Source organism: Mixophyes fleayi, chromosome 6, assembly GCF_038048845.1.
Source record: "Mixophyes fleayi isolate aMixFle1 chromosome 6, aMixFle1.hap1, whole genome shotgun sequence".
Classification (NCBI taxonomy): Eukaryota; Metazoa; Chordata; class Amphibia; order Anura; family Limnodynastidae; genus Mixophyes; species Mixophyes fleayi.
The window spans coordinates 40,439,684-40,583,862 of NC_134407.1; the positions used below are offsets into that span (position 1 = coordinate 40,439,684).

Genomic DNA, 144,179 nt, shown 5'->3' on the forward strand with positions numbered 1-144,179 from the left:
GTTTTACTTTAACCCACCCTTTATTGTGGTAGTGTGTTGAGATGGGAACTTGGGTTTGAAACTTTGAGAGCCATAGGTATAACCATCCCAATCTCCTCCAACCAACCCAAATCTAACCCTTATGTTCCACAATCCCCACGAAAAGTGACCTTATGTATGGGCTATGGGGGTAAATTAGGCCACTATTAACTCAAAGAGCACTATAAAAGAGCTGTGCTCCTTCTTCAGAAAACAAGAGGCACAGGCATGGTCACGTGGCCACACTCCAAATCAAGCCTCTGCCTAGGTCTTAACAAATGTGGCAAATATCTAGCAGCTATCTCCAAAAGTTTGAACCCAGGACCTTTTCACTGCACCACACTGCAGCAAGGGTCTTCAAATAATAGGTGTCAGATATCTAAAAGGCTTTACATGGATATACTGCTCAACTACAGCAATGTGTGAATATCTTGGATGGAATATCACAATTGTAATCCCATCCCCAAAGTTTACTTACATGCGGTCTGGTATCTTACTTGTTATCCAGCTATGACTTCAATGGTTTCCACTCGAAGCCAACCCTGGATTTTTTAATAATATAGGACAACAGGATGCTTGCAGGAGTCTGCAGCAGCCAGGAATTCAGCACACACAGGATGTTCGAGGTAGTTGCTAAACCTCATGAACCCCAGCTAGGTAAACTTTGGGGTATAACTTGTAAATTCAATTTTGTGTAGGATTATCCTTAAGTAAGCTGCAACAAGCTTCAGAAAAGCACAAAATGATCATTTGTTATAATATTGCTCCATGCTGTTAGTACTGTGTTTTGTGAATTGACAATATTTTACTGGCATTTTAGTCAGTTTTATGTTAAATGACCGCTTGTAAAGTTTTATTGTATCAAGGAGGATTACGCAACCTTACTAACAATTATCAGTTTAAAAAACAATTGTAGAATCACGGTGTAGTTTTTGTCCCCTTACACGTTAATCTATGTTCAGAAACTGCAGTTTCATTCTTCCTGAAAATCTCTGGAGATCTGTTTGATAATAATTGTGGCTTTTTTAGGTCTCTTTGTAGCACAAGAAACTCCCTCACATTCCATTGTTGATCAGCTGCCTCTCTCTCAATTATCAACTCATGTATTATGTATTTATGTTAATCTCCTGATTTATGTTTCAAACTATTCAAACTGATCCTGGTCTTTATGTCCTGCTCTTAAAGAGGTGAATTGTTGCAGAAGCCTCATTGTAAGATGAGAGAGTTTATACTGAGCACACTCTAATTATAACTGACATAGACAAGAGTTTCCATGAGTGAAATAATCCAATTACACATCTGTGCAGGTCATGAAAAGTGCGCCGACATTGTTGCAGTCATCAAGTGACAAGATCTAATTATACTCTGTACATACTTGTACAGATGAATGAAATCACAGAATCAGTGCTTGAAGGACAACAATATTCCCCTGTTAAATCCCCGGAAAACTGATGTTTTCGTGGAATAAACGCAAATATGCTTTTTATCATCCTTGCATCGCAGCAGAAATCATAGATATCTGCTGCTTTTGCATCTGTTCTCATTTTACTGAGCATTCCCCATAACAGTGTATGGGGAGTGCTCAGTAACATAATTATCAATGGCCAATGATTAAAATTTGACACTACTTTTTCATGCTAATGTACGTCAGCTTCAGTTGGCATAAATTAGCATGAAATCTTATAATTGATTAGCGTTGAATCTTATAATTGATAAGATTCAACGCTGTCAGCTCTGCTCCAAAGAGCAGAGTTGGACAGCGCATGTGTGGAGGGATCATGTGATCCCTCCCTGTCACATGCTAATTGTCCCTTGTTTAGTGCTCATTGTGCGCATGCCCAATACTTTCGCTCGACGCATGCACACTAGGATTTGCAGGAAGATTCAATCATCGCAATTTGAAGAGGCAGTGAAGAGCCCGTGAAAAGTAAGTGCTACACTCCACAGGAACAGCTGTTTTTCGGAACGACTGTTCCTGTGGAGATTTTTTTATAGATATGAAATATTATGAAAGCTCTTTCAATCCTTATTTATGCGATGATAATAATATCTTTCATATTATGCAGTCCTAGTTAAATAGGCCCCCAAGTGAGTCATTTTCTGGTTCCATGTTTCTCCCAGTCTCCGGTTATATACAGACTACAGACACAGGTTTCCACGGACAAGAGGAGGGGAATCACCCGGAGGGTGTGAGAAGTAAAGAGGGTTAAAAGCCCAGAAGAAGGAGGTATAATAGTGTGGTTCTTCTTTCAAATAGCTGGGAGTGTGGCTTATACTTGGTGTCAGCAGGGCCGGATTAAGAGAAGGGAGGTCCCCGGAGTAAGGGTACTGTGAGGCCCTCCCCCCCGCCATGAGACTTCACACGTGAGCTTACCTCCTTCCGTTGTTCCACTCCCTGTAGCAGTTATGCGGCATGCAGTAATCTCCTTACTGAGGAGAACTCGTGAGAGTGAGACTATGACTCATAGTCTCACTCTCACAAGATCTCCTCAGTAAGGAGATTACTGCCCGCCGCGTAAGTCTTACAGTGACAGCAGGCAGCTAACAGCATAACATTTGCTGTTAGCTGCCTGTCATTCTCCTTGAACAGGTGACAGTTGGAGACGGGGGCGGGACGCCCCCGACCCGATGAATGCCGGCGGGCCCCCCAGCTGTCCGAGGCCCCTGGGCTGTAGCCTCTTTAGCCCTACTGTTAATCCGGCTCTGGGTGTCAGGCTGGATAATTTGGCACATGAATGGGGACAGTTTACCTGCTAGCGGTATAGAATGTGATCCCTTCATATGAAACACAATCAGGGGGTAAATGTATCAATATGAGAGTTTTCCAGCAGGTTTGAAAAGTAGAGTTGTTGCCTATAGCAACCAATCAGATTCTAGCTGTCATTTTGTAGAATGTTCTACATAAATGATTGCTAGAATCTGATTGGCTTTTCAAACCCGCCGGAAAACTCTCAGCTTGATACATTTACCCCCAGGTGTCCAGAGTAACTCGCCAAAAGGGGGGAAACTCTGTGGCCTGTTGTCATTGGAAACCTCAGATATGTCGAGGAGGCACCTTTAGCTTCACCAGAGACCTAATAGGGGCTAGGAGGAAAGGTTAAGGATATCTGTTTGTTGTATAGATTATACCTCATACAAAACTGATATACAATAAATAAGTTATATTATAAGCTACATGGAGGGTCATAGAATTGATCAAAACTAATACACTTACATTGGGGAATATATATATATATATATATATATATATATATATATGTCATAGAGTAAGCAGTAAATGCAGCTAGAAGGTTCAATTCTGTATCTTGTAAAATCCATGTTGTGCTGAAGGAACGGCAAATTTACAAACAGGCAGCATCTTCTCTGCATGTAAAAAAATAACTGTACTTGGAATGCAACATGATTTGTCCAGGTGCAAATATGAATCCTTGAGCTGTATTTGCGCCAAACTAAATGAGGCCCTACATGTCCACAGCTGTTTTGATAAGTGGACCATAAAGCCCATTTTCTAGAAATGAAAACTGGGAGCAGATGGGTCATTGATGAGCTGCAAAAGTGCAAGACCACAAAAATAATGTTACACCACTACTTTTGCACAACTGTTTCCATTTCTACAGGTAAGTGCATGGCTTTCTGGGCCAAGATGGGGTTTTCTGCAAGGTCATATTAGGGGCATTCCTTGCTGAGTACGGATTAGACGCAGTGGAGAGCATGCATATCCAGATATTTTCCCATTGGGCTCCTCCTATTATTTTAATAGAACACATTTTGCAATTCTGTGGTCCAAAATAAAACACTTCACACAAAAAGGTGACACATGTAAAAATACAGTGCATGTGTCTACTCACTTTCATGATTAGTTTTAGAGATAAATGAAGCTAAACTGAACAATGGCGCTGGTCCAGAAGCGTTAATAGGTTAAACTTGAAATTACTTTGGCATTTCTCAGGACCGTGAAATTGAGATGCATCTTGAAATGCACTAGGACAAGTAATTGAACTTGCACACATAAAGATGTCTGCCAGGCGCGCACTTTGCGCAGTCCGTAAATGAGCCTTATAGTAACTTGTTAGGTATTCTTATTTTCCTTTGGAGCACAGATATAAAAGTAAATGAGGTTTATGAAGGATTTGGTTTCCTAAGAAAAAATATTACACTTTGAACATTACATATAAATGATTTCCTGTTTCCGACAAATATAATTATCTATACTAGCCTCCTTCATTTAACCCAAAGATGAACTCTTCTCATCCTACTTCAAGCTGTGTCAATTCTTCCACAGTATTGTGAGCTAAGTTTTTTTCTAATATTTACATAAGTGCCTTAAATACTTTCTTATCTTGTTAAGTGTAAGCTGTACTATTGCAGTGCAAACTCTGCTGATATAATTGTATAGCTAGTGTTCTTCATGATAGCACTAAATACATGGAAATCTCTGACTTGGCAGTGTGTATTTACTCTCAGAGGTCCACTAAAATAGGTAAACTATAAACTATTGCATAAAAATTGCATTATCTGTGAAGGGGTAATGATTTTCATCCGTAGTTTGTAGAGATGAGCAATTCAGAGAAATCTGACAGACCCGTGTTTTGGGGTACCGAGTCATGATGGTAAAATGTTGGATCTTGCAAGTTCTAATCTGTCATTTTATAATTGATAGCATGTAGGGAGAAGGGTGGCTACAATTCTGTGCTAACGAAATCACTTGTAGAGGGTTGGACAGGGCGAAAGAGGCAATTTATTTAGCAGTAGTCTTCCCCCCCTGCCAGGACTCTCCCACCTCCCCCCCTCTCTATTTCTGTTAATAACACCACCCTCGTTTCTGTCCCCCAAGTCCGATGCCTTGGGGTCATCCTTGATTCCTCCCTCTCATTTAAGCCTCACATTCTGTCCCTCTCTAAATCCTGTTACTTCCACCTTCGGAATATATCTAAGATACGTCCTTTTCTCACCACGGAAGCCACGAAAACCCTTGTTCACTCGCTTATTATCTCTCGCCTTGACTACTGTAACCTTCTTCTCTCTGGCCTACCTGTTTCTCGCCTTGACACTCTTAAGTCTATCCTCAATGCTGCTGCCCACCTCATTATTCTCTCCCGCCGCTCTATCTCTGCGGTCTCCCTACAACAGTCACTACATTGGCTCCCCATACCCTACAGAATTTAAACTCCTCACCCTCACCTTTAAAGCTCTTAGTCAATCTTCCCCTCCCTACATCTCCAATCTCATCTCTACCTACACTCCTAGCCGCCCTTTCCGCTCTGCCTCTGACCGCCGCCTCACTACTTCACTGATCACCTCCTCTCACTCTCGTCTTCAGGACTTTGCCTGGGCTGCTCCCCTGCTGTGGAATGATCTTCCACGTTCCATCAGGTTAGCATCTACTCTCAAAGGCTTCAAGCGTGCCCTTAAGACTCATTTATTTATTCAAGTCTATCAGTCCTCCTATCTTTCTTGTCCTGGCTCTCTCCCCTAGTTAGTACCACCATTTGTGTCTCCCCCTCCCTTTATATTGTTAGCTCTCATGAGCAGGGCCCTCTTTCCTTGTGTGCTCCTTCTACTGTTCCTTCACCCTCTGTACCTCTTGGCCTGCTTCCCTAGCCCTGTTTTCCCTGTTTTATTAATCTTCGGCGTTCTTCTTGCTGATTTCTACTATCCCTTTCACTATCTGTCCCAGATATAATCTGATTTGCTTTACCCTGTCACCTGTGTTTGTATATATTTGTGTATCATGTTGTGTCTTGGTTCTGTTTTCTGTATATGTAATGTACGGCGCTGCGGACCCTTTGTGGCGCCTTATAAGTTAAAGATAATAATAATAATAATAATAATAGTTGTGATTTTACTGCAGTTTATTTAGAGATCAGTCTGCTGGAATTGTGTGCAGATCTATTGGGTGTCAGAGAGTGAAGAGCAGTGGCTGCTGGTTGTTATAGTATATATACACTATGTGGGCAAAAGTATTTGGCCACACCTGTTAATTATTGAATTGAGGTGTTTCAATCAGACCCATTGCCAGAGGTGTATAAAATCAAGCACCTAGCCATGCAGTCTCCATTTGAAAACATATGTGATGCAAAATGGGTCGTTCTGAAGAGCTCAGTGATTTCAAGCGTGGTACTGTGATAGGATGACACCTTTGCAATAAGACAGTTCATGAAATTGCATCCCTTCTGAATATTCCACAGTCAACTGTAAATTATATAATTAGAAAGTGGAAGCATTTGGGAACAACAGCAACTCAGTCCCAAAGTGGAAAACCACGTAGAATCACAGAGCGGGTTCGATGACTGCTAAGGCGCATGGTGTGTCAAAGTCACCAACGCTCTTCCATTCCATTTTACCAACGATTAGAAGAAGAAAAAAAAGTCCCAATCAGCAAATCAATCCATGTGTAGACACTGGGCCTGATTTATTAAGGAAAGTTAAGCAAAAAGTTGAGTAAGTTTTCTTACACAAGTTTTGTGGACAAACCCATTTTGCAATGCAAGGGGTGCAAATGAGTTTATTATTTTGCACATAAGGAAAATACTGCCTGTTTTGTCATGTAGCACACGAATACTTGATAGCTTATTTGTACACTGAAATTTAAAGTTGATCTAGGACATGCCCTACCCCAGCTATAAATCTGCCATCACATTTTAAATTTACCTCCCCCTCCAATTCAACATGGTTTTGCCTTATTTGCTTACTTTTGCTTCACTTTCCTTAATAAATCAGGCCCACTATTCACCTTTTATACGATTTACCTTCAGATCTGTCATAACCATCGGCTGAAAAAATCGCAACTCTACACACTCCATAGAGATCTATGGACACTGCCGGTCATGAGTGAATGCAGACTTCAGAATTAGAACGACATCGTTCCATCGTTGGACGACATTTTTAGTCCAGTTTAAAAATCAAATGAAACAATGCTTTGTAACGATAATCGTTTATCGCTGCAGCATACACACTAATGTGATATCAGACTTAATGGTCGTTTATCATTTGATAATTAGCTGAAAACACTGTAGTGTGCACCCAGCATTAGCAATTCCGCAAAGTATTTTGACCTGGTAGATAAAGTTCTTTATTCACATCGACAGCACCCAAGGGTTTTCAGCTTCTTGAAATTGGATTGCTACATTATTTCAACCATGCTTGATCCTGAGTTTAAGTTATACACAATGGGCCTGAGTCATTAAGGAGAGCAAATCATAAAAAAGGAGTAGTATTTGCACCTGGGCAAAACCATGTTGCATTGGAGGGGGAGCTAAATTTAAAATGTGGGGACAGATTTATAGTTGGGGTAGGACATGTCCTAGATAAACTTTACATTTCAGTGTAATAATAAAGCTAGCAAGTATTTGTGTGCTAGATGAAAAAACAGCCAGTATTTAACTTATGTGCAAAATAATAAACTAATTTGCATCCCTTGCATTGTAACAGGGTTTGTCCCAGAGAACATTTACTCCTTTTTTGCCTTAATGACTCAGGTCCTATGTCTTTCTTTCCAAATTAAACAAAATTTCAAAGATGCAAACACTGCCTTGTGAGCAAACTGTCGGCTGAAGTCATACATGACACGTCCCCTGCTTAACTTCTCCTAAAAATGTTACTCCCAGAAAAAAACTTCCCTCTTCTAAGAGTCACACTGATGATGAATTAACACAGCACACCAATGTGAAAGATTATGACATCTGGTCAGATTAAAAGAAATGCCCAAATATATTTTACACCTCTTCCACATCTCAATCTGATACACTATGTATTAGTACAAAGGAGGAGGATAACTTTAATGATGATGTAGACTTTAGCATCTCAGATGTCTCTTTGAATTCTGGGAGGAAAAAATACAATTTAGAGCCCCTTGTCCAAACTAGCTCTGGTGTACTTATACCACTTTCATATTGCCGTGGCAAAGGGCAGTATAGATAACAAGATTCCCGGGTCGGGCGGGTTCATACTGCACCTGCCCGACCCGGGTTTTAGAAAAAAAAAACTGTTAAAAAAGTTTTTAATTAATAAAAAATAAATAAGAAATGTTTACTTAACTTATTTTCAGCCAGCGGTGTCTCCGGTGCGTTGCCGGCTGTCAGGGGGACCTCTGGGTACTAAAATGACGTCATTTCTAGTCCATTAGAAATGACGTCATTTTAGTACCCAGAGGTCCCCCTGACAGCCGGCAACGCACCGGAGACACCGCTGGCTGAAAATAAGTTAAGTAAACATTTCTTATGTATTTTTTATTAATTAAAATCTTTTTTTTTTACCTCACAATTTTTTTTTTTTACAGTATGAATGGTGAGACCCGGGAATTACACGGGTTGCACCATTCATACTGCAGGCTAGCGGGGTCCAACACGGGAATTACCCCTCGCAAAATCCCGGGTCTAAGTCCCGGGATTTTAGACCCGGGATTTTGTGGTTGGACTATTCATACTGCACCAAGACCCGGGTTTTTCAGCGTGCCTCTGCAAAAACCCGGGTTTTTGGTGCAGTATGAATGGGGTATTAAGCTGCACACCCTCCAGTGTGTGCTCGGAGAGTGTGCTTAGCACAGCTGGGAACATTGTGAGTGATCGTCGGAGGAGACTATATCCCACAAATTTAGAAAAACGTGTTTGTCAAAATGAACTACAAATTGCATGAGGAATATTGTTCTTACTGCCAATTATAAAGAGAATCTGTAACGCTAGATTCCAGTGGGAATGAACTAATATTCTGTGATATTGTGTGATGATGATCTTGACAGTGATGAGGAGGATGATGAGGGTGATGACATTGTCAATATAGGGGAAGATGACCACTATTAGCCAAATGCCCATTAGAAATTTGTTAAACTCTCTATCTATTCTATAGTTCATCAACCAACAACCAAAATGTTCTCTTTTGTGGGAGCCAACCAAATCAAGCACTTCAGCCACAAAAGTGCCAGTCCCTGTCGTTGAAGTGCTTGGTTTGTTATACTATGTGTGTTCTTTTTAACATATGAGTGGGCGGGTGGGCAATCCCAAGGACAATTCCATCTTGTACTATTTTACATTATGGCCTTGGTCTATCATCTTGTGTAAAATGCTATGCAGTCGATAGCTATACATTTATTTGGTCGACAGACAAAAAGACAACAATATTAGTTTGACAATTCAGGTGTTGACAGTATTAAGGTTTTAAAGTATTAAGTATAAGGTCGACAATTCACATGGTGCACAGTATTATTTGATCAACGATTCAAATGTCGACAGTATTATATGGTTAGTGTTAGGGTTAGAATAAGGGATAGGGATAGGGTTAGGGTTTAGGATAGGGATAGGGTTAGGGCTAGTGATAGGGATAGGCATAGGTTAGGGATAGGGCTATGGATAGAGTTAGGGATAGGGATAGAGTTAGAGATATTATTGTTACTAATACTGTCTACATTTGAATTGTTAACCTAATAATACTGTCTACATTTGAATTGTCAACTTAATAATGCTGTCAATGTCATTATTGTCGACTTTCCAACCATGTCTATATTAGGGTGTCCACCAGCTTAAAATCATATGATTTGACCTATTTTTGAGAATTTTTAAGTAACTCCGGATTCAAAACCAAAACACATAAGGATTTTTGGGCAAAACCAAAACACAAATATGGTCTTAGAACCAGAACCAAAACCAAAACACAGGAGGTCTGCACACATCTCTAGTAGTTAGTATTATTGCACAGTCTATATAGAATTCCCATTCTTATCTATGAGCAGGAAATTGGATTACTTACAAGACAAGATAAGCACGATGAAAACCTTTGCGGGGTGACAAGATTCAAATTGTTTTTGTGGCCGCTGTGTGCTATTTGGTTATTTTTACTGTTCTCTATAATACCAAATAATTAAATTTCATATAATGCAATTTCTATTCTGCTTCATTTGCAGCTCTGTTCCATGCATGTGTCTACATTACCTACATGGCTAGTAGAGCCACTGCATACAGTGTTACTTTGGTCTAAACTTTAGAGATAAGCCCATAGTGCAGGCCAGAAAAACTTCATTTGAAAGGCTTGAAACTGATTACTGAGAAACACCTAAAGATTTAGTCTGGCCATGAAAAATAGGAAAGATCTTTTCTTAACAGGGGAGTTTGAGTGAGAGTGAGGGAAAGGGGAATGGATAGTAGAAGGGAATGAAATAAAGAATATAACAAACAAAACATAACAAACATAACACAGGAGACACCTACATATCAAAATGTTAAAAAAAAATTGAAATTAATCTATCAGTGGCCAACTGTGGCATATTTAGTAGGCAAAGATGGATAAAGTAACTTTAAATCAACTAAATAATTACTGAAAGCACTCAATATTGTACAATATTGTGTATTTATAGTATGAAATATATGTGTCAATGGTTTTTGAGCTAGTTATCTGAAAGAACAATGACACAAGTCAAACAATGCAGAGGAAAATTCTGAATTTCTGCATTGGTTGCACTAGTTGCATTGTCAATTGGAAACCACTGTGAACAGTGCATAGCCTGTAATTGTTAGTTACAGATAGATGTTCCAATCTAGGCTTCAAACTGGCTCACTTATTTTGGGAAACACCTAATAATATCATCTCCTTTAACCAGCATGTAAGTTTTGATCTAAATAGCCCTTTACTGGACCCAAACCTCTGCCCACGTGAGTCACTGGGAAAGTGAAGACTTCTACATGGTAACAGTAAATAGCAGTGACTCATCAGATATGGAGTAGGTGTGTTCCTAGTTGGTAAATGTATCATCCTTAAGCTGGGTACACACTACAGAAATTTCAACCAACTTTTTATGCCAAGCGATTTTACATGTGATCGATGGTCCGATCGCTCGGTCCATGGACTGCATACACACTAGCCTTGTTTAGGACGATAAAGGGAAGAGCGGATGTCCCTTTAGCGACTTTTTACAGCCATGTTGTTGTGAGCAATGACTGTAATTTCGTACCACTGTCGTGGATCGGTCAGAAGTTTATACACACTACACAACAGAAACGAGATTGGAACGAAAATATTAAACGGTACGACCAACCAAATGAGGCGACAATCGTCGATTTGGGCAGACTTTCGACCATCGTGTCACTGCACACACTGACCCGACTTTTGAACGAGCGGTCGTATGTCGGCTGATTGAGCCAATTATTGCACGAAAACCATGTAGTGTGTACCCAGCTTTATACATAGAAGTTTTTAAGAGGTAGTGTAAATGGAACGCCTGTAAAAATACAATCAAAGGTACAATCATAGGAAAATCCTTTAATCTGCCATCTATAGGGGCAGTTATAATCACATATACTACTGCTCATTAAAAGTCCAAAACCTCAACATAATGAAGAAAGAAAATAAAAAAAGGTATAGAGAGAAAAAACTTAGCTTTCAACCACTCTTATTATAGGATTGATCATACACTATCATGCTAGAAATCAAAGTAACACAATGGAGGGGACAATACACTATAATTAAGTATCACACATAAAACATGTTGTTTATGACACTTCAATAAGTCTTTCATTTTTGATGAATGAGTGCAGTTTAAAAAATGGTGAAACCGGGGTGCGCTCCTTTAAATTAATGAAGTTTGTGTACAAGTGAATAAAATCATTTGAGAAAAAGCTGCCTGGACAATTATGTGAAATGTGCAAATGTGTATGTGAAAAGAAAAGATAGTCCGAACATCGGAAACAAACAATATATAAATCACTATGTGTCAACATATACATAAGAAGGAGATTTTTTGTGCGATATATATCTATATTGAAGAAAGCTCTCTTGGAAACGTTATGGCATCTCCTGTGTTTGAGTCCCTAGCCTGTGTAACAACAAGCGTACTCAGGATGTAACAAGTAAAACCTACCTGGTCTCCATTTTTAAAGTATGCAGCACCTATGAAGGGAGGGGTCTGACTCCCACAATCAAATTAGAAATCAGTTACACCAATTTACGCTTTTTTAAATTAATGAAATATGTGTTTAAGTGAATAAAATTATTTGAGAAAGTGCTTATCCTGAGTACAATTGTTGGTACACAGGCTAGGGTCTCCTATACAGGAGATTCCTTGACGTCAGCAGGTGAGCTTACATCAACATAGCTCAAAATCTCCTACTTATGTACATGCTGACACATATAATTAATATATTGTTTGTTTCAGAGCGCTGGACTTTTCAGTTCACATACATATTTTAAAAAAAAATGGAAGCAAACATCTGATTGGTTGCTTTGGGCAACACATTTCCTACACAGTTATTCACAGCTATCTGTGGAACAGTTTTCATAAATGTTCCCCAATGTGTACAATCTTTCAAGGCATTAAAAACAAACCAATCACACAAACCTAAAAAGGAAAATACAACCACCAGCATATTATTTCATGTATTGATCTTAAAGAAAGATGAATTAAATAATAGTATGTACAACTGCTAAACTCTGTGGTCTCTGAGTATTTTGGTAATGTAGTTGGTACTGATTTGCAAATAAATGATTTTTAAAACTGTAGATAAAGTTGAAATATTGAAAGAAAAACACAACAACGTCTAACAACTACTGCCAGTGCACCAGTCCTCTAAAAGGAGTTACCAGTTGTCTTTCAAGCAATAAAATAAAGACATTACAATGTGACAACACATAATAATGGTAAAATAGTAGTATAGTCATTTTCAGTTAATAATATTTGTGACTATAAAGACAGCCATAGCAGTTGTCCAATCAACTTCAGTGGAAACCCTGGTTTCCTGGAAAAAGTCAACATTTTTCATGTGTTTATGACACTGAGCCCAAGTTTCTGGGCGGGAAGTAGGGGTGATTGTGAGTTTTTCCTAAAATACAGGTAGGGGCTGGCTAACAAACATTAGCCCAGGGGGTGAGACTCGGCATAGCAACCTATTAGGAACATTTTAAAGCAGTGATGGCTAACCTGTGACACTCCAGGTGTTGTGAAACTTCAAGCCCCAGCATGCTTTGCCAGTAGGTAACTAGCTGATAGCTGGCAGAGCATGCTGGGACTTGTAGTTTCGCAACACCTGGAGTGTTACAGGTTAGCCATCACTGTTTTAAAGGAAAAAAAATGCATGTAGTCCAGTGACCCAGCCCAAGGTAGCCCACTATGGGACGGCCCAGGGGGCATATGCCCGCCTACCCCCCAGCCCAGCCAGCCCCTGAATACAGGTATCTCAAGTATAGAAAGTCTGCCATTATAGTAAAGAAAGGGAGGTTTCAGCTAAAAATAGTATTAGGTGGAAATCTCCAAACTTATTTAATGTATGCAATATATTTCCGGGAACAGCCCACCCTTCATTTAAAGGCTCACACAATAGCATATAATAAAGTATGCATGAGACCTTAATAAAAGCCGAAAATAATGCAAACAAGAACAAGCACTGGGGTCATGGCTGTGAATTCCCTTACAGAGCTGCATAATATGGTGGCACTATATAAATAAATATAAGTATAATTATGGGGATCGTTTATGAAAGTGTAAAAATTACTTTTTTTTCACTCAAACGCGCCTTTTTTATGTAACTTGCATCCCAAGATGATGGCATCTGCTGAGGCTGCGAAAGATTTCTTCTGATGGGTGGAGCTAATTTGCTTATTATGGGCTAGGCGGACTTATGCTCCTCCCCCATTTATAAAAATGAGATTTCATTTTGCAGGACGAGATTTGTTAAAGGTTATTTAACATTTTTAAATAATTTCAACATTCAGACCTATTTAGGTCATCAATAAGTTGCAGGTAACGGTGCTTAAAATGTTTTAACTTTGCCCATTTCTACAGTATATACTACATTAGTACAAATTGGTCACTAAATGAGGTGGTGGCAGCCATTTTGCATGCTGAACCAATATTTATAAGAATACAGCCAATCAGTTCACTAGGCCTAAGTTGTGCCCTCATTTATCTGTTTGGCTGCATCCTGAGGAATAATCAGTTCCCAATGAAGTGATTGGTAGGCTGCATTCTCATGAATAATGATTCAGGCCACAACATGGCTGCATCCATTATCTGTAGTTGACAAAACAATTTTCTCTTTATGGGCAACATTTAGGGCTAGATTTACTAAGCTGCGGGTTTGAAAAAGTGGGGATGTTGCCTATAGCAACCAATCAGATTCTAACTTTCATTTATTTAGTACCTTCTACAAAATGACAGCTAGAATCTGATTGGTTGCCATAGGCAACATCCCCACTTTCTCAAACCCGCAGCTTAGTAAATCTAGCCCTTAATCTTTACACAGTAAGATACTTTGTTAAAATGCAGACATAAAGGCATGTTTGTTCATTCTAAGTCTTTACAAGCCAGTTTACCAGGTTATGAACAATGTCTCATATTCAGTGTGGTTTGCCAGTGGCTCACACACAGATACTGCAATAAATTGTAATGTGTGGCTGATCTGCCTTAAACTAGTAGATTAGTTTGTCACATAATAATTTCAGCTATCAAATTCCATCAAAGGTTGAAAAATGTACTGTTTACAAATATACTTTTTTTTTACTTGCTAAATGATAATACTCTTTTTTTTCCCTGTCAAGTGTTGTAAAGAATATGACTAAAAAGTGGAGCATAATTGAAAAAATACAATTACTACTGATGCATGGTGAGCTCAAACTTTCTGTGTATGCAATGAGCAGAGTTGCTTATGTCGGGCCTGATTCATTAAAGATCTTAACTTAAGAAACTTCTTATTTAAGTCTCCTGGACAAAACCATGTTACAATGCAAAGGGTGCAAATTAGTATTCTGTTTTGCACATAAGTTAAATACTGACTGTTTTTTCATGTAGCACACAAATACTTAATAGCTTATTTGTACACTGAAATTTAAAGTTGATATTTGTGTGGTACATGAAAAAACAGTCAGTATTTAACTTATGTGCAGAACAGAATACTAATTTGCACCCCTTGCATTGTAACATGGTTTTGTCCAGGAGACTTAAATAAGAAGTTTCTTAAGTTAAGATCCTTAATGAATCAGGCCCGAAAATCCCAGTGATGAAATAACAGTTTGGAATTGCGATCTCCTGGTGCAAATCAAGGTGGGCTGACAATCTGACAACTTTGTCATTTGCTAGAAGGGCTGGTGTGCCTACAAGTATTAGTGGGCATTTTGGGGCTCCCAAACTCAAAATGCCCTGATTTAAATAGAAATAAACAGTTGTGGTCTGCAGTCACTGTGCAATCTGCACACAGCACCACTGAGGTACTGGCTCACCCTAGACCTCAATAATGTATAATGTATAAAGGTCTTATGAACTTTGTGTCGAATATACAGAAATATTACATTCTGGGATATTTGCTACATTAAGGTCCTCCCACCCATCCCAAACATGAACCAAAGACGTCAGTATGGCCATCAGTTTAATAGCAATGGCATAAGAGTGTAAATACCCCAATCAATGAAACAGAGGGTTATAACTCAGAGACTCTTGTCAAGCTAGGTCATATATTGATTACTTATTCTATGTAAAAAGGTCATCAAATATTGTCATTTCATTGTTGCAATGCACCATTATCAGCACCTATCCTTTTAGACCTTGTACATGTGGGCGTTCATTTTAAGAGTTTAAGGATTCAGCACAAGTTCACTAACCCTATTAAACATGATTTGGCTCTCACAGTCCAATAAATAATGTTAATGGATAGATATGTACATATAGAGAGTCTGACAAATGTTTGCTTTGCTTTTTATTAATTTCTGTTAAATTGAGGACAAAGTACTTTGTTTTGGTATGTTTTAACTAGCGTTGTTTTTCAATGCTTATATGTACGAGCCCTTAGAAAGCATCACATGGTAGGGGCAAATGCAGGCTATCTAGAGGGGGGGTTTCCAAATACTTGGTTTCATAAGAAAAACAAAAAAACACTTACTGCTATATGCAATAATAATAGTAACAATAGACAAGTACAATATATATAAATGTAATAACGTATGTTAAATATAAAAAAAATGAGGCATGAAGAAGACTGTACATTAAAAACCCCACATTAACGTTAATTTCCTTCAAATAAATTATTCTTGACCATTGTATATTATAATCTAATACCTTGCAAGGTAATACCACAAAGTGAATACTAATCTCCCACTCATATCCAATTAATTAAAAAAAATGATAACTATTCACCTCTGCAGTCACTAAACTGCAGAATATTACAGATAACTTAATCTTACCGCATTTTTTTTGTCCATAAAGCCACAAAAACACTAGAGCCAAAAGTGAGAACAGTCATGGTGGCCATTTTGTTGAAGCCAAAGTGCATCAAAACATAGGCAGATTCCCACAAAAATGGATCTGTAGACTGTTATAGTTTTTTTTAATGCAGACAGGAGACGGAGGGTCTTAGAAGCCATTTCCTTCTTCTAAACCATATAACTGTTTTAATTCACATGTAGCGGGGTTTCTGGCAAACTGGTACCTCCTCCTTAAGGGACGCCGCTGTAGGGTCTCCGTTTATTAGCAAGGTGTGAGTATTATGCACAGCCAGGGCCGGTGCTAGGGTCCACGGCGCCCTAGGCATTTTTAAAAAAGCCCCCCCCCCCCCCGCAAAAATCAATGCCCCCCCCCGCAAAAATCGCCACCCTCCTCCCTCCTCCCTCCTCTCCTTACCTTGTCTCACCACCGCCGCCTCTCTGCTCCGTCTCCTCCCCTCCACTCACTGACACTAGTAAGTGGAGGGGAGGAGACGGAGCAGAGAGGCGGCGGTGGTGACAAAATAGCCTCTTCCCCCCCTCCCCGTGCATCTGAATGCTGTGCAGCGGCCGTGACAGGTATGGTCAGCGGTCGCCGCACAGTTTTAAAGTATTTCAGAATTCTGTGGCGCCCTCCAGGCGCCCTCCAGAGCCCGGCGCCCTAGGCAAGTGCCTAACCTTGCCTAATGGGAGCGCCGGGCCTGTGCACAGCCCATGTGGTATAGGTGCTAGACCTTACAGGGATAATGGTAGCACATTATAGACAGATTCAGACAAGTGCAGCACATTGAATGTCCTGTCGGATATGATTGTATTATAAGGCCATAGTTTTAAGATATGGCTGTGTAACTGATTGACAGGCAAGTGGCAAGCATATATCTAAAAAAAAATCTGAAAAAGTGCATCTGAAAATTAAGCTTCTTTTAAAAAAAAAAAGAATCTCGACAAAGGTACTGTGCTAAGACCCATCTTTCTATTATTTTTTTTAAAACTTCTGTTTGATTGATTTTCAAATATAGTGCAAAGCATTAAAATTGTGTCGATCAGGAACATAAAGTACAAAACGTTCCAACATTTACAGATTATGATATACTTAAGATTATTGCAGCACATTATCCAAAGGAAATGACACCTTTATAACTCAATCCGAGTCATGTAGATATAGTGAAACACTGATGTCATAGTCATGTGCATCGATATATCAGAGCAGCAAAAATAAAACAGAACATTTAGAACAATCATTCAAACCTCCAGTGAAGACTTCCAGTGAATAACCCGAATAGCTATAGATGACACATATTGAGGTATGTTAGTCCTGCTAAGCACACCGCATCTAGCAAGGTAGGTCACACAAGTCTCTATGTCCCTCAAAGAAGAGGGAGAATTGAGCTGGGGAGGGGGAGGGGGGGGGGCCCAACTGTAGCCCGTCCAGTTCTAAATTTCAGATGTACCCTAGAGCTGGTAATGGGTGTATGTTGGCGGAAGCTATGTTAGTTCAGTGTAGGTTGCTCCGTCCCCAACGCCCTATACAGAAACCAGGTGGAGATGTCAAAAAGTTTCACAATACTAACTCTAAGATCAGGGGATGTTTAATCAATATAAGGACCCCATTTAAGAATCGTCTTTCTTTGTAAATTACCACATGAGCGTTTCCTTTTGAATAAAATAGAACTGGCATTAGGGCAGTGCTTTCTGCATGGGAAAGCAATAAGAAAAAAAACAAAGATGAAATTAACATGTATGGAATATATGTTTAGTATTATATATAGGTAGTTATTATTTGTTTCACTATTGCAGGAGAAAACAATCCACTTTATCTAAAACATATGATTTCCATTGTACTACTGTAGCTTCTGGTGAGGTCATTGCCATCTGTGACAAAACATTATCGTTTTACCACTGGCAACTCCAATACAGCAGCTTGCACTGACCAATGCATACAGTGCATACAATGTATACATGCAAGGGGGACAAACATAGATGTTGCTTGTTATTTACATCTGTAACCCATAGTTGCATATTTTATGTCCAAAAAAAAAAAAAACCTGTTTATGAGCAAAATATATTTTTCTTTAAAACCGTGACATGAAATACGCTTTCCATTTCATCTTGAGGTTTGGATAGATTACATAATACAATGCAGGACATCAATAAGCAAACAGCACGCATTGACCAAAATTGTTTCAAAGAATGCAAGCTTATTAATTCATGTGTCCTAGATTAGCACCCACAGTAAATAACAGTAAAAAACGAACTAGTCACAAACTAATTCAATTGGCTGGTGTGAGATGATTTGTCCAAGGAAATTTATATAATACTCTCAAATATTATTTGTAGACATAGTAACTTCATACCCAGGGGCGGATTGGCCATTAGCCTTACCATGAATTTTCCCGGTAGGCTGGTGGCCTAATGAGACCGTCCGTAGGCCGTCTGATTTTTTATTTTATTTTTTTTCATAATTTATTTTATTTCTTTTAAATCACTGGGCACCCGGATCTGCTTAAACTGGGCAACTCAACACAGTGCTAAATTATGGGGACGCGTGGTGTGGGTGGTGGCTGGCCCCTTCCCCTGGGACCAGCCACCTTCCCTCTAGTGGCCGCGGAACTCACTCTTTCCCTATGTGTTACCACAGAGGTCACATAGGACATGCACCACATGACAGATGCCAACTCATGTGTGCCGAGAAGCAAGCGCGACTGGAAGGTAAGTGTGTGCGTGTAGGGGGTCCTCTGGAAATGTAATGTGTGTGTAGGGGATCTCTGGAAATGTAATGTGTGTGTAGGGGAGGCCTCTGGAAATGTAATGTGCGTGTAGGGGGGCCTCTGGAAATGTAATGTGTGTGTAGGGGATCTCTGGAAATGTAATGAGTGTGTAGGGGGGCCTCTGGAAATGTAATGTGTGTGTAGGGGGGCCTCTGGAAATGTAATGTGTGTGTAGGGGGGCCTCTGGAAATGTAATGTGTGTGTAGGGGATCTCTGGAAATGTAATGAGTGTGTAGGGGGGCCTCTGGAAATGTAATGTGTGTGTAGGGGGGCCTCTGGAAATGTAATGTGTGTGTAGGGGATCTCTGGAAATGTAATGTGTGTGTAGGGGAGCATCTGGAAATGTAATGTGTGTGTAGGGGATCTCTGGAAATGTAATGAGTGTGTAGGGGGGCCTCTGGAAATGTAATGTGTGTGTAGGGGGGCCTCTGGAAATGTAATGTGTGTGTAGGGGGGCCTCTGGAAATGTAATGTGTGTGTAGGGGGGCCTCTGGAAATGTAATGTGTGTGTAGGGGGGCCTCTGGAAATGTAATGTGTGTGTAGGGGAGGCCTCTGGAAATGTAATGTGTGTAGGGGGGCCTCTGGAAATGTAATGTGTGTGTAGGGGGGCCTCTGGAAATGTAATGTGTGTGTAGGGGGGCCTCTGGAAATGTAATGTGTGTGTAGGGGGGCCTCTGGAAATGTAATGTGTGTGTAGGGGGGCCTCTGGAAATGTAATGTGTGTGTAGGGGATCTCTGGAAATGTAATGTGTGTGTAGGGGGGCCTCTGGAAATGTAATGTGTGTCTAGGGGGCCTCTGGAAATGTAATGTGTGTGTAGGGGGACCTCTGGAAATGTAATGTGTGTGTAGGGGGGCCTCTGGAAATGTAATGTGTGTGTAGGGGATCTCTGGAAATGTAATGAGTGTGTAGGGGGGCCTCTGGAAATGTAATGTGTGTGTAGGGGGGCCTCTGGAAATGTAATGGGTGTGTAGAGGGGTCTCTGGAAATGAAATGTGTGTGTAGGGGGGCCTCTGGAAATGTAATGTGTGTGTAGGGGGGCCTCTGGAAATGTAATGTGTGTGTAGGGGGGCCTCGGGAAATGTAATGTGTGTGTAGGGGGGCCTCTGGAAATGTAATGTGTGTGTAGGGGATCTCTGGAAATGTAATGTGTGTGTAGGGGGGCCTCTGGAAATGTAATGTGTGTCTAGGGGGGCCTCTGGAAATGTAATGTGTGTGTAGGGGGGCCTCTGGAAATGTAATGTGTGTCTAGGGGGCCTCTGGAAATGTAATGTGTGTAGGGGGGCCTCTGGAAATGTAATGTGTGTGTAGGGGGGCCTCTGGAAATGTAATGTGTGTGTAGGGGATCTCTGGAAATGTAATGAGTGTGTAGGGGGGCCTCTGGAAATGTAATGTGTGTGTAGGGGGGCCTCTGGAAATGTAATGTGTGTGTAGGGGATCTCTGGAAATGTAATGTGTGTGTAGGGGAGCATCTGGAAATGTAATGTGTGTGTAGGGGGGCCTCTGGAAATGTAATGTGTGTGTAGGGGGGCCTCTAGAAATGTAATGTGTGTGTAGGGGGGCCTCTGGAAATGTAATGTGTGTGTAGGGGGGCCTCTGGAAATGTAATGTGTGTGTAGGGGAGGCCTCTGGAAATGTAATGTGTGTAGGGGGGCCTCTGGAAATGTAATGTGTGTGTAGGGGGGCCTCTGGAAATGTAATGTGTGTGTAGGGGGGCCTCTGGAAATGTAATGTGTGTGTAGGGGGGCCTCTGGAAATGTAATGTGTGTGTAGGGGGGCCTCTGGAAATGTAATGTGTGTGTAGGGGATCTCTGGAAATGTAATGTGTGTGTAGGGGGGCCTCTGGAAATGTAATGTGTGTCTAGGGGGCCTCTGGAAATGTAATGTGTGTGTAGGGGGACCTCTGGAAATGTAATGTGTGTGTAGGGGGGCCTCTGGAAATGTAATGTGTGTGTAGGGGATCTCTGGAAATGTAATGAGTGTGTAGGGGGGCCTCTGGAAATGTAATGTGTGTGTAGGGGGGCCTCTGGAAATGTAATGGGTGTGTAGAGGGGTCTCTGGAAATGAAATGTGTGTGTAGGGGGGCCTCTGGAAATGTAATGTGTGTGTAGGGGGGCCTCTGGAAATGTAATGTGTGTGTAGGGGGGCCTCGGGAAATGTAATGTGTGTGTAGGGGGGCCTCTGGAAATGTAATGTGTGTGTAGGGGATCTCTGGAAATGTAATGTGTGTGTAGGGGGGCCTCTGGAAATGTAATGTGTGTCTAGGGGGGCCTCTGGAAATGTAATGTGTGTGTAGGGGGGCCTCTGGAAATGTAATGTGTGTGTAGGGGGGCCTCTGGAAATGTAATGTGTGTGTAGGGGGGCCTCTGGAAATGTAATGTGTGTGTAGGGGGGCCTCTGGAAATGTAATGTGTGTGTAGGGGGGCCTCTGGAAATGTAATGTGGGTGTAGGGGGGCCTCTGGAAATGTAATGTAATAGCTAAACTATAGGAATGGATGAAGGGGGGCTGCCTATACTAAACTATAGGGAGGGAAGGGGGGCTGCCTATTCTAAACTATAGGGAGGGAGGGGGGTTGCCTATAGTAAACTATAGGGATGTAGGAAAGAGGGGGGCTGCCTGTACTAAACTATAGGGATGGAGGAAGGGGGGGCTGCCTATATCAAACTATAGGGATGGAGGAAAGCGGGGCTGCCTATACCAAACTATAGTGATGGAGGAAGGGGGGGCTGCTTATACTAAATTATAGAGATAGAGGGAGGGGGGGCTGCCTATACTTAACTATAAGGATGGAGCCTCTGGAAATGTAATGTGTGTGTAGGGGGGCCTCTGTAAATGTAATGTGCGTTTAGGGGGGCCTCTGGAAATGTAATGTGTGTAGGGGGGTCTCGGGAAATGTAACGTATTTGTAGGGGGCCTCTGGAAATGTAATGTGTGTGTGTGCAGGGGGGCTGCCTATACTAAGCTATAGGGATGGAGGGAAGAGGGGCTGCCTATATTAAACTATAGGGATGGAGGGGGGCCTACCTATACTAAACTATAGGGAGGGGGTGAGGGGGCTGCCTATGCTAAACAATAATTAAGGGGTACTATAATGTGTGAGGGAATGGGGGAGTTTAGGTGGGGGCTAATTATTTAATGGATGCTATTTTATTGGTGGGGTGATATTGGAACAATTTAATTTATTGGTGGGGCCTATTAAATTAAGATGGTGTAATGGGACCTTTAATTTCATGCTGGGTGGTTTGTGACTATTAATGGAATGTGGGTCTGAGTTTGGGGAGGAGTGCTATTTATTAAATGTGACTATGAATTATTTAGTTCAGGGATAGTTGTTATAAATGGTTACTAAACGTAAATGTTTTTAATTTATTGCTGGGGCTGTTTGGAGGGTGGAAATAGGTTTATTTATTAAATGGGAGTACTATTAATTTAATGTTGGGGCTAGTTGGAGAGAAATAGATCTATTTATCAAATGTGAATACAATCATTTTCATGTTGGGGCTGAATAGAGGCCTAATTATTAATTGTTGGTGTTATTGATTTAACGCCAGGGGTGGTTGCAGTTTTCTAAATTTCCTGTCCCCCGTTTTTTCCAGATAGGACTCCAACATTCCAGGATCCAGACAAGCAGCAACTAAAGAAACCAGGTGCCACAGGTGGTGAAAGTGACAAGAACAGGTAGGAGAGAGCAGGACAGTCTACCAACTGTCCTGAATCTGATGGGACAGACCTGAATTTGGGTGACTGTCTCGCTTAGTCAGGATTTGGTCTGACTACAAGGACAGTTGGGAGGTATGTCCTGCTTCACACTGTACTGCTTGTGAAGGCAGAGCTGAGTGCACCTAACAGTAGTGCACACAGTATTACCTGTGTATTTGCCTAAATTTGTCTAAATTGATAATCATATTACATCATAGCCCCACCCCCTGTAATAAGTGCCCCGGGCCCCCCAGAGCGCTAATCCAGCTCTGCCTCAGCATATAAGGGATAGGTCACCCAACCAGCAGTCAGTTGAGCAGTTGGCATTGTCTATTGTGTTTTTCTTGTTTTGCGTCCATGTAATATACATGTATACATGTAATTAGTGTAGATAAGTCAAATTGTATACTTAGTAGGTGCTTTGACAATTTGTATATACAGAGTGTTTAGAATAAGAATAAATTCAATCCTTAAATTGCTCAAACAATCCTAATGCATTCTGCTATATTTGTGGCAAACTCTATGCAAAAACGTATCTGTTATTATACAGAATAAAATGCCATTATGTTTTTCATGCATTTGTATGATTTGAGACAATTTCAATGAGTTTTGCAAGTAGGCTATGCCTGACTAATTCATTTTTAGCATGTTTATGTTTTTCAATGGGGTACCAATTATCTCAAAAATGAGAGCAAATCTAGCAAAACCGATGTCATATTCTGAAGCAGCACCACAAAGTTACCCCAAAATCACTCTATAATGATTGGCAATAAAATGAGTGTTGACCGGTGTTTTAAGTATATTTTCTTTTGTCTGCAGAAACTGTGCTTGTCTATAATAGATCTTAATCATCCATAGCGGGTAACTTTGGTCATCACAAGTGGTCAAGTCTTGTTTCTACTTGCACGGACACATGCAGGACTGGATGGGAGTACAAAAATAAGTGGTACACGTTTCCTCAAAGATCCAAAATCTCCATGATTAATTCTGATTGTAAAAATGTGATAATTTATTCTGTAAGTGCAAAGTCTGAAAGTATAGTGGTAGGTTCATTGGTTTCTGGCAAATATGGCTGCCTCCATGCTACTCCTCTCTCTCCCTCCCTCCCTCTGCAACAATGTAAAGTGCATTGAGCTCTATTGGGAGCAATAAATAAAGAATATTTATTAAAATAATAAAGAATTATTATTAAATCAAGGTTAATATTATTGATATGTCCCTTCTTGTGGCCGACATATTTGGAAAAAGCACCATAAACTGATGCAATAAGCAAGCAACTGAACTTTGAAAAAAAAAAAAGAAAAGGGAAAATCACTTTAAATGTTTTATATTCAATTGCCTCTTGTGATATTAGTCTACAGAGAATGTGATCTCCGCAACAGATGGATATGTTGTAAACTGGCATGGCCTCAGGCCAATAAAATGCTTCAAGATAGGCACATAGTAAATTAAGTTCTCCAGCAGCTAAAATGAATGAAAATCATGATTATTTTCCCAAAGACTTCATCTTTGAATCCTGTGTTTGGCCTAGATAACCCATGCCTGGGTCTTAACAGGCGTATACAAGCTTGTTGTGTGCCATCTGGACTTGCCAATGAATTTATCGTAATCTTTTCTGCATTTGGCTTTTCAGAAATTTCTTTTATAATGACTCCCTAAATAAAAAAACATTAAAATAGATTAGTTAGAGGCTGTATTGTATTTTGTATTAATTTTATACTGTATGCTATGTTATTATTTTATTTTATACTATATGTTATGTTTTTTATTTTATTTTAGAGTGTATGCATTGTTTTGTGTTTATTTTATACTATATTCATGTTTAGCATCTTAATTTTTTATTTTCAAGTATGGTAAAGAAATAAGTCATTTAGAAAATTAGATTTATGCTGATTTGTGTACCTAATTCCTGGCAGTAGCTGTAGATTTAGCCCTGATAACCTTATTATTTTTCTGGTCATTTTCTGTCTCTTTGCTCTCACAGGGACTGAATCATTAAAGCAAAGAAAATGAGAAAATGTTCTCCTGGACAAACCATGTTACAGTGCAAGGAAATTTAAAGTTGATCTAGTACATGCCCTATCCCAGCTATAAATCTGTCCCCACATTTTAAATTTACCTCCCCCTCCAATGCAACATGGTTTTGCCCAGATGCAAAGTTACTCCTTTTTCATGCTTTGCTCTCCTTAATGACTCAGGCCCATAGGGGAAAAATCAATTATCCGTGATGTGCAGCTAGACATTGCCTCGTTGCGCACATTGCCAGCTATTATGCTACAGAATCTCCGCTCGTTTTACATTGCATCTTTTTCTTTTTTAAGATCGGTGTTGAAAAGTCCTCTATTTCTCAGCTACATCAGAATTAAAGACAAAGAAAATACTTTGTTTTGTAACACTGATAGTTACTATTACAGATCTTTTTTGTTTGTTGTTAATGCTGTTTTGATTTTGTCAGACATAAGGACGTTATAGCATAAAGAAGAATGTGGCATATTGTTTTTAAAAGCACCTTAATGTTTCAGACTGAGCCCTCATTGGCTGAAAAAAATGTCTGAGTAAAAGACTTAACAAAAATAAACTAGTCAACCAAATTTCAGGAAGTGTTTCTCGCCTAACCCAACGGGTAAGTACTATATTGTATAAAGCAATTATGATAGAGTGACGCAGGATTTCACATGGCAGCAGTTACCTCTAAACATTCGGATGTTTGGAATCGGGGGGTTGGGATCACACTCCAGACAGGGTGTGGCAGTATCATGTTGGGGGCATGGTCACATCAAGGGAGGGCATTGTTATGTAGGAGTGCTAAGTCTTTAGTGCTTCTACAGTCCCATAAGAAAGGCTGGTTATAGTATGCACTACAGCGTGGCAAAGAGCACGACACACCTCAGGGCAGGCTGGGCTGGGGGGCAGGGGGGATTCTGCCCCCTTGGCCAGTCCCATAGTGGGCTACCTTGAGCTGGGCCACCTGCATTTTTTTTTCTTTAAAATATTCCTAATTAGGCTGCTGAGTCGAGTCTTGCCCCCGGGGTAAAATTTTCCAGCCCTCCCCTGCACACCTCCCAACAGACTCGGCAGGTGGGATAAAGGTTCTGACTGTTGGGTAGTGGGAGAGTCCCCTCGAATCGGAAGCTTATGAGGGAGCAGAATATGGGACCAATAGTTATATTTTTTGTATAACCTGTAAATTCCCTGCTGGAAAGTTATTGCTTATCTTATCTATCTTATCTTCTAATTGTATTCAACAAGACTATGTAAGGGCAAACTTATGTGCACTTAAATCATAACTTGTTCATAGGAAGTATAGTGGCATACAATTTCTTACCTATGAACAGTTTAAAGAGCTGAAAAATATTGGATATATTATTAGGCTCAGTATAACATAGTGTCCCTTGCTAAGTAACATCTTGCCCTAGGCCATTGGAGATGGAATAACTTCCTCATATAAACAAAGAGAAGTTTTTTTTTTCTAAACAATGGTTTTTTTATTATGTTATATTTCTTATTCAGGCACCAGGGTATTTATGTCTCTTCTATTCATGGGAGCCGGAATGTGTACTTAAAAATAAATTGCCTTGAGGCCAGGCCCTTTGATTTTGACTTGTGTAAAATACTAGCTAAACTATGAAAATTATTATTTTACTTGTCGCAGAGGCTATGTCCCATTCCGCAGGATTTGTTATTCACGCTGTATTAACACTGTGTAAATTTCTAGACCAGGTTTGAAAGCTGATAATAAATAGCAGCTTGCATTGTGTTTGCTTATTTTGCAGAATTGTATATTGTTTATCCAAGTAGTGCATGCATTTTACTATTTCAAATTGATAAAATGTGATTCTAAAGATTGAAAAAACATACATTTTGATTGTGGCTCAATTAACTTTGAAAACGATTAGAAAGCATGCTTGTCTACTCTCCCGGAATGTCCAGGAGCTCTCCTGGACTCCCAGGAGAGCAGGGCAACCTCCCAAATCCTGCCCACTTCGTTGGTGAAGTGGGAGGGGGCGGGACTACTTCTGCCATTCCGGCCCCGCACCCTGCTCTATTAGGCCGAAATTGGTATTGTACAGCAGGGGCCATGGTCTAATTGCGCGATTAGCAAGGCCACGCCCCCAGGGCGCGGCCAACTTTGAAGATCTCCCGGAGGGGTGATCTCCAAAGTTGGCAAGTATGTTATAAAATCATAGTAGGTCCTAAAACATTTTTGTTTTCATAAAACTTTCTCTGCCAAGAGACAGGATTCATAACAATGTTTTTTATTAATTTCCTATGAAAGTATTACCATGTTTTTCATAATCTTCAAAGCTCACAAAAGCAAGAAAGGGATAGTGTACGTACTGTGCTGGAGACTGCTACCTTATACATGTTGGGCGCAGTTCAGTCTAACATGAGCCATTTCACCTGAAACATTTCTACGACAGCAAGTAATTCCACTATTTTACAATAATATATTGAAGGATTGATATAACTGAGCTCAATAATATATCCATCTTGCTCTCTTTTTACCGATCGGTAGCAGGATGCCATGTCAGGAGGGGGGTGCTTCTATAACTAACATAATTATAACAGACGACAGTGACTGACAGCTAGGCAGACATGCTTTATAGAAATGCTTTGTATTTTACCTTTATTGTTTATATCAGAAAATTCAAATGCAGGGAGTTTAGTGGTCATTTAACGTATTTTACAATTGTGATGACCTGCTCTGAAATAACTGAGGTGAAAAATAATAGGTTATTAAAATTTAGAAAAATAAGTTGGGAAAACGAGGGTTAACTTACATCTCTGTCACACCATCCTTCATTGTGCATCTCACTACTGACTGCTGACCAAGAACATCAGGGGGGTAAATATATCAAGCCGAGAGTTTTCCAGCTGGTTTGAAAAGTGGAGATGTTGCCTATAGCAACCAATCAGATTCTAGCTATCATGTTGTAGAATGTACTAAATAAATGACAGCTAGTATTTGATTGGTTGTTCAAACCCGCCGGAAAACTCTCAGCTTGATACATTTACCCCCAGGGCTGAGTTCAGACCACGCAATTACTTCAAAGCCAGAATTGCCAGATTGCCAGTCCAGGCCTGTAATCACATATAACATTCCAATGGACTGTATTGTGCTTACACTATCGCAACACTTAATTATCAAACTTGTATTCCTACAACTGTGCTTTACACTGGGCAACAACCAGGTCACATAAATTATTACCGTGGTTTGAGTGATAAATGTGCTGTCTTAGTTGCAGCCTCAGGTAGCAAAATAGGTCCATTTCTTATTATAGCTACATCTTTTTTTATGCTCTTGTATTCACCAGACAATAAAGACAGATGGGAAAAACATCATGCTCTGCTTTTAAAACGTTACGCAAGGTCCAGAATTGGTGCAGAACATTCTGTTGTCTCAACACACATGGCAAAACATTTATCCTTTGTATAGTGTACGTTTACCACAATAAACCTGAAAATACAATATTATATGTTGTGATTACAAAAGACATACACGTGACCATTTCTAAACATTTGACCTCTGTAGTAATAGGAAGAAAATATTTTACTTGGTTCCAATTCAATATTGATGAAATACTACATTTTGGCATTGAGCTACTGTTTGGATACTTAGAAACCACAAGCACAGCTATATACTGCCAAGAGCCTAGAGGAAGAGACAAAGCAACAACATCCTTTTAAACCAATGACTGAGAAAAAAGAAAAACATGTTCTGATCTGGAGGCTCTCTATGCGAGCCACAAAAATATATTAAAGTATGTCAAAGGTTATTCTTTATATATTAAAATAGTTCAAAATGTACGTTCTTTGGGAAACATCAATAAAACCTAGTGAAGTAGAAAGTGCCAAAAGAGTATAATATGAATATAAAAAATATAAGAATATGAAAAGGTTGAAACAACGAACTCTATGCTTCCTAATTATATGGAATCGATATATGTTCTTGTGCTGGATATATTATGAGCTAGATTTACTAAGTCTAGCTTTCATTTATTAAGTACCTTCCACAAAATGACAGCTAGAATCTGATTGGTTGCTATAGGCAACATCCCCACTTTTTCAAACCCGCAGCTTAGTAAATCTAGGCCTATGTGTTATAATTGCTGTTCGTTATATTGAAATGAAACTGTTATCCACTTGACTGTTGTCTCTTATTTTGTTAATGTTTATTAACATAAATGTGTGTCTACACGAAATAGTATATTCCCTATAAAAACTGTCTTATCCTTTTAACCCATTCTGTTTGCCGCACCGCCAATGATTTTATATCAGTGATGGAGCCCATGCGGGATTCACTTAGAAGTTCATTTTATCTGTAAAATTGCACACCACTATTATCACAGTGTTATGTAAGAGGACATCTACAGTTTGTATTCTAGCTAAAATTATTATAGATCATAAATCAAACCGTGAATAGTACAATGATGAGTATTTGTCCCATGGAACTCCATCTGCTATCCAGATGCACATCACCAAATTTAGAATCATTGTATATGATGCCTGGAAAATTCTCAAAGGTGGGCTACATACTCTTACTAAACAAATTGGCAATATTTTGGACATTCAGTTATGAGAGGAGGAAAGAACATGTTAATAAAATGTAAATTAATGGCCTCAGAGTCAGGTATATGTTGGATCTCCTGTGACTATGAGATAGATATAGGCTCAGACCGCTAAAGGAAAATTCTGTTAATGGTTTAGGCAACCTAATCACACAATGAACGACAGGAATTTCTCTAATACCCTCTTTGATTAGCGTGTTCTCCTGAGGCAAGAGAATATTCAAACCAAGTGCAGGATCTCGGCTAACCAAAGTTTTCCAACTAGCTGAGTCCCAATACACACTGAGGGCCTGATTCATTAAGAAACGTAAATGTCGATATGTTCCTTATTTTGCCTAAAATTGCTCGGCGCATGCTCAGAAATGGACTATATACGCCAGTGAGTGCAAGTGTATGCAATTCAACTTCGAACGCAAAGAACACTTTCAACAGCCTAAGATTTCCAGGGCAGAACGGTGGGAAGGAAGAGGCGTATGCACGTAGTCAATGTACAGTAAGGGCGTATGCACGTAGTCAATGTACAGTAAGGGCGTATGCACGTAGTCAATGTACAGTAAGGGCGTATGCACGTAGTCAATGTACAGTAAGGGCGTATGCACGTAGTCAATGTACAGTAAGGGCGTATGCACGTAGTCAATGTACAGTAAGGGCGTATGCACGTAGTCAATGTACAGTAAGGGCGTATGCACGTAGTCAATGTACAGTAAGGGCGTATGCACGTAGTCAATGTACAGTAAGGGGGCGCCAAGATCGAACGCACCGTCCAATTCAAGCTCTGGGCATCTCTCTAATACATGATTTTCAGCCATATCACTTGCACCAGCAACAGGACAGTAAAAGTGCTGACTGATAGTAAAGACGGTTGCATATGCCTTTTAGAACATGTGTTTGTAAATGTGCATTTTATATACTGTAGGCATTAATAACATCCTGATAAATGTATTTCATGGGGGGGGGAAATGAAAAAATATATAATATAGTCATTAATAAAAATACTTTAAAAAAATATATATCTTTAATATTTTATTTTTCATCTGTGCCTTCTGATGTGACTTAATATATACATATGCATTGTGTGTATCCTGCAGTGTGTTCTGTCTGTCTGCATATGCCAAGTGCCGTATAGGCAGAGCGCACTTAGACACGTATTCAACTAGAAGCGTTTCTTCAGATGCGCTTGAACTTGACCACGTACCTGTACGCAGTTTCAGTTCAATTTTTAAAAAACCGCTAATTCAGTTCACGTTCCATTCCTTGATAAATCAGGCCCTGACACTTTGTGATACGTCTCAGCTAATTGAGCAAGCTGTGGTCAGCTTATATCAGGCACACAGAGGCTGCTGTGCACTTTAAAGTAGGGATATATCAAATCTTATGGAATGATTATTACTTTTACAAAGTGTATGGTCAGTTCAGAAAGTACTAGATCCAATAACATTAACACTAGTCCAGGCAAATCTTTAGGTTTTCTATTACATGTTTGCAAGCCACTATAATGTGCTGCATTAGAAATGCAGCAATTTGGCCCCACAAAAAACTAAGGCGTTATATTAATACAGTAAATTTCCATGGCAAAGGGGCGTGGCTGGAAAATATGGAGGTGGGGTTAGACCGATCGGGGCAGAATTTTCAAATCACAATGTGTTAGAACCACCCTAATAATTTTCAGGAGGAATCAAGGGTTCAGAAACTTAACCAAAGGCAGGAACATTTTTACAGACCACAAACCATACAGAATGACTAAATTGTAGACAGAGATAAGACTGTTTAATGTAATGTTGATCCAGGGTAAACTAGTCATTTGGCAAAGCTTGTATTTGTTTGACTCTAGTGTTTTTCAAGTCTCAAGTGCCATCTTAATGGGTCACTAGAGTCTTATGACATCTTTGTTAGCAAGTAATTTATAGCAAACAATAATATGTTTTGCCAACCATCCTTGAAATCATATGGATGTTTTCTTTCTGGCTATACAATTAAAACATGGAATGCACTACTCAGGGTTGCCAATATCATGCCAGCATTGGCATCCTCATCTTCTATAGCTGGCTTACTGAAATACGGAATGGCACTAAGATTGCAGCAAAGCATTATAAAATTATTAAAACATATATAAACCATCTACTTTAACACCTCACCCCTTCTATACATTTATCAGTCACAATAATTATTGTGTGCCTTGAATGGCCATGTGCGCAGACCAACCATCAACAACAGCATAAAAATGAAAAGAAACTGAATACTCACACCCATCCGATACACACACACATCCCAGTCCTGGTTGTTTGCAGGAGATTCACAATATTAGTAAAGGCAGAATGAGGTGTGATCTATGGATAGGTTAAAAGGCCATAGTCGCTCAGAGACTTACCTGGATTCCAGTCTTTTAGGCTAAGGCCTCTATGTAACTTATAAAGTCTGGCTACTAAAGCAGGATTCATCATAGTGTATATGCCACAATAGATGGACATTAACTTTGCCATTCTGTCTCTGATTGTAGGACTAAAATGTATACAGTGAAGTTCTGAGAATGAGAAACTTGATTAGGATTAATATAGTGTAAAGATGTATGTGAACAGGCTCAATTCTGGTATTTAATCTGTGTATATATATATATTTTATCTTAGTTCTGGGAAGGTCTATACGCAGTGTAAATAAAAGGCATTCTTGCCATACGTCATTTAGTGACATTTGCCCTAATTTAACAATGCTTGTTCAGACTAATACATAATCTTAAAGCAAGATTAATTGCTTTTTAACCTGTGTTTTATGTTTTATTATTGCAGGATTAAAGCCACGGTTACAGGGGTCAGAAAACAGTATGTATTACAATTTGGTAAACTATGAACTTTAACAAGTTGAGTGGAAGAACCGATTAGAAGCCCCAATAAAAAGGTTGTGGCTTCTGATCGGCCCTCAGCTGTCATATCACTATATTAGTAAAATGTATGTGCTAGGTGGTAATGAAGCTTGTTGTGTGAAGTTGCTCTGCGCACGCTCAGAAATGTGCCTTACGCCAGTGAACTCCATTGCATGCAATTCAAGTCCAAAAGCAATTGAGGCTTCCGACTGCCTACAACTTGAAGTGCGGAACAGGGGTGGGAATGGGCGGACGAATGTAGGCAATGTACAGTGAGGGCATGCCGAGGGTGAGAGCATGCACATGCACATTTTCATGCCAGAACATGTGTTTGCCCTTCTGGGCCAAATAGCCAAATTTTAGGGAAGGTCCAGCGATCTTCTAGTGGCCACTGCTCTGCTCTTCTTAGCATGCACAGGGGGTGATGTATGTTTTGTGAAGGCCCACTTGGGGGCATATAATTGTCACTCACATGCTCAGACGAGCAGAGCTCTTCTCCAGGCCCTGTAATGGCTGCATCCCCTCAGCAGTAGTAGTTCCATTGTGCACGTATCTAGGTGTAAAAGTAGGTATTATTATGTAAAAGAAACATGTGCGGCCTGAGTCATTAAGGAGAGCAAAGCAAAAAAAAGGCGTAAACCATGTTACAATGCAAGGGGCGCAAATTAGTTTAATATTTTTCACATGAGTTAAACACTGGCTGTTTTTTTCATGTAGTACACAAATTCTTGATAACTTTATTTTTATACTGAAATTTAAAGTTGATTTAGCACATGCCCTACCCCAACTTTAAATCTGTCCCCACATTTTTCCTCCCCCTCCAATGCAACATGGTTTTGGCCAGGTGCAAAGTTACTCCTTTTTTATGCTTTACTCTCCTTAATGGCTCAGGCCCGTGGACTTTAAATATTTAGTGAGGTGGAATATCTCCTTTAATAGCGTTGACTTTGGTGACATACCCAACTAGGGTTTTTTCTCTCATGCATTGAAAGAGACAGGCATGTGTTTACTATGTACTTTGAGCTGGTTTCATGTGGTAAAGATAATCAACACTGTGTTTTTTATCACCTTGACATGTGACCAGTATAGGTGGATATCAATCCTAAGTGCTTGTGCTGGTGTTAGGATCCTGCTCAATACCTCAAAAAAATACTCAGTGGAGAAAAAATATCATCTATAGATTACATCCCCTGGTGGCTGCACTAGCAACAATATGTTATTAATGGAGATGCTGAAAAAAGAACATAATTAGCAATGTTGCAGTATAACTGGAAACAATGAGAAATCAACAGGTTAGGAGGATTAATCTTTAACATAAATGTTATATAGTCACAATATCAGGTTAGGGGTGCCGTCTCCTGGGTTAAACGGCAGCACTTCCCATGCATCCAACAAGTAATAGCACACCAGTCCCGTGCCTCTGTACCATTAGCCACAGCTAGTTTCATGTAGCAGTGTAAAATAAACAAAACATAATATAAATCCTAGCCTGTCTAACTAACAGAATAAAGAGTTTCCTCTCTAAGGCAGAAGGACCTAAAATCCCACACACACAAAATAACAGAACATACAACATTATATGCCAACGGGGGAGAAGTCATGTGACAAGGGGTAGGAGGGTGCGTGATGACATCATCGCATCACCATAGCCCCGCCCCCACTTCAAAATGCCGAAATTCACAGCATTGAATAGCGGGGACGGGGTTTAATGATGCAATTAAGCCCCGCCCCCTCCATTCAATGCCGTGAATTTTGGTGAATGTGGGAGCTTTCCCTACTGTTCCAGGAGTCCGTCACGGACTCCCCAAAATTCATGAGCCTCCCGGGAATTCCGGGAGAGTAGGCAAGTATGACATACAAGTAACAATGGCAGTTCTCTCAGCAGGCCTCTGACCTGTTCCCCAGGTAGTGAGAGACTGAGAGAACAGCCCCACAGCCTTTCACCTACACCTCAAAGATGCAACTCCTAATAAGCCAGCAACTGGCTAACAGGTTAAAAGACCGGAAGTGGGTCTAATGAATAGAGCGCGCTCTCCTCTCTTCAGGCATAAACCAAGGGGCCTTACAATGGCTCTTTCTGCAGCCAAAAGGATATTTGGGAAGATCTTCCACCAAACTCAATCTCCCTGTCAGTTTAAAACACATAGGACAGAAACCTGGGTCATATATACCTCCCATCAATCACCTCCCCAGTGCTTCTGTCAATATATATATATATATAACAAGGTTAACAAAATAAAAAAATGGAGGAAGCACTCAAATAGTTAGATCAGTCCCAGCGCAATTCATCCAGTATAGCATTAACAAAAATTCACTGTGCAAGGTTCATAGAGATAATGCAAAACATCCATATGTCCCAAACAGGGACAAAAACCAGCACAAGTGTTGAAAAACAAAAAAATTAAAAGATATAAAGATTTATATAAATAAATATCCATACATACTGAGCGTTACAGAGACCCATGGGAACGCTGCATACCAGGAGCACCCCACAGACCTGGAGTCATTTTGGAGACGCTCTGCCCCAGTTATCTAGCCATCACAAAGCGCTCAGATCCTTACACTTGCCCATTTTTCCTGCTTCCAACACATCAACCACAACATTAAAATCACTGACAAATGAAGTGAATAAAATTGATTTCTTTGTTACAATGGCACCTGTCAAGGGGTGGGATATATTAGGCAGCAAGGTAACAATCAGTTCTTGAAGTTGATTTGTTGGAGCAGGAAAAATAGACAAGCGTAAGGATCTGAGCTACTCTGATAAAGGTCAAATTGCTGTGTATGGGGCTACGCAGCTGCAGACCAGTTGGAGTGCCCATACTGACCCCTGTCCACCTCTGAAAGCACCTAAAAGGAGCACGTGAATTCCAGAACTGAACCATGAAGCAATGGAAAACGGTTGCTTGGTCTGATGAATCAAATTTTTATTTCCATCATGTGGATGACCGGGTGCATGTGTGTTATTTACATGGATAAGAGAAGACACAAGAATGCACTATGTGAGAAATGCAAGTCGGCAGAGGCAGTGTGATGCTATGGGCAAAGCTCTGCTGTAAAACCTTGGGGCTTGGCATTCATGTGGATGTTACTTTGACACATAATGCCTACCTATACATTGTTGCAGACCAAATGCATCCCTTCATGGCAATGGTGTTCCCTGATGGCAGTGGTATTTTTCAGCAGGAAAATTGTTCAGGAACGGCTTTAGGAACATCTCAAAGTGTTCAAAGTGTTGACATGTGTGTTCACCTCAGTGTTGACTGAAGAATCATGTTTTCTTATACATCATGTGGATGTCTAGGTGTGCGGACGTCATTTACCTGAGGAAGAGAGGGCACCAGGTTGAATTATGGGAAAGAGGCAAGTCAGCAGAAGCAGTGTGACACTCTGGGCAATGTTTGATTTGCAGTGAAGGTATCTTCCAAAGCCAGGGACAGATTTCAGTAGAGTATGGGTTCAAATATCAGTGACCTGGGGCGTAACATTCCATAACAAAATTTAGGGAGACGTTCAGACAATAATGATAATAACCTGCTGTCATGGTCCCTCTGATTTTGGTCCACCCCTCTGGTGACCTATTCATGTTCAATGATGCTCTTTTGGGCTTTCCGTTCCTGAACAGAAAGCCCAAATGGGGCTTCATTGCACATGGGCACTTAGTGGTTACCACTTCTGCCTCACAACACTGGGGTCATGAGTTTGATTCCTCACCAGGGCCCTATCTGTGTGTTCTCCCTGTGTTTGCGTGGCCTTCTTCCGGGTGCCCCGGTTTTCTCTCACACTCCAAAAACACACAGGCAGATTAATTGGCTGCTAACAAATTGACTCTAGTCTGTGTGTGTGTTAGGGAAGTTAGACTGTAAGCTCCAATGGGGCAGAGACTTACGTGAATGACACAATATACTCTGTACAGCGCTGTGGAATTGATGGCGCTATATAAATAAATGATGACGATGATGCACCACGTTCAGAAGAGCAGGCTGTGTGCTTTGAAGGTGGATGAACCGGCATCGCTGAGTCTTCATCACCTTCGGGTACCAAAGCTGCTGCACCAGCTTTGTGGGTTCAAATATCAGTGACCAGGGACATCTTATAGCATTAACTATCCGACTGATTTATTTATTTTATTACTGCCACAGAAATCTCACTTGTGGCAAAAAAAAAACCTTAGATAGTAAAACACTTGAATTACTGCTAGTGTTTGTAGAACACATCAGGTTACAGACTGCTTGTTTAGATTTCTGCCTGAGCAGACAAAATGACACTTTAGAGAATAAATGTCAACGATCGAGATAACAGTTGTGTTTTCTAACTGTGTTGCAAGAGAAGTGTAATTGGTAGGTGTGTTGTGGGCGTACCAGTGTGGCGAGGGTGTGGTCTAGACAAAGTAAAAAGCTTATACAGGTGAGAAATCGTAAACACATGAGCCAGGTGATCTAACAACAATCCATTACTGCTGAGCGGAGTATTTGGACGTCTCACACCAGGTACTGCATACTCCTGTGTTAATATATACAAGTGTTTTATATGTAAATAGAAACAATTGTAGTCTCAACAGGTATATTGTTGCTGGTAACAGCACTGCTATTTTACTACCAGGGTTTATTTTCCAACATAAACCAGTTTATAGAAGCTAGAACTTTATACTAAACAGCTGTTACTATCATATGATTAAAAAGGAAGCAGATTAATTCAGCACAGCTTTAATTTGTGCTTCACATGTGAACATGTACAAATGGTTCCTGTTGTAATTCATATCGTGACAGTTTGTAAAATGTTATGATCACTTAAGGCGGACCAGTCTTGGGCAACCTGTGCATCCCGATGAACTATTAGTCCCAGCATGTGTTTTTCAGCAGAAGCATGCTGTAGCTTGTAGTTCTGGGATCATCAGCTGGAAGATCACAGGATGACAACTTTTGCACCCTTTATTGTGATAGAGATTTATGTACAGTGATGTGGAATATTGTAAATAGACATATAAAGTCATATAAACAAACATTTCCTCAAAATAAATAAACTGTTGCAGAGATGCCAGGTGACTGTAAATATTATTATATATTGTTATTTTTCATTTATAAAGCAACACAAAATTGTGCAGAACCATAATGTGGGGAAATGGAGCTTAGCTCATGAAATGTAGACGTCCAACGAGCAAAGGACAGAACGAGCAAAGGAAAAATGCAGAGCATTCAGGAAATATAAATATCATACAAAAATCTAAGGAAAGTACATAGACTGTAACCGGCATGGTACATAACAAACAGAAAGTGCAGTACAGAACGTCAGAGTCATAAGACAATACCACACAGTTGGACGAGGAGGGAGTGGACCAGACACGAGGTGAGAGGGCCCTGCTCATGAGCGCTCACAATTTACTTTGTAATAAATACTCAACTTATTATTACTATGTTGTCATGTTGCAAAAATATTGTCAGCCGTTAGAACTGTGATATACCTATAAAACACAGGAGCGGAACATTATTTACAAGCCTATAAGGCATTGTTGTCATTGCATAGGGTTACTTTCTCTTCCTTTTGTACTAATAATTGACAAGCTAGTTGGTTTTTTAACATTGAGAACAATACACTGTTACTTATATATTTATGGTACACATTGATACCTATTTCAGGGTAAATCCAAAACTGCATTACTAACATTATTTTAACTTGTGCGTTCCTGGGGATCTGTAGGTTAAATGGTCTATTTATCATGAGATAAGTCTGACAAGTGGCGATAAGCAGTTGCCCTGGCAAGACCGTCTTCTCCCGGCCAGCCGATGCAGCCCTGTGTATGCGTGAGCCGGCTTATCATCATCACCATTTATTTATATAGCGCCACTATTTCTGCAGCGCTGTACAGAGAACTCATTCACATCAGTCCCTGCCCCATTGAGCTTACAGTGTAAATTCTCTAACATACACACACACAGACACAGGCAGAGAGAGAGAGACTAGGGTCAATTTTGATAGCAGTCAATTAACCTACCAGTATCTTTTTGGAGTGTGGGAGGAAACCGGAGCACCCGGAGGAAACCCACGCAAACACGAGGTAAACATACAAACTCCACACAGATAATGCCATGGTCGGGAATTGAATTCATGACCCCAGTGCTGTGAGGCAGAAGTGCTAACCACTTAGCCACCGTGCTGCCCTTATAGACTTGTGCGTGTCCAGTGGACTTAGAAGCTCAGATTTATGCTTCAGTTCCACTTCTAAAATAAACTGTTTGAAATTAATTTACATATATTTTAAAAATGTAAAAAATGTTTTTAAATATAACAAATAACTGTGTTATTAACAGGTTACATTGATTGCGTTCTGCTGGGACTTTATTTGCCACATATGTATTGGACTAATCCTGCGGTGTAATGTGTCTGTGTATTGAGCAGAGTGTACCTAGACCTGAATTCAACAAGAAACGTTTCTTCAGATCAGAATATGATCATATGCCCAAATTACGTGCATTTTTTTTTTTTTAAAAAAATGCACAATATGTTCATTTTGTGTACCTTGATGAATAAGCCCTATGTATCTAAGAATTAAAGGTAAGGTAGGGTAGATATTATAATGGCAAAATATATCAAACTTCGAGTTGCACAAATCGCAGTTTTTCTGCAATTTTGTTTCCTGCAGAAGTTTATGAAGGCAAAACCTGGGGGTATATTTACTAAACTGCGGGTTTAAAAAAGTGGAGATATTGTCTATAGCAACCAATCATATTCTAGATGTCTTTTTGTAGAATGTACTAAATAAATGTTAGCTGTAATCTGATTGGTTGTTATAGGCAACATCTCCACTTTTTCAAACCCGCAGTTTAGTAAATCTACCTCCTGGTGTGTTGGGTGGGAATATATTTTTTGCCTTTAATAAACTTTCTATTTGAAATTCTGCAGAAAACCGTAGATTTCGGCATATCGCAGCTCGATACATTTTGCACTTTAAGTCTATTATACATATTTTAACAATAAAAAATCCATAAAGATGGAATTATCCTTTAAGAGGGTTCATTCTGTAAAATAGCAATGCAGAGTGTAGAACAGTGTTTCCCAAACTCTGTCCTCGGGTACCCCTAACAGTGCATGTTTTCCATATCTCCTTGCTGGAGCACAGGTGTATTCATTACTGACTGACACATTGTAACATATGCACAGGTGGTCAGTCAGTAATGAATACACCTGTGCTCTAGCAAGAAGATATGGAAAACATGCACTGTGAGAAGTCAGAGGACTGGGTTTGGGAAACGCTGGTGTAGAAAAATAAAGCTAACCTCTTAGTTATTGCTAGCTTTGGATTAAAACACATTTGGACACACTGCCCCATGTTAGACACCTTTACACAAGATGTATATATTAAAGGCTATTCCCAATCTAAGCATGAAAAAAAAATATTACTTAACTGTGTTCCATTAATCTACCAAATCAGACAGGCCTGTCGTGTCTTTGTGACATTTTATCTGAACTGCTACAAAGTTACTTTTTATAACTTATGTTTTTAACTTTCCCTGTGTTATGGTATTAGTTGAGTCTAGTTTGTGTATAAGTAGTTTTGGGAATGTTGTAGAATATTCCTTTGTCATATGATGACCTATTTATCAGATTCTCTTTGCAGCACGACTATATAAATATATATATAATTTTCCCACCAACAACCATTAATCAAACAGGTGTGTCCATATTGTTGCTGTAAAAGATTAGCCATCCTTAGTTTATTTTGGTTCTGCTTTGGCATCCGCCCTCTAGCTTCTCCCATCCTCTGCTGTCATTGTTTTGGTGTTTAGGAGTCTTAAGACTGCAGTGGCACAGTAGTGCTAGATATACTGTAATGAATAATTCAGACTTTCTCTCTTATTAGGTGTGGCTAGGTGTATTGTATTCCTAGACATTCAAATTGCAAAATTGTGAAATGATAATAAACAAGCAGACACATTAATGTACCTAACATATAAAGAAATTGGGAAATAAGCATTTCTAAGAACAAGTCTACATTTTGTAATAAAAATGTTTAGTACAAAAGAAATCTCTTGAAAGCACTGTGCATCCCTGGCTAATTTTTATTCTTTACGCTCGTTAACATGTTCGCTCCCATCATACGAAGATCTTCTTCCGTCTCTGAACATAAATGCATAGATCAACAACTTCTACAGTGGGCACACAGCCTGCTCCGTCCAATGGCCAGGACCCCAGGTCCTGGTTGTATTGTGATAACAAGAACCTTTATCAGTTGGCTCACAGCCACAAGATCAGCATTTCATATAGAATACTATATAGAATGTTATACAGAATGCTCTCCCTGGAGATGTTATCAAGCTTCTAAAAACTACTGATAATAAACCCAAATATGTTCTACCAAAGTGCGTCCAGTGTTACAGCAGTAAAATAAGTTTAGATGTCACTGATATCAAAGCATCTTTAACACATTTGGATATCCAGCGTAATAATATATATATATTTATATATATATATATATATATATATATATATACAAGTTAACCCGTGCATGATACTCATGCATTCTAGTCAAATCAAGCTACTTAAGGTGTTAAAAAGGTTCTTGTCATTTGGGCCTAGCCCAGGCCTCCTCAGGGGAAGAGCGTTACTTCCCGACGCAAGCGCCCTTTTTTAACGTGGTTTTGTCCACATGTCACCACCTCATCATTTTTCTCCATCACCTCATCCTTCATCTTCATCGCCACATCCTTCATCAAGCTACTTAAGGTGTTAAAAACTCCCCACTGTCACCCCCGGCAACCACCAACCACTCCCAACTGTCACTTCTCCTTCAAGAAATATATAGGTCAGTGTATAACTCTGCCCAGCAGGTGGCGCTGCAGCTTGTTTTTTTTTCCCCACACACGCCACTAGGCATTTATATAGTAGATATATATTTACACACTAAGAGCATACTTGCTTTTACAACGGCCTATGTGAAATGCATGCGGTCAGCATTCTGCAGTAAGAGGATGAGTAAGGGAAATTTTGCATGACTTGTGTTTCACAGTGAAACTGCCTGGTCTTCAGAACCATGAAGTTTTGGAAATTCCAATCCTCCAAGTGCCACTTCACTGCACCTTTCCATGGAATGTCATTCTGCATTGTATTCAAATTTAGAAGAAGAGCAGAGAATTGCGCAGGAAATACAAAGTCTGGAAAAAATACAAACACGGAGTGGAGTGTGGTTTGAGGCAGTTTGGTGACACCACTGTGGCCCCACCTCTGCTGTGATTCAGGGCATAAGTATAGGCGGGGCTGTGATATTGCAGATCATGTAATTAAGCCCCACCTCTATCCACTACAATATTGAAGTGGGTAGGATCCGGGAGACAGGCCTGCCTTTCCAGGAATCTGGGAGACTCCCAAACTTAGAGTCTCCCAGACATTCCTGCAGAGTAGACAACTATGTTCTAAATTTCACATTTTGTATATTTATAGTTTGTCAATAGAACAATGGATTTGGAGCAATCACTGTCTATTAATTCTATTGTGTTTGTGGTTGGGTTAAAAGTAGGAATAGAACTAACACACCCAAGCATTGCAAGAGTAATAAATACAACAATAATATTACTAGTACTGGCCATTTTTTGCACACTGGCTAGTGACAAACACACCTTTTAATCAGTGTGAGAGATGCTTGGATTAAGTCATTCCTAGATTTATAGGCTGCATTCTCACATATATTGACTTGGTATATAAAATGTCTGTATTCGGTGTCTTTAGGCAACAGGTAGGTTTTAATGTACCAAAAATACATAGATTTGCTGTGAACAAGTGTCACAGTGAACGCATTCATCTTCTACTAGGATTGAATACACGGTACAGAATGCAGCTGAAACTAAACTTTAATAATGGGGCCGTAGATTCCATTCATAAGACCACTTGGGGCAGCATATGGTCATTACATAGACCTGTAAGCTTTGTCTATGCGCCATTGAATGTTAGCACTGTATTGCTTCAGTGTACAAAACAATTATTATTTCTTATTTGAAGATGACATTTTTTTATGCCATGTGTATAAATGCCTTCTCCATGACAAAATATGTTAATGGTCTATTAACAGTGTTGACAACGTGAAATGAATGCACGCTTGTTTTTATTCCTGTATTGATAGTAAAATGAATAAACTAACGTCCAGAAGTTTGAAGCTGATGTAGACTTTTATCAGCCTTTCTGCTTCTACGTAGTAAGATTTTGGAGAAGAGCAAAAGTTGTACCATTTGGAGAGAAGGACATCATATCAATCATCATCATTTATTTATATAGCGCCACTGTCAATGTTTGCAGGTGACAATCATCTGCTGATATAATGTGATGACCATCGTGCATTCTCATATCCAGGGGCCTATTTATCATCCTTCGTTTTTTTTTTAGTTGAAACTTTTCAATCCTTATCTCCTAGATAAGGATTGAAAGGTTCCGGCTATGTATCAAAAGGGATCTCAGGGACAGCAGTGCCGATAACCTGCTGTCCCTGAGAAGAGACTCACCTGTTCATCGCAGTCTCTTCTCTCCTGAAGAAAGCTGCACTGAATTTATTTTTTTTTTGTTAGTGCGCATGCGCCGACCGAAAACCTTGGACATGCGCACTAACATCCTGGACGGCAAGAAGGTGAGTCATGTGACAGGGAGGGATCACATGATCCCTCCACACATGTGTTGTCCAGCTGCAATAGATTTCAGCTATGTTAATGTACTCCAGCTTCAGATGGCGTACATTAACATGTAGAAAAAGAGAAAGTTTTCACAGGGCACACCTTAATACACAGCGTTAATGAGCACTCCCCATAGACTGTTATGGGGAATGCTCAGAAAAACGCTAATAGATGCAAAGCAGCAGATATCTGAGATATCTGCTGCGATGCTACAAGAATACATAAGGATTTACCGTTAAATCCCCAAAAACACCAGTTTGCAGGGACTTAACAGGGGGGGATAACTTTGAAAAATAGGCCCCTAAGTATTAAATCCCACAATCGTTGACTGTAGATGTTGGTTCTACCATCTTATCCGAAACACTTCTACATATTTAATAAAACTACATCATTTAACTTAATTGAAAAACATTGATAAAGTGCAATTTCTATAAATGAATATAATATATATATATATATATATATATATATATATATATATATATATATATATATATCAGAATCGGGACAGTTTGGATCTATGCTATGAGGTCTCCTGTCTATCCTGAACAGAATGGTCTCATACAGGTTGTCTTCCTCTTAGACACTGCTGCAGGGTCTTTTAAATCTCAGAGTTACTGTCAACCACTGCAGTACCGTTACTGAGTAAATCCAGTCCTGATACCTGTAGGTGGATTGTTTAAAAAAAGAAACATACCTATAATGGGGGTAATCTGAGACAGGTGTCTTAGAAAGCGTGTTTTGAGGGACAACAAAATGAAGGGTATTATTCACTTTAAAAATTCCCCTTTTCTTGATGGATATGTCTATATTAATGTAATGATTAGTAGTGAGAAGAAGCTGCATGCAGACAGGAAAAGATCCTTCTACCCAATGCAGTTTCAATTACCAGGAGAGATTTTCAGTAGCTGAAAAGCTGCTGTGAAAAATGTACAAGCTTAAATATCACATGGCCGCTGTCCCATTGTGGTTTATGTGGACGGCGGTCTTCTGTGGTTATTGCAGTATCTGCGATATCTCCTGCATTATATAATTCATAAAGTTACATGTTACTTTAAACTGCCCTAATCATTTGTACATAACTGTGGAATATGTCTCTTTAGAAGTTAAATTCTAATAATGTGCTAAGAGCAGGACCGTCTCTCCCATTGGTTCACAATGGGCAGGTGCCCGGTGGCCCTGCAGCCCAGGGGGCCCGTCAGAAGCAGCGCAAAAAAAAAAATCCTGAAAAAAAAAAAAGAAGAAAATACTTACTTTGCGGTCAGCTGGCGATCCGGCTCCCTCCATGGTCTCCTCCTCCATGCGGCGCTCGCAGTGCATGTCAGGCGTGACATCATCACGCCCGCCCGACATCCATTGCGGAGCGCAGCACGGAGGAGGAGACCAGGGAGGGAGCCGGATCGCCAGCTTACCGCAAGGTAAGTATTTTCTTCTTTTTTCTTTTTTCAGGATTTTTTTTTGCGCTGCCTCTGACGGGCCCCCTGGGCTGCAGGGCCCATATATATATAATCACTTTTTTTTTACGTTTTATATATATATATATATATATATAGGGGCCCCGGTGAACTGCTTTGCCCGGGGGCCCATAATGTTGTTAAGAGGGCCCTGGCAGTATCTCACTAACAGATCTGTAGTGTTTGGACTTTGCACTGCTAAACACATCTGTGGTTGCTAATGAACAGAACTAGCTCTATGTAGAAGCTTAATGTGATGTTCTGAATAACCTCAGTGATAGTGGAGCAGACAGAGGAAAAAAGTTAAGTGCTGATAAGAAAATGAAGAGTCAGCACACTAGTATTGTCTTTACACAGCAGAGATAGGCTCTGCTTTATAATCTATTCTGTGTGCATAATACGATGGGATAAAACAGATCCTTAACAATGGTTTTGTCCTTTTATAGCTAAAAGGACGTTTTCAGTTATAGTATAATATAGAATAACATACTTGAGAGTAAAGATACCAGTCATTTATTTCCATATAGTTATATATACATAATCCTAATATTTTTTATATGTATTGGGAATACATAGAGATGAGATAAGAGAAAATATATCTGAGCCATCATTTAGACAACATCTCTGGTCACTTTAGCTGCGCATCTCCCATGCGAGCTATTTTAGAAGGAATGAGCTTTACTTTTGCACAGAGGGAAGAAGAGAACTGGAGAAGAAGAAAGTCAACTGAGCTACAGACTTCCTGATTTTTGTGTGTGGTTGATACCATAAGAAGAATTTGAAGAAGTACTGTGCCCCCAGCATACCCAGATTTGGAATTGTGTCTCAAGGTTCTTCACAATGCATCTAACGACCCCTTTGCAACAAGCCTATATGGGTTGTGATTGCAACAGCCACCAGATTGGGAAGTAATTGCCATGCACTGGTCATGCATTCATCATCATCATCATCATCACCATTTATTTATATAGCGCCACTGATTCCGCAGCGCTGTACAGAGAACTCACTCACATCAGTCCCTGCCCCATTGGGGCTTACAGTCTAAATCCCCTAACATACACACAGACAGACAGACAAACAGACTTGGGTCAATTTGTTAGCAGCCAATTAACCTACCAGTATGTTTTTGGAGTGTGGGTAGGAAACCGGAGGACCCGGAGGAAACGCACGCAAACATGGGGGGAACATACAAACTCCTCACAGATAAGGCCATGGTCAGGAATCGAACTCATGACCCCAGTGCTGTAGGGCAGAAGTGCTAACCACTTAGCCACAGTGCTGCCCAATGCTGCATTCAGCATTGCTGTTCTATTGTAAATACCATCTGGGTTTCTGAGAATTACATTTACAATACCTTGGTTTCGAACCACATTTTTCTTTTCCATCTACAGATTAACAAACACTGTAGGTATTGTCCACATGATCAAATGACAAACCCCTATTTATTTCAAAATAGAAATTGAGGAAGGTGAAGGTATGACTTGCAGAATATGAAACGCTAAAATAACAAAACATGCATTAGAATATCTCAACTGTCAAGGAACAATTTGAAAATGAAATGCAAGGACATTATGTAATTGGATTGTAATGGCATCTGACCAATCACATAAGACTGCTACACCTGCCCTTCTATAACATTTGTCACGAAAGCAGCACCTGAGCTGTGTTTTAAAACAGGACAAAAGACGATGGAAAAAAAGAAAAAGAAAATAAAATAGTTCATGGTAATATAACATGCTTTTTTGTTCTTTTTTGTTCCATTTTTAAGAGGAATTGGGGATTAAACAGACCCTTAGCTATCACGCAAGCCATTTCTTTGTAGACTTTATCTAGTACAGTTGGGAAGCCCCTATATCCTCCATCTGTTGAGGCTGTTCGAGGTCCCACACATAAACGACAGGTGGTCGCTTACTACCGAATCGTACCCTAGATTCATTACATTTCTCAAGCTTCTCACATTAGAACACCTCTGTGTCATACATCTGTAAGAGGAGCAGGCCACTTTTAACAATCCTATAATGTATAGTCAATGTCTTGAAGGGAAAACCAGTAATCAATGGAAATTGTTTCATCTGCGGGTCTGCTTACGCTAAAAGACTAGTTGTCTACACATGTAATTTAGTAATATTCCTGTAAGGCAGTCCTTAAAATTCCATAAAGGGCTCACTGTGTATATTCCCATAAACTTCACATCAACCTTAAATTCTTAAACATTTGTATACAAATAAACACACAGAGTCATATATATAACTTGCTAAAAATGGAAGGACTTTTATTATCATTTTTAAACTAAACCTATGGTGGCAGAGAAAGGGCACTGCAAAACAGCTCTCAAGCTGATACGGCTAGATCACATGGGGACTGGCGCAAACCGCCGTACGTCCACAAACCAAGGGGAACACATCCCAAAATGTCCTGCGCTGAATTGGCGTCAGAGTGACTGCCCCTTCTAAACTCACGCTGCCCTTCCACACCGAGCCAGACAGGGACCCTCCTCACCGAAGGTCCAAAAAAGGAGTTACTGGTGCCTCTAAGGGGACAGTGACCTGCGGCCAACTACCTGTGCGCCCACTAATCAGCCGCTGAATGCAGTGCCTTCCGCAAACGTTACACATAAAATACTTAAACTAAGGAGTGGGTGGGTGGGATCTCGTGCTGCAGAGTGAGGCAAACCAGGAAGTACATTCTGCTATATTCAATCCAGGACCCTCCCACGGGAACTACCATTGGTCGGGCCCCACCCGATGTTAACCCCTTCAGGTAAGTGTTCAGCCTGTTACAAACACTGTCGCCCTTTAAGTGCGTTCATCCTAAAAGCCTCACTTGTCATAGATTGAAAAGTATCATAGACCCAGACATAAGGCATATGTGATATGATTCCTTTTTTATTTATTTTTAAAAGGCCGAATTTACTCTCAAAGTGGACATTTCCAAATATCAGTATTGTAAATGTACAAGTTTGAAATGAATATAAAATGTAAATTAGGGAGAGATATAGAGCAACGGTAATTCAGTGCTTCTTCCTTATACCGCTAACTTACAACAAAAGCAAAAAAATATATTATTGTGAGTGTGGCATTATAAAGAGGGTGAAGTGTAAGGTACTTTTTTTTATTTTAATATATCTGTGTGAACAGTATACATCTTTTGCTATGTCAGGTGGCTTTTCTAAAAAGTAGCACTATACCAACTTCCAGGCAGAGGGAGGATGTCATAACATCTATGGTGTACTCAGTGGTGATGGTACTGGGAGGAAGAGGGGGCAGTTACCCCCACCCATGATTTATGTTGGGTAGACAAAGACTGTGTTTTGTCCCCTCAGGAACTTCTACACAAAAGCCTTCATGCTACCATCTCAAGTCATGTTATCTATTCTAAACTTGTGAAACTTTTTTAAATGATAGATTGTCTTAGTATAACTACCAAATGTACTTTAATATAGATTGCCTTAGTATAGATGTAATACAGATTGATTGATTTGATTATTTAAAAAACTTTTAAGGGCCTGAGTCAATAAGGAGAGCAAAGCATAAAAAAGGAGTAACTTTGCACCTGGGCAAAACCATGTTGCCTTGGAGGGGGAGGTAAATTATAAATGTGGGTACAGATTTATAGTTTGGGTAGGGCATGTCCTATATCAACTATACATTTCAGTGTAAAAATAAAGCTATTAAGTATTTGTGTGAAAAAATAGCCAATGTTTAACTTATGTGCAAAATAATAAACCAATTTCCACCCCTTGCATTGTTACATGGTTAGTCCCGAAGAACATCAACTCCTTTTTTTGCCTTACTTTCCTTAATGACTCAGGCCCTAAGTGTTCCGTTCATAAACATTTAATAAATAACCTGCATTGATAATGAACTATTCACTATACTTTTACCCTGAATTTCGTGTGGGGCGTCATGTAACAAACAAGAGATATAGCAATTTCAATTTATTGCGCATACCATACCACCATACACTCAACAAACGGAATGCAGCGGAAAGCTTTGTCTCTTAAATATTCTGTTAAATGAGAGACACTAGTCGACCAGTCTCATCAAATTTTGATGGTTGGTTACAGAGGTTGAATGTTTTTGATCAGTTGACAGCACAGTCTTACTACACTTGGGCAACTTATCTATGGTTTCAATCTTGATTTCAGTCTTGTGTGCTTTTCGTGAATTCCTCGGGTTTAATGTCAGGTGTTCCGTGCAATATAGCGCTTCCTTTAGTAAGGTTACAATTCAAACGCTGCTTGTATCGAACTGTATTTGCTTGCAATTTTAAATGAAGGCATGTATAAGATAACCACACGAAAATATACACAAACTTACAATTCTAGGAAGGTTTCCATACAATATATCATACCTCTCAAATGTCCTGATTTAGGTGGGATAATCCTGATTTGAGGGCTCTGTACCACTATCCTGCCACAGACCACTTTTTAGTGAAGTATAGTCTGGGTGGGTTAAGGGGCTTCAGAGGTGCTAGACACGCCTCATGTGGTGTGGCCGGCCCTCAGTGTTTCATGGCCACATGCCTGTTATGTCATGACTATGCCTCCTTGCTCCATCTCCCAATTCTCCCAGGACTGGTAAAGTCGGGAGATATCTATAATATGTTTCTTAGAGTTGGTGGTGTATTGCTGTACAAACTCCATTGTCCATCAGCTATCTTATTACCACAGTATGTCTCTACTTGTTTGTGCTTTTATTCAGCATGAATATTTGTCTGTCAGAACATAATATCTGCTCACATACCATTGTTTTTATATTGTAGCTACCAACAAAGACAACAAAGAAGACTGCATGAGAAAACTTCACTCGGAAGGTTACCCTGCAAGATTCCTTCAAGATGGCTTTTGTTTCTTTCTCTGTTGTGGTAAGAAAACAATTCCTGATTAGCTATTCTTGCTATTCATCTTTTTATTTTCTATGGCTAATAAATAATAAATGCGGTTATATTTCACTTGTTTTTTTAGATTAAATCAGAGAGACTTAGATTCCAGTTGCATGTACTTGCTTGTTGTAATTCATGGGGTTGACCACCTTGACCCTTTGCTACCTTCTTATTCTTATGTGGTTGTGTTTATTATATAGTAAATTGCTTTAGGTTTATGTTTTGTTTTGGTTTCTTCCTTGTTGATTGGTTTGTTTAACAAGTAACAGCTAAGGGATAACAGGTTGTGGTATGTGTATGTGAGCATGCAGGCTACACAATTACTAATTTAGGGTGTTGCTCTCTGCCCTTACTAAGAGCAACATGTATAGTACTATAAACCTATTTAGAACATATGAAGGAATCTTAGGCATACTTGCCAACTTTTCCTCGTTGGCTTCAGGGAGATCCCAGGAGAGGTGGGCGTGTGGGGGCGGGGCTTGATGAATTGCATCATTTTGGCCCTGCCCCCTAAACGATTGTTACAATTTTGGGTAACTAAAGCAGGCGGCGGGGCTAAGATGACACAATATTTGCGTTCTTATCTATTGCGGGGGTGAGAACCGGGAGGTTGCCCTGCTCTCCCGGGAGCCCAGGAGGTCTCCCAGAAATGCAGGAGTCTCCAGGACATTCCGGGAGAGTAGGCAACTATGCGTTAAAGAAAAGCAACTAATGAATCTCTAGAGACTGAAGTGTCTTTTACATTTCTGTCTCCATTACTGAAGTCATGTTGTCTTACCTGTCGGTCTTTGATTAAATCTTGGTCTCCATGAAAATGGCCACCTCCATAGGCATCAATACATGGACATAGGACACAATTTCTGAACTGTGTCATCATGCCACAGATGGCGAAGCCAACCATGTCTTGTACTGGCTCAACATCAGGTAGAATGCCAGACTCTTCAGGGAGTGAGGGAGATCACCCCTATTTCAGGGAGTTTCCCTGACATTCAGGGAGAGTTGGCAAGTATGATCTTAGGCTGTGCAATTAGACAGGTACATTAAAGGATGTTAAAGGTGTGGAAATGTGATTGATTTAATAGTTTTACAATGAAAGCAGCAGGAGAAGTGGTGGTGGTACGTCATTTCACAATATACCAGCCCACTTCCACCACTAATCTATATTACTTTTGCATAATGATAACAGGGAGGGAATTGTATCTCCAAGATATTATATCATATTTAATCTAGTAAATTCATCTGTAATGTCAAAACTGTATATCTGAACAACAAAAACCACTGACAACACATTTGTTCTCGGTACTAGACTTTCTTTTTTACTACTGCACATTAAAACTGATAAATGGAAATGGTAAGCATTCCAGTGTTCCAATGTTCCCATAACCAATCGCATTGTTAGTCGCGTTTGATAGAGCTGCAGCTTTCTAAATACTGCCTGCTTCATTTAGTAAGATTAATGGAAGTTAAAACGCATGGGGGTTAAAGGTGCGTTCTTCTCCATTTATCTTCCGAATGGGTGTAAAACCGCAAGCTAATAACTGCATGTCAAACGCATTTACAGTTTCATTGGCGTTTGAACTTGTGTTGTTCAAACTCCAGTGATTACCCAACCTTGTATGGTACGTTTGTGATATATACATACTATTAACAGCAGTTTGATACATGATGTACAATACGTTCTGGCCCAGTGTGTTCTAAACTAAGCACAGGTCACAGCTTATAAACATGCACATAGGATTCAAATACAACTTGTGACATTAAGATAGTAAGTAACACAGCAGTGAAAATAAAGTTAAAACAGAGTAATTAAGTAAATTACTGCTTCATTAGTTTGTTACTTGCTTTGTTAAAAACCAATTAGCATAATTCTATTTGTACACATATCCTATTCAAACATGTACTTCCGTGGATTGCTGATTCATAGCTACTGTGCACATGAGTGCATGATCAGTGAGCTGATACAGTTCTTGGCGTCTTTAGTATTTAACAAGGGAAACTGGAGAAAAGCTAAGTGTGCCTAGGGTGAGGCAACAGCAGGCAGCTGTCTACGGGAGCAGGTTTTGTAGGGCAACAAACTGTGCAAAATTAAACATTGAAATATTTTATTTCAGAAAGAGTCTAAATTTATGTGTTCTATGTTTTTTGCAGATCTAATAATAAAGCAAAATTTTTTTTCTTTTACACTACTTTGCTGTAGCGGACTCCTGGGACTGCAATCTCATCTATTGTGTCCTGTCTCTCTTGCTTCTGATCCCCTGTATCTGTTATGTCTGCCTCTTACTTGGTTAGACCCATATGTCTATATCCTCAGGATGCCAAAAAAGACCAATTATTTTATTTAAAGAGTAACCATCTTCTGATATTCAAAAATACAAGTGTACGGGTCGGCAAACAACCCCCCCTCCCCCTTCCCCTTCCTGCCGGGTTTGCTTATGCGCCACTCCCCAGCACCCAGGCACCTATTTCGATAGCACTCGGAGGCTGAGGGGTAAGGGGTCTGTACTAAAAAAGTATATTTTAAATGTATTTAAAGAGTCACAATCTACTGATATTCAAAAATATATATAGGATGAGTATTCTGTAGTCAATAGATTCTCAGCTGAACTGTATTGGGAATTTTTGAAAGCTATATTGTATTAGAGACGTAATTCACCCATTTCCCACACGGCTATACCATTGGACAGCAGGTCATAATGATAGCAATTTGGTGGTGTTGCTATTTTAAATTTCAGGAGAAGAACGTTCTAAAAATGACACATTGAAATGCACCAAGTATTTTCAAGTGTTTAGGCTATTTATTAACTTAGTGATGGATGGGATGAGGGTGATAGTGTTCTGTATTCTAAATGTGGATGGTGTCTCCCACCGAAACAAAGGGAATCGAGCCCTAGGTGGTAGATGTCACTCTTTCCTTTAATGGGGCAAAGATGTCAGGAGTTCCACTCGCTAAGTCCTTTATAGTCAGCCTCGCCGGTGCCAGCTAATACCTGCTGCCACTAGACATGGTATCCTTAAAAAAAACAAAAAACTTCTTTATCTACTCAGAATTGGTTCCACACATAAATTTATACACTTTTCAGACCAGCTCCATATCCTATCACAGCAAGCCAGGTTCGGGCCTCTTTGTCTCTGTTTGTCATACTACATAGCTCACCCAAGAAACTCATGACTAACACGTCCAATGCTCACTCTTGTCTGACAAGCTCACTGGCTAAAGATGAATGCAATCAAGTCTGACCAGTCCATACTTCTACGAGCACTTGGCACACATTGCTTAAGATGACATAATAACCTGCCAAGTTTCATCCATGAACTTTAGCTATGGCTCCATCATTTTAAAAATTAATAACCCATAACCTGAACATTGCTTGGGTCATAAAATCCATCACAAAACTTTTGGTTAGCAAATAAAATAAAACAGTTACAAGAACATATTCCCACGTATCCACTTAATCTGTGAGTGTGAATTTTATTGGGTGAAAGGTACTGTGAATTAAACATACAACACACAAGTGCATAAATTGGATTGTCCTGGGAATTCTGGGACATGTGAGCCCTAACTTTATCGGAACAAGCAATGCTGTGTGGAGCACTGAAAGTTTATTAACCTGTTAGGCACTGAAGAGAGGGGAGGTGAGAACTAAGTGGACAGGCCTCACTTGGGGACCCGGTGGTAGCCCAAGCTCCATCTGAGCCAGATATGAATACAGAGACTGTGGTCACACCTCTACTAGGCTTTGCATGAAGCCGGGAAAAGAATACTACTAAGTCAGTGGATCCCAAACTTTCTCAGTTCGAGGCACCGCTAAGCCAAAATAATTGCCATGTAGTCCCCCGCCTTGCTTACCACCGGCCCTGGCCACGGCACCCCTGTGAGATCGCCGTGGCACACAGTTTGGTAACCACTGTACTAAGTTATATATTCCTATCTACATAGGATTACTACTTTTGACTGAATCTTTATTATATATTAAGCTATCAATTGTCCCTGATACCCCTATACATTTCTAGATGGTTTTGTTTCTAGTACATTTTTATTTAAATATTATAAATTCGGTCACACAATACAAATTGCAAAAGACTAAAGTCCCAAAAGAGGTAACAAAAGGAAAAGGATAAACAATGGCTAGAGCACCCTGTTGCCAGTCAGAGCATTCATCATCAAAATCATCATTTATTTATATAGCGCCACCAATTCCGCAGCGCTGCGCCGAGAATATTTGTCACTCGCATCAGTCCCTGACCCACCATCAATTTGTTTCCTTATGGTCAGGTACGCACGCAGGATTTCTAGTGGGGGGGGGGTTTCCCCCACACCCCAAAAAATAATTAAAAAAAAAAAATGCAAGAGAGCTGCTTCAGCAGTTCCGTTTCGGCAGCACTGTACTATACAGCAGCCGCGGCACTGTCAAAGAAGCGTCTGCGGCGGTGCTGTATACAATACAGCACCGCCGCGGATGCTTCTTTGACAGCGTCGCGGCTGCTGTATAGTACAGTGCAGCTATGTGGGGCACTTCGTTAGCGGAGGGGAGGAGTTTCTGGAGACCCAGAAACCCCCCCTGCGTGCGCCCCTGATGGTGTTCATGTCTTTAATGTCCTATCATTGGGCGACAAACTGTTTAGCGCTTTATATTGTCGGCTATCAATAGATAAGTTTATTTTTAATTGAATAAATTAGCTATAGTGACAGCTCACAGTTTTTTAAAACATGTTACAAAGAGCTGCAAGTATGTCAGCTCAGCCTGTGTGTCTATGTTTAAGCAAGTTTAAAGTGAGGGGGGCTAGGGCAACATGTAACCAATCTGAGCATCGACACGTTAATAGGAGAGTGGTCATGTGAGCTGCACCTCTGTATGAAACGTAGTTCATACGTTTTATTGGTTATTTAGATCAAATGCACAAGTCTACTTTTCTTGTTCTGTAAGCTGGATGTGGTTCTCTGCATAGCTCACTAGAATTATATTCTGATGCTCTGCAGCGGGTAGTTCTCACCGAGGTTTCAAGATGCTGAAATTATATCTGGCCAGGGGAGCTAATGTTTCCAAGCCCTGTAAGTTAGAACATAATGAGTTAAAAATAAATACTGTTTATTTACTTGTTACATAATAATTATGCAGATCGACCTCTTAAGGCTTTTAGTGCTGTAATGATAAAATCCTGGCTTGCTTTGTTTATTTCCATTTCAGGATCTGTTATACAATGCTAGAACAGATCTGAAGACAGGTAAGAATTATTGTTACAAACTCATACTTGCCAACATTTTAAATCTGTCATTCGGGACATCCCAGAGGACAGATTTGTCTTGTCCTCCGGGAGACCAGCCCGTTGTCGCGTCACCATAGCCCCGCCCCACTATAAAATGGAGAAAATAACGGAATTGAATAGAGGGGACGGGCTTAATGACGCAATCGCACCATTCAGCGCCGTACCTTCTATTCAATGCCGTTATTTTCGCCATTTTATAGTGGCCCCACCCCCGCCACAAGGATCCGGGAGGTTTGCCTACTCGTCAGGAAGGACTCCCCGAAATTTGGGAGCCTCCTGGAAATTCTGGGAGGGTAGGCAAGTATGTACAAACTGACTGGTGTTGCTTGGTCATCTTCCAATTTCATGCTTAACTATCTTATTTAAAATTAGAATTGCAAACATTTCTATAGGCCTAGAACTTTTTATCAGACCCACCTTAACAAAAACAAGGGAAAATAAAGGCACCTCCATTTCTAGTCTATCTTAAAATTAACCAAACCCAGAAGTTATTAATTGATATGGTAATATACAAAATGAATATATTTATACTGAATATATTTATAATGACTTGCACCAGTTCTGCGATATCATATATAGTGCTATGATGATGAACTGTTTGATATGAATAAAATAATTATAATACCATTCAGTAGCAAATGCTGATTTCTAGGAATTGTATGTATTTATTTATTTAAGTTAGTTGACTAGGTTGTGGGATGGACTTTACCCAAATATGCCAGCGCAAAGTGCCCAACTTTTCAATTACTTTATCCGTAAGCCCAGCTTTTTCCAACTAAAGACAACATTATTCAGTTCATCCTTCTCTAGAGCACTATCGTGTTGTCTGGGATCAGTTATACTCAGGGCCGTCTTTCCCATTGGGCACAATGGGCAGGTGCCCGGGGCCCTGCAGCCCAAAAAAAAAACCAGAAAAAAAAGAAGAAGAAAATACTTATCTTGCGGTCAGCTGGCGATCCGGCTCTCTCCCTGGTCTCCTCCTCCGTGCGGCGATCGCAGTGCATGTCGGGGCGTGACGTCATCACGCCCACCCGACATCCATTGCAGAGCGCGACGGAGTATTTTCTTCTTCTTTTTTTTCAGGTTTTTTTTTTTTGTGCTGCCTCCGACGGGCCCCCCTGGGCTGCAGGTCCCATATATATAGTCACTTTTTATATATATATATATATATATATATATATATATATAGGGGCCCCGGTGCACTGCTTTGCCCGGGGGGCCCAAAATGTTGTTAAGATGGTTATAATCATATCCATGTTAATCGTACAATTCAAATTTCTGTCCAGTTATGTTATTGTAGAAACTATAGTCTGGTATGAGGCCTGTAATGGAAATGTTTGACCAAACTCATTTGATAACAAGCATCAGAGAAAATAATTTTGACCAATAGTATAGACAAACCAGTTAATTACAACACAATCCTTGAAGGTTAATTCAGTTAGTCAATATCATGAAATCCAAATGTGTAGTTTCAAAAAATAAAATAAAACTAGTTATAGAAAATGAAAATTATATATATATATATATATATATATATATATATATATATATATATATATGTCAGTTACTCCCAGTTGTTATCTGTGACAACTTAAACTGCACAAACTTTAGTTAACTTCTTGCTTTAGCCCTTCAAATTGATTTAAGTAAAATTTAATTGACGGTGCTTACAAGGTTACGCAGCCTGACATGTCTACACTGGAAACTTTTTTTGGCCTCTAGAGGTAGCTAATACACAATGGTGGCTACAGTTATTCCAATTAGTTTCATTACATTTACAGCCAGTCAAAGCAGGCAAATTAATATATGTGCGTGTAAGTGACAATTGTTTAGTACACATGATTAGACCCAATGGAGTTTGATGAAATATTTTCATTTTATTTGCTCCAAATGCAGATTTTCCAATGAACACAAAGTTACTTCAGTTGATGGGGGCCAAATAAATTGTGCAAATATTATATGGCTCTTTGTTATTGAAAATAGCTATTGTTTTACAAATGGAGATAAGCATTGTGACACGTCATTATCTAGATGACACAGATTATATTATATGGCACAGGATACTCTCAACTCTGCTGTGCTACAGAATTAATTTTACTGTAGGGCAGTGGGGGGGGGAGGGGGGTCAACAGGTGGCACGTACAGCTATCAAAGAAAACAAGATTGCCCATCACTGCTTTAGTCTAAGGCTACATTAAGGGAGGAATTCAGTTAGCTGCAAAGTGTCTCGCGACCATTCCTTTTTACAGAAATGTCTAGCCTCATAGAGGTGCGAAGGAAAAGTAAACGGATATTTCTGCAGAGTAACGGTCATCTAAGGAACATCGCAGCTAATTGAATCTGCCCCTAAGTCTTAAATTATAATTTTAAAAAAAAGAAAAAACATTTTTGCTACCCTCAAGCTTTTTATTTTGTAAATAAAATGTATTTAGTAAACTACCACAAAACATTTTGTCTGCAAAATTTATGTACAAAAACGTCCTGCGGATAAATGGCTTTGACAAATGATCCAATATATAAGGGCTCGTTCATAAAATGCACAAAAATGAACGCGTGCTTTAGCCACATTTCAATAATGGATTTTTAACATGTTTTAAATACACTTTGGATGCGTTGCACTATCTACCAACACAATCTTTTGTACTGGTACTGTGTATGAGAAATAGGTCATGTCGCATTCTAAGATTAACGTGCTGTAAAAATTTCTGACGCAATTGGTAGACGTGAGCCCATAAGAGACCATTCATCCAATTTTTTTATTTTCATTTTTTTTTCTGTCTGTTTTCAGGTGTTCGCTTGCGGCTGAAAAGTGCATTAACAGCGGAAAGTTGTGAAAACACAAAACCAATATTAAAAGTTTTTCTGTTACAACATTATGCTGCAAATTTTGCTGGCAACTGCTTTTTGCTGCACTGATATTTGAAAACAAATTTGTGTTCTAAGAATTTATCAGGAAGCTTAACAGTAATTTTGCATAGCTGCTTCTTGGTAATCTGTTATCTCATAGTCAAAAAAACAAAACTAACCGCATTAGATCACATTTTTTTCTTAATAAAATGATGCAATATATGTACAATACTCTTAACATTAATAATAGCTGTGTGAAGTGATTGCATTTAGTAATATGTACCCCATTGAAGTTACACATGGGGAGCTACAAGCAGACTGAGAACTGGTTAATTGAGTTCTTTAAAACAGTAGTTTAAATCACTCTCCTAGATTGTCAGCTTGCGTGCAGGGCCTTCTTATCTCTGTATCTGGATTACCCAGTATTGTTTTATTACTGTGTTTGTTCTCAATTGTAAAGTGTTATGGAATTTGCTGGCTCTATATAAATAAATGTTGCTAATGATGTAAATATGTCTATTCATAGACATGGGGCTTCACTGTGCAAGAGCAGGTCCCCAACCAAGCTCAGAAGAGCAGAGCAGGAGACCTACAGAGCAGAGTTGGAACTAGCGCGCTGTGTGCCTCGGTGCAGGGAACCCAGGAGGAGGAAACCAGGTCCCACAGCTCGCTAGTTCCCCATGCAGCAGGCCCCATTATCTTCATAGGCCCCGATGCACCGCACCTGTTGCACCAATGGTAGTTCTGTCACTTCTTCGTAGGTTGGATCAGAATGCTCAGGGGCCACTTCACCACAGTGGTGGTAGATCCATGTATGTACTACAGACCGGGAGAGATTTTCTGACGGCTGTCTACAATTTCTGGGTTTTGTGTCGCTACTGCTGCTGCTGCTGTTGAAAAAGATAAAACATTTTCTCAAAATGGCCGCTCTCACCACTATGCATATGAGCAGAAGTGCACAACAGAAGAGGGCTTTATTACATAGCTGTAATATGAGCCCTATATTTTTTTTTAAGTGCTGATTAAGCAAAGAAATAAATATGTCTATCCGGTTTTGAGATGTATTCTGTCTTGTCATTAAATTCAATATGGTGCCACCAGTATAAGTATGAACTTCATGGTAAACAACTAGTTGCCAAATTGTAGAAAAAAAAATAAAATATATATATATATATATATATATATATATATATATATATATATATATATATTACGAGACTGCATGTCTAATACATTAATGTAGCCATTATAAACATCTGCACTCACCTTAAATGTCAATATATGAAAGAACACAATGACATTTAGAAGCTACTTTAAAATGCACTTTGTATTAAAAACAGGTGATGTTAGATCCATATATTGTAATTCATGTTAATCTGTCCAACTCGTGCTAAAGTCTTTTTTCATGCCATGTCAGCCCCTATACTGAAGTAAACATGAATTCAATCAAAATGTATGGTTATTTACTTGTCCTGTACATGCTGCTATTGCCTGGGGAATGTTTGCCTTGACAACCATTGTCAAATGAGACTGAACCAATTTGCAAAAAGTGTAGCAATAATTGTGAGAAGATTCTGATTGAATTCATGTTTTGAATAGTTGTGGTAAGCACATTATAGTGCTATTCTGCCTTCTATCAGGCACCCTGTCACTGGTGCCTCTTAGAATGCAGATGGGGCAGTACATGCACTACTGAGCGCCGGTACGATGCAGACAGTGCATGTACCGTACCAGTTAGACCACAATTCGAAGGAGGATAGAGGAGGAGGACAGAAGCTGCAGGAGGAGGAGGAAGAAGAGGAAAGAGGAGGACGGAAGGAGGAGGAGGAAGAGGAAAGAGGAGGACGAGAGGAGGAGGAGGAGGAAGAGGAAAGAGGAGGAAGGAGGAGGAAGAGGAAAGAGGAGGATGGAAGGAGGAGGAAGAGGAAAGAGGAGGACGGAAGAAGGAGGAGGAGGAGGAGGGAGGAGGAGGAAGAGGAAAGAGGAGGACGGAAGGAGGAGGACGGAAGGAGGAGGACGAAGAGGAAAGAGGAGGACGGGAGGAGGACGAAGAGGAAAGAGGAGGACGGAAGGAGGAGGAGGAGGAAGAGGAAAGAGGAGGACAGAAGAAGGAGGAGAAGGAAGAGGAAAGAGGAGGACGGAAGGAGGAGGAAGAGGAAAGAGGAGGACGGAAGGAGGAGGAGGAGGAAGAGGAAAAAGGAGGACGGAAGGAGGAGGATGAAGAGGAAAGACGAGGACGGAAGGAGGAAGAGGAAAGAGGAGGACGGAAGGAGGAGGAGGAGGAAAGAGGAGGACGGAAGGAGGAGGAAGAGGAAAGAGGAGGACGGAAGGAGGAGGAGGAGGAAGAGGAAAAAGGAGGACGGAAGGAGGAGGATGAAGAGGAAAGACGAGGACGGAAGGAGGAGGAGGAAGAGGAAAGAGAAGGAGGAGGAGGATGGAAAGAGGAGGACGGAAGGAGGAGGAGGAGGAGGAGGAGGAGGAGGAAGAGGAAAGTGGAGGAGGAGGCTGAAGGAGAAGAAAGAAAGGAGCAGGCTGAAGGAGCAGGCTGAAGGAGGAAGGAGGAGGCTGTAGGAGAAGGAAATGGGTGAATTAGGAGGAGGAAGTAGGAGAAGGATAACTGGGCCTCTGTGAGTGCAGATGGTGGGGCCTACAGACTGATCAATTTTAGTGGAAAGAAAAGGGTGGCGATGACATGCAGTTAGAGCAGAGAGAAAAGGTGACCGGATTCAGGTACCTCGGGCAGTTGAGTAGCTATGTGAATATGTAAACCCCTTTCAAGTGCGTATTCTGTGTGAAGTGCAGCCTGAGCATCTGCTGCAGTGCAGAGGCTGCATATGTGGCTGTGTATTATATGTCCATAACATGCTCATTGTATTGTGTTCAACTGGAAGCTCACAGTGTTGATTTGCAGTCACTAGAGTGCTTTCAGCATTGTATATAAATTCCTAGAATACTTTCTGTATTGTATGGTAGTAACTACAATGCTCTTTGTATTATATGTCACTAGGATACCCTCTGTATTGTATATATTGTGACTAGGAAGCTCTTTGCATCTATAAATTATACTAGATAAATTATTATACATAAAAGTATAATACCTGCTTTGATTTTACTTGCAATACATCCCTTCTTGAGGATGCAATGTTCAGTCTCTTGTCTATATTGGCACAATTTACTCCTCGCTTATTTGATTCATACCATTCTTATATGCCATCACCTGTCTATATTGATTGATGTCATTTATATGCACTTTATGTTTTGTCATTATTTATGGTCAGTAATAATAATTTTACCTCTCAACTGTACTGATTCAATGATGGTGGTCCCGGTATTGGGAGGCTGTCGTGCTTGTCCAGGAACTTGAGGAACATCTTGGTGGTATTTGCCACTCTTCACTTTCATAAAATGCTGCGTGAACCAGTTTGTGGAGCATGTATCATGTAAGGAGACATAGATGGAGGCGGTTGGAGGGAGGCGCTACCCATGAGACCATGATGCGTGCTGCTCACAAAAGGCCCTTCATAAATTTCTGTTCCTGCCCATGTAGCCGCTAACACGAAAAAGGTTGAGAAAACCACCCAATAGCCTCTATGTCTGCTAATAGTGCTTGTCAGGGACTCTAACCCATTGTTTTATATTTTCCCTTTGTATTATTTTACTGTAAATAAAAGGGATGAATATTCCTGTTATAGGATTCTCATACTTTCTATGATTGTGCTAGTATGTGTGCATGCAGTTTACCATACAGTACACTTTTTGTTTGTCGTCTTTTCCCCAGAATTCCATGATCTCCACCCTCCTGTCAATCTAATTGAGAAGGGATAATCATTTCCCAATACAATAGTGTGACTTTATGGCAAGTGATATGTGTGACATCATTGGGCGGGGTATGGCTTCATTGGGGTGTGGCCGGGTCCAATAATATGACTGAGAGTAGTTAATGAGGAGGCAGAGGCAACTCCCTATACTTGCTCATGGCTTGCATGGAGGAATAAGCTAAAACTATGTAAAGCATATGCACGCAGACATCTGTTGAAGTCAGCATGAATTCTTATGCACAGCTAGCTGCCTTAGCAAATGAAGATCTACTGATGCCGCCGGAAGTTACAACAGACCCACGCAAAGTGAATGATGGCATATTGCATATGGCAACACCTTAATCAGAGTTTAACCTATTTATAAGAAAACTGTTTATTTGCATACTATGGATAATTGGAAATGCCATGTTGCTTGGTCTGCGGAGGTAGAGTGAAGTGTAATCCATTGATGGCAAATATAGATAGATGATAATAATATAACAGCATCACCTAAAGCCCCACTATCATTAAAAATGCTTAAACTGGTATTACCAAGAAAAAACTAATGATGTTGGCTAATTAAAATCATGTTGTAAAGCGCTACGGAATCTGCTGGCGCTATATAAATAAATGTTGATGATGAGCTCTTCCATTATCTAGTATTCTCTTGGTGCCTTCCAATGGAATACAATGCTAGAAACCGCCAGAAAACAGTGCAGGATAAAGCTCCATTGATCTCTATGCCATGCCGCGTATGCTGTCCACACAGACGGAAGTAATAAATTAGTTTCCCATAAATAAAGGAATGTCTGCATGGATTTCTCCATGCTGCGCTGCTCCCCAGGAATCTATTATTACTCTTATAATAATACTACTACATAAAGCCATTGTAATTGAGTGTTTCTGAGACATAAAGTAAAACATACTTTGCTTATTCCCTCTAAATCTATTTTCCTGCTTCAGGAATGTTTAAATTCAGTTTGAAGGGAAAATTGTGATTCAGTTCTTTTTATAGTTCATTCGTCTGACAGTATTAACTGATAACTTCTTTGATCTTTTCACATAGCCCTGTCATGTTAAGACGTTCCAGACAGACTTAATCTCTTTATTCTGGCAATGGCAGAGATGAGCCTTTGTCTTGAGACTATGCTTAATTAGCCTTGGCAAAGCTATTCTCGTGTGCCCTGTCTGACATAAAATTGGTTTGTGCACAAAACAGCATAGGTGACTATTAAACGATTTTACATTTATTTTGTTCGTTCTTACATTGAATATTCTGCCATTTTTATGTTCGTTGACAATCTCTAGCATTTAGCATTTTTGTATGGGTATTTGTTTCTTAATGCAGTTGAGTGTTCTGGTAGAACATTGCTGCTGGGTTATACTCCACATTTAAACCATAGTTGCCTACTCAACCGGAATGTCCGGGAGACTCACAAATTTTTGGGAGTTCACCCGGATTCCCGGGAGAGCAGGACAACATCCCGGGTCCAGCTCACCTCGTTTGTGAAGCGGGTGGGGGCAAGGCTAAATGCGTCATCCTGACTCGCCCCCACCCACAGATAGGCTGAAATGGGTAAAGATTAACAGGGGCGTGGCCTAACGGCACAGTTCACGTGACCACGCCCCCAAGATGGACCCCCCTCCCGGACAGCTGGCTGCAAAAGTTGGTAAGTATGATTTAAACGTGTTCGACATGTAGGGCCTAAATCTCTACAGAGAGCAAAGCAAACAAAAAGGAGTAAGTTTGATCCTGGACAAACCATGTTACAATGCAAGGGGTGCAAATTAGTTTATTATTTTGCACAGAAGTTAAATACTGGCTGTTATTGTCATCTAGCACACAAATACTTGATAGCTTTATTTTAACACTATAATTTAAAGTTCATCTAGGACATGCCGTATCCCAACTATAAATCTGTCCCCACATTTTAAATTTCCCTCCCCCTCCAATGCATCATGGTTTTGCCCAGGTGCAAAGTTACTTATTTTTTATGCTTTGCTCTCCTTAGTGACTCGGGCCCGTAGTGTCATTGGCGGATTCTTAATGCCAGCGGGTGACTGGACTTTGAGTTCTAGTTCTGGGTTTTATTCCAGCCCCAAGTCATTATTTTTTTTCCAGGTGTTTGGCTGGTTTATCCAATGTGTGTTCCAGTTTCCTTGCATGGTTCATAGATATACTTGTAGCCTAATTGGCTTCTAACTAAACTTACACTAGGGGCTAGATTTACTAAGCTGCGGGTTTGAAAAAGTGGGGATGTTGCCTATAGCAACCAATCAGATTCTAGCTGTCATTTTGTAGAAGGTACTAAATAAATGAAAGCTAGAATCTGATTGGTTGCTATAGGCAACATCCCCACTTTTTCAAACCCGCAGCTTAGTAAATCTAGCCCTAGGTGTGTTTGTAGATTGTGAATTCCATCGGGACAGGTTTTATATCAGTCAAGAATAAAAATGTGAAATTCTGTATAATGTGTAACTTTCCAATGACATGGCGGTTTCCAAAATTACCCATTACAGTAAAGAGAGGGACATGCAGTCTATCACAATCTGACCTTTCCGAGTATCGGGACCGTTTGTCTCTTTCACACTACTTTAAAGCATCTCAGAATTTAATATATTCTTACTTTGTCATGTCAGAGATGACTAAGATTCTTATGTCAAGGACCACATGAATGAGGCATTAGTATAGGTGATTGGCAGTAACGCGTATATGACTGACCCTATGGGAATATTGGGTTCTTAATGCAAATGATACATCCTGATGCTGTTTATGGTCTGTCATATTATTGCTGTGCACATACACACCTTTTTATTTTTATTTTTTTAAGCTTGCGCTAGATAAAATTTTAATCAGATCATACATTCTGGTAGTTAACAGTTACCTTAATTACAATAATATAAATACCTTTTATTACCTTTTATTATCACATTTAGCTTTTCTACAATATATATTGATTTAAAGCATAATAGTAATTGTTAAATTACCAAACAGAGAAAAGTATATGTCAGACATTTAATCAGGTCTTTTATCCAGTATTGTGGTTGGGCTGTAGTTATTATCTGGCTAGTATATGTGGGACGTTTACAAAGGCCCGGGCCTAGGTGACAAGTATTCGAGAGTTACACTCTGCTTCATTTTCACATCATTGCTTTTCTTCTTTCTTTATTATATATTTAAATATTTATTATTTACATATTATATACTTGAAACCACCATGGATTAGGTTTCCCAATTATTTATTTTAACAGATGGGGTGGTGAGGAAGGGAGATGTAGGACAGCACATAAAAATTGGCCAAAAACTGTAAAGGAGGTATATTTACTAAACTGCGGGTTTGGAAAAGTGGAGATGTCTCCTATAGCAACCAATCAGATTCTAGCTGTCATTTGTTTAGTACATTCTACAAAATGACAGCTAGAATCTGATTGGTTGCTATAGGAGACATCTCCACTTTTTCAAACCAGCAGTTTAGTAATTATACTCCCAGGTCAGGTATATATATTTTCGCTTTTACTATTACTATTGTTGTGTTTTGTGTCACTACAGTTTATTATATTTATGGCCTTGTTTAGCTTTGAGAATGTTCTTCATCAAATGTACGATTTTTATTGTTCTAGATGAAAAGAATATGATATGGGTCTAGGGGTCTTTCAGAGCTCCCCCCAATGCAGGCTTCTACTATGGTGTGGGAAAACTGCAAGGTGAAGAGGAAAAGGACATGTGTGATGAGCAAGAGGGAGACAGCTGGGGAATTATGTTTCTTAGGTTGTTGCCCCCCCCCCCCCCCCACTAGGTGGCATCCTGGGGCATCATCCAGTTAACACTTAACAGTCCTTCTCCTGTGGATGCATATGTACATGTGAACATGCATATGCCAGACCTAGATCACCTATGCTTTAATGGCCATTCAAATATGTATCCACGAGGAACCTGCAATCTTTTTCATTCTCACAGACTCTGTTTAACTTTCCATAAGTCAGACATTCTATTGACCAGGTGTTTGACGCTCTGGCTGAAATTTTCCTCCCTATGTACCTGACTAAATATTTGTTTTCATGACATAAATTGTAGCCTGTAAAAGTATGAAGAGCAATATGCAGACTAGTTCGCTGACTTCTTGTGAGGTATTTACTTCCAAAAACCGACCTATTGTTCTCTTCACCTTTGAACTGTGTTGTAACTGTGTTGTTTTGACCTGAATGTAACTGGAGAATGAAAACGTGCCTGAACCAACGTTGGCCCCTGCAACAAACCTGTGAGAGGCCATGACTCACTGTCTTCCTTGTTAGCTGCAAAGGTTTTTGTGAGGCCAGTAAAAAATACCTCATCATTTTAATATGGCCACAAAGAGACATTTAAGATATATGCAAATATCCACACATGCTGTTGTTCTCCAGTACATGTTTTTAATGTAATTTATATTTATTTCAAATTGCTACTGCTTCACTCTCCTACATAGTGGGGTATGTGAGGTCCAAGAGCTCTGGTCCTTATTACATAGACCTTTTTGCTTGGTGTGCTATGCTGCACTGTGTTTGTAGGTTCACATTTTGCAGAGTGGATAGCACTGTGGCGGAACTAACAGGAATGCAGGGCGTGAGATTGCTACAAGCCCGGCGGTGAGGGGGTCCGACAATATCAGTGATGATCATTAGCGGCCGCACAGATCCTTGCATTGTAATTAAAAAGAGAAAATAAATAATACTTGCCTATTTTTGGACCTCCCATGCTATCGCACAGCAGAGGGTGGGCCCATGATTATACACACAGGATCTCATTTAGAGTCGGACACAAAGTCCGTTTTAGGCGCATCGAACCAAAAAACACTATGACGCATGTGCAGAAACCACCAAATCCGCCTGCATCTTGGACGCAATTAACACTTGCGACAGCTGCGACTCACTACGAGAGAATGGGAAGAACGCGGAATTGTGAAGGCGTGACCATGTAAATGCATCCTAGTCGCAGTGAGGCGCAGACGCAACACACGTCAAAACGGCTAAAGCTGTGCGGCAGGAATTAGGTGGCGCAAGCAGTTAGCTAGCTGCAGGAACTGCTCACAGCTTGATAGGGTATTAATAGGGGGATGCAACTGGGGTTGCTTGCCACTCATAATACCCTACCAAGCTGCGGCTCACTCCCACTCCTACACTTCTTAAACAGACTTTGTGTCCGACTCTAAATGAGGTCCACAGTGTCATCAAGACACCACCCTCTTTACAAGAAGGGACCAGGATAGTGGCATACTCTCCCTGGAATTCAGGGGAATTCTCCAAAGTTCGAGATCTAATGTGGGTCAAACAGTACCAGGCTGGTCATATTATTGCAGGGAAACCCACTATGTGGGGTTCCTTTCATATAGTGGGACTTGGACCTTGGCTTCAGCTTGTTCAGCATGAGGCTGAATTTTTGCCCTGCAAAAAATAAATAAATGCAGGGCACCATCCCCATACTGGGGCTTTTACCAGCACCCCTGGGCGGTGGTTGTTGGGTTAATAATATGTGTAAAAGAGTAAAAACAACGATTTTAGCATGTGGCACTACAAGTCAAGTACTGATTTGCTGCAAGGTATGGTTGGATATAGACATATTAATCAAACTGTATTAATGAACAAAGTTAAGTAGAATTTGATTATAAGTCTTTTTTATTTTGGACTATCTGGTAATTTTTTCAATCCAAACTTTCAAGTGAGCTTTTCTCTTTCTCAATCCAGACAGTACTGCAAAGTAATAACTTTACTGTCCAAGGCTATAACAGAGTATTTACTTTTATGTCACAATTAATATTAATATCATTGTTACAGCGTTTGGTAAACTGTTTATGACAAACCTAAGTGCTTATTACAAACTTGGGTTTTCTATGTACAAGAATATAATTCTGGGACATATTAATCAAACACCTACAAAGTTCTGTTTAAGTTGAAAGTGCTATGATTCTGAGAATTGTTGTAGTGATCACATTCAGTCCTTCCTGTGTTTGCTCCTTTTTAGTTGCTGAAAAGAGGTTCCGTTCACTGTATTTCAATTGGTTTCCTGTGTAGTTAGACAGGATGTCTCTCTATTACTTTTATTATCATTAAATAGTTCATTCTTAGAAACTAACACTCGGGGCATTTCTAGCAAGTCTGCAAAGGGGAAGTATCAAAATATGTAGAATGTTATTCTTAATATATGTTAAATGTGCACAAATACATAAAATCCTGGTGCAAATATTCTACTTAGAGAATTTAATCTAGCTATTTATTTAAACAAGACAACTCTATCCAACTAAAAATTGTTCTTGAAGAATAGTGCATTATTAAAAAAAAAATTAAAGGGAGATTATCCAGGCAGTTATAGGTTTTGAAACTGAGCATAAAATTACTATTTATATAATTAATAATAACAGGATTAGGGCTATTATTTTTCATGAAACACATTCTAAACCTTTAATATCAAGGTTCTCATTCCTAATGTTTATCTTAATGATAAAATGATGTAATTGTTATAATGCTGTGTATGTTCTACTACTTTATACAGTGTTACAGGAGATGTTGGTTTTATAAATAAATATCTCTAATTTATAAATATTATTTGTTATTTGATGTTAATATATCTCCTCTAAATAATATATTTCTAAACAGTACATTTTTATGTCACTGTTTACAATCAATGAGTTCTGAGGTTTTATTGTCTGTGTGTGTGTGTGTGTGTGTGTGTGTGTGTGTGTGTGTGTGTGTGTGTATATTATATAGTTTGATCTAAGTGGAAATTTAGAAGTGGCGGTATGGATAATGTAAGTGAAGGGAATTACAGTATAGTACCATAAGTGTAAAACGGAACCAGACAATAGGGAAGGAGGTCCCTACTCCCGAGAGTTTATATTCTGTTGTTTTGAGATCACTGGCGGATCCAGAAGGGGGTGATTGGGGCAAACGGCCCCTGTAGCAGCAATCTTCATACCAAAAAAATTGCTGCTGAGATATTCGTTCAATCACGAAGGAAGGAAGGGGCCAACCGATCAGCGTGGAGGATGGGCGTGGCTATGCAAAATCACCCTCCTTAAAAATAAAAAAAAAGTCTAGGTCTGTCCCTGGGTGGGATATATATAGAGACCGAAGGCAGAGTAGTAAGTGTAGATGGTTGTTCTTGTGCACAGTAGTTGCCATGTATGACTGATCCTGACTATTTAAATGTTTCATTCATGAGGAATGTCTTTAGCTTGGACTTAAAATTAAGCAAACAGCTACTTGACCTATTCCAAGAGAGCTTTCCAGAGCGAGAAAAGTTTAAGATGAGTTACAGCAGAACATATAAAGGGAGTGACAAGGAGACAACAAGAGGCATAGGGGCACATTTATCATTCATCGGCAGAAATGAGAAATAGTTATCAATCCTTATCGCATGGATAAGGATTGAACTATTTCTCAAATTTATTAAAAATGGATCACAGAAACAGCAGTTCCGAAAAACTGCTGTTTCTGTGATAAAAAAAAATCATACCCCCCTCTTCGGGGCGCGCTGTCTTTAGAATCTCCTCCACGTCATCTTCGTTCCTCTTCTTCTTTCCATTGCGCATGTGCAGTTCCACAAAGACCCCCGCCTGTCTGCAATTCTGCGAGCGGTGAGTGACATGGAGGCATCATGTGATCCCTCCACACATGCGCTGTCCAGCTCTGCTCTTCGGAGCAGAGCTGACAGCATTGGGTTTTTTCATTTCTGATAATGTACGCCAGCTTCAAGACAAGTTTTCGAAAAAAATGTTTTTTCGGAACTTGTTAGATTGCAGTTGGGAGCTGTCACCATACTGTTGAATGGTGACTGCTCCCAAAAACGAAGAGGAATGCAAAGCAGCAGATATCCATGATATCTGCTGCGATGCACCCTTAATAAATTTGCGGAGGACATGGAGGCACCTTAATTACCCGGTAAAAGCACTATCGTGCTTTCTTAAATATGCCCCATAGTGAGAAATGAGAGCAGATATGTAGGGAGGTGCAGATAAGTGGAGGGCCTTCAAAGTGAGCAGCACTATCTTGGACATAACAGAGAGCCGGGAAAGGAATTTATTGAGCACATATATTGGGACCAATCGGGGAAAATAATGAAATGATTCTCACTGCAGAATTTTAAATAGATTGCAATGGAGAAAGATGGGAGTAATGGAGACGTGTTAACAGGGCCAGACAAACATATCAGCCTACATTGGTCTACACTGCAGAGCTTTCCATCAGTCTCTAGTCTATTTATAACTGTGTCTCTCGCTCTATAAGGCCATTATAACTGACCAAGAGGCCTGTTTATGAAGCTTCAAAGAGGTTTAAATCCCTCTAAAACTGCAGTTTTGGGGAAATTTACACATTTTATAGTAAGGAGGCTACTTTACTATTATAGGATTACAGCAGATATTAAAGGGTACATTTATCAAGCTGCGGGTTTGAAGTGAAGATGTTGCCTATAGCAACCAATCAGATTCTAGTTATCATTTACTTAGTACATTCTACAAAATGACAGCTAGAATCTGATTAGTTGCTATAGGCAACATCTCCACTTTTCCAAACCAGCAGCGTTATAAATTTACCCCTAAGAGACCTCTGCTGCAGTACTAGCATCTTCTATCGCACACGCAGCCCCCATAAGTCTCTATGGGTACTGTGAAAATGCCCTATTAGTCTCCGCAAATCATAGCATTTTATTAAAAGCATGGCTTCTGGCATATGCCAGCACTGACAGATTAGCCACCCAGGTTTGCCTGCTTGCAATGGGTCACACAATACAAAATAAAGTTGTTTACTTTTGAGTTTGAGAAACTTGATCATTGTTATTCACCACTTCTCCTCCTCAGGGCTATGGGAGATAGAGAAATGATTACAACTATGTGCTCTGCTCCATCCAGGCTGTCACTACATTGACGTCAGTCTGTTCAAGTAACAAGCGGCGCCTGAGGCCAGGCCCCTATTGTTACACTGTGCTGTTATTGTGCCTCGGAGGCTTAGGAGCAGTGAGCCTCACGTACTGTAACTAACATGTTACGCTCTATGACAAACAGACAGACGGGTGCGCGCAATAACTCCAGGGCGCGCTCTGAGCACTGGGCGCGCACTCGCCTTGCGGAACGCTCGTTGTTTTTTCATGAATGAAATCCAATCGGGCGGATATAAATAGCATGGGAGGGCGCTGACGTCACAAAGCGAGCTGCTGCTGCTGCAGCTGGAGATCGGGTTGCTTTAGTTAGCCCGGCGCTTCTCAATTCACATTTTTTTTTCTCCCTCTCTCTCTCTCTCCTAAAGTGTCTGCGGGAGGGCGGGGTTTAAAGAAAAAAAAAAAAAAAGAGGGTGGAGATGCCGATAAGGGTACAAATCGCCCCTTAAAATGGTTAGGGGTAGAGACTGTCATCGCAAAGAGAGAAGACAATGAGATCGCACTATGGTGTTCTGCAAACTTGTGCCTAGTCTTAGCCTTGCACCTCCATCCCTGCAAGCGTGCACTGGAGAACAATAGCGAGCTTGGGGGCTCAGGGATAACGTGATCTTGGGAGGAGAACACACCAGGTCTGTATTTTTATTAATATTTAATCAGACATATGTATAGGACTGCATTTTAATGCTGGCCTGCAGAGCGTCTATGGATGTCATGCAGCTTTTTATGCAAGGTGTTTTTAATGCATGCATGTGTGTAATAATATTTTTGCAGTATGCAGGCATGATCAGTGCACAGACACAGGTATGTGTGTGCCTGGATGTCTGCGCACTGTCATACAATGATGGGATTTTGATGTGCGGCAAGTTAACATAACGGTAACGAGAGAGAGACAGAGAGGCGTTATCACTACAGCCAGGAAATAAAGAAGATCAAGGCGGATGTAATGAGGCTTTGTGTCCCCTTTTTTGTTAGTGGACGCTGTAATGTGGCATTCAGCCCTGCATGACAGAGGGAATGCTGGCTGCTAGTTGTACCAAACAAAAAGGTGCGTGTGTCTGGGTGATGGGTGCTACAAATTGTCATTGTGTAACTCTGAGCGCCTGCACTGGGCATATTCACGGGGTGTTGTGTCTATGGAGTGTGTTGTGTGTTGCTGTGACAACAGTTCTGTAGGCAGGCGTGAGGGGGCTTGAGGCACAGAAACCTGCCATATGATTATTTATAAATAGAGATGCCATATTTATCAGGGAATGCGTGTGTGTATGTGAGATTATATATATATATATATATATATATATATATATATATATATATATATATATATATATATATATATATATATATATATAATCTCACATACTCGCAATACATTGTTTAAATATGTTGTAGGAATGTTTCATTCTCCAGTTATAAAGTTCACAATAGACATACTTTCTGAATGTATCTTAATTAATATACAATACATTTATTATTTAATTGACTGGAAGCTGCACCTTGCACTCCCTCATTTCCACAGATGACTAGGTGGCTGGCACACCTGTAAGCAGGCAGTATTTGTCATCTTGAGCCATGAGTCACAGTGACTGGATGTCCGTTCCTGTGACTGGATTTGAGCCCACATATTTATCTTGTTGTCTAGTAAAGTTCAACATCTGAACAGCTCCCGCCTGCCTCCTGTTGTGGGAGCAGCCTCTCTGTCCAGTGAGTCCTTAAACAACATCCAATTATTGCAAATGCCAGGTTCAGAGGTCTGTCTACACTGACAATTCAATCAAGGCATGCTGGAATTCTTTTGTGTATTCACAGTACAGGCTGGTAGTTCTGCACACTGGATATCAGGTGAATAACTTTATTTGTAGGTAATTGTATCACTGGAAAGGGTCATAAGGCTCATTTAATACTTTAATTTTTTTTATTTAAGTTTAATTGCACATAAACTAGCCATTGAGCAGACGTCAACTGTTGTGAAACAACAAGCCCCAGAATACCTTGCCAGGCAGAAGCTAGAAGAACATACTGTGACTTGTAGTCCCACATCATCTGGAGATTCACAGTTTGCCTACCTCTGCCAAAGGGTATAACTGTAGCATCCAAATTTCAAAATTGTATTAAGAGGTTATATAAACAGGTGCTGGGTGGAAGTTTAGCTAGATAAGTAAAACTTTACTAGAGCTAGACCTCATGCTGCTAATAATTACATGTCAACAGGGATAGATTTGGTGGCGGTGTGTATGGGTCTGTGAATATTGGTCCTGTAACAAAGTGCAGCATTAATTTTTATACTACATAGTCCACCACTTTATTAGCTTGGTACCAATTCTGGTTTTAAACTCCAGCATCCATCCTGGGCATGGTTTTCTTGAACTGCTCTTTTACACAAACCTTTGATGAATTGGAATAAGTACAATAAGTAAGTTATTGCATTTTGGTCTGGATGGAAAACATTTATTGCAAAATCAAATATTTGCATAGTCTCGCCTTCACCCTCATCAGCATCGTTATCATTTAATTATATAGCGCCACCACTTCCACAGCACTGTCCACAGAATATTTGTCATTCACAGCAGTTTGCTGCACATTGTATGCACATGTTTCATAGACGGAAATTCCTGTGTGTGTTATTTTGTAAGATATCGTTCAAGGATGATGTTAATCTTTGCACCTTCATTTCCTCTTTAGTAACAATGAGTCACATCTGGGTAAGGCATCCCACAGTTTTTTTTAACTGGAAATCACCTGGTACCTTTCTTGCTGACTGGAAAGTGTGTGGTGTCTTGTTGTAATTGAACATTCTAGGCCTGAGTCACTAAGGAAAGTAAGGCAAAAAAAATGAGTAAATGCTCTCCGAGACAAACCATGTTACAATGCAATTTAGTTTATTATTTTGCACATAAGTTATATACTAGCTGTTTGTCAGAGTATTTATTTACAATTTTTGTTCAAAGCTTGTGACACAGCCAAGTAAAAGAGGAACTGGTCAGTATTAGCCAATCAGAGCATTAGAATGTTAGCAGCGCATTATATTCCACCTCATGCGGCGCCAAATGTACATTTTTGTTTTTAAATGTAAGTGGGAGTGGCCATCCCAGCATGTATCCAATCACAGCATCTACATTGTAGAAGTACAGATTACATAGTTGCCAACTGTATAAAATACTTTCCAGGGACACTACTGGTGCGTTCAGAGCATCAGAGCACAACATGTAGAATTTCTATTTCGTGGACTTTGGAGCACCACAATCCTCATTATGTCATATACACTGAATTTGTTTATAAGGTATTTTTTTGTGTCTGAGAATAAATGGTAATAATTGCATCTAACATCCATGAGTTTTATTGTGTAGTTGGTGAGTAATGACGATTAAAACAGTTGGAAACTATTATTATTGACATGCGGCTCCTTTCACACTGGTTCTGGAAACTTACAGGGCAACAAGCTTTAGGAGTCAATTTTAAAACAAACTATAATTTAATAAACTATATTCATTAAAAGGACAGGACTGCTGCCGCCTTCCATTCTTTCCATAACAATTTTCCTGCTTTCCAGGGTTTTCCTAGATTGTATACTGTTAGCCTAGGTAGAAACAAGGAAATCATCTTGTGGAAGTTGAAATACTGGTTTGCAAGGAGATCCAGAGCAGCTTTTGCATTTTATGGGACATTATACCTTTATATATTTATCTCACAGGGGGGTATATTTACTAAACTGCAGATTTGAAAAAAATGGAGATGTTGCCTATAGCAACCAATCAGATTCTAGTTATCATTTATTTAATACATAAAATGACAACTAGAATCTGATTGGTTGCTATAGGCAACATCTCCACTTTTTCAAACCCAGAGTTTAGTAAATATACCCCATGCTCTTACTTCTAGTCTTATTTTGAAAAACCTGCCCCAAGTAGAAGCGTGCCTAAAACATATCTGAATTTAAACAAATTCATTGTTGATACATTGTTGACAAACCATGCTACAATGCAAGGGGTACAAATTGACTTTGACTGGCTGCTTTTTCAGGTAGCACACAAATAACTTGATAGCTTTATTTTTACACTGAAATTAAAGTTGATCTATAGCATGCTATATCCCAACTATAAATCTGTCCCTACATTTTGAACTTACCCCCCACCCTCCCTCTAATGCAAAATGATTTTGCCCAGGTGCAAATTTGCTCCTTTTTCTTTCCTTTGCTCCTAACTCAAAATGAGGCCCTTAATGTATAGGAACAACTCCTGCATCATTTGTTTTTAGTCATGCTAGCCTTACCACCAGTCACCATGATAAGCCTTATGGTGACTGGTGGTAAGGAGAGCTGTAAGAGACCTTTATCAGTTTCCCTCCCTTATTTGCAGCCCTCACTTTGTAACCTGCAACTGGGCTTGCAAATAAAATACATTGTCATTGTATTTGATGCTTGTAGAAGGTACGCAGTATACTTCCTCTTACACGGTTTCACCACAACAAAGACTGGCAAACCCCAGGAGAAACCTGTGTATATAAATAGGAATGTATCACACTATGTTTTTATAAAACTTCTCCTTTTTACTAAGGTAGTATTGTTGTTTTTATTTTATTGTTTGTCAAATAATCTAAATATTTTGGAATCTTTTAATATGGACTCTACTTTAGTTTTAACAGTCTTCATTCAAATTGTATAAATTAAGCTCTGTTTTATAATTTACAAAAGGAGATTGCTTCACCTCCTGCTAAATTTGCAGTGGTTTTTACATCTTATGGGGTACACCAGTTGGAGTCCCGCTATCACACTACATCTCCCATTATTCTGGGGCCACTCAATGCCTGCCAAGTTATATCCTCACTCTGGGCCTGATTCATTAAGGATCTTAACTTAAGAAACTTCTTATTTCAGTCTCCTGGACAAAACCATGTTACAATGCAAGGGGTGCAAATTAGTATTCTGTTTTGCACATAAGTTAAATACTGACTGTTTTTTCGTGTAGCACATAAATACCAACTTTAAATTTCAGCGTACAAATAAGCTATTAAGTATCTATGTGCTACATGAAAAAACAGTCAGTATTTAACTTATGTGCAAAACAGAATACTAATTTGCACCCCTTGCATTGTAACATGGTTTGTCCAGGAGACTGAAATAAGAAGTTTCTTAAGTTAAGATCCTTAATGAATCAGGCCCTCTGACTTTGGAGATTTACTGAAAGATTAGTCTGACCCTTGTAGTTACTGCTGTCAAACTGACGGATTTAATGCTCTTCCTCCAACGCTTCTCTGTACGGCATTTTTGTCAATGTATATGTAACTCTCCAATGGAAAGATTGGACAGCACTCTACTAGGTAATGAACAGCGGTAAATCTGCATCAAGTAATCCATTCATAGTCTATCGAACAATATGTGAGCTCTGCAGAGAACCGTTCTTCTTAGTCATGTCAGAACGCCAGCCTATATTTTGGGTGGTTGGCACAACAATGTTATTTGATGCTTTTCCATCTCTGAGTTGAATTATTTTCAGCCCTGCGGTCCTCTGGGTTTCAGGTCTTTTCACAAGTCTTGTGTGCTGCTTGCTGCTTCCTATTTATATTCAGCCCTTGGCATGCCACCATTTGTAATTACCCCAGTTAATATCTCGCACCCAGAACTGTAAATAACTGTTATCAATTCCACTGTCAGGTTGAAACCGCTCTAGAATTGGAGGATAATGTCTAGGGGTCAGCATCCTTAAGCCTTGGAAAATGTTCTCTTAAGTGACAGGCCTCAATTTTTTTTTTTTTCGCCCTAAGGCACCTCACTCAGCAGTATATAGAAACATTTTGATTGTGTTACCCAGTGGCAAAAGTTTGCTATGGTGTAATATATAGTGTTATGGTGCTTCTGTATCCTTACATATAAACTGTTTGTCAGTTAAGATTGTTAATATGCCAAGGAACCGTTTTCTTGTAATCAAATATCTATGTTAAAATTTTCTATGGAAGCGGAGCAAAAAAAAAAACAGAGAAAAAAAGCAAAATTATTTTTATGTGCTGTACTAGGGGGTAAACTTTACTATTTTGCCTTTTCTACAAATGTTTGATCAGCTATATGTTCTCAGGAAATTATTTAGAAGATGTTGACTACATTCTGTCATATTTTAGTGAAAGTCCATCACACCTCCCAAGCCAGTGACCTGATCAATACATCCCAGACTTGTAGGTTTATTTAGGGTGTGTGTGTGTGTGTGAGTCATTTATGTAAAACATATGCTGTTCTCAATCTATTGCTCTGTTGGATGTTGTTTAAGAGCATGCTGGGAGTTGTAGTTCAGTCATTGCAGAGACTCACAGGTTGCCCACTCTTGGTTGGATTAGGATTAGATCTGATCAATATTCCATCCTTTTTAAAAAATAAATAAAAAAAATAACAAAAATCTTTATTTAAACTTAACAAGCAGTTGTGTGCACAGCTTCTAGAAAATGAAGTGTATATATATCATGTTTTCTAGAAAGCATGATAAGACTGCCTCCCATAAGGCTTTGTAATACTTAGCATAATTTCTCCTGGTGCCGGTTAACAAGCTCTGAGAATAGATGCGTGTTCTAGAAAGCAGAGAAAACTGAAATGGTGTAATAACTGATTTCCTATGGGAGTACATGTACAAAATTAACAGGTATAATTGCTGCACTGCAGTAAAACCTCAGAAATATTGTGTATGTTTGAGAGAGAACAAAAAACATATGTTCTGTATACACTGCATCAATTGATTTTCAATGTGTCTCCCCTTTTCTTTAAACTTGAAGTTGTTTTACTTTTTTAGAAAATGTTTTACTAAATTAAGTTTCTTAAATGTTATTTGTTATACCAGTGATGGGCAAACTGATACACTTCAAAGCATGGGTCACTAAGTCAATTAGGGTATGTCTTTGCAGACCTATTGCTAACCAATAAAGTAACAATATTTTAATATTCAATTTCCTAAACTCTTCCTCATATTTTAAATAATAATATATTAGTAGAGTATATAATATATATATATATATATATATATATATATATATATATATATATATATATATATATAAAATAACTGTAAAGTAACTAATACGAAGCACATTAGTAATGACAAGCAGCAAATAAGATCCACAGTCATTATTTGGGTCCCGCAGAAGAAGGTTAAGAATCACATGACCTATATTGGATGGATGTGTCAGGTTGTTGCCAGATTCCTAGGGGTGAAAATACATGTTTGTGTGCATGTCTGCAGCATAGCCCACACTATAGTATATTAAACACATGCATATTGCCGTTCAGCCTCAGTCTAGATATACCTTAAGCAGACTGGTCTGTGTTTTTAGAAAACAAAGGGAGTTTTGTTTATGTCATCCAGGTGTGCCCTGTCACTGGAAGAGTTCACAGATAAGGGCGTTTTCAGACAATATAAAAGGTGGAACTTGTTTCTCATCTCTAGTTAAACAGCAGCTAGTCAGAGATCTAGGAGTTAATTGCTTTTGCAATACTGATCCTTGTGTCAATCGTTCTTCTCCTTCTAAGGTCTGCCTAAATGGACACTGATATGGACTACGAGCGGCCCAATGTTGAAACCATAAAGTGTGTGGTCGTGGGAGACAATGCGGTGGGCAAGACGCGACTTATCTGCGCCAGGGCGTGTAACACCACCTTAACACAGTACCAGCTACTGGCTACCCATGTACCCACAGTATGGGCTATTGATCAGTACCGTGTATGCCAAGAGGTAAGTCAGTACCTAACAATAACCTCTGGTGACCTTACCTTCCCTATATGCTGTCAGTAACCTAGCAAGTAATTCACAGGTCACATAACCAAGCTTCCCTTTTATGCTGTTTATGACAATGTTTACTACATAGATATATATATATATATATAGATGGATATAGATATATATTACAGTATTGAGAGATGAGGCGTTTACAGCACACTCACAGTCAGAAGATAATCACTAGATTGCATTCCATGTGGGAAGTATTTAAACAGAGCAGAATTAGGATGGAAGAGTATACTGTTGAATTACTGCAATTATTTTTTATTTACTAGACTGCTTTCTCGGGGGTTCATAGCCCACCTCACCTAGGTAACCTTGATAAGGTGGTCTGCCCCACACCACACAGTATTTTGTCCTTTTGCATACTGCAGTCAGCTTGAATTGTAGATGAAGGGGTCCCTTAATCTTTGCTTGCTAATGCATATTGGTAATCGCAGACATGGACCCAACAGTTCTTAGTCCAACATATTGCATTGCAGCAAACATTCTGTGATGTCACCTCAAATAGTGCACAGGCTGCAGAATGATGGGAATAGAGGAAGCTGCTGCAGCATTAAACCTGTACTTTTGTATTTATGGCTACCGTGTAGGTCCTTGAGCGCTCCCGGGATGTTGTTGATGAAGTGAGTGTTTCTCTCAGGCTATGGGACACCTTTGGCGACCATCACAAGGACAGACGTTTTGCCTATGGAAGGTAAAAAAAAACAAAACTGCTTACTCCTTCCATAGCTAGCGCAGTGTAATAAAGTTAGATTTGACAATATCCAAAGGACAGTGGATTTTACGAGCATTAATAGGTTTGAAAGCGTAGACCAGTATCCGATTTCACAGAGTGTGCATGTTTGCTATACAGTACTTTACCATTTACTACAGTCTGGAAAGAGAGAGAGAATTCCCATGATGCAGATGTATGATCTTAACCCTTTCCAAGATTATTACAATACCATAAATACTGGTACATTTCTTCAAGATTATAAACGTATCAGCACATAGATAACGGATATACAGTTGTCAAAGGGCCACATGATCTTCTGCCAGTATTTGACCCGCTGAGGGTTATGAAATTTGTGTGTTTACCGCAGCTAAAGCATTGCTGGTGTTAGATACGTCCCATGTCCTCTATACACGTACTGACCTACTCTGCCACAATGTCCAGGAAACAAAAGTAAATTCCTCAGAGGCAGCCCGTGGCAGAGAACATCTAGGGCTAGATTTACTAAGCTGTGGGTTTGAAAAAGTGGGGATGTTGCCCATTTTGTAGAAGGGACTAAATAAATGAAAGCTAGAATCTGATTGGTTGCTATAGGCAACATCCCCACTTTTTCAAACCTGCAGCTTAGTAAATCTAGCCCTTAGTCTTTTCTTCAAACTACAAAAACTTTTCAAATTCTTTTAGGATTTTTTTTTTTTTTTCAAATGTGGTAAAAACAACAACAGAGCAAATTTTTTCTCTTATATTGGGTATATGCATATTTTCCTTTAGATAGATTTATCACCATCAGCTCAGACAAATGCTTATTGACACTGAACCTAAAAAACCCTGCAGGTTAATTCTTTCAACATCAAATCCCTGGTACCAGTCGTGAACACTAGTCTACTTATGCTGAGGGTCAACAGTTGAAATAAGTCTACAAGTAATCTGTTGACAGAAGGTTGTCCCCGTCTAGAGTCAGCTTCCTCGAATACGCACAGAGATTTAATTACTTAACAGTGTATACTTAGGATTAAATATAGGCTGGAATCTATGTGCAGAAATGCAGCACAGATCTGTCCAGCAGGTGCTTCACATGCTTTGGCTTATTGGGGCATGTAAATATCACAAGTCACGGGTTAGGTTGTAGGCTTCGTTACACACGTGGCATTATCATTTTCCTAAATTAATTTCCAACACGTTTTGTACTATGTTCCAGTGGCCTGTCCTACATATTCTTGCAGGGCTTTTCCGAGACACTGGGGGACACTTGTGAAAACTAGTGCAAGGAAAATCTATAAATCCAGTGTTGCCTATAGCAGCCGTAGCCTAACGATCATTTTTCTATTGCATTTTAAAAAGTTAAAGTATACATGTGACTGGTTGCTATTGGCAACACCACTTCTCTTTTTTTTTTTTTTCCCCTTTGCACTTGTCCACTCTCCCCTCCAAATCCTGTAAAGACCACTTGAAATAAAGCATTGGAAGTAATGGCATATTTAATTTATATTGGTAGTTATAACAGGCTCTGAGTTAGTATTGGTTTCGCAGAGGTCGACAGTTGACACCGAGTAAACAAGTAATGGATACATAGCATCATTTTATGTAATAACTTCTCCTCTTATTACATGTAACCAGAGTGCTATAAATTATGGCAACACTATATGTTTACAGTGCTTGGGACTATTTTTATTTGAAGGCGTTTTATTTAACTCCTTCTTCTTCAAAAGTCCTCAAATTTTCTGACTAATGACCAGCTCCTAGTAGTTTCACTGAAACCACGAACTGTACCATGTGTCTGATACATGTACTGTGTGGTGTATCCTTAATCAGAACAATTCCCCAGTCTTGTGTAACTCCTGCCAACATGCAGTATTAATGTCGGCTTTTTCAATATTTCTGCCCTTACCACAGCTGATACAAGAGCAGAACTTAACCTATAAGGACAGCCTCCTAAGTTTAAGTTTTAAGGTGGGTTTGAGTCTTATTTTACTTTCAACCTTTTACTTACAACCTTTAGCCAATTGGAACATGAGAAAGTTAACAGCGGCGAAGAGTATTTCTGATTACCATTTGGATTAGACCTAAATCACAGTGTTATATTATTGATTGGAGGATACTGAAATCCTCATTTCTTACACCTACGACTATTGGTCCTGAATATTATTGGAGCGCTAATATTTTTGACTGTTAATATTTCTTGACTTTTTCAAGACTAGGGGCCTGATTCATTAGTGATCTTATATGCCGTTTTTTGCTTATCTTAAGCAAATCCCAGAAAAGTGAGATAAAAAGCAAAATCCACTGCGTAAGTGAATAATTAAAATGAAAATCCATCTTTTCTACACTATTATCTCCCTGTTTCTTCTTAAAATAAGCATCTTAAATTTTGCACAAGATAAGGGGCCTGATTCATTAAGGATCTTAAATGAAGAGGTATCTTATTTTAGTCTCCTGGACAAAACCATGTTACAATGCAAGGGGTGAAAACTAGTTTTCTGTTTTGCACATAAGTTAAATACTGACTGTTTTTTCATGTAGCACACACATATCAACTTTAAATTTCAGTGTACAAATAAGCTATCAAGTATTTGTGTGCTACATGAAAAAACAGGCAGTATTTAACTTATGTGCAAAACAGAAAACTAGTTTGCACCCCTTGCATTGTAACATGGTTTTGTCCAGGAGACTGAAATAAGATACCTCTTCATTTAAAATCCTTAATGAATCAGGCCCAAGATCACTAAATGAATCAGGCTCTAGTTTTTTAAAAGGCTTTACCCCTCCTTTTGGACTACCTATTTTGTTGAAGGGCGTTAATATTTTTATAAGTGCAAAAAACTGTAATCCTTCAAGCTAGTTAAGGGACTAAAAGAGATGGTTTTATAGCTTCCATCAATAGAACCAGTGCAATAGGCTGCGAGGAAATCGCATAAGCCGCATATAATTGCACCCAGCTTCGTGGCAGAGCATGTGCTAGTTCTTTTGACTGTTTTGAAACTATAGTGGGGCTTGTTTTGAAGTGTAAAAAAAAACTGCAGCCACTTGGCATGTGTGGTTTGGCACAGGCTTCAAGAGCGGTCTCTCTTGTAAGGATATAATCAGGCATGACTTGTGTTTACATTCTATGAAACAAGTTCACCCACTGCTTTGCTTGTAAATCTCAGCAGGGTTAACGTAGGTAAACTATATTCTCATTATTTTGTGTATAAACTATAGGTTTCTTGAAAATTGTAATCTTTTATTGAACAAAAGGGTATATACATTTCAACTTTTACAACTGTTTAATTTATGGCCTTGTTATGGCCTTGTCATATGTTTAGAAGTATAATAATTCTAGTCAGCTGCTGTTTATGTTATAGCAAATTAATTACAGTATAACCATACCCGATATCTCTTGATAGGGAGATACCCAAAGGTTGCCGAGGTAGCTTGGCAGAGATCCTGGGGTATATTTACTAAACTGCGGGTTTGAAAAAGTGGAGATGTTGCCTATAGCAGCCAATCGGATTCCAGTTATCATTTATTCAGTACGTTCTACAAAATGACAGCTATTATCTGATTGGTTGCTATAGGCAACATCTCCACTTTTTCAAACATGAACTTTAGGAAATATACCCCCCTGTCTCTAATTTTGTGTCATTAGAAGTCCCATCAAAGTATTGTTCAATGAAATCTCCCACCATCACACATTCACTAATTATTTATATTTTAAACCCCAATATTTTGGAAGCACTTTGCACTTTGTTTAAGCAAGTATTTCCACAAACAGTGGGGTCATGGGACCTGAAGTATGTCCTGTAGCATTTAGGAGAGAAACAAAAGGTTTATTTGAGTCTCTACCCATCATTTAGACTAATCTTTACATCATATATAGGGCGGCAGTCATGGTAGCTTGCGTTAGTCCTAATTATTGCATATTGTCACAGTGACGTTTGGTTCCACCCAGTGAAACACTGGCTAGTCCATTCAGGCCCTGTGCTCCCATGCTTTGTGCTTCATTATATTATAAGCTCAGTCAAGCATTGACTCATAATGTCGGGTGTTTAATTGGATGCTCGGGATTACAGCTTACTCCCTCCCTTTTAAAGTGTGCTTAGCCCTAGCGTTCTTTGATGACAATAGGTATAGGTGGCTGATTTCTGCAGTCTACAAAACAAATTCTCTATATAAGTAAAAAATAGGCTGGCCTGCTGCTAAAGTCTGTAGACTCATATAAAATAATACAAATGGTATAATACAGGAATGTATTATTGTAGGGAGATGGAACAGTGATACAATATACAGGATATGGGTCACAACAATATTTACAAGCTAAGAATACATTTAAGCAATAGAAGGGCTTGGATCCCTCCACTTGTCTTTTAAGCACTTTACGGTGCACTTTCTAACTCTATCAGTACTCGGCCTCTGGGCAAAGTCTTGGATTGAATTATTTTTTTTTCTATTTAGAAAAAAAGGTTATTGGATATTTCCTAGATACTTGGAGCAGTGCCTGGGTGTGATATTTATAGCTTTAGAAACCTTTTTTTAAGTTGAGGTTAGAAATATGTAGAGCAGTTATATAAAGCACTTTATTTTATGCTGCTTTTCATGCGGCTTTTATAGTGCTTGTGGTTGGAATGGTTTAATTTATATCTGGAGTGGTGACTCCATGGTGGAGCGGTGAGTTAATGAATAAAGCTGTTTCTTGGTATAAGTAGCAATGAATATAATATACTTAGAACAATTAGACTCTGGCTGTCCGACTGGCAGTGCTAGAGGTAGATAAAACTTTCTTTCTTTTTTGTCATTGATTCATCTTTGTTCATCAACTAAAAGAAATACCATATGTGACCCTCGCTAGAGGCCATTAATGTTATAGTGTTGTAGGTAAAACACTTTGTCTGTGCTTTGTGTCTTGATATGATTGTGAGTACAATTTGGAAGACTGTCTAATGTTCACTCTGCACTTGACTCCTAAAACAAGAGTTCCTTAGCACTCACTCGGAATTTGCATTCTTTATAGCATTTGGTCATTCTAGTAATGTTGGGCTGTAATGCCTTAATACACTGTTTTAATGTGCGTGCAGAAACCTAATAATGAAGAATATAGAAAATACAACCCAAAGATAGGAGAACTGTTAAATAACTACATGCTTATGGTTTCGCAATGAATAGGTATCATGTTCACAAACCAAGCTTTGTTCTTTAAACTCTATAATTATCATTGTAGAGCCTGAATTGATGTGGGTTTGAGTTTATTAGCGTAGGGCTGTAACAAGCTTATGCCTTTACACAGCCTAGACGACTAGATACAAGTTAATAACCTCACCAATATTAAACTGGGTGCATATTGTGTAGCCCGAGGAGGCCTGCTCATTGCAGCTGTATTGATTTTTTAATTTTATTTATTTTTTCAACAGCCATTTATGTGACCGTAGCACGTAGAGTGCTCATCAACCTTTTATAATCGCATTACTTTATTACTTTAAAGAGTCCAGTTATTTTTGTAATACACAGATAATGAAGACAAATGGTTTCTTTTTAACTGTTTATATCTTAGATTTTGTGTGTGTGTGTGTGTGTATGTATGTATATATATATATATATATATATATATATATATATATATATATATAGTCTAAAAATAATATGCTGTCATTCTGTTGATATCAGGGGGTGTATGATTACATCAGGGTGTTTAGTTCTCTTCCATTTGTTGTTAACTGCATCTTTCTATATTGTGAGCCGAGTCTGCTGGCCACAATACAGGCTTAATTGGCTTAAATTTATATATTTAAGCCAGTTTCTGTAAACGTGTAGCCTGTCCTTTTTCATGGTGTACGTTGGTATAATTATAATGTTGTCCACATCTGTAGCGCATTGTCGGTGGTGAAGACGGAGAACAAAACTGACCCCAATCCTTACATTATATTTGTCAACTTAACCAGCAGTTATGAACTAGATGTGCATAATATTCAGTTGGTATAATGTCCCAGGGAAGAGGCCACCTGTTTGCAACCGAAACGCAGGCTCAACATCTTCAGCTTCTGGGTTTTGCCTTTCGGAAAGAAAAACATGTTGTGTGTACAATGGGTGCAACCTTTTTGTGGACTTAACCAATACACTTGAAGATGCCACCAGCATCACTAAGGCACCTCCCTTCCCCCGCGTATATATCGTGCCCATCATGCTAAGCACTTATCACTACTATATTTCAGCCCCATTCTGACTATTACATAAAGATTTTTTTTGTTTGCTGTTTTATCCAAACAAGTATTTGATTATGGTACATATTTATCTGACCACTAGGTGGCGCAGACTCCAGTGGTCAGATAAGTTTATGAATAATATTTCATTTTATTTAGGTCAATGGAGCAGTATTTTTTTTCCATGTTGTCTGTACAGAATGACTTCTGTTAATAACAATAGTAATAATGGAATCGTTTTTTTAATCCTAGATGTCCAATTATATGTATTTTTTTTCAGATCTGATGTGGTCGTCCTGTGTTTCTCAATTGCAAATCCCAACTCTTTAAATCATGTAAAAACCATGTGGGCTCAGGAGATCAAGCATTTCTGCCCCCGGACACCTGTCATTCTCGTTGGCTGCCAGCTGGACCTGCGTTATGCCGATCTTGAAGCCGTTAACAGGGCAAGGCGACCATTAGCAAGGTAAAATGACACAGCTTTTAATCCGCTTCATTCTTAAAAGAAAAAACTCTACCCGGAGGTTCGAGCAAAAATATGCATCCCGTCCTGATTTTGAATAGCTCCCCCCAGCATCTGGTGCATATAAATGTAGTGCAAGGCAACTCACAATGAATTGAATTTCCCCCCTGTTGTATTAATTTGTACTTTTGTTCTAAGTTTTAATATTAAAGCTAATATACTAAAGCAATACTCATTCTTCCAAATATGATTTTTTTACCATTACAGACCAATAAAACGGGGAGACATTCTACCACCAGAAAGAGGACGAGAAGTTGCTAAGGAACTTGGAATCCCGTATTATGAAACCAGTGTTTTTGATCAGTTTGGGATAAAGGATGTTTTTGACAATGCAATCAGGGCAGCTTTGATATCCAGGCGACACCTCCAGTTTTGGAAGTCTCATCTGAAGAAAGTACAGAGACCTTTACTACAAGCTCCATTCCTCCCCCCTAAATCACCGCCGCCAGTTATAAAAATACCTGAATCCAGCAAGTCTAACGTGAACGATGCTGGAGATTTGCTGGACAATCTTTTGTGTGCAGATGTCATGTTTGTCCTTCAGGACCATAAACGGATCTTTGCTCATAAGATTTACCTTGCTACCTCCTCCTCAAAATTTTATGACCTTTTTTTAATGGAACACGAAGCATCTCAAAATCCTGTTGATCGGTATTGCAAGAAGGAGAAGCCTACAAAGGACTTGCTCATGCGGACATTGAGCCTCGATACAGATGAGGACACAGATGGGGCTTCCTTGAAACCTTCAGATGCCTCTCTTCGGATATCTAGAAGTGACGATACCTTACTAACTACAGACTGTGATGAGGAAGATTGTGTCGCTTTATTGTCTTGGAGCAAAGGCTTTCATAGCATGCACCAAGAATTGATGTGCAATCCAATCTCTAACAGGACTTGTAAAATGACTGTGGTCCGAATGGACTCCTCTATACAGTATGGGCCTTTTAAAACTGTGTTACAGTTTCTGTATACCGGAAAGCTAGATGAAAATGAAAAGGGTTTGATGCGAGTGGCACAGATAGCAGAAATCCTGGAAGTGTTTGATTTGCGAATGATGGTGGAAAACATTACAAACAAGGAGGCCTTTATGAACCAGGAGATTACAAAAGCGTTCCATGTCAGGAAAGCAAATCGAATCAAGGAATGTCTTTCCAAATCAACCTTTTCTGGTGAGCAGATTCTCTTTTTTGATTTAGGGTTCCGTCTACGTAACTCCTTTTGTAGTATTTGAATTGTGGATCTTGTAGGTGACATTTATACTGTTTTAGTGCATTGATGACTTCTTTACAGCTCTGTCACCTCCTTGGCTTCACTCTTTGACCATAACGGCTTAGTATTTATCTTGAGGCAGCAAAACTCTTCTCAAAAACAATATTTTAATTATCTTTTGAAAAGGGAAGTTTTTCCTTTTATTTCTTTGCATGCAGATCATTAACTTTTAAATATCAGAACATCATTGTGAAACATGCCACGGTTTAACGGATGGAAAGCAAATAAATAATGTAAAAGTTTTATTTATTTATTTGGAATGAGTAAATTGTTCATTAGCCCCGATAAACTTGCAGATAATAAAGTTATCTCTCTAAAGACTAACTGGGATCTTGTCCTAGGTCTTTACATTAAAAAAAAAAAAATGTTTGGTAATTCTATATAGCTAGAAAAAGGGCACTTGTGTAAATAAATAAGTAATGAGTATTTTTTTACTAGATCAGTGATACACTGACAATATAGCAAGAAGGAGCTGGGGGCCACAGGGGACGGCTCGGAGGGCCACCTGTTCCCCACCTCTGATATAGGTGCAGTACCACATAGCAGTAATCTTTGGACAGTCAGGCACCTATGTACAGTAATTGTCTGCTATGGGTTACTGCACTTTGCAAGTTGCCTCCTATTACAGTACATAACCCCTAATCATCATGTAGTTAGATAGAAACCCCCACACCTTAACAGGCCACATTTTCCATTGTTTCCTCGATTGCGGGACACAGTCTTTAAGGTGCTGTGGAAAACAACTTTCCCATATGGAAAAAAAATGCTTGTTCAGCATGGGAAACATATTAACATTTCACTGTTGGAAATGGAAAATCTGTTGGATGTTTGTAGATGACACCATAGATTTGTTGACAGTTGGTCACACAGACAGACAGAGAGAGACTAGGGTCAATTTAATAGCAGCCAATTAACCTACCAGTATGTTTTTTGAGTGTGGGGAAAAAATGGAGCACCCGGAGGAAACCCACGCAAACACGGGGGAAAAACGCGAACTGCACACAGATAAGGCCATGGGTGGGAATCGAACTCGCAACCCCAGTGCTGTGAAGCAGAAGTGCTAACCACTAAGCCACTGTGCTGCTCCCTATAATGCAATCATTCTTCCAGTTTATTTACCCGGTCTGTGGCATACTTTCATTCATTCTCAGGGAACATTTTATACTTTAATGGTAACTTTGTCTGAGACTTGTCCTTCCCCCTCCTTTATTCAGACCCCACCCTATAACCATTGCAGGAATTCTAGGAAGCAATATATTTCTAGAAGCTTAGTGATCATGTTTTTATGTTTTGTTCCAGATGTGATCTTTAAATTGGATGATGGAAACATCCATGCACATAAGCCGCTTCTAATTTGCAGCTGTGAATGGATGTCGGCAATGTTTGGAGGATCATTTGTGGAAAGTGCAAATAATGAGGTATATAAATTATGTTTTTAATGGTATTGACTGTTTTTTGTTTGTGTGTTACGTAAAGCTCCACTCTGACAATGCATGTATGTGCACAGAATATACAGTATGTACAGTATATGTATAGAGGAACTATGACAAACACTCATTACACATTGCATGTAATGACCATAAGATACAGACTGCTGCACGTATCCTATGTGTGTGGTTTGCCAAGAGAAGAAAGGGCTCTTCTGCGTTATATGGGTTGGATGGGCATTCACATATTTCTTGCAGCTAATTGGTGTGTTGTGTTTTGCAGGTCATACTTCCCAATGTAAGCAAGTCTTCAATGCAAGCGGTGTTAGACTATCTCTACACCAAGCAGTTATCCTGCACATCAGAGATGGACCCGGTGGAGCTGATTGCGCTGGCAAACAGAATCTGTCTTCCACATTTGGTTGCTCTCACTGGTAAGAGCACAATAAAGTAACATTTTATTTTTCCTTACTTAGCAAGTGGTATAGGAAGTGAGCATAAAGGTGGTGTGCTGAGCTGCTTTCATCTATGGATTTGTGCGCAGTTTTGTATTGCTGGATAGTTGTTATATATTCAAATATACATCGAGCAACATATTTTTAATGTTGGATTATCCTCAGCTTTACACTTGAGCTTTAAAGCACAACATTTAATGTTACAATAGTCTTAACCTTTTTAGGGGGGAAAAATAAGCAGAAGAAATTGGAGATGGAAACGTCTATGCTGCATTAATTCAGTTTCATTGCGGTTTCTGTTGTGATAGATAGTGACTAATGGTTCAAGAGGTTAAAATGCGGTCTTCATTGGAGCTTATGTATGAAGCTCTTTGGATGCGCATCACAAATCACATCAGTTTATGCGCCTGGACGGTCCGCCCAGCGCATTTTAAGGCGCACACTTACTTTTCAGTCTTTTAAGAGGCCTTCGCAAATTAGACATGAGTGTAGGGTATGTGGAGGGGTGGAGAAATCTGCAGATGCACATCATGGAAAAGTGTAAATGTCACATCAAAGGACCATCCTCCTTCCATTATAGAACCACCTCTGTCTTTGAATTAAAATCTTCAATTTTTCTGCTACGTTTAGCTTAATTTATGACTTGAAGCTAATCATGAGCCCCTAGAAATACACTGCTTCACCAAAGGGCAACTATAAGGTGCAAAATGCGACCTATTAAAAGTATAGGATGAGACGTGATTGCCGCCAGCTCAGACATGGTTGAGAATTAGGTGCAGGCAAACAAAACACCTCCTTCACCTCTTTATCTTATTTTAATAAACTTGTTCAGCAAAGTGAAACTGCATGTTTGCCCTGCTCTGCAACACTTTGACCTAACCGTGTGCATTCTGTGTACTTCTGTTCTTTCACAAGCACTGCCATGTTCTCTGTAAAACAATGCACTAGGTGCACCAGCGTGATGTCGGAGGTTTTCTCTGTGCGCCTCATAAATGAGGTCAACCCTATTCCTTTATGCCTGGATCAAGCGATCTCTCTCCCTTTGTGTACACCCCTCAGCGTATTATGAAAACGGAGAGCCGTGGGTTAGTCACCCAGGTTCCTGTGTGTCACAGCATATAAATATTCAACATTTTCTGAATAGTTACAAAACTTATTCCTAAACCAGAAGATACTGCATCCTGCCTGTATGTAGACTATGCTTCAAAAGTATTTTTTAATGGCAAAAAATAATTTTTATTATTTACAATGGTTGTCAGAGTCTAAAATGTGCTTTGTCCCGCAGAACAACATGCTGTGCAAGAACTGACGAAAGCTGCAGTGAATGGGGTGGATATTGATCACGAAGTGCTGACCTATCTGGAACTTGCTCAGGTTTGTACTGTGGACCCTCAAACGCAGAGACCAGTATTGTAGAAGCACCAGGAGAAAGGGGGGAGCAGATGGAAATGTCTGTAGCTTTTTCTGTAAAGATCAAGCAGATGTGTAATTATGTTGTTTAGATGGGGGAAGATCTAGATATTCACAGTGGAATATATTTTGCACACACTTCTATACACTTTTCAATCTATTATTTACTCCTTAGCATTTCCTAGTAGATAGTTTTAGGCAGCATTTAGTGGTTACATTACTGGACTCATCTGCGTTAATAGCATGGGCTGTAACAGCTCTCAATGAAGATTATTTTCCATAAGTGCAGTTAGTGTGCTCCAGATCTTGGTACTATACAGTATGTAGTCTGTTTTCAAAAATATGAATACCCATTGGTGATGCCAGCTCTCTACCTCCTGTACCAGGCAGTAACAATAACTGGCATTGACAAATATTGATTACTAAGAAGAACTGTTTGTTAGAAGCGACTTGTACACTATTTGCACATAGACAAATTCCTCTAGATAATTCCACTGATTAGATACATCAGAGTCATAATAAGGAAAAGAAAGGGGTTACTATAGTGGCAAGAAAAGTGACTACAATGGCAAGTGCAAAAGCCCTCTCAAAAGCCAGTTTAATAAAAGACAGTGTATGATATAGATAGACAGAGATGTATATAAATATGTATATGTGTATATATATATGTTTGTGTGTACGTACGTACGTACGTACGTGTGTGTGTGTGTGTGTGTGTGTGTGTGTGTGTGTGTTAAAAACACCTAGTACCTTATCTCTTATTAAGCAATGAGCTTTTTACCAGTAATGTAACGCATGTTTAAGTAATAGATACAATGTTAATACTACTAATAGGATGTCAATTCTACAATACAGGCTAAATATTTCCACAGTGGAAAATATGCTGTCTTCTGGGTTGTTTTGTCCGCAAGCTAGTTCACGGACTGGATTAACTTGTCTTGATATACGACCCTAAAGAGTATTGTGTTTCTGTCTGACCCGGTAATCACCTGCTTAATCTTATCTAGTTTACCGGACTCCAAAGTTCAGATAAGCACAAGTTCAACCACAACAACCCTACAATAGAACTTATTTAATAACCTGATGCAGTGTGCACACAGGTGTTGTAATCCAGTATAATTATGTTACTTTTTTATTTTGTAGACTGTGCTTGGGCAAAAACAGCAAAAAAAACCTTTTGCTTGCTTTGGGTCACAGCCCAGTTAAGCACATTGCAATAAGTCATTAAATAGCCTCAGTGATGTACAGGTGGAAATGCATCCGTTGTTGGTGCTTTTGTTCACTGTGTGCTTTTGTTCTGTTTGTGTTACAGTTTCACAATGCACACCAACTGGCTGCCTGGTGCTTGCATCACATCAGTACCAACTACAACAGTGTCTGCTCCAAATTCCGAAAAGATATCAAAGCAAAATCTGTTGGTAAGTATTTCGGAGGTGCTTTTTCTGTTTGTTTTTTTTATGAAGTGGACCAGTCGCTTAAATGTCAAGTTTGTTATGTCTGTAAACAAGGACGTAGCTACCATAGGTGCAACTGCTATGGGGGCCCCAGCTGAGGGAGGGCCCCATGTGTAAGTGAGTTTTTCAATACTGGGCCGTACATGGGGGACCCCTTGCCAAATGTTTCCTGTTGGACCCACAAATGTCTGGTTATGCCCCTGTCAGTATATATTTGCTGGGTCTATCGTATTACACATGCAGTTCCGGATGCCTGGTTGCCAAACGGAAGACACATATGAGGAGTGATTTAAATTGACCTTAGTCTCTCTCGATCTGTGTGTGTTAGGGAATTTAGACTGTAAGCTCCAATGGGGCAGAGACTGATGTGAGTGAGTTCTCTGTACAGCGCTGCGGAATTAGTGGTGCTATATAATATAAATAAGCTGATGATGATGATGATGATTTGTATGTCTCCACCCATAATTCCCTAATTAACAATTAAATCCTAATTTTTAATTTTGTGAGATATTACTCTTTTCTTATACCAGGGTCATGTGAATCGGTTATTTTTAGAACATGATAAAATGATAGTGATGTATTTATCTAACTCTCTCCATCAGATATGCATTTTATTGACTGCTCATATTGACCCTATCTTTTTTGTTCTCTTTCCTTAGAAAACCAGGAATATTTTGAAAGACACCGTTGGCCACCAGTTTGGTACCTGAAAGAAGAAGACCACTACCAGCGAGTGAAGAAAGAGAGGGAGAAAGAAGACCACGTCCTCAATAAACACCGGTCCAAACGCAAGTGGTGCTTCTGGAATTCTTCGTCAGCGGCCTTTGCTTAAGCAATGACTTCATTGCAGACTTGAAAACACTTGTAAATGAATATTGTCTTAATGTTGAAACAAGCTGTACAGTAGTTACCTTTGAAGCACTGATTTGAATCCACATGTGTGCATTTATTGTTTTTATAAGATCAAAGCACAATTTCTCAAGCAGGTCAAAAAAAAAAAAAAAAAGCTTGTTACCGTCATCTGGTAGGAGGTCCGTGTAGACCCTCATTTATCACAGAAAAGGTTTAATGCATCGATAGGCAAAAGCAAATGGTCTTAATGATTACAATTGACCACGTAACATATATTAGATATACATGACACTAAATACAGGGATCTCGCTAACTTTAGAGCAAAAACTCTCTGGTGAGAATAAGCCAATACATGGACAATTGCTTACACATATTACTATTATTATTATGTTGTAGAGCACGATGTCCATCTCTTCTGCTCGTACTGTGTTTTTAAAAGTTAAAATCAAGTTGTGTGACATCCAGGACAGTGTCAAGCTAACCTCAGTTTTGGAAAGCTCGACAATCATGCTTAAAACTGTGTGTTCATAAGTGGCTGCTTATAAGCTAAGTTCCTGGAAGTCAGAAAATAATTCAGATTCAGGTATTTATTTATTTTTTTTAAAATTAATAATGTGCACGTTCTTTATAATCAGCAGTTAAAGCAATGCAGAAGGCAGACATGACTTGTGTCGCTCTTAATTAGAGTTGAGCAGTTCAGTCCTTGAGAACCAGTGGCAGTGTTACAGTTACTGAAATTTAATATGCTTGTTAAGGTTTTTTTTTGGGGGGGTATGCATCGCCTTTATAATATACCCAGTGTATAATTCTCAAGGATTTGGTGCAGATGGCACAGTTTGGCATAATAAAAGAAGCTATGGATTCCATTTTCTCTTTGCTTGCAAAAAAAAGAAAAATGTATCTAATCTGAAATCCATTGTATCTTTGTAGCTCATTAGAGAGCTGGAGGAAATGGTTAATTTATAGCAAAAAAAAAAAATATGATTCCTAATATAAAAATGAACTTTCGCACACTAAAAAAAAAAATTAATTAACCCATAAGACGAACACTACAACCTAGCAATGACTTGGTTACCAACCTTACTGGGAAATATTTTTTATACAATCTTACTTTCAATATATCAAGATTCATGTATGTGAAATGCCTACGCTAGATTAGAGTATACACAATAGAAGGGCTTTATTTACAGGGATTTTCAGGGTAAACCATAGACCCTACTTGCAAGATTTTTTTTTGTCTATATGATCGAAAATATGTACTTACGTTGTATAACATTCATTTATTACACAGTGGTCTTCCACCTTTAATGTGGTGAAGTGATTGTTTAATGTAACCCTGTACAGATTACAAAAGGACTGCATAAGATATACTGTGAATATTCGAACGAGTGCTGGTCTTTGCAGCTGACATTATCTTTGGTTGTGTATATTCCTGTCCCATCGCCCCGTTTCTGGTTTTGTTTATTTTCTAGTTGGTCATGGCAGATGAATGTAGGAATCCCACCTCTTATTTAGAATATTATGGCCTTGTTTAAATAGGCTCAAGTGGATGCATGGCCTTCCTACAATGCAGGCAACAATTTTGTGAGTTGAAATAATATATTCATGAGAATTCAGCCTGTCCATTCGGCAGGAACATTTCAGTAATATCACTAGTTCCTAGAGAATTCTAAATCGGAACATTGATTCAACCTACACAATTACTCTTTCCACTGTGTGTGTATGGCCAATAGTTAAACGGTAACACAAGGATAGAGCGCTGGGATCTTTTTTCAGCTACTCCATTATTATTTGTCAGGTTCCCTTTGAAACATAGGTTGTCACAGTGGTTTTTAGGCAGACTTGCAGGCTCTCACCTATGCTGTAGCTCAGTGGGCATTGCATTTCATTAAAACATTTCCCAGGACGTGCATATGTTATGTAGTGAATATGCTTCCTGTGTATCAGTATTTCTTTATCTTCTCTCTCTTCACTTATTTACATGTGTGTTTGTGCGAGTTTTCAGTGTTAATCTAAGTGTTGTTAAAGGAGGATCTATACTGTTCCTGGGCCAATCTATCACAATACATATTGTAGCAGATATATTTTCCTTAAGTAACTTTTCCTTTATGAATTATTTAGTATTTTAGGCTTAGTGGCCTTTTAAATGAATTTTCCCTAGTCCATTCCTGAATCTGATCCTACTACCAATGCAGATTTTGATGTACCAATGAAATCACATGTGCATTTCAATGAATACAAGCACTATAAAAATTGCCTCTTTTTAAAAATATTTTTCTAAATTACACAGTAACAATATATCTGCCATTCTTAACACATGTATAAGACCACGAAAGTTTGAGATTAGGGGGTCCATTTACTAAAACATCTAAAAAGAAAAGTAGAGCTGATGAACATAGCAACCAATCAAATTCAAGCTATGATTTTCTAGAGTGCACTAGATAAATGATAGCTAGAATCTGATTGATTGGTATGGGCCACACCTCCACTATTTTGTTTTTAGAAGTTTTAATATATATATACCCCTAAGATTCCCTTCAGTTAATTTATTACCGCTAAATTCAAACACTATGCAGGATTAAAACGCCTCTTATCTTTTAACCTGCAAGTGTCATTGAAGGTAAATTTTATATTCCCGTACCAATTAGAGCTCATTTGCAACTATCATTGCATTTAGGTGCAAAATTCATAATAAACTGCAGCAACCACTTTCTTTCATAGTCGACCTTAAACTAGACAAACAAAGGCCTAGTGATGAGTGGTTACTGTGGTTCAGTGCAGAACTACACGCAATGTTAGTGAATAATGCCCACTATTATTTAGATGTTATAAATAATATATGGACCTTTAATATGCCCAAATATTTATGTGAGGGTAAAGGATGCTAAAGTCTAAAAATGTGATTTTGGTACAAGTGAAGAACAAGAGTGACAAGTATTTGGAAGCTAGGCCGAATGATAAATATTTCACTTAAGCCCTCAGTTGCAGAAAGGAATGTTCTTGACCTGGGTTCGTTGTTGGCAATGCCATTAACATTTAGGGCTAGATTTACTAAGCTGCGGGTTTGAAAAAGTGGGAATGTTGCCTATAACAACTACCGTAATCAGATTCTAGCTGTCATTTTGTAGAAGGTACTAAATAAATGAAAGCTAGAATCTGATTGGTTGCTATAGGCAACACCCCCACTTTTTCAAACCCGCATCTTCGTAAATCTAGCCCCTAGCATTTTAGATACAGGTGCTATTAAAACAGGCTAATCCTGTTAACATATACCAGCAAAAATAACATAATGGTCATGCCACATAATGGACTAATAAATGTAGTTGGCTTTGGTTAACTTGGGGGGGGGGGTCAGTTCACTCTGACAAGATTTGCAATACCTATCATAGCCTGAGTGGAACAATCAACCTAAATTCATACCACAATGTCCGCTGTGACCCTTAGGAGTAAAGTAACAGTCGTCGGTTTTACACAACCAAAGCTCAGTTTGTAAACTTGCCAAATGTTACAACTATACAAGCGCACCTGGGGTATATGCAATAATATCCAAATGTAATCTTAAATGTCAAGTTATTTAACCAAGTGGCTGGTTCATTTGGTTAATACAGCCTATGGCCTTTTATGTTTGTGTTTTATTTTATGTTTTTTATTTTGCAAAAAAAAATGAAAATGTCAATAAACTTGTTTAAATATAAAGTTGTTGTACGATTTGTATGTTCCTCAACTATAGAATTTAGTCAAGTAATTGTAATATATTCTTTAAAAGAATCTTTGTTAAGAAATGTACATGCACATCATTAAGCTAAAATAGACGTTTAAAATTTAACAAAAAATCATATATAACACATCATCTATATACACCTAGGACCTATTCACTGAACATTAGTAAATACAAGCTTGCTAAAATAACTGGAACCATAGGGGATGGGGGTAGGCAATATTTAACCTCCTCAGGTTATTAAGCCACACCAGTCCTTAATATCAAACTGACATTTACATATCACACACACAGATACTGATGGGATACTTGAAGCTGCAGGGCAAGCACAGGTGTCTGTGGCTGTCCAGGCGATATAGACCCATGCGTCCCACCAAACCTGGCAAGAGAACTTCTGGCTCTTGAGGTTCCACAACCACTACCTATTTCTGCCAAAGTCTATTAAAATTTAAATGGGTATAGATCACACTAAAGGCATGAACGAACTGAACATAATGACTATCAATGTGCACTATTTGATAGAATACCAGTGTTCTCCCCAGTACCTATTTCCCGGGGCTCCACCCAGCTGTTTTTACTTCCCACTCGGCTCTTGGAGCTCAATGGTTTATTCATTAGAATAAACCATTGTTTCTCCTAGTATAACATGCACTATGTGAGCATGAACACTACACTCGGCAGTGTGTGTTAGCCCACTGATCACCAGACTGACCAGTCCTGGCAGGTGTGGGCAATAATCTCCAACATGTATCATTATTACAAAGTATTACAGCTGCCCCAACCCAGCTGCGTCTCAATGTCACCCGGCTGGCAAAATTTTCTGTAGAACACTGGAATTATATGGTGCATTGTACTATTTTTCACTTTAAAAATAGATTTTTATTAAATAACTTCCATTATGAATAGTAGTAGCATATTAGGACCTCTGCCATTCACCTTGGAATCTGCTCTCTCCGTAAGCTTTAATTCCCAACACACCACAAGGTTGGCAATGATTTGATCACTACTAAATCTAAAGGCCATTACTCGCTACTAATCTTAATGGATTTCTCTGCTGCATTGGACACTGACCTCTTATCATACAATTACTACATTCCCTTCGTCGTCAAGCAACTGTCTTATTCTGATTGTCATCCTACTCATCAAACTGCTCCTTTAGTGTTCATTTCTCTGGACCTATATTCTCTCCTTTTTATCTATCAGTTGGAGTACCACAAGGCTTGGTGCTAGGCCCCATGCTAGTATGTATATCACTGATCTTGGAAAAATAATAATCCTTTGGATTTCAGTATCATCTCTATGCGGCTAATACCCAAATCTAACCTCTCTGGATCTCTCACCATCTGTGTTCTTTTTCTGTTCCTCTCTGTCAGTCCCTACATTGGTTGCCAGTATTTTATCAAGTCAAATATAAAATACTTATACTATCATGCAAATCCATTAACAAAACTCCACCAACATATATCTCTGGCCATGTATCAAAATATCTCTCAACTTGACCCCTATTTTCACCTCTCATCCAAAATCATTAACTGCTCTGATCCCTGATTACAGGACTGTTTATTGGGCTGCACCCACTCTATGGAACTCCCTCATGCAACAAGACTTTCCCCTTGCCTTCAAACGCTCCCTGAAAACTCATCTCTTTAGGCAAGCTGAAATTCCTGAGCAACCTTCTTAAGCTCCCTAAACTATTCTACCTGTTATCTCTATATTCTATACAGATCACACAAGCTTACATGTATTCTCCTTCTTTATTTAAAAACCCTCTGACCTCTCACTGGACCACATAACCCCACCCATTTTGTCATTGCTCTTTGTCATATGCAATATGTGGCAATTAACATTAAGTATCAAACTCCTATTTCCCTACCGATTGTAAGCTTGCCACTTCAAACATATCCCTGATGCTCAGCCTCCTATCACTCAGTTTAGATGTCCTGAGATACCACAGAACCACAAAGAATATGGCTGGGTCTGTCAGTGGATATTATTGTTGATATTGATATAAAGTTAAAGAGAAATTCTAAGAGGTTTTAGCTTTTACGACATGTACCATAAATTGGTATTGGGCACTCTGTAGCTAAGAGCATACAAACAAATGGATCTCTCTATCCATAAATATTTCATGGGCAAAGCACAAGAATGTAGAGACAATGTTATAAAGAGATAACAATGTAATTTACTCTCCCCCTCTCAGGTTTTAGCCCATGATTGGAAACAGAGTTCCTGTGAGACACCAAGCTGATAGTGTGAATTAAGTCACCAACACCTATTTGAAGTTATATTTGACTTGCAAGTAGCTTGCAACAATTTAGAGATGAGCTTGGATGCACCCAGTCCTAACTCTAAAAATGTCAGCAAGTGTTGACCCTGCTGCAGCACAATATGGCTTTGTCAAGGTGCGAAATTTCATCTTCCAGCTGGATTATCTCCTAACTCTATGAACTAAACTAACTAAATAAGGCCCGATGTGTGCAATGACTGTGGCAAAGAACTACAAGTACAATAATGCATGGTATCAGCAGTCTGAATTGGTTAAAGGGTCTGGGCGTGACCAGATCTGTGTGTAAAAAATAAACCCCATAACATGACTATCTTCCTATTGTGAGTATGCAGTTAAAAAAGAAGCTCTTATTAATAAACATAATTACTACTAAGATCCTTGTTCTTGCCAGAGATTTGACAGTTGATGTTATAGAATAAAGGGATTCATGATCCTGTTTGTCCTTAGTGATATTCATAATTGTATCAAACATACTTAGGAGATTTTATATTGAATATAAACACATTGGAACATCAACTTAGTGTCTAATCTTTTTAAAATAGTATAACAGTAGTGCTCGATTATCCCAAAAAAGAAATACAATTATGTGGACTTGTCCAACACCCTAGATTATTTCTTATAAATCGGAGAATTCAATGACTGCTGCATGCAATGTGTATAAAGTCATTCATATTACCTTTAAAAACCTATTCCCAGGTTAGGGGATGGTAACCACTGAATTTAGTCTATATTTTAAATCATAATGTATTTATTGCCTTGAGAGTACACCAACTCGTAGCAATCTTCCTCTTTTTCCTCTCCTTGTGAATATTTGGTTTGTATGGTGGACAGTGTCAAAGTCTTCTCAGGCTATTTGTGGAGTGAGCTAAGGAAATTGCGCAGGGATTAGGATAATGGATTTAATGTAGATTATCTCTTGTCAGTTTACAGGGCAATCTATATAAACACAAAAGAACCTTAAAGGTTTGCTAGTCACATGTAACCTTCAATGCAGACAGATCACACTGTAGATCATGGGTTCTTAACATTTCTTTGACCAGGTCCCAGACTATTGGTATGATTAGAATTGCACATATTGCACATATGTTGCATTATGCAAAGATGTGTCTTGGGACGCAGATAATGCGCATAATGTGCATTCATATTTAGAATCGCATATAACCCGCACTTCTTGCCCCTTGTGCTTGCAATGGTGAATCAGGAATGTTAAGTGTAATACACTATAAGGGTGTGCAGAAGCAAGTTAAGCATGTCGCTTTGAGCGGTGTCTTATTTTGAGTTACAGGGAGACAAATTTGAACATTCATAACCCAGGTCAAACCTGGAGTTGATGATGATGATTTTTACCTCTTTGTTGGGATTCATTTAAACGCTAGATATAAGGTTGTAAGTATCTTAGGATGTATACAACTAGCATATGTCAAGATTCCCAATATGAAGACCATGGAGAAAATATAAATTAAATTAAGAGGTTTATTTTAAGCACGGGTAAAAATGAGATGCAGTAAATAATAAGGCCATAGAAACAGCTAAAGCAGTGACCTGCCTCATCTGAGGAACAGGCGTACTGGATTGACTGGGAAGCTAGAGACCAGGAACAACAGGATTACTGCGGGTGCAGGATGTCAGGATAACCAGATTTAGCTAGGAAGCTGGAGATTCTTGTTATCCAAGTTTGACAGGTGACTGTAGATAAAGGATGTCTGGATTGCCAGGTTAAGCTGGAAAGCTGGAGACTTTGGTTTTTGAAGGTTGACAGGTGACTGCAGATATAGGCTGTCTGTGGGGCACTGGATGATCCACGTGAGAATCAGGCAAGCCAGAGGTCAGCAGCCAAAGATCCACAATAATACTAGGGAGAAAGCTAGAGCAAGGTCAAACGAAGCCAGGATCTGGGTCACAAGAGGAGGTGCGAAATGTAGGAACAAGGAGGAGTCAAATACCAAGGAGGAAATCAGGATCAGCTCACAGGTCTTTTCACAGGGAGACCAGCAGCAGTGACAATTGGTGATCTGGCCCAGTTTGCAGGAAAAGACAGTCTTATAAAAGTCAGACACAGCTGATCATGATCCAGATCCAATGATGAGATCTTAACCCCTTGCTGGCAGGAACAGATGAAGACACAATATCCTTTAGGGAGGAGGTGCCTATAATGGACATAAGTGGGAAAGTTAGCAGAGTTACAGTAGTCAAACTAAGATATATGGCGTATATGAACCAAGAACTTGGATGTATCATCTATCAGAAAGTAGCATATTATAGAGATATTGCATAGGTGAAAGAGACAGCGTTTGGTCAGAGATTGGAGGTGAGTTTGTATTAAGAGTGATGTTGATTGTGTTGCTGATGGTGATGGGGACATTTAGGAGATACAAGGAGCATGAAATGGAGGAAATATTAACAGTTTTGTTTTAGATGAGATCAGTTTAAGATAGTGGTGGCACTTTCAACTCTGAAATAGGATAAAAGAAATCAATAAGCAGAGCTTTAAGTTATCTCACTGAAAGAATTGAAATTAGTCACAGGCTACCAAGACAGGTTAGGTCAAGTGATTCTTTTTTTAGACTGGGGTTGATCAGAGCATTGGAAAATGGCAATGGAAAGAAAGTTTAATATAAATAAACTTAATTGAGTTGTGTTAAGGTGTGAAATTAAAATATGATTCATATTTTTTTAAAATTCAAAGTCAGTGTTTTGGGCTCCATTCCATACCATATAGGTCTAAGATCCAGGGGTGAAAAATAGTTGCCTATGCCTTTTCAACTGTGATTGAACTACAACACTCAGCATGCTCTCAGTCACTATATCTTCGGTAGCAGAACAGTCTGGCCTGTATAGCCCTCCACATTCCAGAAAGAAACAGTTGTCTTAAGACTTTTAAAGAGTATTTGGGATTTGGTATTACACTACCATATTGTAAATTAATCCAATAGTTTCATTGCAAATATCCCATGCTCTTGAAAAAAACAACAGTGCTTGCAAGCATTTAATCAAAGTCCATAAACATTTTTTTCAGGTATGCTTTGCAAGGAACTATGTTTTTTTTTTTTTTTTAGAGCATTGCGAAATGATCTCATTGGACTTTGGAACTTTTGTTTATCAAACAATGAATATGCCATGTTTTGGTATCATGTGGATTGCCAAGAAATTGTTTGCTATCTAGTGAATAATCTATTAGCACTGGTAAACAATTTTCATGTCTACAGTTGGTACAAAAACCCTGCGAAAACAGTAATGACTTTCCCCCTTCACCTGCAAAAAATAAGAGATATAATATATATGCAAGAGTAAAATAGTAATCTTTACTAGCCCCTATCCCAGACATTCATCACCACGCCTGTACTATAGAGGCATGTGAGCACCGCACAAGAAGGCCACGTCATCCACTCACTTCATGGGATTCAAACTGACAGTGTGAATCTCTATTTGCACTGACAGAATGAGTTTGCCTCTGCACAATGACTGTAGAGTGTCATTACTCACTGGCAGCTACCAGCATGAGTAGAGATTGGTTGTGGCAGTTTAATTCCTTCATGTCTGGTTCCCATGGAGATGTGCCTTCAGCAGCGTATAGTGCATATCAAGGGGTGTGTATTATGGAGCGGAATAATATATATTAAATAACTGAATTATGTATTGTTAACTAAATATTTCCATGATGTTCTATTTCATCCCTCTGCTGCAAGGTGTCATGTTAGGAGGGAAATTCTCAAATACAAATATCAACTTTAAATTTCAGTATACAAAATAGCTATCAAGTATTTGTGTGCTATATGAAAAAATAGTCAGTATTTAACTTATGTGCAAAACAGAATACTAATTTGCACCCCTTGCATTGTACCATGGTTTTGTCCAGGAGACTGAAATAAGAAGTTTCTCAAGTTAAGATCCTTAATGAATCAGGCCCATGGTCCTCAACATGTGTTTGGTGCTTCAGCTGAGTGTAATGTAACAAAGTTGCATTAAAATGTCATGTTAACACTGAACAATGTATTTTCCCTTCATGGTTCATATCTGAAAACATAATTTTTGAGGTTAAGTCCTTTTTAATAGAGAACTTTAAACAACTTGTAGCTCTCTAGATCAGTGGTGTGTAACAGTCCGCCTGCTGTAAGCAGAGAATAACAATAAATGGGAGCAGCTGGCTTCCTTGTCATGTGACCTCCTCTGCACCAATCAGAAGAAGAGTAGTAAATACAGTGCATAATGCATTATATCCTCTCCCTCCACTGTGGGCTTCAGCTGTGCAGGTAAGTGTGTAGAGGTCTGAAGGGAGATGTGATAGGGGATTTGGGGAGATCTGAGTGGCATGGGGTGCATGTGGGGAGATCTGAGTGGCATGTGAGGGAGTTTCAAAATACATGGGAACATGTGGAGGCATTTTGTAAGAAGTGGTGGTCTGAGAGCATGTGGTGATATCTTGGAGCAAGTGGCAGATCCGAGTGGCATGTGGTGAAACTTTGGAACAGGTGGACATGTGGGTGCATTTTGGGATGAATGATGAGAGGGCGCTTAATTGGTTTTGAAATGAAGGGTAGTGTGCGGCCCTTTGCCCTTTTGGAGGATGAAGTATTTTAGATTACCTATCACTGTTGTAAATGGTGTGGAACTGCAAACCTAGGCATGCTGGAACTTTTATTTACATATAAGCTTGGGAGCTTACATGTGTAAGAGGCATGTGCAGAGCCTAACTCAGCACCCAAGCAAACCAGATGTATTAAGTATTTTTCTATTTAACAGTGAATTAAAATACATCAAATAAACATAAATGTCTAATGAGTACTGTAGCCGGCGCCTATGACAGGCCGCGCATATAGAACGTAACATGTTGAGGCTGTTTGGGGGCTACAAGCCCCAGAATGCTTTGGGGTGAGACTTGAGTCACAGGGACATGCTGAAGATGTCAAGAGTGGGGAAACAGAGGGGCTGCTAGAAAGGACAAGGAAGGAAGAGCTAGAGAGTAGAGAGTATATGGTGTGAGAGAGTGGAGCCATTGGGAGCCAGGAGATAGCTTCACTGATCAGAATTCCAGAGAGGGAGTGGAGCCAGGGCCGTAACTACGGCTGTGTGACAGGGGGCGACCGCCCGGGGCGCAACGCTGAAGGGGGGCAAAATTTTGAAATATTTTAGGTTAATTTGGTTAAAATTGAGGACTAGTGGGGCGGCATTTGTCTTTCTCGCCCCAGGCGCTAGAATTCTAAGTTACGGCTCTGAGTGGAGCAGATTGAAAGAGAACTTCAGGGTTCTGAAGAGGAGACCGTTGGGAGTGGGCCAGGCTGACAGACGCCACCTGCTGAGAGTGAAGTAAACTGCAAGTGTGAAGTGTGACATATTCTGAAAGGAAGTTAGTTGCATCAGTATAGCTACAAGGAGGCAGTAGCCAGTGTTTGTTACACATTTCTACCTCCATTTGGAAGCCATCACGTGGGGAAGAAGAAGTGTCGGTTACTACATTTGTGAGGGAGATATGTTCTCCAGTGGGAGGATACAGCATGTGGTGTGTTGTGACTGTTGGTTCTTTGTGCTTTAACAAACCTAGTAGTTCAAAGGGAACTGTGCTATTTCTTTACTCATCTACATCGTATATATGTGCCTAGAATCTGGAAGATAGTTACAAGGATCTGCTTCTTTGATACTATTGGACGCCAAAGATTTGAACATTTATAACTGTTTTACCATTTTAGTGTATGATTTCTGTTGCACTGTTCAAACAAGGTTGAATGTGTTATCAGTTTATTGTCATAGAGCTCTTAATACATGATTAGAGCATTGTGTGTGGTTTCCAAAACAATGACTATTTAGTTAACAACTATATTATTATGTGGGCCAGAGGTACCTCGTATCTTGATAAAAAAAAAAAAGTAGAAGTTTGGAAAAGTACAGATTTTATTTCCAAAGTACAAAACTTTGTTTATATGTATATATTGCTGGTATGTTATTTGAATTGCACTGACAAGTCCCGTTTTATACCTCATTTGCCTTTCTCTTTGTTATGTATATACATGGTACCTTGACCTCATCATTTATGATTAGATGATTGTCAAATCACTTCCAAGGCTGATACCACTGCATTCATTGTTCGCTGCTATGTTAATTGATTGTACAGATAGTTGTTTGTGGCACTTCCAATAGGTCCGGACCCTATCTCCTTAGGCACCAACACCCCCCAAGTATTGAATCCCCTACCTTCTTCTTACCTTGTGTTAAGCAGGAGTGTAGTGCCCCATAGCTTAAAATATGTGTAAGGGTCCCTTTAAAAAATCTGTGCAGGCTCAGGAAGCATAGTACACATAGTTTCCATGCTCCTGCCCATTGGGTCATGCAGCTGTTAGTCAAGGAGGGGCAGACTAAGAGAGACATCACAGCCCAAATCACTCGAGATTTGGGTGTGTCTATAAAATAGATTTTGGCTGAAAGGAAAAATGAGGGAAGTGTGGTGTGAGGTGCTGTTTGCAGAGAGAGGAGCACTGCAAAAGACAACCAGTAGGCTGGCTGGAGATAACTGCAGTATGACTGACAAGTTTTTCCCTTGGGAACAAGACAGCAACTAAGAAACCAAAAGCACTGTCTACTATACCCCATAAGAGTGGGAAGTTGTAACGTTTGAAGCATAACATTATTGCGAAACAAGAGTACAGCTCTAAGCACAAATCCTCAGATTGTATTTGGGACACTTGCAATTATTATTCAGAGGAACAGAGAAGTTGAGTCACTGCATGATAGAGCATGTGCAACAGCATGGCACTACAAGTCCCAGCTAGCTTCAGGATATAAAAGCACAAAGTTTTGCAGCACATCACAAGGGAAAACAACTCCACTAGCAGGAAGTTATCATTGTTTTTCAGAACTGTAACTATGACTGCCCACCAGTTGAAGAAATTCTAGTGTTAAACACTACTATTTTGAGACAAGTGAATGCAGCATCAAGACTCAGCCATTTTGTTTGGTGCAAAGACTGAATTGTGATTAGTAGAATTACAGGACTCAGCCTGCATTGTACCATTAAAACACAAAGAAGTGGTAGTGTGCCTACACAGTATATGTCCTGAACCCCACAACCAAAGGGAGCCCAACATTTATATCATGCTTCCTACCCAAGCAGGAAACTTTGTGACTATTAGATACTGTTCAACTCTGTGGAACCACAGATCCCAGTCAGCCCCGGAATGTTATTTGTCAAGAGTATTATGTTACACTGTTGCAGCACTATTGCCAGCATATAAGGAGTATTAGTCTGTGCAACTATTGTGCTGATAAAGGAGCCAGTGCTGGAACTACCATCGGTGCGACAAGAGCCGTGCACCAGGCCCATGGAGATAATGGGGCCCGCTTCATGGCAGATGCAGGGGATTGGGGGCCCCAGTTTCCTCCTCCCGCATCCCTGCATCAGGGCCCACAGCTTGCTAGTTCCGCCTCTGAAAGGAGCATCATTTCTAGGAGTAATAAGTTATTTACAGAAGCTGCTTCATTTCACCCATTTGTTAAAGGAGCTATTGTCTGTTTCCACAACTTTAATATCACGTAAAAGACTGAGATATTGTGAAGAACTATGATTGAGACTGTGCGAGAGGATACACCTCAGGGACTTCCTCTTTGCTAAGACAGTATTGTACACTTGTGAGCTGGACTATTTGATGCATCAGGATCAAGAACTACCACGATGCTATTGTGGAATAATAATGAAACCACAGTGCTGGTATAATCAAGTGCAGAGATTGAATTGTGTGGCCCCAGATTGCTACAATGCTCTATGTATATAATGAACTAAAGCTGAAAGGAGAAGCTAAAACAACAGATTTATCATCTATGAAATGTTCTATATCAAACATTGATGTCTATTGACTGAGTAAAAAGAGTTGTAAATGTATCATCAGGTCCTTGTCTACAGTACTAGACATAATAATAAACACATTAAAATGTATTCAACATTTCAACTAAATTAAGAGGCAGTTGGCTTAATGAACAAGTAGAGTATTAAGAGACAAACATCAGGGATTATCTGTATTTTACAGTAGTTCATTGTTGAAACAATCTTAAACCGTTTTTCAGGCAGATGATTGGAGGAGGAAGCTGCTAGGAAACCAGAGCAGTGGAAAAGGTCACTGAGTTATCTATATTTGGCAGCTTCCAATGACATTACAGTTGAGGAGTTATCCCAGGGATAAAAGTTTTCGATTATCTTGCTCTCAACTTGCAACTTATTCAATATTTTACATACAAAATAAAAATGGTTTTACAGCCATAATCTGAGCTCATCCATTGAGAATCTTATAGGCAGTCTGGCTGCCACTGGGTCTTAATTATGCAGCACAACATATCTTTAGCACCGTACGCCTCAATTTCTGCTTAGACTTCTTCCAATGTGCATGTTTTTGCGGAGCAAGATTGCAGCAGAAGTTTTCACGTCGAGGAGAGGAGTTGGGTGGAGTGAGGTCGTTCATTGCTAAATATCTCGCTGAAATCTTGCAAAAACAAGATTGCAATATGCTGGTTGTATTCTATCTTATATATTTACGCAGCTACAAGTGTGCCGACATGCTTTTAGGTCTTTGGGCACTTAAACATACAGAACCACCTGAGACTGAGGCAATGGTCATATAGTCACTGATGTAAAGTAATACATTGAAAACACAAAGGTGCAGACAGCCCTGTGCTGATTAATTTAGCAGTTCATATATAAACTGACACATTAGTCAATATGCTTCAAGGTCGGGCTGGGGCAGTTGGGCATGTGCACCCTGGTCCGGACCACTTTTTAGTGCTTTGGGTGGGCATTCAGTTGGCCGGGTTCTGCTTGATAGAACTGGGGGTGCCTTTGTGTGTATTGTGCCCCTATACATGGCCATCTTTTCCATTGGGCACGATGGGCAGGTGCCCGGGGGCCCCACGGGCAAGGGGGCCCCATAGGCAGGGCTCTTAATTAGAATAAACAATCCTGCAGCAAAAAAAAGCCTGCATAAAAAACCTTCAAGGGTCACTGAGCAAGTACATCTATCTATCTCTATTTCTATATCTCTATACATCTATCTCTCTCTCTCTCTCTCTTTATATATATATATATAGACCCTCTTCAAATGATGTGCCACAGACTGCAAATTTATTATTAACAGTTAATAAAATTTGCACAGTAAAAAGAATAAGATTAGTAGTATAGAACTTAACTGCATTAAAGAATGCCAGAGATCATATCCAAGGGAAACATTAGTTTAGCAGATATGTTCATTGTTAAAAATATTATTTGAAAAACAGTATTTGCAGAACATACTTGGACTTGTAGTCCTACACCAGGCAGAGAGCTGCCTAAACAGACTGCATTGTACTCAGCAACCTGAAAATTTGTTGTTGAACTACAATTATTGTCAACTAATTTAAAACAAACCTATTGGTTTATGGTTTTTTTCTTTTAATTCCAAGGTTTTTAGAAGATAATGTATAATAAGAAAGGTTCTGGGGAAATGTTCACAATATTGTAGATTATTTGATGGAGTTTTTCATATTTTGGAACTGAGACTGTTCTTAAAAAAAGTTGTTCCTCCATACTTTAATTAACTAATCATATTGATAAGCCCATTTAATATGAGGGTTGTATACTCTGAAACCTTTTTTTAGAAAGATTTAATTGGAGAATGTAATTTGTAAGAGTTGTGTTACCAGAAATTATGGCTTTTACGAAAGCTCTTCATTTCAAGTCTCCGGTAGGTAATAATTTCATTTTAATTATAATTACATATTTAAGCATGAATAGGTATCACACTGCTGCTGCATCTGGCAAATGTTATTACTTTTAAAGAACTTTCCTTCCTCTGTGTAGAATACAGTCAGCCCAAGAGATTTGAAGAATCATCATCATCACCATTTATTTATATAGCGCCACTGATTCCGCAACGCTGTACAGAGAACTCATTCACATCAGTCCCTGCCCAATTGGAGCTTACAGTCTAAATTCCCTAACATGCACACACACAGACAGACAGACAGTGAGAGAGACTAGGGTCAATTTTGATAGCAGCCAATTAACCTACTGGTATGTTTTTGGAGTGTGGGAGGAAACCAGAGCACCCGGAGGAAACCCACGCAAACACGGAGAGAACATAGAAACTCCACACAGATAAGGCCATGGTCGGGAATTAAACTTATGACCCCAGTGCTGTGAGGCAGAAGTGCTAACCACTAAGCCACCGTGCTGCCCACGATCTGGAATTAGAATGCTTCTTGTAGTGAATGTGCTTAGCTATCTGTAGTCCAATTATGTGCTGTCTGTTCCCAAACTATCACTTCACCCCAATCTTCCGTGAGCAGCACCGGATTGAGGGGAAGCGGCAGTGGGCATGTGCCCCGGGGCCCCCTCTCTCATGGGGCTCACTAGTTACCCATCAGCACAGGACTGTATGTTTCCTGGTGGCTGGCCCCTCCTCCGAGACCAGCCACCTTTCTTTATGCTGCCGCGGATGATCCGTTCCTGCTTGCCACCCACCTTGTCTCCTGGGATAGTTTGTGGCCTATTAATTGAATGTGGGACAGAGTTTGGGAGAAAGAAGGTAACTTATTGAATGTAAATATTAATAATTTAATGCTAAGGAGTGTTTTGGAAACAGTTATATTTATTAAATGTAAATTATATTAATTTATTGCTAGGGCTGTTTGGGGGGAGAGAATTATATTAATTTATTAAATGGTAAAAATACTATTAATTTAATTTAATGTTGGGCGCGAAATAGCTCTGTTTATTAAAGGTGATTTCTATTAATTTAACGTCAGGGCTGGTTGGAGGGAAAAAGGGCTATTTTTTTAAATGAGAATACTATTAATTCGATTTTGGGTCTGGTTGTTGGAAATAGTTCTATTATTTTAAATGTGAATACTATTATTTTAAGGTTGGGAATGTTAGCAGAACTGTAGTAAACGTGAGTGCTATTGGTTTAATGCCGGGGCTGGCTGGGGCTTATTAAATGTCATGTACCTGTCTTTATCCAAATAGAGACCCAACATTCCAGGATCCATCCAGACATGCAGCAATTGATCTGAAGACACCAGCAGGTAGTAAAAGCTGCAAGAACAGGGACGAGAGAGCAGCATAGTCTGCCGACTGTCTCGATTTAGGTGGGACAGTCAAAAATTTGGGTGAGGATTTGGTCAGTTGGAAGAACAGTTGGGCGATACGTCCCACTTCACACTGCTCTGCTTGTGAAGGGAGAGCTGTGTGCACCTAACAGTAGTGCACATCACAAATTGGTACTGTTGGGGACCATTTTTTTGTAAATCACCTCTTCCTGCCTCAGTATAAATAAAGGAATATCCTGTAAACCCTCTGGGTGTTCTATACCTAATACCAGGTTCTAAAGATGGTCCGCTCACAGCCAGTCCCTGTTATGCTTGTTGGCTATTTTACAAATTGGTTCATAAAATAGTGTTACAAAAGTACTTTACATTAAGAATGAGATGACTGTCACAGCAGAGACAGAGCAGGGATCAGGGAAGAGGGTTGAAGACTTCTACGGTCATGTCACGCCAGCCACAGTGCTCTATATAAAAAAGAAAGAGGGAGAAAAGCCCATGGTAACCCTTTGATAGATCTCCCTATCTATCAAAGCATTACCGCTGGTGATAGACACCTTTGGCAAAGTCTTTTTAACAAGGACAGTGGTGGTACAAGTACTCCCGCAGTTCTCCTAGCGCTAACGTCATCTCATTATGGCTATAACAAGGGATATTAACATGGGAAAAACAATTTATTTATTTATTTAAATAAAGCCATTTTGAATTTCTGAATTTTCTTAAAATATTATTTTTATATTTTAAACTTTTTTCTTTTAAAAGTGGAACTGGAAGTACAAGTCAGATCGTGCGAGAACCGCCAAAAAGATGTGTCTTCCATGTACATATACAACCAGACGGGCTGGTGAAACGGTAATAACCCCTCAGCTGCCACAGAAAAATTGTATTAGTAAATTGCAGTGATACAAGGTTTTATCTCTGAGATAAGTGGCGATAGAAAATATGTTATTGCCGCATAATGGAAAGAGACAGAGTAGAGAGTAGGCAGCAGACAGACGAGGCCCACAAACCTGAGGCTTCAAAAGATAGGGATACAGCATACAAGGGAATTTGAACAATGATTTTGTTTGATCCAGAGTGAAGTGATTAGCATTTTATGCACCATGCAATTTAGGCACTAAATTCATAATAAAATACATGTTAGATATGGACATAACAGAGCACTAATAAAATGTTAAAAGAGCGAAAGCCAAAACCACTGCTTTCCATATAATTAGCTGTTCAAGGCTGAGCTTAATCTACATTGAGAACCCGATTTCAGATTACACACACACACACACACACATATATATATACAGTATATACCTTGTAAAACATTAGAATCTGGAGTAGAGGTAATCATATAAAGCATGACAAAAAATTAGCGAGGGAATTAGTACAAATCTCCATCTTTTAAAGTAACTCTATAATAAACTCCATCTTATATTTTATTATCTTAACAAGAGGTTTAAAGGATTATATTGATTAAGGTGTGTGTGTGTGTGTGTGTGTATGTGCTTACGGTTGCATTGGGGACATTGACCAGTTTACACACCAACACTGTGGGAACCTTGGTCGTAGTTACCCATGCTAATCAATGCAGGAGGCCTTGCTAATATACTTGGCATAAAAAAAATCACTTTTGTTGGACCGAAAGTGTGTGAGTGTCTGAGAGGGAGAGTGTGTGCACGCCACAAGTAGAGGTCGTATGTCCCACTATGAGCAGAAAAAGGAAGAGATTGCAGTTTTCCTGCCCTTTACGCATCCGTCCGCTGCAAGCAAAGTGGGGACTGTGGAGCATGACACAGCCCATTGGTGGCTCTGTCTATAGCCCGGAGAGCAGTGGAGATGAATATGCTCCTGACACTTCAGAGGAGAATGGTTCAGACACTAGTGGTGATGCGCCATTGCCCGGTAGTGGAACAAAATGTATGTAACCAGAAATGTGTTCTATGCACGAACATTCTCAGCTTAATGGCAGCAGTGTTTTAAACACAGAAGGTCGGAAAGGCGGTGTGGTGTCTCTATAACAGCCTGACATATGTAGCATGTTCAGTGTAATGAGTCTGAAGTAGCCTGGGCCATGAAATTCCACAAGCACTCAAAAGAAAGATGCATGCAATTGGCACATCTTCGTAATAGAGGCAATTTTGCGCACAATGCGGAGATGTAAACTGCAAGACGTGTCCTTCTGATGCCATGCAAACTTTCAGACAAATAGATGGATACCGAAGGCTTCATGCACTGTGCTGCCTGCCAAGGCTTGTTTGCAAGAAAATACCTGTGGTGACACATGAAGAGATGGAAGCTAAACCGGAGGGGCAACAAACCCTAACCTGGCAAAAACAGAGAGCCCAGTCTCTGTGCGCCTTTGCTCAGCCTGTTCCAAGTGAAATCTGCGGTGGCTTTTGGAAGCTCTTGAGTGACATGACCTCAGATGAAATCTTATTCACAGTCAAAAATGACTGATGCATCATGCAGATGGGGCAGCATCTCTTCAACCCGGTCAGTTCAAATGTCGGCAGGCAGGAGTACATCCATCAGAAGCTTAAAGAAATGGGCAGGCTACTGTTACAGGCCATAAGAGCTACCCCTTTGGAGACGATGGAAGACTTTACCATCCCACCGAACTTTCTGCGTGTAGTAGACGATGTGTAGTTGGAAGCTGGCTATGTAACTCAAATGGTGACCTCTTACATTGGAAAAGCCCTTTCGGCAAGGAAGATGCTGTATTTTCTTTTGCCCTGTCTGTCAGCAGCACTTGCCAATACTCTTTTGTTAAATCTGAAGCATTTAAATATCGTGCAGTTCACAACCTTTCCATGAGTTCATCCACACAAGGCATAGGGTAGGCATCAAACTTAGACACCTTATGTAGTTTATGGAAGTAATTGCAGAAGCGTAAACTCCTGTCAGGCTTCAGAATGAGCACAATGGGACCATTCGCTATGTGACTCTTTAATTACATCTAATTCTAACATTTTTTAAATTTCCTTAGACACTAATTCCTGTTGAGCCTCTAGTATTCTATAGGGTTTTAGATTAACCTTAACACCCAGTTCAGTGACTATATCATGTTTAATGACTGTTGTTTTACCCGGTACATCCAAAAACAAGTCTCTGTTTCTTATGAGAAACTCATTAGCCTCATGATGTTGAGTGATTGAGAGGTATTTAGTTACTGTTACTACCAGAACCAGAGGTATACTTGTTTCCCGTGTAATTGGGGTAGCTGAGCTACTCTATCCTTCCATGGTTTTATGAGGTTTAAATAATAGATCTATTCTGGCTTTCTTTTCCCAGGCTGGTATACCTTGCAATTAACTTTACCCACTTTTCCATGATTTAAAATGGTCCTTGCCATTTAGCCAAAAATGTACTGTCTACCGTGGGTACCAAACAAGCACTCTGTCTCCAGGAGCAAAGGTGCGGAATTGGGCCTGCTCCATGTGCTCTCTGACTATCGGTACCACTGCCGATATCCTGCCCTGCATTTGAGAAACATGTTCATTCACTGTTTTATAGGGACTAGGTTGCCCCTCCCATGTCCCTTCGCAATATCCAACAAACCCCTAGGGTGTCTCCCACACAGCAAATCAAAAAGGTGAGAATTCCGTGGAGGACTGTGGAACCTCTCTAATGGGCAATGATAGATAGTGTAACAAACAATCCCAATATTTCCCATATTTTTCCACTACCTTCTTTAGCATATGGTTTAAAGTTTTGTTAAACATCTCCACTAAACCATCAGTCTGAGTATGATACACAGAGGTCCCAGCTGAGTAACCTTAAACAAGCTGTACAATTTTTTTTATAATTCTGTAGATAAATTAGGTAGTCTAGTCAGTGAGGATCTCCTTAGGTATCCCTACTCTGCTAAAGAGAGTTCTCTAGCCTTTGTTGCACAACAGAATCGCTTCCGGGTATCTGGTAGCATAATAAACTGATGACCCCTGCCAGACTTTATTAGAGGTCCAATAAAATCCATAGCTATCCTTTCGAACAGAACCTCAATAATGGAAAACCAGACAAGCAGACTTTTATAATGTGGCATAGGAGCATGGTATTGACACTCAGGGCAGGATGCACAGTCAGATACATCTTTATGGACTACTAGCCAGAAAAACTGCTGCAAAATTTTTTGAGGTTTTATCTACCCCTAGATGCCCGCAATGTGAACATGCCTGTTCCTGTATGCCTTGCCAGATTATTGTGCTCCTGCCAGCAATCTATTTCCTGCTACTGCATCCTACATTCTACTGTCCACTAAAAACCTCAAATAATAGATACCTTCTCTGAAATTTGGTCAAATATGTATTGGACCATTTAAGATTCAATCACGAGTGAACCAAGTTACTGTCTGCTTAGAACTTCCAGCCACTATGACAATACTTCTGGTATTCCATGTGTAAAAGTCTTGCCTGTTCCTATCTACTTCACCAGATTATTGTGCTCCTGCCAGGAATCGAGTTCCTGCTGCTGCATCCTATATTCTATTATTCACTATTCGAGTTCCAACCTCGGATTGTCCTCTACTATACCTCTGCCAGAACCCTTTGCCTACTTGCTTCACTGTGTACCAAACCCGGCTGCCATTGACCATTCTTTATTACACTGTTCTCCAGTTTGCCTTTCTTCCAGTGACTTGACTCCTGTTCAGTCTCCAGACCGCTACACCCTGCTTGTGAGAGCTTACATCCTCAATTGTGAGGTCTTCGATAATGTTCCTATGAAAGTCAAATATTTGGATGAAGTAAACAAATTAATTAATATTGTTTTACCTTGCGATTAGTATGCCACGTGTTATGACGCAATTGCACGGATTAATAACACACACATTTACATTCGCACTTACACTTGTAAATAATATACATTTATTATGGTTCCAACCATATTTATTTATAGTAAAATGTATTGCAGATTATTTATATATAGATGATATTATATTAAAGGTATATAAGGCTCAGGATATAGGAGATGTATCATGTTTATTGTCATTTTGATCTGCACATTACCATCAGGAATCTGCTACTATCCGCTTCCTGCGATCGCTAGTTATAGAAGATAAAGGATTAATGCTCAAAATAATATTGTGTTTGGAATGCAAATAGGTTGGTAAAAACTGGATTAGGTCAGTTTCCCTAGGCACAACATGTGCTTAGTTGTTGAAGTGAGCTGGCCACACCTTACCAGAGGAATCCTTTGAACTGACCTATAATTTGCATTATACTGGACTGACCTGAACCCTGGACCAATGAAGACCTCTCTAAGTGTTATCTGTGTACATAGTGAGATCATCAGTGTTTTTTTGTAAACTGAAGCTGCATCTAAGCAAGCTTCCCTGGGCCATTGTTCTCTACCTTCCTGACTGCAAAACTACATGGACCTGGGCTCTGGTGAAGCACTAGCAAAAATGTAATGTATTCAGTTTTTATACTTTCCTGTGTTATTGTTATACCTTTTTATGCGTCATAATGGCTTGCTGTAAGTCCTGCTATATGTTGCAATTAAATATCTTTGTGTGTTGGAACCACAATAATTGCATTGTCAATTGATGTCAACTATTGTTAGGTCCTCATTGATGTCTCTATTTGTAAGGTCACTCATTGTGATGGCACCCATTGTGATGTCATTTGGGATTTCACTAGCAATTTCACTTGTGAACTTATCAGTGAAGTCACCAATTGTGATGTATTTAGGGATGTCACCTGTTGTGATGCAACCAGTGAAGCATCATGCAGTCACCTATTGTAATGTAATCTTTCATGTCACCCATTGTGATGTAAATCATTGTGATCAGTAGTGATGTCAACAATTGCGGTGTCACACTTTTGATACCAATTATGTTGCTCATTGTAATGTCACCCATTGTGTCGTCATCAGTAAATGTTGCACATTATGGTATCGCCCATTGTGATATCAGTAATTATGGTATAACCCATTGTGATATAAACAGCAATAACATCCATTGTGATATCACTAAGTACAATTTTCTCAGAGCTATCACCCATTGTGATGTCATACATTGTGATGTCACCTGTGGTGATGTAATCTATGTCACCCATTAAGTCAACATCAGTGATGTCACCCATTGTGAGGTCATCAGAGATGTCACCTATTGTGATGTCAGCTGTGATGTCACACATTGTCATATCATCTATTGTTAGCATCCTGTGTTCCTTTCTGCAGAAATCGCGTTGGAGAGCATTAGAACACGTCTGGAGTTAATGCTCCTTCAACACATTTGCACTTGGTTATGCAATCAAGAGCTCTATATATAATTTGGTTAAGCCTTACTCAATGCCAAATCAACCTTGCTGGAGAGACGTTCCTCCTGGTTCTACCATTGTCTGGGCTTAGTCTGTCTATATACTTATATTGGATTCTCTGCTCTTGTTACTGGCTTCTCGGATTCCAAACAGTCCCTGCTGCCTGAAACTTCTGGTCTACCTTGGATATTGCGTTTTGGGCTTCCTTTTGAGTTTCTCAGTATCTATTCAGCAATCAGCTGTTATATTATTTCGTGCTTGCTTTTGCACACCTTTGTACATTACGTTTTGATTTGTACTAATGAGTATTAGACTATATTTCTAGTTGAAGCGGACATGCAAATAAATATTGATTTTATCCCTTTTGTAGTGACATTGTGAGTGACATCATTCATTGTGCTGCTAATTATGACACTCATTGTGATATAACGCATTGGTGATGTTGTCCATTGTAAAGTAATTGGCGATGTCACCCATTGTGATGCCATCAGTAAATGTCACTCAAATGATATCACGGATTGTGATGTCAGTAGTTATGGTATCCCTCACTGTGATATAATAAGTTATGACACCCATTGTGATGTCAAAATCTGAAAGCTTCTTGGTTGCTGTGGAAGCCAGGCCGGTATTGGCAGTGGGATTAAGTAATCAGAGCGTTATGATTGGCTGCCCGCACCTTTATTGTACATGTGGCCCATTTCTCCCTGCCCGTTATAGGTGCAGAGAGCTAGGCATGTGGGACGGTTTTGCAGTATCTTGATTCCTGTCTGGTTTTCACTTTTTGCTTAGAGACTAAACATTCTCTTGTTTGCCACGTGTCCAGTGCCGGGTTAAGGGAATGGAGGCCCCTGGGCTAATGAGGCCACCATTCCCCCGTGAGCCCCCCCCTGAGGTCACCCCCCCCCGTGAGCTGCCTGCCGCCCTTCCCCAAGCACTTACCTTTTTCTGTTCTCCTCCTGTCACTGTAGTCCTTCCGCGGCATGCTGTATGCTCCTTACTGAGGAGATCTCGTGAGAGTGAGACTCACGAGATCACTGAACGCCGCAGAAGGACTACAGTGACAGTGCTCAGCAACATTGATAGGACCGGGGGCGCCCCCGCACCGACCAACAATGCCGCTGAGCACTGTCAAGGGCCCCCTAGATGCCCAAGGCCCCTGGGTTGTAGCCCAGTTAGACCTCGGGTTAATCCGGCCCTGCACGTGCCTGACCTTTTAACTGCTCCCTGACCATTCTCTGGTTTGCCACCTGCTCTGACCTCTGCTTGGACACTTGACCTTGTCCCATTTATTTCTGGCCAATGTGAGTTCATATGTGTCTCCTTTAGTATAGTCATCTCTGTAGTTTTGGATTCAATTAATTTGTGATCTCTCTTAGAATAAACCTCTACTGCCATGTGCATTAGACCTTGGGCAACTGTACAGCTCTAAGGAAAAGGGGCCTGCTATAGTTGAAGACCACTACTAGCCAAATTCTAGAGGTTTATTTTGGAATGTTCAGGCACAGATTGACAATCTATGATCTATGACATCCACAGACAGTGAATACCTACTGAGTGGAACTGATAAAAGAGGTGGTGCTAAAAATGAAGTTTGCAAAGCTTAATAATAATGCATTTTCTTCCCATAGAGTCAAATATTTGCAGAGGTGAATGTCTCCATCCCCAGGGAAACCACTTGCATGCTCTGTAAATTCCGCTTTCAGAAAAGTGAAAGGCAATAAAGATATCACCTTCACTGAGCAATTTGTCATTTGTCTCCTAGCAAAATGTATTTTTAGCCCAACTGTAAATCTCAAGTGCTTTTTTTTTTTCTATTTTAAATTTCTTCATGACTGACACATGAGTTCTTTGTTAAAACTCCTGCCAGCATGTTCATATAGCAATGAATGTCAATGGCTGCAGATGCCATGAATAGGTACTACATAGAACAATACATTAATCCATTGTTGTGCATTATTTTTACAGTATTCAGGAGTATTTGTAAAATATTAGAGAAGTACATTGAAGCCCTGTGTGTCTGACCTTGAAGCACCACATGTAATATTAATGTGCTTTTCCTCTACTCCTTGAAACTGGTTTCATCAATGAAATTCCTCTTTAAGTATTGTCACAGCAGCTGTAATTTCACTTTAATGAAGGTTGATTGTGGTGCTCACCTCTGACCCATTGAAATGAATATGTCTGTTCCTTTGATTGTACTGCTATCTAGATTAAAAATGTATGTGAGAGTAGGGAGTGTTAGAGGGTAGAGGCAAATCACAGGTAAGGTAACATTTCAAAGTACTATGAGTGTGGGATTAGAAGCCAAGGTAGAAAAAAAATATTTAGATCTCATTATTCAGCTAATTTAAAATGCATAGATTAGGATTTATGAGTTACTTTCAAATGATTAGCCCATTAACAAATAAGCTGTCAGGCGCTGTCACGAACAGCACTCACCTGAGTCTGTGTGACGCTTACGTGACACAGGGTTAACCACACAACAACCACTTGGTCTGTCTAAAATGATTAAATACTTCCCTATCTATGCCACACACTAGCTTTGCGATACTAATTACCACCACCAAGGTTTTTTCGGATAAGAGCTGACACTCTTATTTAGGAAGCCTTCGGTTCTCCCTAGCATTAATCCAACACAATTTACTTTAATCAGAGTTCACTTAAATCACAAGGTTTGCACAGTTTCAATTAGGTAGCGTCTGGACCAAACTGTCGCGTGAATTCATAAGAACACAGAGACTAGAACTTATTAAGTGTAATTTAATATGGAAAATACATCCACAATGCTTAAGATAAAAAGATAATAAAATGACATACAAATAGAGTGCAATTGTTTCTTATAAAATAAAAAGGATAAAACACAGAATTGATACCTCACTTAGAATCAAGTTTGTGGTGCCGGGAGGAGCAGGAAAAAATGGAACCTCTTCAAGTAAACTCCCTCAGAAGAAGAACCCAGGGTTACATTTTCAATACAGTTTTAAAGTCAAGCTACAGGGCCCCCCAGCCCCCTTCCCTGTGAGGTCAGAACCAACAGGATGGTAGAATGCAAATTAGGGTCTTATGACTTTGCTGTTTGAATACCTCTAAGTCAAGTTTTCTTTACACCGTCCTAACTTTTCAACAGTATGGTTTACGAACATGATTTTACCTTCACACAACAGGTCCTAAGTTTCCCTTCATCTGCATACCACACATGCCTCTGGTATGTATGATATTGGAGAAAATGATATGATCTTTTCCTGTGCCCTTATTCAGCTTGAATCTGTCATTAACATACAACCCAGTCTCTGCAGTCGGCCTGTCTGGGGCCTCCCAAACATGTGTGAGATTTCATTGTCTTGCAAGAGATCTCCTCAAAGGCATTCACATTTGCCATCCTGCCATAAATGGTATAAGGTGCTATCCTTATCTACCAGCCCCCCTGGGTGGTTTAACATCCACAAAACCCATTGATCTAACAGCTTCTAAGAGCACCAGGTCACACTATTTCTAGGAAGTAATACACAAACATATATTTGCAGATTTATGCCTAAACATTAGCTTGCACATGACACCTCCCCGTTCTAGAGGGTGGCAGGGAAATTGTTACCTACAAGACGATTTTCCCTGCTCACCTGACACAAGGCTTTCGTTCTGACGGGATAATCCATCTGCATTACCATGGTGGCTCCCTTTTCGGTGCTGAACAGTGAAAGTGTATTGCTGGAGGGTCAAACTCCACCGGAGCAACTTCCCATTGTCCCCAGCCACCCTGTGCAACCAGCTGAGAGGGTTGTGATCTGTGATTACCGTAAAGTCCCGTCCATACAGGTAGGACTGCAACTTTTGCAAGGCCCACACTATAGCTAAACACTCTTTTTCCACAACTGCGTAGGCCACCTCCCTGGGAAGCAGCTTCCGACTAAGGTATAGGATGGGGTGCTCTTCCCCTTGTTGATTCACTTGGCTGAGTACAGCTCCCAGCCCATAGTTGGAGGCATCCGTTTGCACTGTAAACCTCCGGTCAAAATCAGGAGCCTGCAATACTGGGGATTGGGTAAGTGCAGACTTCAATGCAGTGAATGCCTCTTCACAGTCTGGGGTCCAAGTCACCACTTGGGGCAACCTCTTTTTTGTAAGGTCAGTTAGGGGCTTAGCTAAGGAGCTATATTGGGGCACGAATTTTCGGTAATATCCAGCGGTCCCCAAAAAGGACATAACCTGTTTCTTGGTCTTAGGGGTGGGCCATGCAGCAATAGCATCTACCTTAGTTGGCTCAGGACGCAGGGTACCTCCTCCTACTCGGTGCCCCAAGTACTGCACCTCATTCATACCAATCTGACATTTCTCAGGTTTTATTGTTAAACCCGCCCCCGCTATTTTAGCTAGCACACTGCTCAAGTGGATCAAATGTTCTTCCCAGGTCTGGCTAAACACAGCAATGTCATCTAGGTAGGCTACAGCATACCTCTCTTGGCCCTCTAGCAGGCTATCAACAAGTCGCTGGAAGGAGGCAGGGGCATTTTTCATCCCAAAGGGCATGACCAGGAACTCATACAGACCAAACGGGGTGATAAATGCGGACCGCTCCTGAGCCTCAGGCGTCAGAGGGATCTGCCAATAACCCCTACTCAGATCCATAATGGTTATATAGCGAGCATGGGCTAACCGTTCTAGCAATTCATCTATCCTGGGCATGGGATAGGCATCAAACACAGTAGCCTCATTTAACCTTCTATAATCCACACAGAACCGGGTTCCACCACATTTTTTGGGGATCAGCACTACTGGTGCAGCCCAGGAGCTGTGGGACTTTCTAATTACCCCTAACTCCAACATTTCTTCAATCTCCCTTTTCATATCTGTCTGCACTTCCAGGGAAACTCGATAAGCTGTCTGTCTGAGGGGAGGCTGATCGCCTGTGTTTACATGATGAACAACTAGATGTGTTTGTCCTGGCTTCCCTGTAAAATGATTCTGATAGGGCTTCAATGTCACAAACAGCTGATCTATCTGTACTTCTGTCAAGCTCTCACTATGCTGGGTGGTCTCTAATGATCTCCCACTCTTGGCAGAGGCTACTAAGTCTAACAAGGGGTCTGGCTCCTGGTCCTCTTCGGGTAAGCTACATACAGCTAATACAGAGACCCCCCTTTCGTGGTAGGCCTTGATCATGTTCACATGATATACCTTGTGCCTCTTCCGTCCCTCATCCCTGGCTACCACATAATTGACATCATTGATGCGTTGAACTATCAAGAAGGGGCCCTCCCAAGCAGCCTGTAACTTATTCTGCCGCATAGGAACCAATACCAGAACTTTCTGACCCACTTCAAAGATACGCTCCCTAGCACTGCGGTCATACCATTGCTTCTGCTTAGTCTGGGCAGCCTTCAGATTACTATGCACCATCCCCATTAGGGATTGCATCCTCTCCCTGAACTGCACCACATAGTGGACCACGGAGGTTTCGGGGGTGATTAATTTCCCTTCCCAATCCTCTTTGATCAGATCTAAGGGACCGCGCACCCTGCGCCCATACAGGAGTTCAAAGGGGGAGAAGCCAGTGGATTCCTGCGGCACCTCCCTGTATGCAAACAGGAGGTGCGGCAGAAACCTCTCCCAGTCTCTCCCCTGGGACTCCACAAAGGTTCTGAGCATCTGTTTGAGAGTACCATTAAAACGCTCACACAGGCCATTAGTTTGTGGGTGGTAGGGGCTGGCTATGAGGTGTTCCACGTGCATCTTTTTGCAAAGGCTTTGCATTAAATTAGACATAAACTGTGTGCCCTGATCAGTTAACATTTCCTTGGGGAATCCTACCCTGGAGAAAATGGATATGAGGGCATCGGCCACCTTGTCAGCCCGTATGGAGGAGAGGGCCACCGCTTCGGGGTACCGTGTGGCATAGTCCACCACAGTGAGAATAAATTGTTTTCCAGAGCTGCTGGGAATGGCAAGGGGTCCTATAATGTCCACAGCTATCCGCTCAAAGGGTTCTGCTATTATTGGCAGGGGCACTAGAGGGGCGTGTCCCACATCACCAGGCTTCCCCACCATCTGACAGGCATGACAAGATCGACAATAATTGGCAATATCTTTGCCCATTTCTGGCCAGTAAAACTTTTGCTTTAAGCGAGACTTAGTTTTCTTTATGCCTAAATGCCCTGCCAGCGGGACCTCATGAGCTACCCTGAGTAACCCTTCCCGATACATAAGGGGTACCACTAGCCGTTTCTCCATCACCCCCGCCTCAGGTACATCTCTGGCTACACTTTCCTTATACAACCTTCCCTGTTCCCAAAACACTCTTTCTTTATCAGACTCAGTGGGAGGACTGCCTGCTAGGCACCTCAGTGTTTCCAGTGTAGTGTCAGTCTGCTGTGCTTGTTGAAAAGCCTGGCTTCTTACTTGCTGCTCAGTGTCTGGTGATAAAGGTAAGGCGTCTGTAACTGCAGGTGCTGGAGGGAGGGGGGTTAGAGGGGGAGTTTCTGGGTCAGAGGGACTTTCTACCTCTCTCTCAGGAGTTAATTGTGAGGACCTATCCTTCTCTGCTTGCCTACGTGTGACCACTGACACTGAGGAAATAGTTACATCCCCTACCTCCTTGGATACAATTGAGCAATCATTTTCCTTCTCACATCCTAGTTTACAGACTTCAGATACAACTGAACAAACATTTTCCCTGTCACATCCTGATACCTGGGAAAAAACATGGTTAGGTTCAGAGTCCACAACATCACTACTAGCAACATAACGAGATAACATCCTGCCTAAATCAGTTCCAAGCAAAACATTTGTAGGAATATTGTCCGATACCCCGACTTCCCTTAGACCTCTTCCAGCACCCCAGTCCAGATAGACCCGGGCCATAGGCACAGCAGGGTGTATTCCTCCCACCCCGCGCACAGCAATAGTTTTCCCTGGAATTATATCCGATGACCCCACCAACTCTGAACGCACCAGGGTAACATCAGCACCCGTGTCTCTTAACCCCACAGTTACCTTGTCACCGACAGTGACTGTTTGCAGATTGTCATTCCGGCTCACTTGGGATCCCGCAACACACAGGACAGCTGGAGCAGACCGGGGAGGAGGTGGCCCCACAGTGGAGGCTGTAGATGTCTTTCGGTCTGGACAGGCGGCACTGAGGTGCCCTGTCCTGTTGCAAATAAAACAACGGCGGGTATCTCCCTGAACAGGCTTGGCCCCCACCCTCCCAAAAGATGAAGAAACAACAGCAGGTGAAGGTGCTCCTCCGGGCCGCTCCCCTTTCCAGGCAGACTGTCCTGGCACAAAAGTTCCTCTTTTAGCTGCAGGGGCCCGGGTGACAGTGTACTTGTCAGCCAGTCTAGCTGCATCCGCAGATGATGCAGGGTCACGATCCACTACCCATTCCTTCACTTCAGCTGGGCACAAAGTCAGAAACTGCTCCTGGATCATCAAATCTTGCAGAGCATCAAAGGTGGTGATCTGTAGCCCTCCAACCCACTGTTTGAATGAAGCACACAGCTGGGCCACAAGTCCTGAATATGTGTCAGAGGCACTGCGTTTTAAATCTCTGAATTTCTGCCTATGCGCCTCTGGGGTGATGTTAAAGCGTTGCAACAGGGCACTTTTGATTGCCTCATAATTTCCGTCCATCTCAGGTGGAAGATCTGCAAAGGCTTCTAATGCTTTACCTCGCAAACCAGGGGTTAAATATTGTGCCCACTGATCTTTGGCCAGTCCATACTGTCTGCATGTCTTTTCAAAACCTCGCAAAAAAGTATCCAAATCCCCATCTTTTTCCAATACAGGGAAATTCTCAGGACGGGGTCTGCTAATACCAGCATCTCTGGTCTCTGGCTGGCGTTTGAGCTTCGCAAGCTCCAGCTCATATCTCCTCTCTGCCTCTCGCTCGGCAGATTCTCTTTCTGCCTGTCGCTCTGCTTGGCGCTCCGCTGCCTCCATAGCAGCGCGCCTCTCTGCTGCCTCCATAGCAGCACGCCTCTCCTGACGGTCAGCAGCTTCCTTCTCCTGGAACTGCTGTATGAGTTGCATTTTAGTTGTAATGTCCGCTGGGCCCAAATATTTTAGGGCAGTTTGCAAATAAACATCCATAGCAGTGTCCACACATGAACCATTAGAATCATCCGAAAATAACAGTCCCTGGTTTTGAGGAATACCCACAGTCAGGTCCACTTCTGAGTTCTGGCTATTCTCTTCCTCGGACACAGCTGTGAGTTGCTGATCCCTCTGCACAAGAGCTTCAATCAATTGCTCCTTGCTTTTGCCACTGGTGGGAATTCCTCCATCCTCACAGTCTGAAATCAGCGCCTCCTTTGTCAAGCGTTTATATGCAGCCGCCATCTCCTCCGCTTAATGCCAAATAAAAAAAGATAAGAAAAAAAGAGAAGGGGAGGGAAAGAAACAATTGCTGTATGTCTTATAATGTTTTAAGCATTGAGTTCAGTCTCTGGTGAATTAGTCTGTATTTCCTCTCTCAGGGCTCACACAACCCTAATTCACTTAAGTTCTTAAAAAAAAATAAAAAAATATATCCCACAAGCTTGCCACCAATTTGTCACGAACAGCACTCACCTGAGTCTGTGTGACGCTTACGTGACACAGGGTTAACCACACAACAACCACTTGGTCTGTCTAAAATGATTAAATACTTCCCTATCTATGCCACACACTAGCTTTGCGATACTAATTACCACCACCAAGGTTTTTTCGGATAAGAGCTGACACTCTTATTTAGGAAGCCTTCGGTTCTCCCTAGCATTAATCCAACACAATTTACTTTAATCAGAGTTCACTTAAATCACAAGGTTTGCACAGTTTCAATTAGGTAGCGTCTGGACCAAACTGTCGCGTGAATTCATAAGAACACAGAGACTAGAACTTATTAAGTGTAATTTAATATGGAAAATACATCCACAATGCTTAAGATAAAAAGATAATAAAATGACATACAAATAGAGTGCAATTGTTTCTTATAAAATAAAAAGGATAAAACACAGAATTGATACCTCACTTAGAATCAAGTTTGTGGTGCCGGGAGGAGCAGGAAAAAATGGAACCTCTTCAAGTAAACTCCCTCAGAAGAAGAACCCAGGGTTACATTTTCAATACAGTTTTAAAGTCAAGCTACAGGGCCCCCCAGCCCCCTTCCCTGTGAGGTCAGAACCAACAGGATGGTAGAATGCAAATTAGGGTCTTATGACTTTGCTGTTTGAATACCTCTAAGTCAAGTTTTCTTTACACCGTCCTAACTTTTCAACAGTATGGTTTACGAACATGATTTTACCTTCACACAACAGGTCCTAAGTTTCCCTTCATCTGCATACCACACATGCCTCTGGTATGTATGATATTGGAGAAAATGATATGATCTTTTCCTGTGCCCTTATTCAGCTTGAATCTGTCATTAACATACAACCCAGTCTCTGCAGTCGGCCTGTCTGGGGCCTCCCAAACATGTGTGAGATTTCATTGTCTTGCAAGAGATCTCCTCAAAGGCATTCACATTTGCCATCCTGCCATAAATGGTATAAGGTGCTATCCTTATCTACCAGCCCCCCTGGGTGGTTTAACATCCACAAAACCCATTGATCTAACAGCTTCTAAGAGCACCAGGTCACACTATTTCTAGGAAGTAATACACAAACATATATTTGCAGATTTATGCCTAAACATTAGCTTGCACATGACAGGCGCCATCTCCGCAATGACACTTGGTGCAGGAGACGGACGCCTGCACCTTCTCAGCAACCACGTCCTGTTGCCCAGCAGCGGGACGCTATCTCTGCTCATCTGTCTGCAGCCAGCATGTCTGACCGCCAAAATCTCCCTAACCCTGTCAGGATGCACCTTTGGGTATATAGAGCAGCCTCTGATACATGTCTAGTGCCAGAGTATTGGTTCACTCCTGCTCCAGCGTTTCCTGAACTTCTGATCCAGTGTGTTCTTTGGTTCTGACTCGGCTTCCTGTGACTACTCTCTTGTGTTTCGTTTTGATACCTCGCTGCCCAGCTGGTTTAACTATTTGGCTTGACCTGACTACTCTCTGGATCCTCCATGTGTACTGCACCGCTCGGTTGGCTCTGACCTGGATTGTCTGACTACGCCTGTCTACTACTGTCACTGCACCAGTGTGACTGTCTTGGAGAACCGCGACCTGTACCCCCTGCAGCTAAGCCTAAACCCTGTTGCGGGGGTCCCTGGTGAATACAGGGGGTACGTTAGACTCCACGCTTCCCTGTTCAGTTGCGCCAATACCGGTTAGTGGCCATATCTGCAATTCCATGACATAAGCATTCTAATTGACAAATCATATTATGAAATGCTCTTCTAACGTATGCTGGATCCAGTAAAAATTCTGTTCTATGGGTGTTGGGTGACCCTGGCAAATACTCTCTGTCCTGTCCAAAGCCTTGAATGACAAAGAACTCAATATTTAAAATATTAAAAATGCTCTACTGGTCACAACAAATACACCAATGATCCCCCTGTCCTCCTACACATCCTTCACTCCATTGGTCTTCATGGCTCTGTTCTCTCCTGCTTCACTTCCTACCTCTCCAAGCACTCATTCCCTGTCACTTCCTCCCCTCCCCTCCTCTCTCTTAACCTGTTCAGTTCCCACAAGGCTCAGTCCTCAACTCTCTGCTCATCTCACTGTACATCTCTTCCCTTGTGGAACTCATCAATTCTTTCAGTCTCCAGTACCACTTATATGTAGATGACACGTAATTTTACCATTCCTCCCTGACCTACCTCTTCTCTCTTCTGATGTGTCAAGCTTTCTCTTTGCCATCAACTCGTGGATGTCCCTCTGCTACCTAAAGCTCAACAAATCTAAATCTGAGGTCACATCTTACCCCTTTATAGCTTTTCCCACACACTGAGCACTACCCCCCTTACTCATTGACTGACAATGGGGAAGTTGGGGTTATTAATTTAAATTAAGTGTTTTATGAGCACTTCTTACCTATAGTAATGGTGTCAGCTGCTTCACCTTACTGTGATAGGCTAGGAGTGTGGCATCAAGGGGAGGGCATGAGGGAGTGTTGAGAGGTGAGGAGGTAGTGGCTAAATTTGTAGGGAGGGGGGTAAGCAGTTTGAATTGTATTCTGTCGGGACAGTGAGCCAGTATAGACAGGGCTGGCATGATACTAGGTGCACTTCCCCCTAATAAACAAACCTTACTCCTACCTTCAAGACTTCTCCCATGTTGTGCCACCCGTCACCACCTATGGAAGACACTTCCATGCCCACAATGTACACCAGCCTCCAAAGTTTTAAACATTCATTACATGCACACTTCTTCATCTGTAGTGTGCTTGTGTTTGTTGTGTACCTTGAATTTCCATATTCAACAAGGATTGGATATAAAGATATGTCTGTTGAATAGGTACGCTCTAACAGACAAGACACTGCAGGATACCTTTTTTCCATTTTTTTTCCATAAAATACATTAGGATGTTATGAATGTCTGCTGTACATAAAAACATATACATATACATATTTTAGCTTGCATACGTGACCGTCAACACTATCACTCTGTACTTACACCTGACCAGTAGCTGGTGCAAGTGATACGACAGAAAAATGCACACCTTTGAGATGCCCAAAGCTTGACATAGACACTGCTGCTGTGCTAGAGCTTGGCATGCCCTTACTCTACATTGACTACGTGCAAAGACCCAGTCCCCTCCCCTCTGCCCATGAAATTGTAGTATGTAGTATGTGTCCTTTGCCCTCGAAGATAAACTGGATGTTGCTGCATTCTCTGGTGTATGGTCAGGGCCGGATTAACCTGAGGTCTAACTGGGCTACAGCTCAGGGGCCTCGGGCATCCAGGGGGCCCTTGAGATTGCTCAGCAGAATTTTTTGATCGGGGCGGGGGCGCCCCAGGCCCGATCAGTGCTGCTGAGCCTGTCACTGTAGTCCTTCCGCGGCGCTCAGTAATCTCCTTACTGAGGAGATGTGAGAGTGAGTCTCACTCTCACGATATCTCATCTGTAATGAGCTTACAGCACACCGCGAAAGGACTACTGTGACAGGAGAACAGAGAGGTAAGTGCTTGGGGGGGAGGGGGGCTCACGGGGGAATGGAGGCCCTCCTAGCCCAGGGGCCTCCATTCCCTTAATCCGGCCCTGTGTATGGTTTATTTCTGGGCGTAGAGCAATTTTAAATACCAGTACGTGAGATATTGGCATTTACTTTCCTTAATGAATCAGACACTGAATGTTTTTTTCCCTTAAAAAATCCCCAACACAATACACAGTAAGACTCATCTAGGAAAGTGCAAAAGTGTAAACCTGCAGAGAAAATAATCCTTTGCTAACAACATTAAAATCCTACTAATGCACCTTTATATAAGTAAGTGCATGGATTTGTGACCCAAGATGGCAGCATGTGTTGTGTGCAAACATTTGTACTTTCTGATGGAAGGAGTTGAATAGATTAAGGCCATTCCTTGTAGAGTAGGGATTAGGAGCACGAGTGCACCCACATGCAAAAATTAGATTTTTCCACCACCTCTGAAGTTACAGAGATTGGGTCTTATCCTATGCTTTAAATTGGACGCAGGCAAGTAGGTAAATACTAATTATTAATGTAATTATGAAATGTGCCAATATGGCATGTTTATTGGGACACAATAAAAAGGGAGTAAGTGTAGTAGCGTTGGGTAATGAGGGTGGACAATAATGATACCAGTTAGCAAGGCAAACATGCAATAGGAAATTGAAGTTGTTCAATTATGGCAACAAGAATTCAATATAGAACAATATTATAATAATAATAATAATAATAATAAAGAATCACTGTGTATGTAATTATGGTGATATAAACCCTGATATGAATAATTATAACAAAGGATATAATAATATTGCATGCAGTTAGTTCCTTAGCTGGGGCTGCCGGAAGATGGAGTTTCTCCAGCAACCAGATGCAAGGCAGCCCCTGAGGACCTTCTATCCAAGGATAGTTAATTCCCAATGCTGATGGCAGGCAGCTGGAGTTACACATACATTTCAAATTTATATCAAGGCTGGGAGTCACTTATATTTCTAAGTTATTTCACCCATCTCTATAACTCTTTTAATGTTAATTGCCAAACTAAACAGACACTTTATATAAAATAATACTGAATATATGCACATTTGTAGTTTGTTTCATATTTGGTTCATCCTCAGCAGTTACGTGTAATTACTTAGACTGTACTATATTACTGACTGACCTCATTACACTGAAAGCTTTAGGCAGGAGCAGAAAAAAAGAGATGCCATAAGGAATGGCTTTATGAAAAGAGATAATGCGTGCAATGGACTTTAATGAGCACTCTAACTTCCAAGTACTCCGGACAGTTTATAATTCCCTGCAAATAAATTCATTACAGCCTTCAACTATCAAAAATATGTTGTTGAAAAAGTTTGAGGTCAATTGAATTTATTAATGAATTAATGTAAATTAGTCACAAGTATCATTCTGAACTTTGATATATTATACCTGTGCCTTGGATTAAACAATATTTTACAAATACTGTTATGTATGTCCCATAGAGTAGGTTGATCTCATTTAAGAAATAGCATATGAAAGAGGAAAATTCCATAACAAGGCATAGGCATACACAGATTGACTTACATAGAAAACATTTGGTGTGTGAAAATGCTTACATTGCATTTATTTACAATATATTGTGGTGCATATGCTTGTGCCTTCCTGTGATTAGACTTGTGGAAAATTATCGGTGGTAGTGTTTACCCCGATGACCGTAACCCTGACAACAGGTAACACAACAGGGTGTATTCGCCGACAGGTAATACTGACAGGTTGGAAGACAGACCTCAAACCTGGTAATTTAAGGATGCGCAGCCTCTTCAATGTTGTTTAAAAAGCCTAGTACAATGTAGAGGCGGTGCGTCCTTAAATCACCAGGTTAAAAGCAGGAAACAGAGTGTGCACCTTGAAAGTGACGTCATTGCTGGCTGCCGGCTTCTTCATATGCTGTTTGAGGTCTGTCTTCCAACCTGTCAGTATTATCACTCTGTCGTGGAATACAACCCCTGTGTATTCCTTTTGTGTTATCTTTTGTCGAGGTTACGGTCATTGCTAATAGGTACCCAACCTGAAAATTATACTGCGCATTGAAAACTCTTTGTACATATGTAGAACTCAATCAAAGGATCATTCACAATAGAAATCATCATTACATTGTTAGAAAACTTACCTGCTCCACGTTCCTGCTCCCGATTGCAGCCACTAGCACTGTCAACATCCTGACGGTGGCGCGGCCCTCTGCGGTCATGTGACCGTGGGCGCGGAAGTTGAATTCCCCTCTCCTATATCAGATGCGCTCTGACACATTGCCTGCGTTAGAGAAACAGGTTTCCTGCCTCAGCGCCTGACTCTCCTTGCGTCCTGCTTATGCATGTTTCCCTGCCTTCCTGTGTATGACGTCTGGATTGTCTGACCCTGCTCCAGTGTATCAGACCCGGCTATCGCATACTGACTACGGCTTCTGGATATTCCTTGTGCTGAGTGTGCCCCAGTGTATCAGACCCGGCTATCTATACTGTCTACGGCTTCAGATTCTCCTGTGTGTGCTGTGTTACTTCAGTCTACTAGATCCGGCTATCCATACTGTCTACAGCTTCAGATTCTCCTGTGTGAGCTGTGTTACTTCACCGTACTAGATCCAGCTATCCATACTGACTACGGCTTCGCACTCTCCTATGTGTGCTGTGTTACTTCACTGTACTAGATCCGGCTTACCTATATTGGCCACGTCTTGCTTGCCTCGCTACACTGACCGCTAACTTGAGTCCATACTTCCTTTGCCAAGCATTTGGTCCTTAGCCACTACCATCCATCTATCACCTATTACGTCAGTGGGCTAACCTAAGGCCCGCGACCTGCAAGCCTCCAGCAGCAAAGTTCATCCTGCTTTGCGGGGGTTCTTGGTGAAGACTGGGGGAAAGGTTTGTTAGACTCCGCACCTTGGGAAGGCCAGCACTAACCCTGACTGATAGAAATGTCCTGTGAGAGCAACATACATTTAGCACACAGGTTATATAAAGATAAAATTAATTAAGAAGAACTGGAGAAGAAAATTGTATCAAGTGAAATTATTCCCTTTGGAACATTTGCTATACCCCATTTTTTTTTGTTGCAAACAAACAAGTAAATTGGTATTCTTAAAGGAACAAAGTTTCATACATAATATTATTATCTTCTGACATCACTTCTAATTATTTATATCATGTTCCAAGTTATGGAAAGTAACAATGTGACTTACCAGCATTCCTATGTGTAAAATCAAATAAATACCATACCCCCAACAGCTCAGTTTTTCGGAAGATAGTCCCTATTGCGATCAGCCAAAATAGGCATGATCTATCAGTTTGTGGGTGTGTGGACTATAAATGGTGTCTGATGTGGTGATTTGACCCAATTTTTCATACTTAATATTAACAATAATGTAAGATAGTATAAAGGTTCATTCTAGAGATTTATTCCCTAGAAATGGAACACTATTTGTAACAAACTAGAAACAACTTGAAGCATTTCATTAATCAATAATCAATATATATCCTGAATTATTGAAGATGCAGAGATTTGTTCTTTAAACTTTTAGATGTAATTTTATCTACATAAAATTTTATGCCAGTAATTGATATCACCTTATTGTACTCCATATTATATACTGGCCCTTGCCATTTGCATAGACACTGGATTTTCCAGCGACATCGCTGAATGAGAGGAATATTATGTAAAGGGAACACTTCATATGAATATAGAGCATTAGGAGAAAGCAGTTAAATACTTGCTAAGAGTTTGAGAAACAAAGTATGATGAAGTCCTTCTTTTTGTTCAAAATCTTAAACTAGGATTTCACAGACTTCTACACCAGTACTTAAGAGTTATCAAATAGAAAAGTGTCCTACTCCAATTTAAAAGGAACAGCTTAGTATAAAAGTATGAAATAAGTATTGGTAATCTGCGCTTCCTTAGTTGTTTCATGGATTTGCTGCCACTGAAGGAAAGGAAGTGAAGAGTAAAAGAGGGAGATCCCAACCCTTTGGAATTTAGGTAATTAGGAGTTGATTCCCAGGGCACAGAGTGTGATAAATTATTACAGGAAATGTTTAGGTATTGGGACTTGGGTACTGCTTCAATATCTATAAGATGGAAAGTAAGGCTTAGTGAAAATATCTTTATGGTAGTGTTTAAAAATAAAAATAGTCTGATGATGACATAAACAGTAAAAGACAATAGCAATATTTAACAGCTGACATTCCAACAGTAATACAATATTCTTAAAATAAGGTAATAATAAAGCTCTTTTTGCCACAAAGGAAAAAGAAAAAGGCAAAGGACAAACAGTGTGCACTTATGTTTAGCTCAAAGCATGCGTTCCTGAAGTTCATTGAGTGAAAATGTAATGAGCGGTGAGAAATTGACAGATAAAAGTGTCCAAATCCCCTCTCAATGAAGGCAGGGTTCTGTTACACTATTAGTTCCAAATATGGTTACCATGTCTGTCAAAAAATTGTAGCAGTTAATTGTGAATGTATCCAATTGTTCCAATACCAGCAATGATATTATGGTACCAGATGTATGAGCTGGGATTAGGGTCAGACAGTAAATCGTAGTATGAATTAACTTGTTCCTCGGGAAAGGTGCACAGGAAATATAAGAAGTGGAACTGAAAGCTCAATTTTGGTCTTTCAATTCCATAAATAAATAAATAAATAAACATATATATAATTAACTAAATTAATTTTCTCCTGTGATCACCATCCTGAGATGGTGATAGCATTGTGGGTATACTTGTACTGACACTCTTCTTGTTAAATATCCATGCTATGCTTTTTCCATCAAGACCTGGGAAAATCATTTATCCACCGGAAGCAGAGTTGGAACTAGCGAGCAGTGGGCCCCTGTGCCAGGAAGCAGGTAGGAGGGAACCAGGGTCCACGGCTCACTAGTTCCCCATGCAGCTTGCCCCATTATCTCCATGGAGCCTGGTGCACCGCACATGCTGCACCAATGGTAGTTCCGCCACTGACCGGAATCTACCTTTTGATACAGAAGAAGAAGTCCTATCTCCAGTGTACTGCCGGAAGACATGATGGTCCACACATGTGCACTAATGTCGAGAATTTTTGGGGGTTGCTGACGAGGAGGTTGCTAGGATAAATGCTGAACGGGCATGGATGCCAAGGCCTAAAGGGCTGGATAGATGAGGCTACAGCTCAACTTTGGAGCAAAGTATGCTGCTGGAGGGTCCTACCAGGTTGGACAAAGACTTAATCCCTGCTGTTATTCTGGATGGAGAAGGGCATCAGTGGCATATCACACTGCCTCTCAAGTTCAGCGGAGACGTAAGGGCTGTCATTAAACCGAACCCAGCTGATGGAGAGGGGGATCGTCATAACCTAAAACCTCCCAATATGCACCGCAGAGAGGGTTCCTTAAGTCCCAGTGAGGTGTCCAGACACAGAGCCAACTGTTTCTAGTGGCCATGAGCAAGCTTTTGGAGCAGCTGGGAAGAACCCAACATGATGGTGGTTATAGACAGTTAAGATCCTTCTCGGGTGTACATCCCGTGCCGGTGGGTGAAGAAGAGTACGAGGTGTGGAAATTGTGGAAAGACACAATTGTATTTGGTGGAGTGGCAATGTCCGTAAGCGGCAAAAAGACAGAGAGTCATGGAGAGCTTGAGAGGTCCAGCCATGGACATTGTACAAACCGCTAGGCGGAGTGACCCCCGAGCCACCGCTCAAGATTATATTTCTGCATTAGAATGGGAGTTTGGGAGGGCTGAGGATACTACTGACCTGCTATACAAGGTAAGAAACAATTGACAAGAGCCAGGGGAAAGGCTGCCCAAATATCTTTACCACTTGGACAAGTTGATTGTAGAGAAGGGAGGAATGACCAGTGCCGAAGTGGATTAGAGGCGCGTGCAACAGTTAATTCGAGGTGCCTTATCCTTAGACCTGGTTGCTCTGAAGCTGAGGAGCAGTTATGTTGGGAGAATCGCTCCTACCTTCAATCATATCATACAGGAGGTCAAACAAGAGGAACAATAGAAGACTCCAGAGAGCACATAGTTAAAAAGGCAAAAGCAGTTAGCCTGAAGACGGAGTCCACCACTAAGGAAGAGAAATTAATGAAAGTCATCCATGATCAGAAAGAACAGATTGACCGTTTGATAGCTTTACAACTTGCCAAATAAACTCCAAAGACAACGACTACTTCACCTGTCGTTCAACCCATGAGAGGAAGAGCTCCTCAGAGATGCTTTGCGTGTGGCCAAATGGGACATATAGCCCGAAAGTGTCCTAATGGTTGGGATCGACAAATGCCGCCCAAACAGGGCCATTACCCTGAACCACCATTGGTTCAGGGTAACATTCTGTCTAATGTGGAGTTGCAATCATTGTCCAGATTGACTATCTGGGATTTTAATGAATGAAGCTATCCATATTTGGAATATGTAAGTGTTGGCTGGCATCAAAAAGGACATGCAAGTAGTCACGCTAGTGTGTCCAGACCCAGAAGACGAAGAAGACAGAGATGAGCAGGTCATTGGACAAATGCACTTAAACACTGGCCTGGAGAAGGAAAATATAAACAGCGCAAATCGCTGGAGCGAAGAGCCATATGAAGTGGTGTCCAAAATGCCCAGGTCACCTGTATATCGAGTGAAGCCCGAAGTGCAGAAAAGACCTGTTAAAACCTACCATAGGCAACACCTATTGTCCATCGGTAGGAATGTAAGGTTCCAGGGTGAGGAGGCAAGGAGTTCAACAGCATGATGAAACTCATCAAAGGACGAATCCTGAATCGAAAGAAGAAAGTGAGTGGGGATACGACCCTCTTACTATCTTGCTAGAGAGGCAGAGAAACTTGTTACTACTTGGAGACATGCTGCGCTACTCAAGTCTACTGAGAGGGCTATGGGGAAGCCAAGAAAAGAGCCAGACGGAGATTGTCTCTTAAGTTGAGATGCCAAGTTGGGGGGGGAGAGATCGAACATCCAGGAGGGATGTCAGGGGGAGTCCAAAAACGTTCTGTAGCCTCCAGGCAACTCAGGCGAAATGTTAGGGCTCCCATGATGCTAGCTTATGATCATTTAGGAAGAGCTACTGAAGTGCCCAGTATAGTTCATCTCTATTGGACCTATCCCTGGCCATACTGTGAATCTCCTACAGTCAGAGCAGATGTTTGTCAAGGCCAGTGTATCTGTGTTAATAGACAGGATGTAATAACCAATGTTCCTTTTGAGGGTGTGGAACTGGCCCATCAATTGGTCAGTGGGAGTGTGTAGTACCGGTGGACATGACGGCCCGCACATGTGCACTAATGTCAGGGATTGATAAAGCTCTGCTCACAGTGACATCACAGAGACCAAGGAAGCGAGGGAAAAGTGACAGGTGAGAGGAATGACTGGAAACTGGCAATTAAAGTGCACCGGTTCGTCTGCAAAAAGTGGGCCAGAGAAAAAAGGAGTCTGGAAGTGAGAAGTTAGAACAGAGAAGAGAGAGACAAGAGGAGGCTGAACATAGTGACTTATGCAGCAGCAGGCTGAAATTTAAAGACAGAGGAAGAACAAGTTAAAATAACAGAGTGGGAAAAAGAAATCAGATTGCCAGAAGCAAGACAAAGTACATTATTAAAGCTGACAAGCAAGAGATAAGACATCTTTCACACCACTTTAAATACCTGAATTCTGAAGAGATTGCCTGAAACTGGACCTGAAGCAATATATTGATAAGTACCCTTTAGTTTTATTATACTTCCTGTTCTACTAGAAAGACTGAGCCAAATGTACATATTAGATTAGTTAAGTGTGTTAAGTTTAGTGTGCTGCATATTGTTATGTATTGGACAGTCATATTTATATGTGAAAGTTATATTGGTTTCAACTGTCGTGTTTTTACATGTCACTGTTTAGTGTGAACTGCTCGCTAGAATAATGTTAAGATGCAGAGGTACCTCTGAAGCTAGTCTTTAGGATATTAATAACTATGTGTTATCAGGGTCGGACTGGCCTGCCGGGGAGCCGAGGTATTCCCCGGTGGGCCCCAACATCAGACAGCTCTGCCCTCTTTCGTTGGTGGGGGTAGCAGGTATTTCTTAAAAAAAATGAAAAAATTACTTACCTCATCGCGGCGTCTGCGCCCTTCCTTCCTCCTCCCTGCTATGTTTACACTGAATGTCGGCGTGACATCATCACGTCACGCCCGTCATTCAGTGAGGAGCAGCGCAAAGATGAGTCTGCAAGCAAGTCAAGAAGAAGAGATGAACGAATCCAATAGAAAGGTAAGTAAAGGAACAGAGGCAAGGGTGGATAGCAGAGTGATGAAGGGTGACGGGGAAAGGAGCAGCATGGCACAGAGTGATGAAGGGGGGGAGGAAAGCAGCATGGCACAGCGTGATGAAAGGGTGGGGGAAGTAGCATGGTACAGAGTGATGAAGGGGAGGAAGCAGCATGGCACAGTGTGATTAAGGGGGGCCAGGAGATGGGGGGGGCAAAAACAGCATGGCACAGTGTGATGTAGGGGGGCCAAGTGAAGGGGGGGAACCGCAAGGAGAGCGCAGCATGGTAATCATATGGGGGCACAGTGTGGTGATGATGAAGGGGCACAGTAATGTGTTTGTGATGACAGAGGGGGCTTGTGGCAATCTAATATATGGTGTGTGTGTGTGTGATGGCACGGGGGGCTTGTGGCAATGTAGTGCGTGTGTGATGGCACAGGGGGCTTGTGGCAATGTAATGTGTGTGTGTGATAGGTAGGTGGTGCTCATTTTTTTGTGGGGTGATGGTGGGGCAGTTTAATTTAGTAGGAACTATTAATTTAAGATGGGGTTGTTTGGGGGCTATTAATTGAATGTGGGGGTGAGTTTGGGGAGAATGAGGTCTATTTATTAAATGTGACTATGCATTATTTAATGGCAGCGATGGTTTGCGGGAAGTAGGCATATTTATTAAATGTAAATACTGTTAATTTATTGCTGGGTCTGTTTAGAGGGAGGGAAATATGTTTATTTATTAAATGGGAACACAATTACTTTAATGTTGGGGTTGGTTGGAGGGATATAGATCTATTTATTAAATGGGAATACTATTATTTTAATGTTGGGGCTGGAGGAAGGCCTAAGTATTAATCGTGAGCTGGTTGGAATTTTCTAAATGTACCCTTTTTTTTTTTTCAAATAGAGCCCCCAACATTCCAGGATCCAGACAAGCCGCAACTAAGGAAACCAGCAGCCACAGGCGGTAAAAGTGATAAGAACAGGTAGGAGAGAGCAGGATAGTCTGTCAAATGTTCTGATTCTAGTGGGATAATCCCGATTTTTGGTGACTGTTCTGCAGAATCTAAGGAGCAGATCAAGACTGTGTACTCTTTATATCTACACTGCGTTCTTTATATACTACACCATTGCACTGGCAAAAATCTTCTCAAGCCCAGGTGTGCCAGTAGTGTGTGTATGTATGTATGTATGTATGTATATATGTATGTATGTATATATATATATATATATATATATATATATATATATATATATACATATCTTATTTTATCACGTTAAAATTATAATATTAATGGTAATGGAAACAAATAGACGTTCATGTTAAGCCACACAATAGTGCCCCCAGTTTATGTTATGACACACATAAGTATCCCCAATTAGTATTATGTCACACATAAGTTCCCCTAATTATTAGTATACCTGACATAAGGGCACTGAATCATATTATGCCACATTAGCCACTGTATGCGACTCACCTCTTGTAGACAGTGGATACATTCCATCTTGTTCTGTATAAAATGACAGGTTGACTGAAAGGTGATTTATGACCCTGGGTGATATGTGGCATTGCTACTTATCAGAGACAAATGTTATGTGCCCTCCGTCTCATGGGCGCAGGGTGTTATGTTGCATGAACTGGTGTGATAAGAAATGTTATGTGGCACGTCGCACTGGGGGTTATGCTGGCATGTTATCATGGCTGTAGGGCAGGATCAGGGCCGCCAAGATTAATTTTGGGCCCCCGTACAGCTAATTTTTTGGGCCGGCCCTTGCACAGGTGAGCAGCAAGGGTGCTGTATGTGGGGGCCCTTGCGGCGCCTCCAAAGGGGCGTCGTCAACATGGGCATGGCTGGACTTCATTAGACATGACATATTGGTGAAAATTCAATTGCCAGCGATGTGACACGCAGACATTGCACTGAACACATTGCCGGCAATTACGGTAGAAATCTCCACTCATTTTCACTCGCACCCCATAGAGGTGCAAGGAAATATGGGAGGAGATTTCTGTCAAATCTCCTCCACAAAGTGTCCTGCGGACGTCCCGAAGACGCTTCGCGGCTAATTGAACTCCCCCATTATGTATTAAAGTTGAGTTACTCTCACCTACCTGTGATTGCAGCTATCACAACCTGGTACTGGATTCTTGCATGGATCCTGGAAGGTTGGGAGCTGTTGGAAAAAGTAAATATGAAAAAGCAAGCAATAAGTGTACACCGTACAAAACACAGATCATGCAATATATAATACATTCATTATAATAAAATATTACATTTATCACACCCTCCACAGCCACATCACACCACCCCTTAACTACATCATGCATCACGGCACTCCCTGCCACATCACCCATCACGCCACCCCCCAGACACACCACGCCATACCCCAGGCACATCCCGCCACCCCTCAGTTACATCACCCATCACGCCACCCCCCAGACACACCACGCCATACCCCAGGCACATCCCGCCACCCCTCAGTTACATCACCCATCACGCCACCGCCCAGACACATCACACTGACCCTCAGCTACATCACCCATCATGCCACACCTTTCATATCACCCACCACGTCACCCCCCAGACAAGCCATCCCTCTGTTACAATACCCATCACACCACCCCTCTGCTACATCACGTATCATGCCACCCACTTCCACATCCCCCATCATGTCACCCCCCAGACACACCACGTAACCCCCCCCAAGACACATCTCACACGGGCACAATGCCATATACATACACATACATAATGTTATATACACATACAAAATGTCACCCATACATAATTCCAAACACATACATACTGCCATACACATACACACCCACACAATTCCACATATATACTCAAAGCCAGGCTATATCAGCCCCACCCCCCAGTCCCTTGTACTCACCTCATCTCCAGAGATTAATAGCTCCATGGCTGTGCTCTGAAATGGCAGGCAGCCTGGCAGCAGTCTGATTTGTTGCCTTGCTGCCTGTCTCTATTAGATCAGTGATAGCCTGTCACTGATTTGCAGTCCCGATTAGCCCCACCCCCTCCCAATTAGCACGGCTCCTTCCCGGCTGGCGAATGGGAGGGGGGGGGAATAAGCTTTCTGTCTGCAGTAATTAGTAACCGCTTCCCCCCCCCCCCCCTCTCGGCACCCCTGGGCAGGATGGGAGACTTTGAATATGTAATGAGAGCCAGCTACAGTGTCTCGTCCATGAGCAGAAAAAGTTTAGGTGGCTAGGTGGAACTGCAGTGGTTCAATTTCGGCAAGCTCCTGTGTTTCTAAAAGCTGTGCCGGCGTGCCAAATGACAAAGCGTGTCGGGGGTTGCTGACCCCTGTAGTACACTATGGTGCTGGCTGTCCCTCGTGGGCTTACCACACCCCCTCTAGTGGTTTGGTTATGCCTCTCTAGTGGCTGAGCACACTCCCTCTGTATTACCCCTGTGGGTCCTTCATGCCCCAGTCCGACACTGCGTGTTATTATATGATAAGCTAAAGGTTAATCTGTTGTTTAGTTTACCTGTGAGCCGATATACTATTTTAAATGTGCACTTGTTATGCAAACTTACTAAAAAAGAAACTAGCCTGCGGATCACTCTAGAAATAAACGTGGTTTCTAAAGCTAGCTGCAGATTGATGTATGTTTTCTGTTTTCGAGCCTGGGGTTGAGACTAAGGTGGTGGAGGGTTTCTTGGTCTCCCTCTGGTGTCACTGAACAAGGCCATTACCTGCGAAGAGCTTACTGTCTGAAGACCAAGGTGGAGGCACTGCGCACCGAGAGTAAAGATAAACTAGTGGACCAGGAACCGAAACACACTCATACCCATACACGCCTTAATCCTAGAAACAGAGGTGGTACACCAGCAAAAACACTGGTTTCTGCCTGAGATTGGACTTTTCTCCATTTGATAAATAGGTCCATTATAGTGACCACTGTATGGGGTTTTGTCTTACATCGGGGGGTAAATGTATCAAGCTGAGAGTTTTCCGGCGGGTTTGAAAAACCAATCAGATTCTATCTATCATTTGTTTAGTACATTCTACAAAATGACAGCTAGAATCTGATTGGTTGCTATAGGCAACATTTCCACTTGTCAAACTCACTGGAAAACTCTCAGCTTGATACATTTACCCCCAGACCTCTTAGCTGGGTGGACATTTAGTTTAATTGAGACTCTTTCTTTTAGGTTGATTTCCTTAAGATGCTCTAGACTGGAAATAGAAGAATTTCTGATGTTAGATATCTCTGCATACATACTAATTTGCAAGGTAACTGAATATATGAAGTGTTTTATTTTAAATAGCTTAAAAAAATAATTAAATGCACAGTATTATTCAGTTTTATAAAGTACTGGTTTTTCTATACTGTAAATAATTACAATGTATTATATTTTTTATGTAACTCAAATGTTTACAGCTTGACACACAGGGAAATCAAGATCCTGACTTCAGGTCCAAAGCAATGTATTAATGTTCTATAATATATTCATTTGCAGCGATGTGGCTCCTGAGAGGATTGTATTTTTCAGAGACTGATGGGATCAGCATTCAAGGCCAAACTATTTTCAGCAATTATTTTTACTCATTGAAGTGTTTCTTTAATTTTATTCAACTCAAAGTGCATATTCTGTTTAATCCCAGCTCATTTTTGGTGGTTAATTTGCATTGCATACCTAGCATGCAATCAATTTAATGCTAAATGTGTACAAAAATATATAAAAATGATAAGAAAATGAATTTATTAAAGTTCACATTTTGAAAACAGTTCAAAAATAAGAACTGTTCAATTCAGAATTTAAGCCAGTTTTTGGGAATGACACAGAGGCTATTTGGCCTGAGCATAAATCAGAAGGATTCCCTGGACCAGGAGCTGTATTTTTATATATACCATGTTGCAACTAAAAATGTATTTAATAACTGTATTTGACAAAAAAAAAAAAAAAAAAGAACAGTTGGACAAATAGGGTAGGACTGTCAATCATTTACCTACAGGAAAGCACAAGTCAATGGCACTTGATGCCACAGCTCTAACCCATGTGTTTATAATAATAGGAGAATATGGGAAGGAACACCAAGGTGATAAACCATGATAAGCCACGTTTTGTATTCCCGTCGGACAGTCAACTAATTGTCTTTTGGTGCTTTGTGGATAAATCTGATCTACAACTGCTTGTATAGTTTAATGAGTTTAATGGGTCCCAGTCAACAGCTACCACCAGGCCCGGCGCTCCCATTAGGCAAGGTTAGGCACTTGCCTAGGGCGCCGGGCTCTGGAGGGCGCCACAGTATTCTAAAATACTTTAAAACTATGCGGCGCGGCGACCGCTGACCATACCTGTAACGGCCGCCGCACAGCATTCAGATGGACGGGGAGGGGGGGAAGAGGCTATTTTGTCACCACCGCCGCCTCTCTGCTCCGTCTCCTCCCCTCCACTTACTAGTGTCAGTGAGTGGAGGGGAGGAGACGGAGCAGAGAGGCGGCGGTGGTGAGACAAGGTAAGGAGAGGAGGGAGGAGGAAGGAGGGAGGCGATTTTTGCGGGGGGGGCGCCGCTTTTTTAAAAATGCCTAGCACCGGCCCTGGCTACCACATCATCATCATTATATAGCGCCACTGATTTTGCAGCGCTGAACATTCACATCAGTCCCTGCCTCATTGGAGCTTACAGTCTAAATTCCCTAACATACACACACAGACAGAGAGACAGTGAGAGAGACTAGGGTCAATTTTGATAGCAGCCAATTAACCTACTGGTATGTTTTTGGAATGTGGGAGGAAACCGGAGCACCCGGAGGAAACCCACGCAAACACAAACACATACAAACTCCACACAGATAAGGCCATGGTCGGGAATTGAACTCATGACCCCAGCGCTGTGAGGCAGAAGTGCTAACCACTTAGCCACCGTGCTGCCCATACCACATCTGTCACTTTAATTCTATTTGATGGAATGTGTTTAACATGAAGTGTGTTATCTACATATATCAATGAGTGTAGATGTTCAATGGTTCATTACAAGGTTCAGCCGGTGTCTGTATTCTTCATGAATGCATCCAAAGGCTACAAACATTCTAAAAAATCTTCTTACTAATTGACCACCATCCAGGGTTTCATAACCCTCAGTATATATCCCTTTAGTCCATGGGTACCTCAGAAAAAGCCAAAAATGCAGCCTATTAATTTTAGCTCAAAATCACAGTTTACTGCTTTGCTAAATAATAAAATGAAGCTGGTATATAGTAAACATTTATAGGCATAAAGTGAAGTGATTTAGCAATAGGTGTCCTGACTTCCAAAAACACCAGGTAGGACAGACTTTAGGGCATCACATTGAAAACAGCTGTAGAGAAGTCCCAGCATTTCAAAAGTCCTAACTAAAACATTCTTTCACCTTCTTTACCTTCCATAGAGCTGCTGCTTTTAATGACCATATCTTAACATGCCAGGCATTGGGCCAAGCACTCTAGATACAGCAATAGCTACTTGTAGCAATATTTATTTCATGTCTTGTTCAGATCATTCAGATGACTTCAAAATGTAATATATCATATATATATATATATATATATATATATATATATATATATATATATATATATATATATACAGTGTCGGACTGGGGCATGAAGGGCCCACCGGGGGACTGCAATGCTAGGGGCCCACCAGTGGGGGTGTGGCCGGCCATCATAGAGGCGGGACCAGACACTAGAGGGGGAGTGGTCAGCTCACGAAGGACAGCTAGTACCATAGTGTAGTATATAAAGAATGCAGTGTGTATATAGAGTACACAGTCTTGACCTGCCCCTTAGATTGGGTAGAACAGTCACCAAAAATTGGGATTGTTCCAGTAAACCAGGCTTGGCTAACCTGTGGCACTCCAGGTGTTGTGAAACTACAAGCCCCTGTAGCAGGGGGGACGCCGATCACCAGGTGAGCTGACCCCCCCCTTTGATCCAGAACGTGGCTGCCGGCTGGATGACAGGATACGTATGTTCAGCAGCCATACATTAATTCCTGGTTTAAGTTAAATATTCTACGAGTATTCCCTTTATTATTCCACTCACGCTCAGACAGTTTGTGTGTAACACACTTACTGACAAGAAGTCTGATGTGCGTAGGGGGAACTGTTCCCTGTGGTAAAACCTTATCTGGAAATATCTGACAAGAATCCATGGACCTAGTCTCCCAGCAGGCACACGCTCCTTTGTCTAACACGCTGGCAGGATCTGGGCACACGTACTGCGTGTAACACGGGTGATATCAGGATGGTGATTGGGGAACTCTCCTCACCAGGTCGGCAGTGAGAATGATTACAAAGGTTTATAACAAGCAGACGAGATGAACTCTGTACACACAGCAGCAGGGACGCCGGGGAGGGCAACAGGGATACCGAACATGTGAGCTGAATGGGCTCCGCCCACTTCTAGAAGGGGGTGTGGCCGTAAGGCAGAGGGGCCTACCGGTGATTTTTCCGGTAGTCCTGTGGGCCAGTCCGACACTGTATATATATATATATATATATCATAATAATAATAATAGTATGCACTATATGAATAAAAGTATTTTCCCACCCCTGTTAATTATTGAATTGAGGTGTTTCAATCAGACCCGTTGCCGTGTATAAAATCAAGCGCCTAGCAATGCAGTCTCCATTTACAAACATTTGTGATACAAAATTGGTCATTCTGAAGAGCTCAGTGATTTCAAGTGTGATAGGAGGCCACCTTTGCAATAAGACGGTTCGTGAAATTTCATCCCTGCTGGATATTTCATGGTCAACTGTAAGTGATATTATTATAAAGTGTAAATGTTTAGGAATGACAGCAACTCAACCACGAAGCGGAAGACCCCATAAAATCACAGAATAGTATGGTGCGTAAAAGTCACCAAAATGTTGATTCCATAGCTGAAGAGTTATGAACTTTCACCGGTATTAATGTAAGCACAAATACTGTTCGGCAGGAGTTTAATGGAATGGGTTTCTATGGCCGAGCAGCTGCATGCAAGCCTCACATCACCAATGCCAAGCGTTGGATGGAGTGGTGTAAAGAACACAGACACTGTACTGCGGAGCAGTGGAATGTGTTCTGTGGAATGACGAATTACGCTTCCCTGATTGGCAGTCAGATGGCCGAGTCTGGGTTTGGCGGATGCCGGGAGAACGTTACCTGCCTGACTGCATTATGCCAGCTGTGAAATTTGGTGGAAGAGGGATAATGATATGGGGCTGTTTTTCAGGGTTTGGGCTAAAACCCTTATCTCCAGTGAAGGGTAATCTTACCGTTTCAGCATACCAAGTCATTTCAGACGTTGCTATGTTTCCAACTTTGTGGCAACAATTTCAGGAAGGCCCTTTTCTACTCCAACATGGCTGTGCCCCAGCGCAAAAAGCAAGGACTACAAAGACATGGTTTGATGAGTTCGGTGTGGAAGAACTTGACTGGCCTGCACAAAGTCCTGACCTCAATCCCACCGAACACCTTTGAGATGAACTAGAACGGAGATGGTGAGCCAGGACTTCTCGTCGCTGCAAAACGGAACCAACTCTATATTTTAAGTATATGTATTTAAATACAATGTCATTACAGTCCCAGTTGGTGTAATGGTCAAGCGTCCAAATACTTTTGTCCATATAGTTTATGTATGTATATATATATATATATATAT

The 144,179-nt window shown here is 40.4% G+C and overlaps 1 protein-coding gene across 3 annotated transcripts; it reads left to right on the top strand.

The window, feature by feature from the left end:
- Positions 1-36,494: 36,494 nt before the first annotated feature.
- Positions 36,495-95,606, top strand: RHOBTB1 (Rho related BTB domain containing 1). 3 transcript variants are annotated; one of them, XM_075216339.1, is made up of 11 exons: positions 36,495-36,573; positions 48,954-49,055; positions 77,389-77,590; positions 78,229-78,332; positions 84,801-84,986; positions 85,251-86,212; positions 87,612-87,730; positions 88,023-88,173; positions 89,480-89,568; positions 90,917-91,022; positions 91,718-95,606. In XM_075216339.1, exons 3-11 carry the CDS (start codon positions 77,399-77,401, stop codon positions 91,888-91,890), a joined length of 2,082 nt encoding a protein of 693 aa, XP_075072440.1. In that variant the 5' UTR covers positions 36,495-36,573; positions 48,954-49,055; positions 77,389-77,398; the 3' UTR covers positions 91,891-95,606. The 3 variants fall into 3 exon arrangements, with proteins under 3 accessions (XP_075072440.1, XP_075072441.1, XP_075072442.1); XM_075216340.1 differs by lacking the exons at positions 36,495-36,573; positions 48,954-49,055 and adding an exon at positions 70,191-70,516; XM_075216341.1 differs by lacking the exons at positions 36,495-36,573; positions 48,954-49,055 and adding an exon at positions 71,650-71,726.
- The last annotated feature ends 48,573 nt before the right edge of the window (positions 95,607-144,179 follow it).

What these genes read in the sequence shown, in the direction of transcription:
- RHOBTB1 (XM_075216339.1), top strand. Translation starts at nt 77,399, where the DNA reads ATGGACACTGATATGGACTACGAGCGGCCCAATGTTGAAACCATAAAG. An exon ending in AGACGTTTTGCCTATGGAAG is followed by an intron (nt 78,333 to 84,800) that starts GTAAAAAAAAAC and finishes ATTTTTTTTCAG; the next exon opens with ATCTGATGTGGTCGTCCTGT. An exon ending in ACATTTGGTTGCTCTCACTG is followed by an intron (nt 88,174 to 89,479) that starts GTAAGAGCACAA and finishes TTTGTCCCGCAG; the next exon opens with AACAACATGCTGTGCAAGAA.